Source organism: Paroedura picta, chromosome 7 (genome assembly GCF_049243985.1).
Source record: "Paroedura picta isolate Pp20150507F chromosome 7, Ppicta_v3.0, whole genome shotgun sequence".
NCBI classification, from domain to species: Eukaryota; Metazoa; Chordata; class Lepidosauria; order Squamata; family Gekkonidae; genus Paroedura; species Paroedura picta.
In genome coordinates, this window is record NC_135375.1 from 44,660,153 (window position 1) to 44,804,331 (window position 144,179).

The window sequence follows — 144,179 nt, forward strand, 5'->3', positions numbered from 1 at the left end:
AGCTGCCCCTTGAAAAGGGTGATGACCTACCCACATGCCTTGGTAAATCCTCATTTGCAAAGCACTCTGCATGAGCCAGGGGTGGTCTTTGAAAACCTTGTACAGATTCCAGCTGTTTCAAAAGGCAGCAGCGTCTTCATTAAATGGGGGTTGGCTGTAAGGAGCTTAGTGAAATAACTGGGCAATGAGGCATCTAAAGCTCAGGCTGGTTGAAGAAGGCTGGCCACAGCAGGAAGGGTTCCCCCGCCTTAGATGCCTGCAGGGTAATGGCCAGGAAGCCCACTTTATAGCACACCCTGTTCAGCTCAGCCAGACATCTAACATCCCTTCCAAGAGCTTTGTCTGCCGGACTGTGGCACACCACATCCTTGACAGCTCCTTCGGATCACTTCCGATCAGGTCTGAGGCATGCTGGAGCTGGACAGAACTGGCGTTTTGTTCACCAGCATGCCTTAGGAAGCCCACAGGCCTCTTGCTCAGACAGAGCAGAGGATCGGATGCGGATGGAACCGGGTTCACTGTGTTGGATTTCAAGGCTCCCAGGCAGCAGGGGTTGCCACAAAGCCTGGTGAAAAGCAGCCAGGATGCATAGATCCCACTGGCTGCACCCCAGTTCCCATCCAGGTGTCCTGCCTTAAGTATAGACTCTGCTGGTCTCAGAAGGGACACTGGGTGGGTTGGCATGAATTCACGTGACTGCAAATGTAAAAATCAACGAAGAGAAAGTGTGTGTGTGGGGGGGGAGTCCGTTGTTGACTCTTCCACGGGGACAAGAAGCAGGTGAGAATAAGCACCTGGCTCTCTTTAGAGTGACCTTTGATTTGAAAAGCCACGACGGGCAAAGCCATCTCTTGACAGCTTCGCCTGCTTGCTTCCCATGAAAGAGAAAGACGCTGCCATGGGGGATTTTCTGGAAGGAAAAGGAACCTCGCAGAAGGAGACGCTTTGACTGCGAACAAAGGGGCGGGGGCGGGGGGGCGATACACGCTCGTCTTCTAATCCAGTGCAAAGAAAGTAGCCAACTGGTCGGTGGCCGGAGATGGTATGCTGGCAATAAAAGCAAACGGTTTTTTTTTTTGGGGGGGGGGGGAGTGTTTCCAGAGGCAGAGAGGTTCGGTTGCGCTGTGCGCTCAGAAAAGAGAGCGGGGGGGGGGGGAGTAATTCTAGGAGGCAGGCGGAGAAAGCCTCCTTTGTCCGACGGCTGAGGACGCGACCAGGCGGACTCGCCAGCTGATCGTCCAGATGTGCAGGTACATTCCAGCGGTTTTTCTCCCGGGACGGGGAGGCGGGCGTCGGGGCCTCCGCCCGCCTCGTTTGTTTGCCGAGAGCCCTGTCCGCTGCCCTGCTGGACGGCGCCTCGGCCTCTCCCTGCGTCTCTCTGGCGACCCGAGGAAGGCTCGGCCCGCCGGCCGCTCAGACGCGGCTGCGGGAGACCCCCTCTGCCCGGCGGGCGTTCCAGCGATGAAAGTGACGAGGCGGCGGCGGCGGCGGCGGCCTCCCTTTGCAGCGCTCCCAGGCCGGCGCAAGCGGGCCCGCCGCCCCCCTCCCCTCCCCTCCCCTCGAACTAGCGGCAGGAAGGCCTTCGCCTGGGGCGCCCCCCCCCCCCGAGCTCTGTCTAGGCGCACCTGGCGGCGAGAACAGCCCCGACCCCAGGTGCCGGGCAGCAGCCCCCAAGGAACCGCCTTCCGCCGACGGAGCCCCACGGCCTCGCCGCCCGGGAGGCTGGTGCCCTGAGCGCGGGGAGAGCGAGCGGGGCTTGCTAGGCGCAAGGGACCGAGGCGAGGGCCCTCTCGCCGCCACCGGCCCTCTTGGCGGGGGCGCTGTCCACGCACTTGAGACGTCGGCTGGCCTGCCTGGCGCAGAGGCAGGCGGGAAGGGCATTCGCCAACGTGTGCGGGACGCGAGTTGGGGGCAGCCGGGTCTTGTGGAGGAGCGGGAGGGCAAAGGGCCCGGGGGCTCCCTGGAAGTCAGCCGCGGGACTCCTACAGGGCAAAAGTAGCGACCCCCTTCCTGGGAATAAACGCCCCTAAGAATCACACGGACTTGCTTCTCATTGCCGCCTTCACTCTAACTCCTCCTTGGAAGGCAGCCTCGTGGCTGTGCAGCGAACTGTGGAGGAAGGAGCCCGGGGCGGTTGCTGGTCTGAATCGCAGCCTTAGGATCGGGGCAGTCAGTAGGATTGCGATTATTCCTCGGAGGTCTGGCTCTCCGGGGGACGCCTGGGAGTCGAGCTCCCAAACCTCCGTGCCCTGAAAGCGAGAAGAGAATTCAGACGGGGCTCCCCAAAGCCAGGGACATCAAGAGATGCCCCGGGGCTGCCCGACACCCGTTGCCGGCTGCCCGTCAGAATCACCCCGACATTTGCCGGCGTGTTCAGAAGCGGGTGGAGTGCTTCCAGCGGGCCGGCTAACAAGAGGTTAACTTTCCTCCGCGCTGGTTTCCTGAGATAAATGGGCAGGAAGCGAATCGCTTCCCCTGCTTTGGCCAGCGGCTCTCAAATGCTTTTTGCACCTGCTACGCTGCATTTTTTCAGTTCATCGCTCCAGTCCCCAAGATCGCATCACTTCCTTCCCGGCAGGCGGGAGAGAAGCCCTTTCCCTTGGCCTCTGCAGAAGAGACAGCTCCAGGGGGTTTGGGGGTTTTTTCTTTGGGGGGGGGGAGAGACACACCCCATTCTTCTTGTAATTGCTGAGCGGGTCCTGAATCTCCCAGTTTCTCATCCTCCTCTGCCATGCAGGACTGACGAGCCTCGGGATCCGACCGGCGCCGGAAGGGTTAAAGATGATGTAAGTACCGAAGTATTTCCAGGCCGATTTATAAAGCGCTGGTCGTGCCGAGGAAGGGGCCACAATGGCGGGAGCGAGCAAGGGCGGCGCGCCTCATGGCAGTCCCGGGACAGAGGCTCAGAGCCCTTCTGTGCTGGCACAGATCCGGTGAAGAGCCTTCTGGGAGGCTTTCTGCAACCCATAACCACCCTGGAAGGGGGGTTGGGAGTTGGCATACTTTGTAGCTCGAAGACACCCGGCAGCTTGTTCCTTTGAAATGTTCTGTTTCAACCCCCCCCCCCCCCCCGCTACTTTTGCATGTCCCATTTCGAGCTGCAAGCCAGCAAGGACTTTCCATTTTAAGACCAGCTGGCATTTCTGAACACACCTCCTTCTGCTTGAATGCTCTCACCTCTTACAAAGGAACCTGTTTTTAGCTCAAGTGGGCTAAAGGCTTCTGAGCCCTTTACCCAGAAGTAATTACCGAAACCAACCGGGAGAATCCTCCAAATGTGTGATCATTATGCTTTTCCATCCGCCATCCATCAAGCCAAAGAGACAGAGATTTGTCCCTTCTGAAGAACAAGATTTAACTCATGGGCTCCTTCTGATTGTTTTTTGCTCATTCAAATGACCATTGAAGTCTTTCCTGTGCCTATAAGTCAAGGTTGGACTTCAGCTGAAACTTTGCTTAAATCTCTCTTCTCTTGGCTTCTCAGCTTTAAAGATATACATAGTTAAAGTCTAAAGATGGTTACACTGGCAATAGGACAGTGATTTCTATGGGAAATCCCTGGGTTATTTTTTGTATACTGTTGCAGGTGACTGTTAAGTAGTGTTGTTGGCTGAACTCAAAACAGAGGATCCTACTTCAGAGCAGGAACTAGATCCTTGGCCTGCTTTAGCTGTCTGGTTTTGCTGACCCTTTACAAGCTCATTCATCCATGGTGATATGTCAGCATTTCAGAAACAAGATCCCACAACAGTTGATTGGAGGCAGTAATAGATTGCGAGGACATGATCTACAGCTGCACACAAAAGCTTATTATACCTTAAATAAATACCTTGTTGGTCTTCAAGGTGCCACTGGACTCACTTTTTTACCTTAAAGCAAATGTCTTTAAAAGCAAATTTAGCATTCTTGATATTGTAAAAGGAAAGATGTGAAGGCAAATACTCAGAAAACTCCCCCCCCCTTACAACCAAACAATAAAACATCTTGTATGGAATGTAGCTTCTTTTCAGGAGAGCTGTAACGTTTCAGGGCTTGAATGTTTACAGTAACTCAAGAATGCCCTCTGCAGTGGGAGGGCTGTCATGGAACAGCAGTAAGAACTCCAGGCTTGCCTGCTGTGGGTGCATGTTGACCTCACTAGTGGCTTTCGACTTTTCATAGGATTATTTGGGAACAGGCTAGCTATTGGAAAAGGGCATTTGTCAAGAGCAAAGCCAAGTTCTTTCAGGCTTTTGTTTTCTGCTGCAGAATTCCCCTTCTGTAACATGGATGTCCAAGACTCAGCTTGGGTGCTAGATCTGAAGGGGTAGGGGAGTTGTACAGCAAATTCTGATGCATTTTAATTCTGATACATTTCTTACGCTATTCTGAACTCTTCATTTTAATTCAGTGAGGGGGGGAAGGTTAACTGCTGGGGGAAAGAAACATCCTGCTGACAAAGGATACAGTACAACTAAGTGGTTCAAGGCAGGTGAATCTCTACTAGAACAAGGTGTGAACTCTTTACTTTTGTAAAACCAGTTATAGTACATGGATGGAGACTTGACTGGTCTATAGGTCTGAGCCCAAAGTTGGAGTACTAATTTACAGTGCAGAATCACACCTTCCTATAGCCTTTGACTTTGATGATCTTTAGTTTTTAGGACTGCATTCTGTGGAAATTGGTAGAATTTCTAATTAAGCCTGTCTGGAAATAGGCTGTAACCTAGTTGAAATTGGGCAATTGGGTCGAGTTTGTAAATACTATGATTACCTTGTTTAAATATAAAAAGTCTACAACTGATTCATATGTGCATGTTTAAAAGCTTGACCCCTGGCTAAAGGTAATATTACTTCACAGGCAAGCTTCTGCACATGCCAGTCCCATGATTCTTAGCATAGCCTTCTCCCTTTCCCTTTCTTTAAAACAAATATAATAAACTCTTACTTCACTAGCAAAAAAGTAGGTTAGCTCCAACTCACTGAGTTTAAGCTGGTGTTGAGAACTGGAATGGCTTCATTCACACATCTGCTCATGTTGCTGCCATCAAAGTGATGAATGGGTATATGTGAGTCAACCAATCTAATAGGAAATGAGCCAAACCAGTAGTTATTACTGAAACCATCTTGGATATCATTGAGGTACACTTCAAGAAGAGTACCTGAATTATATCAAAGACAAGAACTGCTCTTGGTGGACTGCTGCTCAATTAATCCTGAGATTATCCACATCAGTGTGTCCCCAGGAACATTCACACATAAAAGGAGGCCTGTTCTACCCCCATTTTTGCCTGAAACAGGTGAAGCTTTTCCTGGTGTGAATTTGTATGGGACAGGCTGCAGACCAGCAAAACAAGTCTCCCTGGTGAACCATCTTTACAAATAGTGTCATTAGGATCAGGATAGCAGGTAGGGCTGTTTTGTGTTCTTACATTCTGTAGGACTTGCTTGGTTCTTGAAGCTGATTTATGGAGACTGTACTGTATAGTTTTAGCATATGGCTGTGATTTAATTTTTGTTAAAGTCCAGCATATCAATTGCCTGGACAACTTAAGGGGCACTTTGAAATACCTGTTTGGACAACATTTCCTTTGAGGAACACAGGTTCCAGGTGACTGTTATTCTCAAGCCCTGGGTACCAACAGTCGCTGGTCTGTTTCGCATAACATTTTCCAAGAGCGTTTGGGAAGCAGGGGGTTAATAAAAGCCACTCGCCCGACCGCCCCAAGGAGAGCGCGGCTTGCCAGAGTCCACAAACAGGAAAGTGTATTGAAGTGTCAAAGCAATTCACGAAGATTAGATTCCACTTTACACTCTCAGATAAGGAAATTGGACGTCGTTCGCCTTCCCTCCTGAAGGCTGCGTGCCTTGCCCGTTCTGCGGGCTGCTCCTTCGTCCGCCTGGGAGCCATTTCACGAAGTGTGAGTCCATCCGCAACCAAGTTGAATGCTGGCCATAAACCGTCGTTTGCACGCACACTTCAGGAGTTACTATTTAGCTACCAACGTGCCGCCCTGGTAGCCGAGTTTACCACAGCTCGTCTAATCCTTGAGTAATCTTAACGGGCTTTACACGGCAATCCTACAAACGTTTTCCTGACGGGAAGTCCGACGGGGGGGGGGGGGAACCTGTTTAGGATTGCACCGCCCGGGGGGAGTCTTGGCGCTCCCACTTCTAAAAGCGGCTAACTTCCGAGGAAACCTAGTCGGGAGAAGACTGGCGTCTAACTTCGCGGTTATAGCGCAGGCCCGCTTGTAGCTCAGGGAGCCAATACGAATTAGCGACTTGTTTTTAAGAAGGCGCGCTTTCCCCGCTACCAAGAAGCGCTCGACTAATCGTTTAACTTCCTTCCTCTAAGCCCTTTGCGACACGATCCTATCCATGTCGACTCATGAGCTTAGGGCAGTCGAATCCGAAACCCGCCCTGAAAGGAGTGCAATAAACTGAGGCCCGTAATGGAGGGGGAGGGAATCGGCTCGGAAGCAGAGAGCGCGCCCCGGCCACACTCCTCCGTCGGCCCCGCGGCCTTGGCGCAGCCGGTCGCTCCGCCTGCAACCCCGGAGCCGCATTCCGAGTGGGAACGTGAGCCTCGGCCTCCCTCCTCCCTCGGCGGAATTCTCGGCTGGCCTCTGGCGGGGCTGGGATTGGCTGCTCTGCCCAAGAAGGGCACGGAGCCGAATCACATGACTCCACCAGACCCTCCGCTTCGGTTCCGCCGAGCGAGCGCAGCGCTCCTTCGCCAGTGTCTTGTACGGACTTGGTTAGAGTTCGTGGGCTGGAAGAGGCGCGCCAGGGGGGTGTTCGGAGGGAGGGGGGACTCTTGGCGGCGTCCGAGTGGCCAGACCGTTTCCTCTTAGCCCGGTAGAAAGCGAGAAGAGGGAATTTGGGCCGTCCTTTTTTAGAATTTTGCGTGCACGCCCACACCCCCCAATCTGAAAACAATCGGCCCTTGCAAGCTGTAAACACCTCCGCGGCAGGCTCCTTGTAAATCTACTCCAGAAATTGGTTGAGGTGGAGGGAGGAGGTAAGTTCCGGCCTCCTATGAGGGTTGCCTTTGTCTTGCTAGACGGGCGGGCTGAGCCAATGAGAGCGCGCCGGGAGGAGTGTCGGGCTGGGGGGGGGGGGGGCGAGGCAAGAGTCGGGCAGGCTGCGCGAGCTCGCCGTGTGTGCGGAGCTGAGATTGCTTCGAGTCCGGGGGGGTGGCGGGCCGCTCCGCTCCGCTGCAAAGGCTCGCTCGCTCGCTGCGCGCGGCCGACGGGGGAGGAGAAGCGGCGGCGGCGTTACCAGCGATCTCTGCCGGGCTCGTCCCGCCGCTCACTCGCTTTTGTGTCTCTTTCTTTTTCTCCTTCCCTCCATCGCGATGCTGCCTTCGCGGGCTCCGGCGGCCCTCCCCGTGTGGCCCGGCGGCCTCCTCCCACCGTGGCGCTGACCGAAGGAGGAAGAAGAGGAAGCGTGGAAGCCCGACCGCCTGCTCATGCAGCAGCCCTGCCGCCGCCGACCCAGCGCTGGAGTCCCGACGAGCTGCATGGACGGGCATGGGGAGAGCGGCCCCTTTCTGCGCCAGCGCCGCCAGGGCTGAGCAAGAGCGGCGCCGCCACCGCCGCCGTAGCCCCCCGCCCCTGCCTGCCCTTGCCGTCCTCTTCAGCCTCGGGGTGCTGCTCCACGCAGGTACTGCCGCCGCTGCCCTCCCCTCGCGGGGGGTGGCCGCTTCCCGGGAGGGTGAAAGTGGGCCGGGGAGTGGTGCGCAACTGACGGCCTCCGGGCTGCCTTAGCAGGGCGCGGGGCGACAGGGCTTCAGGCCATGTGTTCATCCGCGGCGTCGGGGAGAAGACGCGTTGCAAAGCGGCCGCGGGCAGGTGGGCTTGCTTGGCTCGTGGCCCCAGACCCCATCCCCCCCCCCCCGGAGCCCGGTCTTGGGAAGGGGCGGGAGGTTGACGGCCGCGCGGGCACCGCGTGCCTCCCGCCCACCCCGCCGGCCCTCCATGAAGCCGAGCACTGTTCTCCCGTTTAGCAGGGCGGCGTGAAAGGGCGCGGAGTTGAGCCGCTGGCGGGAGGGGGCTGCGGTGTCTGGGCGAGTTTGATTGGCACCCCTCCCCGCCCGCCTCCTGTTTACCAAGTCAGCGCCGGGATCTGGTTTCTCCTCTCGCCGCCGCCGCCTCCTCCTTCGCAGGCCTCTTGCAATCTGCAGCTGGCGGTTGGAGGCTCTTGGGAGGGGAAGGCAAGGCCAGGCTAGCTCAACTCCACTCCGGGGAAAGAAAGTCGCTGGCTCTCGTTTGCAGAGGGCTTTTTTGCTGGTTTACGGAGTTGGCATTAGTATATTTCCTCTCCTTCACCCGCCGCTCTTTGGTAGGGCTTGATTCGGCTTGTCTCCCTTGTTTGTTTCTGCACGATTCCGCCGTCTGTCGGCTGCCAGCAATTGGCTAGGGCGATGTGAGGAGGTTTCTTTTGGCTTTTAAGGGAGGCTACGGCCTCTTTACTTTCCCGAGGAAAGTTTGGCACAGAAGTCTAATCCTGGCAAACTGTTGAATAAAAAGCGACTTTCTAAGACGGGGGCTAGAGCTTCATAGAGGCTAAAAATATGAAATGTTGATAAGAGGCAAGAGAGCTGGAATTCTGCCATCTTTGCTGATCTTTCAAGGATTGGAGCAGATTTGATTATGAAGCAATGATTCCTGAATATAAAATAGTCTGATACTAAATACCTTGTGTGGAAATGCTAGAGTTGCCCCCACTCCCAACATAACATACCAGCTTTAAAGATTTCTTCATAGTGTAAGCAGAACTAATGTAGAGAATATCATATCCTACATCTCCATGTTATAGAAAGTTTTATTGTATTGGCGGTGGGGTGGACGTTTAAAAGCCCTATGAAAATCAGAACAAATTTAGAGTCCAGTGACACCTTTTTGTTTTGTTCAAGGTATGAGCTTTTCTGTGCATGCACACTTATTCACATACAATCAATATCTGAGGAACTGTGCTTGCATGCAAAAGCTCATACCTTGAATAAAACTCTGTTGGTCTTAAAGGTGCCCTTGGACTCTAAATTGTTAAATTTGTTTTGTTTCAGACCAACATGGCTACCCACTTGAACCTGTGGAATTCAGTAGGCTTTATAGATGTGTTAGGCTGCTTGAGAGATAGACTCCAATGCATCTGATGAAGTGAGTGCCAATTCTGTATTCTAGAGCGATTTGGTTGCTCTTTAAGTTGCTGCTGTGCTGGTCATTTGAATTTGCCACAGCAGATGAGCAGGGCTGCCCTTCAGAGTTACATATAGTGTTTGTTTAGCTTCTTCCTCGCCCATATTCCTTGCACAGGCATAGAGATCGGGGCCAGATACAAGTTGTGTTTGGTGAAACTTTAGATTCCACTAATTCTATCTCAGTCTTAAAATGTTCCAAAAATTAGTTGGGTGTAAGGCTGCCCAAGAAATCCACAAGGTTACTTGCAGTTTGCAAACAGGCCAAGGTGATTCTAGCTTGGATCAGTATCTAGAGCAGAGGAAGTAAAACTGCAGACCTCCAGCAGCGGCATCTGCTGGCAGGGGCTCATTGGAATTGAAGTTCATGGACATCTGGAGGGCCGCAGTTTGACTACTCTTGCTTTAGAGCAATGATATGGTCAGTTTTCAGGGAATTTTTATTATATTTCAGGAAAAACCCAAGAGATTTCTTGTGATAGTTTCAAATACTAATGCCCATGTCATCATTTTACATGTATACACAAGGGCATAAAGGGGTGTTGGGGGCATATAGGCAATTGAATTGAAAGGCAGTGAAACGTGAAATAGTATAGACTGCAGCATCTGTAGGCACTTCTGGCCAAGGCTCCCCTTTGTTAACTTTGAGCAGCTTAACAATTTGAAATTCGAATTCAACCTTTTATTGAGTACATTTACTTTTTTATCCCCCCCCCCCCAATTTGGAGTATCTGAGATGCAAAAGGGACCATATCACCTTCCAGTTTAAGATAGGGATAAAGGCTAGTTGGCTTCCATTATGTGGTCTCCCCCCCCCTTGTGATCCTTAAAAGAATTAAGCCCCTTCATTGGATCCACTCTATCAACTTGTGATTGTTTGTGTATGCAAGTCACCAGCCCAGGAGTATTAAAATGTGCAAAGTTTGCTTTATTTACAAAAGAGGATGGGTAGTATTAACAATTTGGTTGTGAACAAACAGCAGAGGAATTTAGTAGCTTTCTTTAAACATTCAGGGCCATTGGTAATATTTGGAACTTCTGGTATTGCCCTCCAGATTAGTCCTAAATACTGGTAAATCTTTGTTATAGATGATAATCACAAAGAAACTGAAATTTAGGTAGAAGGGCAGGATTTCAGAGCAGAAGGGCTTGTACAGAAGGCGTTATGTGGATTTAAAGATTTCTGCAAGGATGCAGATGTGGAAGGGTTTTGATTTTGCCTGTGGTATAAAAAATGGTGTTTTGTTCCATCTATGTAATGGTGAAAAGGCAATTAACAAATACTCCATGTGTAAATCCAGTGATTTCAGTAGTGTTTAGAACTGGGAGAGACTGTAATCTGATAAAAGATAAGGCACTCTTACTGGCTAGACTGGTTATTTGCAACAACTTGGCCTAGTTTTCTTTGTCAATCAGAAGTAAATATTGCTTGAGTTCTCTTAATGTGTGTTTTAATTGTGGAGCCAGACCATTGTGGTGATGGTTGTGTTCAGTTCTGGATAGAATTCAGGCGTAACAGACTTTGTTCTGGTTCTACCTCTGAACAAACTGATTTCAGTTCTGGTTCATGTGGAAGCATTAAATGTTATGATGCTAATTTAATTCTATGGGAAAGTATTTGTGACATTTCATCCTAATCTCCATGTCATAAATGTGCTCTGTGCTCAGAGGAGTCACTCTGCTTGCCATTGGATGGCCTCATTTGTACCTGCCTCTGTACTGTGGATGTTTGTATGTTGTCATGTTTTGCATTTCCTGAGGTCTTGCAGGTTGTAAGGCTGCAAATGCAGCCTGTCTTTGACACAAATGCTTACCTTGTAATTGAAGCACTTAGCATGCTGAACTGCAGACTGCTTCCCAGAAATATGTGTAAGAGAATATATCAAGGCCTTGAATGTTTGTTTATTCCTACTAATGTATTTGTACATTCATTTACTTCATCTCTTCTCCACCTTTCTCCCCAGTGAGGACCCAAAGCAGCTTATCTCATTCTCTTTCCCTCTGTATTATCCTTACAACAACCCTGTCAGGTAGGCTAGGCTGAATGTGTGTGATTGGCCCAAGGTCCCCCAGCAAGTTTCCATGGCAGAGAGGGGAATCCAACCTTGAGCTCCCCAATTTAGCTTGACACTTCTACCAAATAGGTGGAAGGTGGTACATCAGAGCTTGTGAACTTTGAAAAGACATTTAAAAAGTGGCTGTTGGTTCTCCCACCACCCATTTTTGGTACTAGGCAGACAATAAGAATTGCTAAAGCAACTTTTTCTGATATGATCATCACAATGACTCTCTGAAATGGAGTGATTTGTCATAGCATATTGCAGGGATTCAGTGGAGTGTTTCCCCCCCTCCCATGCAGATGGCTAGCCATATGTTTTATTACAGCTATATGCTTCTTGCTTTTGCACTTGTGCAGTCTCTTGTCTCTCAGCACCAGGTAAAAATTGAATACTAATTTGAGTCTTTGGAAAACTAGCCAAGTTGAAATAGATTGCGCTGTTTCTGCTTCTATTTCTAGTTGTGCTAACGGCAAAGTATGAGAAGCATGTCTAAATGCTTCACATTTCAGTTGCACTTGATGTAGTTTTAATCTTAGGCTGTGGAAAGCCAAACCAAGGTTGAATGTTTTTGCTATCAGTCACTGAAGGGTTGCTATTGAGTATGCATTTCTGAAATGAGAACCAATGCTGTGCCTTCCCTTGGCTTTCTTGATTATGTTGCAAGTTTGCGATCCTGGATCCAATTCTTTCAAAGTAAGTTTCACTGGGTTCAGCAGCTCATAGGTCCAAGGAAACATACATAGGATGGCCTGTTAATATATTCCTCCTTATTTTTGTTTTTTTTTAAGCCAGAAACTGAGAAATGCCTTGGATGATGATGATGATGAAATGTACTTGATTTTGAGGGGCAAGAGGCAACATGTTCTATCAAAGGACCAGGCTAGATTATTTTATCAGACCCTTTCCCCTCCTAAAATAATTCCCTAAAAGTTCTCTGAGACCAGTGTCTTGATGGTCTCTGCAACAAGAAGCTGCTGCGTCTTTCTTGACTCAAATGCTTACCGTGTAACTGTACATCTTAGTATAAGTAATTCTAATCATTTGTCTGATAATTCTGATCGTCTTTTCAATCACACTGACAGTGCCATTATCCAGGTGCCCTGATTACCATAGTTTTTATTCCCTTGAGCATTCTTGTGCTTAATCTGAGTTTGAAAGCTGCCATTGCTTTCTGGTGTCCATGGAAACAAGTTAATTACAAGGGGGAAATGATTGTAGGAGGGAAGGAGGATTGGAGAAAAGGCTGCATTTGAAAAGGCACGGGGTGTGTGCTTGTGCTCAGTTTACTTCAAACAGATGCCTACTCTTCTAGTTGGTTACAGTTTAAAAGCTATTAACAGAAATGACCAAAGCTGATCTTTACACCTGTAAAAGAGACAGTACACTCTCCTAATGAAAAGCATGGATCCCGCATTACAATGCTACTTGGATAGTCCTTCTATGGCATGAGAAAATGTGCCGTGTAGTTTAAAATTCATATTTTTAGGAAAGCAATGTAAGAGAAGTGCAGTATCTTTGTAGTGTTGAGTGGCTCTGGCTAGATGACGCATCAGTCCTTAAATCTGAGAAGTTTGGAATTCTGTTTCAGGAGCTCCAGGAGCATCTTCTGGCTGGAATGCAAGAAGGGATGGGAAGAAGTAGGTTGACTTTGTTCTGGCATAGTTTTTCTTTAAACTGTAGTTTTTGTATCAACTGCTTGAATCACTGTGTTCAGTTCTTATTAAAATACTAGCAGAAAAGCTTGTTGTATCTCTGAATACAATGGGCACTAGGCCACCGCCCCCTGCCTGCCCCGGGCAAGCCAGCCAGGGTCTGGAGAGGCTTCAATGGGCCTTTTTGGGATGGGGGGAGTGCTGGGGGGGCAGTCCTCTGCTCCTCCTGCCAACCCAAGGCCTGGCAAGGCCGTGGCTGGAGCTGCTTGGGGCAGTGGTAGCACTGGCAGGGGCTCTCTCCCCCCTTCCCCCACTGGCCCACAGACTGGAACTTCTTCCAAATGGAAGATGAAACCAGGGGCGGGTCATCCTTTCTGATTGGCTGCTCATTGGACCAACAGCCAATCAGGAATGGGGCAGCTTGGACAGGCTACCTGATTGGTGGTTAGGCGGTGAGTCCCAGCTCCTCCCAGCACACCTTACCAGCTTTATTAATGGTTACAGATTACAGAAGATAGTGATTACAGAATATAGTGACAAACATTTTTGAGACTCTCAGTTTGTGCCATGAAAACTTCATTTTGTAAATTGCAGGGCACAGCATTGTTGGCAGGATGTGAAATTCATTTTGAAAGAGCAGCAGAACCTTCCAACATGGTACTGTGCTATGCCCTCTCTTTGTCTTACTTTATTGGCTATTGTCCCTTTGCTTGCTTTCTGAAGAGGTAGGAGGGAAGACTGTTAAATACAGAGAGTGCCCTCACCCAGATTTCTTGACGTTAATGGGCTTTGTGTAAAATAGAGACTTGGTTGGGCTCTGTATGTTTAGGAGAAAGTGTTCTGTTCCTTCATTTCTAGTTTTATCTGCATCAGTCTGTGGAAAAAATGAGGTATTTTACAGCCACTGATTAAGCCAGCCAATCATGATGTTGTATGACTTTAGCAAAGGCTATGGTTTTATGTGAACGGATTTGTAAATCTACCACCTGTGTTTCATAGGTCTATTTCCACCTCAGGCTACAGCATAGTTTCAATATATGATATCTATATTTAACAAATATTAAGCGTTTCTTTAAGTAATTATGGCAGTTGGGTGGGGTGAAATCTCCTCTTTCATAAAGAAAGCATTTGGGCTTCAACCAAGAAGGAAAGCCAGCTGCATATCCAATCCTCTAGCTTCCAGTACTAAAAGCATGTACAACTTTTGCTTTGTTTTGCTCCTTGTCCTTTGTTTGAGATTTGCAGAATGTTTTTTTCTGTGGCTGGAGGATCGCTGTAAGTTTATTTTAACTAGACTTAAAGGGTCACACTGACTAACAACTTAAACAATACCAGTAAGGTAATGGTAAAGGTATCCCCTGTGCAAGCACTGGGTCATGTCTGACCTTTGGGATGATGCCCTCTAGCGTTTTCATGGCAAACTCAATACGGGGTGGTTTGCCAGTGCATTCCCCAGTTATTACCGTTTACCCCCTAGCAAGCTGGGTACTCATTTTACCGACCTCGGAAGGATGGAAGGCTGAGTCAACCTTGAGCCGGCTGCTGGGATTGAACTCCCAGCCTCATGGGCAGAGCTTTTGGACTGCATGTCTGCTGCCTTACCACTCTGCACCACAAGAGGCTCTTTTTCAAAACTCTGCTCAATATCCAGTGGTATGCCACAATATTTTAAAAAAGGTTTTTAGCATGTAGTCTCCTGAAGGCCATTCCATAAGACAACAAGAGCCCCAAGCCCAGTTTATTCCATCCCATTCCACCCCATCGTGCTCTACTATACAGTGTGAGGAGTGCTGGGTGACTGAAGTTGGCTCATAGTAGGAAAGTGTATGATCACAGAATCCTTCAAATCCCCATTTTCTTTTTTTAGAGTAATTGATTTGCAGTAAAGCTTAGAAGAATGGGGTTTAGATATGGAGGCCCTAACAAAAGGAGATGTGGTTTAAGACTCTTTGTTTCTCATATCGTTGCTGTTCTTCCACTCCCCTGTTACCCCTGTTAATGGGTTTTTTAATCTGTGATGGGGGGGGGTTGTACAAACTACCCATAAATGTGTTCTTAAGTGGAGAGATAATTCTGAACCATATACCTAATATTCTAATTTTTTAAAAAATGAGATTAGCAGATGTGTATTAGATGCATTGAAAATATTTACTACAAACCATTTTGGGTTGAAGTGCTAGGAAGGCTGATGGGAAAATGTTATGGTACTCAGCAGGGCCTGAGTTATGAGCAAATGGGTCCAAGATTGGGAATTAGTTACCTTATATGTAGTAGCCATCAGTTTGTTGGTCATAAACATCATCTGCAGTGTGTGTTTGTTGGAAGGAAATTGGCTCCAGTCAGTGTGTGTTTTGCCATTTGAGGCCACCTTTGGTTAATTTCAAAATGGTAGGCTCTTTTGGGCCGTACAGAAGTTTGTTCTGCCGACTGACATTTCTTCCTTTTTCTTGTGTTTAGGAGATTGCCAACCGCAAACACCATGTCGAATCCAGAAGTGCACCACGGACTTTGTATCACTAACTGCTCACCTAAACTCTGCCATTGATGGCTTTGATTTGGAATTCTGCAAAGCACTGCGTGCATATTCTGCTTGCACCTACCGCAATTCCAAAGTCTGCCGTGGAAACCTGGTCTACCATTCTGCTGTGCTGGGAATCAGCGATCTCATGAGTCAGAGAAACTGCTCCAAGGACGGCCCAACATCCTCTACAAATCCTGAGGTTACCCATGACCCTTGTAATTACAATGGCCGCCAGGGAGCCAGAGACCATCGGGGAGGAGAGCAAACGCCTCCAACTTACCTTTTCTGTGGCTTGTTTGGAGATCCACATCTGCGGACTTTTAGGGATCACTTTCAGACATGTAAAGTGGAAGGGGCCTGGCCTCTCATAGACAACAACTACTTGTCCGTGCAAGTGACAAATGTGCCAGTAGTACCAGGATCCAGTGCTACGGCAACCAACAAGGTACTCACATCACACACATCCCTTTAAAAAATGTGTACATAGTTTCAAAGTTCAGAAATGCTGTTTATAGGAAAGCCTCAGGTAGCCTCTTGTTGCTTTCAAATATCTATTCAACAAAGTTATGTTCCCTCAACAAAGTTGTTCGGTTACTATGCCAAACACTGGCACTCGACTGTTTCTGAACTAGGGTCAGGACACCCTCTAGCCACTGGTGGAGGTAAGGTCGCCAGGCTGGAAAACTCTTGGCGATTTAGGGATGGAGCCTGGGGAGGACCAGGATTTCAATGGGCTATAATACCATTGAGTCTCCACTTCAAAGCAGCAACTTTCTCTAGGCTAACTGATCTCTGTAGTCTGTAGATGAACTGTAATTCCAGGGGATCCCGGATCCCACCTGGAGGCTAGTATCCCTATTTTAATTCTATTTATTTATTTAGTATTTAATTTGTATCCCGCCCCTCATAAAAGTCTCAGGGCAGCTAACAAAGTAGGGGGTTACAATAAAACCTGTACGTAGGAATAAAAAAGAAAATCAACAGTTGTACTCCCACCTAACTGATTCAAGCATAGGTATAATTGGGTGACCAGGGTGAAAGATGGTAAATTCCTATCCTGGAAATCGAGGGGCAATACATATACATCAATACACATTGGCATATGTAGAAGTATATATGTAAGGTAAGGCCCAATAATAACTGCCTGATAACTGTGGACTCCATTGTTGATACGATGGATAGGTGGTGTACCCCGGACAGCCACCCTACCCCTAGTGGTTATGGCTTACCAGTTTGACTGGTGGTATGACACTTTGGGGTGGGGAACATACTTGGGGGATAGAGGGGTAATAGCAAGCACATGTTGGCTATTGTGTAGCAACTCTCTAGATTTGATGTCTACAAGACCACTGAAGGGTATTCATTCTTTTGCTTGGTTTCATGAAGCTTCGATAGGTATAGAACTTTGGGTGGATAGTTTGAGGGCTGGAGGTTTGTTGAGTAATGGTTAGTATATATTTATTTTTATTTATTTATATTAGTTTTTATTAACTGCCATTCCTGGACCCTGCTGGCTTGTGGCAGTTTACAATAAATCCTTAAGTAAAACTGCAACAAACCAATTCTGTAACCTCCCCCCACCCTCTCCATGCCCCGTAACAGCAACACAACACTCCCCGCAAGATAGTCCTTGCCTAAATGTCTGGCATGTGGGCTTCTGCAGGGAGGGACCTGATCTTTCGTAGCCTTAGTATATATGAACCTTAATGAAATCTTTTGTTTGGGGGGGGGGAGTGTAGAATGCAAGCACTCTTTCCTGTTACTCTGGAAGGCATTGTATCATAGGGAAAACTATTTCATTGTGCATGGTCTAAATCAAGAGTGAACTGAAGGTAGATAATAGTATTCTGGTGTACTATCTGCTCTTTACTGGGATTCTGAAAAGAGATGGACCTTGATGTTCCTGCATAGGGTTTTTTCTATACAAATTTGAGATAACCATAACACGGATTAGTTATGATCTAACTATTAAGAAATCCAGCAGTACTCTGTAAATTGAAAATCTATTGCTGGACCATGGAGATTCTGATAGAATCATAGAATCATAGATTCTAAAGATTTTTAAAACAACAACACTTAATCATTTGGTTCAAAAGTTTGAAAGCACTACCCTATTTGTATGAGAATATTCTTGTCTAAAAGAGAACAGCTATATTGGAGGCTTGGTTGCAGTTAGTGGAAATTTTGGGGAAAATGGATGGTTTGTGTGACTGTATTTGAAAGTGATTTTAGTTAAATCTGTTAGTTAGCGGGATGACATCTTAATTCAAATATGACTGTGACCCAGATTTTATATAACAACGAGAGACCGTATTGTATTCTGTTAGCAGCAGCTGGCCTTGAAGGTCTGTGTTTAGATGATTTAGAGGTTTTCCAGATGTCTTTCATTTTTAAAAGCTGTTAACTTCCCTAATGCTTTGAGTGAAGGAGAAACAAAAGACAAAAATCGGGGAGAGGTGATCAGGACAAAAAGGGAGGCTTACCTTTAAAAGGGGGAAGTTAAGCATTTTGAAGAAACGAATAATATTATATAACTACCAGATAACTTATCTCTGGATAAAATGGGCGCTAGGCCCACCTCCACACATACACCGCCTGACCTGGGCAGGCCAGCTAAGGCATGGAGAGGCCTTAGCAGACCTTATCAGGAGGCAAACGCTTTGGGGTAGTCCTTTCCCCCCAACACCCCCAAAGGCCCAATGAGGTCTCTGCAGGCCTTGGTGGAGCTTTTTAAGGTGGGGGGGGGAACACTGGGGCTCCCCCATCCCCCCCACTGGCCCACAATCCCAGGCCCTCCATCTTCCCTCCCAGCTCCTGCTTACTGGGCTGGAACTTCTTCCAGATAGAAGAAATTGGAAGGGGATGCGACCAGAGGTGGGACATCCTTCCTGATTGGCTGCTTATTGGATAGATGGCAAATCAGGAATGGGGCAGCCAAGGCAGCCAACCTGATAGGTGGATAGGCAGTGAGTCCCAGCTCCTCCCAGCACCTCTTACCAGCTTTATTAATGGTTAGACATTACAGATTTGGCTCTAGATATCTCCTTGCAGGCAACTGTCTAAGAATCAATATTCTACTTAATTGTTGAGTCTAGGTTTTTTTTTTTTAATGTTATCACTTTCCCCAGCATTGTGAGTGTCTGGAATCTGGGCTTTAGTTTTCTGTTCAAAAATAAACCCCAGTACATCTTGATGTCTATAAGTTTAATTGTTGTGCAAAAGCAAGTAGAGAGCAAGAAAAGTTCTAAGCTGAGTAATTGCAGAATTAAGTTTTCTAAACTGAATGGCTCACTAGAACTCAAACTGTGGGACATCTTTGCACTGTAGTCCATGTCTAAAATTGTAGCCTGCAAAGCGTTCTCTCTGCATTCCCATTTTAGTGCTCATGCCTTGTGTAGAGCTTTCTAAGACTTCTGTTTTTCTAAATAGCTTGCCGCATAGTTAAAATGAGCAATCTAGTTTATGAAGTTTTGCTAGGTAGGTGAAGGTGTTTGGGTGCAGCTGCTGCATGATGTTTGGAAGAGGCCCTTAGCCCATATGAATCCGGCCATCTCACTTTCTCAAATTCATGCAGCTGTTTTACTAGGATATGGTGTGTGTGTGTGCAGCTGACACAATTTGAGTAGTGAATTTGTAGGGTGTGTGAAACATTTTAAAAGTGCTGTTTGTAATCATAACGTTAACTTTTATGGATGACATCTTGACATTTTAAGTCGGTTACCAAACAGTGGCACGTAATGTTTATTGTGTCAGTTTTTTCAAAGATTGAAGTGATTGGCTTGCCTGGGAATAAATTGAATACCTAATGAGTAATTTTGGCTATGTGGAGTAGCATTTCATCCTCACCAGAGCCACAAACCTGTGGGGGAAGTGCTGTGTTTGACACCCTTCCACCTAACGACAGCGAAAGAGAAAAAGAATACTGTCATCTCCCTTACGATCTGATTGATCGGATTGTTTGTATCCAGGGGGATGTTAAAATGAGCAGAAGCAACTAATGGTATGTGCGTAAAGAGGCTTTCACCGGAGGAGGTCTGAAAAGAGGCTTCTTGGCCCTGGCAATCCTCCTGGAAGCTTCACCAGCCCTGAGGTTTTACTTCCATTACCAGGCAATAAAGCTTTTTGTCATAGCACCTTTGTGGGAATTCAAACAACAATGCTGCTGCTGCTGCTGGGGTGGCGGCTGGACGGGATGTACCCTTGAAGGCTTTAATGTGTTACATGAAGCCTTTGACTTTGGTGTTAAACTTACTTTGCAAGGCTAGATGGAAAGGGCTATACATGATTGCTCATGTTTACCTCTGGGTTATTTTTCTATTTTATTCATGCAGCTTGTTGATAAAACTTCTTTTGCAAAAGCCTTGAAAATCTGCTCTGTGATGGCAAGTTCCAGGTGCCTTAGTTCCTGTAGCTGTGTTGGTCTTTCTAACAAGATCCAAGAGCAACTACTCTTGTCCTTGACCCAGTGAGATTTCAGTATGGTATACAGAACCTTCCAACCTTCTTAATGTGACAAACTTTGATAAAAGGGAGCCCTGAGTGAGCTGCTTATTTTGATTCGAGTGATCTTGCTGGCGAACCAGTCTTGTATAGCAGTCAGTGTTAGACCAGCATTTGAGGATCTGTGTTCAAATCTCTTTCGCTGCCATGAAACTTTCTGAGTGACCTTGAGCCAGTTGTTGTGAGGACAAGATTAGAAAGGGGAAACATGGATGCCATTTGAGACCCTTGGAGGCAAGGTGAGATAAAAACGTACAAGGCATTCATTCAGACGGCAAGTGCTGAGTTAAAAATAGATGGTAACAGGTAGAATGCCTTAAATGTTGTGGATCTCTAGTGATTTTTTTAAAATCTAACCCTGTATGTATTCCTAAGGAAGAGATGCCACAATTGTTGGATGAGACATCTACAGTATTGTCTACTAAGTGAATTATTCCCTCTGTATTTGCATCTTTTGTGACATCTGACTTTGTGGAAGCAGGATGTAGAGAGAGGAGGGGTGGCAGAACCCAATGAAATGGCCATGCATGACTAAAGAAACAAGGTTTTGAAAATTAACTGTAAGGTGATGGGGACAATCAAGTTCATATTCTAGAATTTGTCACTTTTCTCGGAATTGTTGTACTGTCCTTTTTAAAAATCTTTGCTTCTGATACGTTGCATTACCTCTTTTGAGTAATCAATCCAGCTAACATTCTAAGCAGGGTCATAAACTAGTTCTGGACCTGTAAACCCATGTTAAACTTCTTAGGTGTGCAGCATTGATTTTAGTATTCCTGTTTACAAAGGCCCAGAATTCAACATCTTTTGTTGAGTGAAACATGATTGAAATGACTTAGATTCTCCCACCCCATTGAACTGAAAACTAGCACATGAATGCCACAGAGCTTTGATGAAATATGCACAAAGTCAGGTTTGTGCTTCAAGGTGGAAGCACAAGAGGGGAAAGAGCCCATCCATGAGAATGCCTTGTGTATAAGTACAGTGCCATCAGACTGGCTTTGCAGCCCCTTAATCCAATCCAGTCCCTTGACGAGAGCAAGCATTGACTTGCACTCCTGTAACAAAAGCCTTACCTTGTTCTTGCCAAACACCAAGTCATTCTTGCTGACTAGCTCTGCCCTGCATGCCAGGAACCGCCTACTCACTAAGTGATCGCTTTGGCAGGTTTGAATCTGGCAGCTTCTTGGAAGCATGAGAACCTGTAGGATACAACAGAAGGGGCCCTGAGTCTCTTGGTTACCAACACTGTGATGCTAACAACAGGTGCAGAGGTAAATCCAGGCAAATAGTCAAGTGAGGTCCAGAGGCAGAGATGTAGCCAAAGGCCCAATTCTGCTTAATATGTAAGGTATAGAAAACAAGGAGGGGCTGAGTTTAGGGGGTCTTCATCCCAGAGATTAATTCCATCAACTGAGAAGTGAGCTCTGAGCCTAGAGAATTAAGGGGTTGGCCCCTTGGCTGTTTGGACCTTCCCTTGGTAGAGACCCTCTTGAAGGGGTTGTGTCCTAGTGGTAGAATGCGAAGGGCCCAGGTTCAGGTCTGGCATATCCAGTTTTAAAAGGATTCAGTAGTAGGTGATATGAAAGACCTCAACCTGAAACCCTGCCTAGTCCCTGCCCGTTTGAGTAGGACGTACTGCTTTTGATGGACCAGCAGAGTCTGCTTTACTGTATGGCAGCTTCATGTGTTCCTTGGTGCCTCACGGTCCGCAGAGAACACCGATCAGCATGGCTTTGGCAGTGTTATTTGACATTGGCTGGATCCTTTTGAAATATCCTAAACAGCTAATGTTATATTTGCATCCTTGGCCAGGTGTTTGCACATTAAGGGACTTTCCTCAGTGACAGGCTAATGAAATAATATTAACCTTTAGGCTGGTAGTGATGTCTTTGTCTGTATTATGAGGTTTCAGTTCCTCTAAGTGGAAACTGGGAGCAAAGGAAAGGGTTGTCTAGTTTCACAGTGTCCCTTGAATTGCTGGCTGCTATTTTTTAACTGCTTGCACCTGTGTACAATAAATCACTGCATTTTGTTTGTGGGATCTTGTTTCTCTTCTCACTTGCCCACTTCTTCTCAAAAACTTGAATAATCTATCTTGGGTGCTATTAAATACTGATCACACTCATTCTGTTTGGTATATTGATAGATCCTGACCCCCTCCCCCCACACACACACGGTGCCATTAAACACAGTTGCACTTCTGTATCAGAAAATGCAAGAAGCAGAAATACTGACTAGTGTCCTGTCCTTTGATTCAAACTGCTAATTCAGCAGTCTGTGCAACCACTGTGTTTTGAAAAGATCTATAGATATGCCAGGTGAACAGACCTGTTCTTAGATTGCATTTTGCTTGTATGTCAGTTAGATTTGCACAGAGAACTTGCATTGGCAAAAGTCTGAGGACACAATGCGGGAAATACCACTAAAAGGAATTTGCATCGCTCTTTGTGCAATTATTCCTCTTTTGTATTGCCTCCTTTATTTTATACAATAACTATTTGGGAAAGAATGTTAAAGATGTGGTGGCCAGCAAGGCAGTGATGTTAGCAAAAAGGAATTGTTCTAGAGAGACCTACCCTTTTTAACTTTTTGACTGTGGTAGAGCTCTTTAAATAAAAGTTCAGGCTTCAAGGACCCCCAGAGTTGATGTCAGCTGGCTATGCATCCATGTTACAGTGCCAGAAGTTACATCACCAGAAGTTACATCACCACCCGCCCCTTCACCCTCCTTTTGCTCCCTCCCCCCACCCGTACTACTACTACAGTGGCTCTTCCTCATGTAGGCCAGGAAAAGGAAGAAGAGGTCTCAAAGGAGTCTCAAAGTGGCTTACAGTCACCTTCCCTTTCCTCTCCCCACAACAGACACCCTGTGAGGTAGGTGGGGCTGAGAGAGCCCTGATATTACTGCCTGGTCAGAACAGCTTTATTGGTGCTGTAGTGACCCCAAGGTCACCCAGCTGGTTGTTTGTGGGGGAGCGGGGAATCAAACCCAGCTCACCAGATTAGAAGTCTGCACTCCTAACCACTACACCAAGCTGGCAAGAGCTTAGCCTGGACCCCCATACCATGCCACAACCGACTACCTCCTCCCTTGATTTTTACACCCATGGCTTACCCACTAAACCTTCCAGGCAGTGGTGGTCAGTTTCCTAGCTTGTGGCCAAGTCCATTAAGGCATGAAGGGGAAGGCTGCAGACCCCTAGGGATCTGTGAACCCCTGATTGGGAATCTCTGGTCCAGACAATGACTTCTTAGCCATGATTTTCTTATAAGGAAATAGCTAAGCATTTAAGAGCCCAGTTAGTTGCCCTTGGCTTAGCTGCTGTAATTGTGGTAGAGAATTTGGGAAAGATGAAACGGCAACTTTGCTGTCAGGTCACAGCTGACTTGGCAATCCTGTAGGGCAGGGATTCTCAGCCAGGTTTCTGGGGAACCTTGGGTTATACGAGAGCTCTCCAGGTATTATGCAGCCTTTCCCAGAAATTCAGATGATCACTAGACATCACTGGAGTCCACTTCCCCTGTTGCTCTATAGCAGTGGTCCCCAACCTGCGGGCCACGGCCCGGCGCCGGGCCGCAGCTCCCTCTCCCCGCCCCCCCCCCGCAGTAAAAAACTTCCCAGGCCGCAAGCTTGCGGCCCGGGAAGCTACTTACTGCGGGAGGGCGGGAAGAGGGAATCAGGGCCGGGCTGCGCCCGTCCAGGCCGCGCCCGCGCGGCCCGATGCGCGGGCGCGGCCCGAAGCGTGGGTGTGGCCCGCGCGGGCGCGGCCCGATGCCCTGCCGGTCCCCAGCCTAATAAAGGTTGGGGACCGCTGCTCTATAGGCCTTCTCTTTACCTACATTGGAAATGGTGATTGATTGATAGGCTGATCATCATCATACTTCTGTGCCGATTTCGCCATATTTGGGGTTTTCAAAGCTTGAAAAATATTTCAGGGGTTCCTCTATAGTCAAACAGTTGGAAAAGGCTGCCACAGGTTTTCAAGGTAAGTGATGTTCAGATGTGGTTTGCCATTGCTGGTCTCTGAATCATAACCCAGGTATTCCTTGGAGAGGTCCCGCATCCAAATACTATTCAGGGCAGACCAGGAAATGGAATTCAGAGTCCGTGTGAGAACTTGATCCAGCTGGACTACAGTGGAATGTGCCTGCAAATATGTTTTAGAACTGCTTAATGGCAGTGGTAGACAGACAGTGGATTAGGTTGTCCAGAGCATATAAAACATAGATTTGTATGTTACCTTGCAACATGGACACCTGTGTTCTACCCCTGCCCCTGGAGATAAGGATTTATATCTGGTGTACTTTACTGGTGAGCATGGAGAATCAAGTGGAATGGAAGTATTAAAAATAAATGAGCAGAGACAAAGTAGTTTGGAAGGAAGAGTTGGTAGAAGTGGAGTGAGGGAAAGCTAAGATGTTTAACAAAGGCATTGATGTTTTAAATGCATAGCAATACTATCTATTAATAATAAATGGTGTGGTACAGAGCAGATGTGCCAGAATAAGTTATTGCAGTTTATGGATTAGGTCAGAGAAACAAGTAAGCAATGCAGATGATGTTTGGAGGTACAGAGACACATGCCTGTGAACATACTGAAGGGTAGAAGGTGGTGTGTGGGAACCTTGTAAAGGGTAGTAATCAACACATTAGCCCAGCATGGAGTTTGCAGAAGGTTTTCCTGAGGGAATACCTAAGAACCAACATCATGCTTCCTTTTATCTGTAATTGTAATTGCAAGATACATACATAATAGCTCCATCCATAGCAGGAGTCCCCAGTGTGGTGCCTGTGAGCACCATGGGCTCCATAAAAGTTGGTGAGGCAGACTTGCTAGTGGCTACCCTCATTTTTAGCCGGGATGGTCAAACTCTAGTTCTCCAGATGTCCATGGACTACAATTCCCATGAGCCCCTGCCAGAGCATGCTGGTAGTGGCTCATAGGGATTGTAGTCTTTGGGCACCTAGAGAGGTACAGTTTGGCCACCCCTGCACTGGAGAATCAGGAAGACTGGTAAGCATTCCTTAGATATGTGCTTCCTTTCCTCCTTCAGGCATGAACAACTTGCTGTGAGCTTTTTCTGAATAGCAGGGAGGGAGCAGTGTGCAAGTCTCAGAGTCCAGGGTGTTACATGAGGGGAGATGGGTGTTCAGGAGCCTACCCTCTGCTTCTCCAGATTTGCATCTTTCCAGTGGTTGAACCAAACCAAAGACAGTGTCAACCTTGACAGAACTATGGCTGGACTCTAAATAAGGCAGTTGTCTGTGTTCAGTGTAGTTGCCATGCTGCTATTTGGCAGTAAGGGGGGGGGGGGTATAGCATTGGGCTCCACCTCCTGAGGTAGCCATTTTGGATTGGTCTCACCACCCACACTCAAAGTTCTGAAGGTCTAGAGTTAGTAATTGTCGTCCATGGACCTCTGGACAGCCACAGTTTGGTCACCCCTGTCCTAATGGATACATTATGTGGCTAAACGTGGGCCTTGGGAAAAAGGGGTATCTTACAAAATCTGTGGCATTGCTAGGATAGGTAGCAAAACAACAAACTTAAGTAAGATTCCTGTAAGGGGATATGTTTTTCTCATGGTCATGATATCACTGAGGACAAGGGACCAGCACTAGTGATCAACATTCACACTACTACTCTTGATTATTCACTACCACTGTTATTAGTGTCTGATGATGGTTGGTTTAACCATTTTAGTTGTTAAGGTTTTAAGAAACACACATACAGATATTATCCCTGTATCCCCATGATTTGGTTGAACATGCAGCTATGGCCCCTGTTGAGTGCAGGTGTAGCAGTTTGACTGACAGGGAGGTTAAAAGCTTTTGCTTTCTGACGATCACAATTTCATGTCATGGGTATAAAGCCACAGAAGTTCTGTGATGAACTGCTAAGAAGCTACATGTTAGAAAAACAGCATTTGTTCTTTGGCATGCTGAAAAGTGACAAGCTTTGAAAAACTCCTCTCTGCCACCAGGCCAAGCAAACAGTTCTTCCTCCTTGCAGCTCACTGAAAACAATTAGGGCTGTGCTAAAGGCCGAACGCTCCCTTAACTGGCAGTGCTGGCACGCTTGACATAGTACTGCATTATTGTTGGCAAAGGAAGTTGAGTGGTGGCTTTTAAAATTTGTCTTGCATAATGCATCCAGGGTTTTTTTTTTCTACTTCACTTAATACTAGTCTTGGGAAGTTCATTGCATTTTAATAGCATATTTGTAGTCTGTATAGAAGAGCAGCGCTTCGAGCAACAAGAAGGCAAACACGTTAGTGTTAGATGGCCTTTTGTGGGCTTGATCCTTTGCTGATCCTTGGTGTCGTCTTTCCCATTGGCAGCTCACTTTGATAATCAAATTCTCACCTAGCTCGGGAGAACTGTAGTGTTGTCTTTATTGAGCAATCTGGCACAAGATTAGGATTTGGGGGCCTTAAAAGGAGTGCTTTATTGCATCATCCATCACCCAGGGCCTTATTCAGGTTTGTGCTTGCTTTGCATTTAACTTGTGCATTATGAGCAAGCAGAATCCCAACAGAAGACACGGTCCTCTTCTTCCCTTTCTGACTTAAAAAAAAAAAACCTATCATTGGGGGTAACGAAGCATATAGCTTTTGGTTTTGCTTAAAAAAAAAGTCCTGGCTCTGAAGCCTCTAACCACAGATCCTTCCGGTGATGGAGCTAGCTGGCTAATTGACAGAACTGGAGAAACCACTCAGGGGAAGCTGAAGAGAATGTTTCTTGCAGAAATGTTCCTCTTCATCATGGACAGTGTCAGGTTTATTGCACTTGCAAAGTAAAGACAGCCCAGCTGCGGGGAAGAGAAGGGGAGGGGGAGAGTTCTGTGTCTCATTAGGAGTCATTTGTACAGTTAATCTCTTGCTTAGATGTGACCCGACTTTCACAGAACTGCTATTTCAGCTGGGCTATCAAATAATTTTTCCATGGCTGAGTGGCACTTGTGTGCCTTCAGAGTGGTTCCAGCATCACACAGTTTTGTTGTTTAGTACTACTAGATCTATCCGTTGACCACATGTCAAGCCTTTCTCTCTTTAAGTGTGTGTGTGTGTGGGGGGCTATCTTCACAACAAATTGCTTGTGAGGCAACTTCCAGAATATCTTCCCTCAGGCTCAGTTTAGTCTTGTAACCCTCACATGATTGATTCTAAAGAGGCATTGCAGTTTTATCCTGTAGAATAAAGGGGTCGAGCTCTGCTGAAAGCTAAAGGACATATAAGTAAATTTTCCCCCCTCAAAGTCCGGCAGTCCCAGCTGTGGCCCATGGCGATGCTTTTAACAGATTGCTTAACTGCAGCTGGTCCTGAGTTAGCTGTCTGAGTGATTAAACTAAGGAAACTGTTGGAAAATTCCAGTCAGACTGCACCACTGGGAGCCTGTGGAGCTGAAATAATGAGGCTTATTTGGGTGGGTGGGTGGGTTGGGAGGAGGGCTGGTGCTAGAGAAAGCAGCACGTGGGTGGGGGAGGGCCAGGCAGTGCCAGGTGTTATGGGCCAAGGGTTGGCAAGACTGCTTAGCATTGCCATGTGCCTAGGGTGACAGCGGCAATTAAAGAATTATTCAGCCTTGTTAACATACAAGTTAGAGGGTCTGTTCTTTTTCATCATGTCTCCTGTACAGGTTTGTAGGAGGTAACTTAAATGAGGTTTCTGCTATGCCACTGCACAATAATTTAAAAATAAGGTTTCCTATGAAGCAACGTAATGTTTTAAATAAAAGGTCTTAAATGATAGAGGTGCTCCTGTAATGTATGAGTTCCTCATTCATTTCCAATCAGCATAGTTTTTGGACTGGAACACTAGTGGGGCTGATAATGACCATGGTTGCAAAAAGCTGACTCTTTAGGAAAGGATGACATTACAGAAAGTTGGGGGGGGGGTTCACAGGGCCAACTCCTCTAGCATGCAAAGTCTGATACGCCAGTTGAAGCTTTGGGCCTTCTATCTGTAAAACTGTTGTATTTTGTTGTAAAACTGTCACCATTTTGAAAGCGCCCATGCTGTGGTACCATATGCAACCATAGCTGGGAAACCCAGAGTTAAGGCTTGAATATACAGGGATAAAAATACTATGCCGTTTATTATGTATTTATTTTCCCATTTACGCCACACCCCTCCCATCATACTGAGTCAGGGCAGCTTCCAACATTAATTTACAACACATGCATAATAAATATTAAATATAATATTAAAACTTAAACTGTACACTAAAAACAATTGTGTCAATCATGCCCACTGCAAGAAGGTCAGAACAAGAGTAACTTCTTGAGAACAAGCTGGTATCTTCTTTTTGGCTAAAGATCAGTTAGTACTAGGGATGATGTCCTGCCACTCTGTATGTGGACACCTGAGCAGTGTTGCAATGTATTAAGAATATGCAAGGCAGTAACACCTACATGATTTGCATTTTTATGGGAATGCATTTAACGGGCCTCCTCTGTTTGGAGACCATTAGTTTTGAAAGTTTCTGTGGCCTGATGGCTGTCGTAAGGTTGGCTTCATGGCATTAAAAACAGTGCCTGCTTGGCTGAAAAGTGGCTTGGATTGAGGTACAGTGTTGCTTCAGTACTACTCTTGCCAATCCTCCCTGCCCCCCCCCCATGAATGGTAAGGAGCCTCCTACCTACTACTGTGTATAGCTCGTGAAGAGGGGAGAGATGTTGAAACTGCGCATATGAATTTGTGAATAAATTTATTTTATCCCATTACTGTCTAAGCCAAAATGCTAGTTTAAACCTACTTTTCCAAGGTAAGTGCTTTTACAGTAAAATGGGGGATTTGTATTATTCAGGAATACTTCCATGCAATAGCTGCAATTGCTCAGCACATGAGCAGCTGGTATCCTCAGAATGTGACGTCATTTCATCTCAACAGGCTTAGAACCAAGCCTGAACATGTTGGGTATACTTTCCTGTGGCCATATTGGTGTGATGTTCTCTTGTAATACAGGGTCGCTTTCATGCTGTTTGAAAATAATGTTACTCTGTATGGTAAAATAATTTTTGAACGTGAATGTGCTTCTATCTTTGCATAGTTGGTTAAGTGGCAACTAAACTGAAAATAGTCAACCTGGAAAGTCTCCTATATCGACTTTTCAAATCTTGGAGGTATATGTTGCAGAGTACTAGATAATCTTGTGAACATGCAATGTATACGTTTTGTTTTTTTTAATTTCTAGACATTGGTCTGAGTGCATTATTTTTGCTGCTTTGTTTTACTAGTTACACCTTAGCAGATATTGAATTTAAGAATGTAAGAGCCCTGCTGGATCCAGCCATGATCCATCTAGTCCAGTTACCTTGGAGGGCCAAATAGGCCATAAAATGCAAGGCCTTTCTCTGCTGTTGCCTCCTGACACAGGTATTCAGTGGTTTATTGCTCCTGAATGCAGAAGGGTTTAATTCTAGCATTGGACAATAAGTTAGGTATCAGGAGAATTCTCTAATGTAAGAGCTGTGATCCATACTGTTGTTCTAACTCCATTCTCTGCCCTTTTCTGCCCTACAGATAACCATTATCTTTAAATCTTACCAAGACTGTACTGATCAGAAGGTATATCAGGCAGTGACTGATGACTTGCCAGCAGCTTTTGTAGATGGCACAACGAATGGTGGCGATGGTGACACCAAGAGCTTGCGCATTGTGGAGAGAGTGAGTGGCAGATATGTGGAAATGCATGCCAAATACATTGGGACCACAGTATTTGTGCGCCAGCTAGGGCGTTACTTAACACTAGCCATACGCATGCCGGAAGAGCTAGTCATGGCTTATGAAGAGAGCCAGGACCTACAGCTTTGTGTGAATGGCTGCCCATCAAGTGAACGCATTGATAACAGTGGACATCTGCCTTTGCCAGTGATGGCGCAGGCCCTCACACATGGGGCATTGAGTCAGACCCGGAATATGTACACACTGGAGAATGCTTCCACCAAATGCCATGAGAAGATGCTGGTGAAGGACATCTATTTTCACTCTTGTGTGTTTGATTTGCTCACCACAGGGGATGCCAATTTCACAGCAGCTGCTCATAGTGCCTTGCAGGATGTTGAGGCACTGCACCCCAGGAAAGAGCGGTGGCATATCTTCCCCAGCAATGGGTGCGTCAGCCAAGGGAATGAGTGGTCTCGTAGTCTTGGACTTGTGTGTTTGATGCTTGTTGTGTTTTTGTAGGGGTTTTTTTGTCAAGAACAAAGGTTTTAAAATATATATTGTCATAATATATTGAGTAAAGAGTATATAATGTATATACCATGTATATGAAGGGATGCTTTTTGTCTTGGGACACCCAGCAGAATGTAAATATTGTTACCTTTTTCATGTATGTTGGATGTAATATTCTTTTGATTGTAATAATTTTTTTTGCTTTGCAGTTGGTGAAATATTTTATATTGTCCTTTCATCAGGACCCAATAGAAAGCACTTTATTTTTTATATATTAAATATTTATGTGTATCTAGGTAACATGTAAAGCATATATTCACATGTACATATATCATACCCAGTGCTCCCTCTAAGTATTACTTAGCTTAACTAACATGTTTAGGATCTCTTCTGAGAGCTTTTCCTACTATCTTGACCTTTTCCTGGATCAGTTAAGGTAATGCAAGAAACTGAATGGGAATAGGTCCAAGAAGAATTGGTTCTTCCTTTGGGCCCTAGGCATGTAGCCTTTTTTTCTTCATAGGAACAAAAATAATTTGCATTGTTCCTCCTAATTTGATCATTCATAGCTGCATCTTGTTTGTTCCTGATGCAGATGGTCTTTGCTTTCTTTAAAAAAAAACCCTCTAAGGACCACTTCTGTGTGACAATTTGTATTTTGGTTATAATACACAAGTACAAAAGGCATAAGTCTTATATTTGATAATGAAGGGCACATGTATGTAAAAAAATCATCTAGTGTACATGAGTGTGAGCCAAGTTTAATATGGTTTTGGATTCCATCTCTGATAGAATTATATATAAACATGATTGTCTTCAAGTGGTTTGTATTAAATGTGTACCGTTGCAATAGTGGTAGACCCTGTCAGGCTGATACAGGTTGGTTTCTCCCCCATCCCCTTCCAAAATGTGGAAACTTTCAATCTATCTAAAAGGGAAAAAAAGCAAAAAAAAAAAAAGCCCTCTAAATTCTATTCTCAAGCTTTAATCTTTCTTGTCTAAAGAGACGGGCAAAGAAATTAGAAAGCCAGCAGTCTGTTCAGCACATGTTAGTAGCTGGAACAGGGACAGTGGCTTTCATCTGGAAGCAGTTACTAAGACAGGATTTAGGTTGCTCTCATTGGTTTCACTCCAATCTTCTGCAGGTTTCAGGAGTGCAGTGTAAGGAGACCATATTCTTGCAGTGGTTTTGTTTTTTTGACAAATCTCTACCCTGCCCCCCAATGTATTACAGGAGTTGCAGTGTTCTCCTTTTGGTTTGTTTACTCCACACCTGGAAGTGTCCCGCCAGCTGAGCCAGGTTTCATTTGATCTTAATTATACCTGGAGGGGAAGGGGAATCTGTGCTTTCCTTTGACATACTGGAGATCCCCTGAGAGGAGGAATGTCAGTGCTATGCTGAATGTTAATTCTGGCTGCAGAATTTGGAGGGTCATGGTGGTGAACTCCACAGATGATGAGAGTAGCTGAGACAACGGCTAAGTGTACTATTTCAACTTCCATTCTTCCTAATGCATCTATATAGAAAGGCACCATTTTATGAATATATATTTGGTCCAGCTTAACCTACTTTGGTTGATTTGATGGAATTTCCCCCCACCTCAAGATCCTTTTAATTGATGCCAGTTACTAAAGCATACGCTTTGGTAGTAACTCTTGTTAAGACCGGGCTAGTAGGACTTGGTATAGCTGTCGGCTGTATTGGTGGTTTGAGGTAAGCCTTTATTTCATAGCACCCATCTGAAATATGGACCTTTCTTGTAGGTCTGAGAGGCCATCAGGAAAAATAGGTAATAGTCTAGCACAGCCATTCTCAACCTTTATTGGCCACTGTTCTTTTAGGAGCTTTTCTCAGGTTCCAGGACCCCTGTCAAACAAGGATATCCTGTGGCACAGATAGAAAACTCTTTGTTTTTGAACACCAAGAAAATTTGAATGTTCCAGTATACTGGAAAAACTTTTTAAAAGATGGTTGGAAATTAAAGTTTAAACATTTATCGGGCCTATCACGATCCTTGAACTTGGTGCCTTTCTACAAATTACTTGATATCAGGTTCCAAATTAGACAATGACAGTCGGAAGTCACCTCTTGTAATGATATCCTGTTCCTGGATTTTTTCACGGAAACTACCTTGCTGAATCAGCAATCAACCAAACATGATTTCTTGGTGTAATGTTTAAGAGCAGTGGCTTCTAACTAGCAGGTTTGATTCCTCACTCCTCCACAGGCAGCCAGCTGGGTGACCTTGGGCTAGTCAGAAGCTGTACTTACAGAGTAACTTTTCTTGGAGCTCTCTCAGCCACACCTGCCTCACAGGGTGCCTTGTGGGGAAAAGAAGGGAGGGTGATTGTAAGCTGCTTTGAGACTCCTTCAGGTAGTGAAAAGCAGGGTATAGAAACCAACTCTTCTTTTTCTTTCCCATGACAAACTTTCTAAAAATGATGTCATATGAGACAATTTAATTGATTCAATTATCAGGATCTCCCTGATAAAGCTGTTCTGACGAGCAGTAATGTCAGGGCTCTCTCTGTCTCACCTACCTCACAGGGTGTCTGTTGTGGGGAGAGGAAAGGGAAGGCGAATGTAAGTCGCTTTGAGACCCCTTCAGGTAGAGAAAGCGGCATGTAAAAACCAACTCTTCTTCATAAACCTTGTGGCCTCCTTCAAATATGCCAGGGTCCCCCAGAGGGCCATATGGCCCTTGAGAATGGCTGATCTAATACATAGAATAAAGTCTGAGTCCAGTGACCCATTTAGGAACAACAAAGTTCAATTCTGGGTATAACCTTTGATGTGCAATAATCTGAAGAAATGTGCTCGCACGCAAAAGCTCATACCTTGAATGAAACTTTGTTTTAAAGGTTCCCTTGGAGTCAGACTTCGTTCTGCTGCTTCAGACCAGCGTGGCAACACACCACAGCCTAACCCAAGTGACACATTTAATGATAATGTGGATCATTTTAACAGTGACCCTCAAGGCAATGCTTGCATGCTCTTTAATGCTTCAGCTGGAAGGTACAGGTGAAATTTCTGGGCAGAATGCAAGATTAGAGTATACTGCATCTCAATACTTGCTGTCTCGGTATCCTTGTTGAATCAATGTATGCAATCTTGAAATAAGTCCTTTGATTTACTGTTAGATAAGGTAGCATAGAATTTGGAGCATGACAAAAAAAAACCTCCCCCGTGCTCCCATCTTGTATGGATAAAAACATGTTAGTTTTAGGGTAGATGAATTTTACCAGTTTGTGTGCCAAGTGGAAAGGTATTTGTGGTCGAAGTCTGTAGACAAGCCTAGAGTTGCAACTGCAACGTGAGCTCCCTGATAACAGCTCTGTGCTAACTAATTTCCTGTGTTCCCAAGCCTTGTGAGTATATATGTACTCCAATATCTAAATCATGAAGCCCAGAGATAAGTAATATTTCAGAAATGTCAGCATGCCTAGAGTGTGGGTCTCTCTCTCAAATTCTGTTGTTCCTGCTGTGGGATTTTAAGAGAAAATGTTATTTGCACATGTTGGCGTTTAAGTCTACCACAGCCAAGAGAGCTTTAGTTAATGCCAAACATATGGATATTTTGAAGCTAGTGAAAGGTCTCTGGGGGAAGCTTACACTTAGAGGGAACACTGGTTTTCACAGACACTCCAAATGGCTGTCTCTTAGAAGGCTTCGAACTTATTTTTATGCTTGAAAATCCCCACAGTGTGCCCAGTCTTTTGCAAAGCCCTTTTAGATGTGGTTCATGGATAAACTTTTAAGTATGTGTTTTTTAAAAAGTGACTGTGCGGTGTATAAATACTTTAAATTATTATGATAGAAGAATAAAGTTACATACCATGCTGTGGAATGTTTGATGTGCTATTACTGACCCCTGGTGGATGCTTGTGTACAACAGCAGGAAGGCCGGTGGGAATGCACTTTACACAAGCTGAATTGCTTGCTGGACCTCAATATAAATATATATATTTATGCTAGAAACCTTTTGGTTCTTGCAAGTTGTCAAAAGCTACAATGTGGAATCATGCAGGGTAAGTGGCAGCAGGAACCATCGGAGTCCACATTAGTGTGATGGCAATCCTTGGAAGACAGCAGTTTCACTTCTGCATTCACATGATTACTTTATGCTGTTTCACAGGTCCCTAAGCTAAAGGGGCCATGTTGAATTGAACCTCCTGCCTGCAAATGACGGCCTTTTCAAACATGGGCAGGCTTAGTTTGTCTTATTTCTGTTTGCAGAGTTCAAAGGGAAATCTTCCTTACCTGCAGTTGTGCACAGTTTTAGGAGATGAACTTTTTAGCATGTTCCACTGAAAGGTATGGAAGTACCACCATATATCTATGCTATAATGGCATAAAGTGTTACGGAAACAATGTGAATCCGAGTCTTGGGTACAGAATAGCAGAATTCAAGCAGTAATGTTTGCTACTCAGAAGGATGAATAAAAATAAATTTTAAAGTACTTCTGGCTGAAGAATCTAGGGCATTATGGTTAGACAAGGGATGATTGGGGGATAGAAAAGAGGTGACTCAGGGAGGGGCACATGAAAGATGTATAAAATGATGCACAGTATAGAAAGGGAACTGAGACAACTTTCTTCCACTCAAAATACTAGAATCTCAGGACATCCAGTAAAAATGATGGGCAGAAGATTCAGGACAAACAAAAGGAACACCCAGTGAGTGATTAGAATGATCAATAACCACTTGCATGAAGAATGTCCCAGTGTCAATCCTCAGCATCTCCAGTTAAAAGGATCTGATAGTGATGTGAAAGACCTCTATGAAACCCACTGCCACTCAATAGACAACAGTCATTCTGATGGACCAGTAGGTAGCTTTATATGTTAGCAAGGGAAAGGAAATGAAAGTTTCTCTTACCTGTGATTTGCTCATCAATGTCTTGTGTGCAGATGCGCATTGGGACAGCCCTTGTACAAGCCTGCCACAAACATTTTTTTTCAAGCATAAACTCCAGAGAGGGCATGCACAACCTGACATCAAGTGCCCCCTTCCCTCAGTTAGTACGCTGTTGCAAACCCTCTCTAGCACAATAGGTCCTATGGGAGCTTATGGCAGGCCAGGGGGGGAGGTCATTTGTGTCTGCAGAGAAGACACTGATGAACAGAAGTTACAGGTAAATACAACTCTTCATCTTCTGTCTTCTCATGCAGTCCCACATTGGAACCATTAGCAAGCTATCCACCAGAGGGAGGGTGAGTCTTACTGAAACACCTATAGAATAGCCTTGCCCACAATTGCCTCTTTTCTCAACTTAAGATCCAGGGCATAATGCTTCATGAAGGTTTCCTCTATTGACCAGGCTGCTGGCTACAGATGTCCAGAATGGGCACTCAGATGAAATACAGCAGATGATCCCTGCACTTCCACGTCAAGAGGACAGGGCTTCTCGGATGGCTCATAATAGCTATAGATGGCAGCCACTACCCACCTGGATACAGACAGGACTGAAACCGCTTTTCCCTTGCATTCTTCACTCCCCGTGCTCATGAAATGCAACAGTAGCTGCTAAGTGGGTCTTAACTGAAGATACTGCCAAATTCTATGCTAGTGAGTGTAGGTATTCCAAAACAGATGACAACTGGCATGTAAAAGGGCATTGCTCTCTAGAGGATGCCCAGGATTCAAATTGAGTCCACCTATCATAATACCTAGTTGAGGATTTAGTAGCTTGAATCAAAATATACCACTTTACCAGGAGTCTCAAGGTGGCTTACATTCACCTTCCCATTCCTCTCCTCACAACAGACACCCTGTGAGGTAGGCAAGGTTGAGAGAGCCCTGATATTACTGCTCAGTCAGAAAAGCTCTATCAGTGCTATAACAAGCCCAAGGTCACCCAGCTGGCTGCACGTGGAAAAGGAGTGGGGAATCATACCCAACTCACCAGATTAGAAGTTGCCGCTCTTAAGCACTACCCCGAGTTGACCTATGGTCAGATTCTCCATGCTGTTAAATGTAGCCATGCGACATTGTTGTGCAGTAACTCTGTATTTACAGATTGGGGGGGGGGAGGGAGTGGTATATAGGTGCTGACAGTTCACTGACCCTCCTGGCTGAGGTAATAGCACTAAAAAAGTAGGAGGCTATAGGCTCAAATGAAGGTTTCATCAGTTTAGCTAATACAAAGGTTAAAGACCACTATGAGACAATACAGAGTGTAGGTAGAAAGATATTGGGTAGCCCCTTTAAGGAGATTTGTGTGCAAACACAGCAATCTCCTACAAAGAAGAAGCTTCTTACAATGGGCTAAGCTGTTTTCCAGGGCTATATAACATAGGCTGTAAAGATCTAAGAATTTGGTGCAGAAAGTGTAATGCAGAGAAGTTACAAGAAAGTTTTAAAATGGGGAAAAGGACAGTTTTTTTTTTTTTTTACCTTTGATGGAAGTATGGCGAAATAAAGTTGCTGCGTAAAGAGTGTTTATTGTTAAAGAACACACCTAATTGGATGGTTTTCCATAACAAGAGATAAGACTCAGACTATGATACCACATTGTTATGGTGATTTTCTGTGTGGAGTGTAAAAGTTTAAAGCTACAGAAGCTTTCCCCCTGTATGTTAAAGACATCTTTGGATTTAAATAAATTAAATTAAACTAGGGAAATGGGTTCACTAGATCAAATTCCTAAAAAATTGTTACACCTGAACTGCTTCAGAAATTGTTTGAATGGATGGAAGATAGGGTAGAAGCATTTGAGAAATGAATGAATGATTTATTAAAATGGATGAAAAATGTGTAAAAAAAAAGATGACAGGTGTAGTTAAAAAGTTGGAAATTTCTATTATACAGCTATTATTATCAATACTTCTTTTCCACCCTATTTCAGGGCAGATTCATTCACAATAATATATCAATGTAAAATATAGCAGTATAATATAAACTATTGGATTAAATACATTAAAAACTAAACAAATTCACTCATCTATCTGAGAGTTCTTCTCCTGCTAGGAAAGAAGGAGAGAGAAGTTGGAAGGATCTTCCGAGCCCCAGCTGACATATGAATAAGGCCAGCATAAATCAGAAGCCCCTTTGGTGTTATGCAAAAGTCCTATCTGTACACCGCCCGTGGCGCCGCGGGCGCCACGGACTAAATAAAACAGTAAGGGGTTCTGGGGCGGGATGCGTCCGGGATGAGGAAGGGTCCGGATTGGACCCTTCCTCATGACAGACAATCAGAGGGAGCAATCGGCAGGCGCGAAGCGCCTGCCGATTGCTCCCTCTGATTCCCAGCCCCAGCAATTGCGAGCCGCGCTCGCAGTTGCTCCCGGCCTGATGCGGCGAGAGGCGCGAAGCGCCTCTCGCCGCGTCAGGCCGCTTCCTGAGGGAGCCCCCGCAACAACAAGGAGATAGCCGTCAGCCCGTCGCCTCAGGGAGCCCACGGCACCACAAGAAGATGGCCGCCGCTCAGAAGACGTCGCTCTGGAGCTGCCTGCCTCCGCTCTAAGGAGCCCTTGGCAGTCGCGCGGAGCGCGGCTGCCGGGGACTCCCTGCCCGGCACAACAAGAGAAGATGCCGCCCTGGAGCCGCCTGCCTCCCCTCAAGGGAGCCCCCGCCAGCAGCGCGGAGCGCCGCTGCCGGAGACTCCCTGCCCCGCACAACAAAGAAAATGGCCGCCGCTGCCCCGCCCAACAAGAAGATGGCCGCCGCCGATGCTGCCCGAGAGGGAATCAGGGCCGGGCCGCGCCCGTGCAGGCCGCGCCCGCTCGGCTCGGTCCGCGGGCGCGGCTCGCGGGTGCAGCCGGGCGCGGCTCGCGGGCGCGGCCCGATCCGCGGGTGCGGCCCGCGGGCGCGGCCGGGCGCGGCTCGCGGGCGCGGCCCGATCCGTGGGTGCGGCTCGCGGGCGCGGCCCGATCCGCGGGTGCGGCCCGTGGGCGCGGCCCGAAGCCCTGCCGGTCCCCAGCCTAATAAAGGTTGGGGACCACTGCCCTACAGAGCCGCAGCCCAACATGCCATTAGGAACATTCGAGCCGCCGCTGCACACGCCGCCAGACCGCCTGGGGGCCGCCGCCCGAAGCAACGGCCTCCCTCCTCCACTACTTACTGACCCGCCGCCGAAAAAAGAACGTCCCGCCGCTGCTGCTGCCGACCGCCCTCGACAATGCCTCCGCTTTCAGGTACCTCTTCTTTCACAACGCTGCCCTCGCCTTTCCCCCCTCCCTCTACCCCCGCTTTCTAGAGCCCATTGTATTTTGGGTACAATGGGCTTAATTACTAGTCTGTTATATTACATCAGTGATCAGTGGTGGTTCATTCATACTTCTATGTCATCAAGGGATGGACATTTAAATAAGATAGGAATCTACCTTGGTAAGTGATGCAGTTACAATACAGAGCACATGTCCTTCTGGACTGCTCTTTGTATGCTCAAGGAGGAATTATATTTTACCATGTCTGCAAGTTCTTTCAGACATATATTCCTGTGATTTGGTTACCATTTTGCTTTCTGACAAGGACCCAAAAAAGAATTCTAGCAGTTGCTCCTTTTGTCTATTGGGTGATAAGAGGTTTAACAGTTATTCAAGATTGATGTATCGTAACCATTTTATTAGGAAACGGGAAAGATACGATTTTACCTAAGGCACAGGGGCAGATTTATGCTGAATAACATAAACACATGAACTTATAACTGCTGAGAAGTGAGCTTTAAGTCTGGTCAAAATGAACGTCCTTAACAAGCTTTGGGACATCAACAGATAGGTGTAGGAGGGAAGAGAATTTGGAGGTAGAATACCAAAACATTGGGCTGAACAGGTGAAGCGTGCTCTAAAGGCAGAGCTTTGGTGATCAAATGATTTTACATGATTTCTCACCAAAGCTAAAGCTGCATTTGAAAACCCAGGGCCTGGATAGTGTCTAAGTTAACATCAAGAGTCAGCACTTACTCATACTGTATACACTCATACATATTGACCTATAAGAGTCTTCCTTCAAGAGTGCCAGGTAGCCCTTGCTGCTCAAGTATGACTTCATGAATAGTCTAAACCAGGGATTCCCAACCAGGTGTCTGTGGACCCCTGGGGAACTCTGAACTGTGGAATGGGGGATTTGGGCTGTCTTTTCGGCTCCTACTCTGAGTTGTCATCGTAGTAAAGGCAGGGGGAGGGAGCAAAAGGAGGGCTAAGGTGTGGGTAGTGATATCACTTCTGGGGGTGTGGCATGGGGTGGCTAGCTGACATCACTTCCAGGGCCCCTTGAAGTCTGAAAAATTATTTCAGGGGCTCCTCCATGGTCAAAAGGTGGGAAAATGCTAGTCCCTTGGCCTCAAGGGATATTAAACACCCCTTGCTGTGTGGGCAGTGGAGCTCTGAGCAAAGAGCTCCACTGCCCACACAGCAAGGGATGATTAATAATTTTCTCAGCACATAGAAAAGATGGTCAATATTTTCATTTACTGAGATAATCCTTAAGACTACTCCATAGAGGATACGAGGAATGACTTTTAGGTTAAAGACTTGAACAGCACCTGGAACATAGTTCCCACTGCCATTTTGAAAAAAGGTTTTTCTTTTCTCCTTATCAATGATTGACAAGGCCCCCATTTTAGATTAGATGTGAAAATAATACCCAAATATGAACATGCCTACACTTACTGAATTTCTTCCCCATTCAGACTCCATTTGAACACTGAAGGATTCCTTCCTTTGGAATAGTAAAAAGCTTCCTTTTTACTATTCCCCTTGTTTTTATAAAATTCCCTCTTTTGAAATCAAATGTTACCATTTTGGACTTTAGGGGTAACTTTCCATTGACCTGAATTTTGAACTGGATAGCATTGTGGTCACTATTCCCAATTGCTATAACAACCTCTGCATCTCTCACCAGGTCCTGAGACCTATTCAGAACCATGCTCCCTGCCCCTATGGTTGGCTCTGTGACCGTTCCAGGCCAGCGTAGCTTATGAGGCCTAGGAAACTCATTTCTACATCATGACGACCACATGCTTAACCAGACAATACGAGAGTGGTTGAGTCTCCCAATAATAGCAACATTATCTTCTTACATTCCACCCATTGTAACCATCTGCCAGTAAGTGGCCCTTGTTTACACCCACACTCTGAAACTCATTTTCTTTGGCAGATGTACATACAAAACAGATACTTCTACAGGTAAACATCATAAAAGCATCTCCCAGAGATAGATTTCTCTTGCACACCTCTTCCCAACCGGAATTCATTGATGGTGCTAGAAGATTCTGCAAAGTGACCACAATACTGTAAAATTTCCATCACTTCCCATCTGTTCTGTTGGACAGCAGGACAGATCTTAGAAAATTTCTGCTTATGCAGAGTTATCTTCTTCCATCTTCCATGAGTCTCAGCAGCCCTCCCTGTCTTTTGGAAAATTTTTACTGGTAGGAGGCAACAACATCATCATCGTTGTCGTCGTCATCATCATTATCGTTAGATTTATTGCCCACCATTCCCAGTGGCTCATGGCAGGTTACATCATCAGTCTGGATAAAACCCCATTAAAAACCCCATTAAAACTCCAGACATAAAATCATCACAATCCAAATGAACATAATATAAAAGATAAGAATGGCAGAAAGAATATAAAAAACCTATCCCTTCTCCTAGTAACTCATATGGGAGGTGGGAAGAGGGGCAGATGAAACCAAAGCCGCCATACACACACTAACCTGGAGGGGGACCAACAGATCTTTCTTGTCATGCCCGCCTCAACCATAGACCTGATGGAAGACCTCTGTTTTGCAGGCACTGCAGAATGCCAAAAACTCCTGCAGGGCCTGCAGCTCCTCCAGGAGCTCATTCCACCAGTTAGGAGCCAGTACCAAAAAGGGCCTGGCTCTAGTTGAGGCCGGGCACACTTCCCTGGGGCTGAGGATGACCAGTAAATTAGAACCCACAGAGCATAAGGTCCTGTGGGGGGCATAGGGTGAAAGGCGGTCCCTCAGATATGTGGGTCCCAGACCACGTAGGGCCTTGAAGGTTATTACCAAAACCTTGAACCAAATCCAGGCAACAACTGGCAAACCAATGCAGCTGCCTCAGCACTGGCTGGATATGGGCCATCCAGGGTGTTCCTGTGAGGACCCTAGCAGCTGCATTTTGGACCAGCTGTAATTTCTGGATCAAGCCCAAGGGCAGGCCCACATAGAGCGAGTTATAGAAATCTATTCTTGAGGTGACCGTCGCATGGGTCACTGTGGCCAGATGTTTCAGAGACAGGTAGGGCGCTAGTAGCTGGGCCTGGCAAAGATGGAAGAATGCTTGGCCAGCTACTCTCCTGACCTGTGCCTCTAAGGTTAATGAGGGATCAGTGGTCACACCCAAATTCCTGGCCTGGGATGTGGTCATAAGTTGTGTCCCTGCCAGGGTAGGTAAGCATGCTTCCTGACACATCCCCCTTCCCCCCAGCCACAGGACCCCCATCTTGGAGAGGTTGAGCCGACTCTGCTCAAGCCATTCAGCTACAGCTTCCAAACATCTGGTGAATGGATCTGTGGGGGAGTCCAGGCAGCTGTCCATGAGGAAATAGAGCCAGGTGTCATCTGCATACTGATGACATCCCAGCCCAAAACTCCGTACCAGTTGGACGAAAGGGTGCATAAGGATGGGAGAGAGAACTGAGCAGTTGTATGAGGTGGGGGTGTCCACTAGAGACAGGCAGTTGAGATAAATCATCCATATCTTTTTATGACTCGTAATATACAATCCAGATACTCCAAGCCACAATGACTGCCTCCTTGCAAGGCTTACAGTGGGCCTATCCCTGCTTTCTTAAGAAATAACAACACTTCCATCCTCTGCAGAGTTACTCTTGGCTGAGCCTATTGCTTTCAATGGGCATAGACTGAAGTGGCTGCTCACAGGGTTGTAGTGTTAGTAATAGTCCTGCAATCTGAACTGTTTCCGAGCAGAATAAGTGGACTCAAACTTTGTTCTGCTGCTTCAGACCCACACAGCTACCTACTTGAATCTAGTCATTAGAGCTGATTTTTACACCCAGTTCCTAAAACATGAGTAGTAGCCTTCGGCTTTTTATTAATAGCCCTGTGCAATGTAGACCTTACTCCTGCTTTGGCATGCAGACATTACTCTGATGTTTATATTGTGTTCTGCATAGTTGTAGCAAACACATGCACATGCTTACTCTTCAAATTACTGCAGCAATCAAAGGAATCAGCCATAATGGGTTATTTTTAAACCATTACCCTGGATGTTTTGTGAAATTAATCAATCAATATTCAAAACTTTCTCTTGGCATATGTTAGCTTTAGTTAGGGTTGCTTTCCTCCAGGTAGCAGCTGAAGATCTCCCACTATTACAACTCATCTCTGGGCAACACAGACCAGTTCACCTGAAGAAAATGGTTTGGTTATGTTTTTCTATGCCATGTGAGAGTATTCTCATGTTGTTAAACCAAGATATTTTGCAGCATGCAGAATGACAAAGCATTGCCTGTAAAGTATCATGGCAATAGCCAGCTGTTAAAACAGGTGTAAAAACTAAGGCGTCCCTTCTTAGACATTCCTTAGACATGCTATCCCCAATGATGAATCCTCAGGAATAATCAAGTATGACTGAGAAAGCTGAAAGTGCCCCCTGCAGCACTGAATATTTGTAAGCTTTATTTCTTTTGGAATCTGAGGTGGTTTGAGCAAACGTAAATGTAATTTATTAAACTCCAAGACAAGATGTAAACCACGCACTTTTAACAGAGGCACAAATCTCCTGTGCTGGGAACACATGGTTCTCCACATAAATCTTCCATAAGTCTTTCTGAAGCCTTCAGTACCTGGGAAATTAAGTATAATGTGATAGCATGGAATATATAGTGTAAGAAATGATTGCTTCATTGTCCTTTCCCATGTTTTCTGCACAGACACATAAATTATCTGAAAACTCTTGTCTACATGCCTAGTTATTGCTCATTAATAGGGGATCATGCACTTGCAGCCGCCTATGCCCTTAGGACTGGAATGTAGCTATCCCACTGGCAAGCTGCTGCCCATGGATACAGGGTGTAATGTTATATCTAGACAGCACACGCTGGCCCAATCTTATGAGATCTCAGAAACTAAGCACTAGCAAAGTCCAGGGCCGCTATGTAGAGACAGGCAATAGCTAACCACCTCCATTCCTCTCTTGCCTTGACAGCCCTATGAGTTTGCCATAGCTGTGACTTGATGGTACTTTGCAACACCAATGTTACAACAGTCAGAAAATGACAGTTTCTGGATCATAATGGTAATAATACTAAGCCAGTGGTTCTCAACCTTCCTAATTCCATGATCCTTTAATACAGTTCCTCATGTTGTGGGGACCCCCAACCATAAAATTATGCCAGGGTTCTGAATTAAACTGAAACTGACCAATGACTTGAAGATCCACTGTTCATAATTGTATATACATTTTTTCTGGGGTTTCTCAGTTCAGTTCTGCCTCTTGTCCAGCCAAGCTGCGCCTCCACCTGGAGCACCTGACGGGAGACTGTGCTGGAGGAGCTGCTGGTGGCCGAGCGTGGGCGCCTGCAGGAGCGCCAATAGTGGCAGCGACCCCGCCGCCAAGTTGCTCGCCCTGTGAAAGGGTTGTTTGACCTGACCTCCAAAGGGGTTCCAACCCCCAGGTTGAGAACCACTGTACTAGGCAAACAACGGTAGATGCCATGCAATCAACTTGATGCAGCTATCTGTAACCATTCACCATAGCACATCAGAGCCAAGTAAAACAAGTCATGATTTTGTGCATTAAGAAATGTTATGATACTTCCAGGAATTCACTCACTGGTGTAATCAGACTAGGTAAGTCCAGTCTTCGGTCTGGGTTGACTTTTGAACTTGTAATAAGGAAATCCAAGAAAACCAGAAGCATGAGAAAACAGAAAAAATAACACAAGATTCCCAACAAGCTTTTATTCCAGCAAAGCTTTTGACTGCAACCCACTTACCCAGCTGTTATTAGTGGAGCCTCTGCAGACATTTATGTAAAAGGTATTAAAAACAGTAGGGTCAATGAGCCATGAAATGCAGGGAGGCACAGGTTGAAATACTTTTTAAAAAGTGACACCCAGGCTCTCACAGGTATGTGGAACACATACCCAATCTGGAGGTCTTTGATCCATCCCCCCTCCCCTCACACGCATCCATGCAGACTCCTTCCCTTGTCACTTCTCTGACCTACTGCCCAGTCCCTCCTCCCTGACACACACACAGAGTCCTCCCCCTTCCTCCTTACCTGTTCTCCCAAGATTGCCCTAGCCTCTTCTGGCTTGGAGCGCAGTACCTGCGCCTATGTTGTGGCCCCCGAAGGCTTGCAGGGCCCTATGGCCTCCACCCCCGCCCAGAGGCCCGTGGGACAATGCCACAGCTCTGGCCATGCACGTGGCCTCCACCACAGCCTGCAGGGTGGCGCCAAGGCTCTGGCCAGGCACGCAGCCTCTGCCCCAGAGACCTTCGCTTCTACCAGCCACTCCCCTCCCTCCTTTGCAACTGGTTCCTTGGCCTCTACCAGCCGCCTCCCTTCCTACCTCTTCTGGTGCACTCCCTGGAGCGGGACGTGATGTCCTTACCCATTTCTGTTCCAGGAGGTGCACCAGAGGGTGTGTTCCACATCAAAAACTGATGACAACAAATTACAAAATCTGTTCATAGATTATGCTAAGCCAATTTTCAATATATTTGAATTTTACACAGAAACATCTTGCACTCCATGGCCACTTGACATTGCCCTTCCGATACCATCTAAATGCCTACAGCATGAGGATCCACTCACTGCATGCACAAAACTGGCTCTAGTTCACAAATGCTGGAACAGGGTTTCTTGTTTACTTTTGCTGCAATAGCTACACCTCTGAGAGATTAATAAAGAGAGTTTTTAAAGCTGAAAATTAAGTAACTTCCTAGGACAGAGGTTAATAGATGTCTGTCTAAGATTTAGATATCAATATACTTAACATGTAAACATAATCTGTGCATATACAGAATCTTGTTTTGTATTCCAAAGTAGAAAATTTGTATACACTGGAACATTATAACTATACAAATTAATATTCTACACAAGATTTTGAATTTCAGCATCACTAGGAAACAGCTGATCTCATCAGGTAATATACTTCAATGAAATACTGTTTTACAAGCTCATTATTACAATAACCACACACTGTTTTTATATTCAATTTCTCTTGTCATATGAGCATAGAAATAAAAGTTTCCAGAAATTTAAAAATCATGTCATTCTTTCCTGGAAAAACAATGACATTTTGAGAAAAATTGAAATAAATGAAATAGTCACTTTCCTAATCTATTTCTGATTGAAGAACATGTTTCATCTATAACTTAGCATATAAAAACATACTATTTGGCATATGTACAGAATTAAAAAGTATAAATATCTTCATTTTCTCAGAAAATTTTAAAGTATATCCAATATTTGAGAATCCAATATTGCACGCCAGACTATTCTTAGCGCACATCTTCAATTTTTGCCATTTGAGAGGAAGGGAAAATGTTGAAGGCAGAAAACAACTTCTGTAGTAAAGATTAATTGGACAACTCACTCAGAGTTACAATTGACAGGATTGCTGGCATGTTTGGATATTAAGCTAAACTTCGTAACACTGAAAACACGAAATTCTTTAATAATTATCATTAAATACATAGCATAGATTCAGGTGGGTCTTGGTCTGAAGCAGAACAAAGTTTTGAGTCCAGTGGCACTACAACCATGCATCTTGACCCTAATGAGCCCTTCCCCTCTCCACCCTTTATCTATGTCTACCCATGTGTTTCCTATATGTTACCTATATGTTTCAGTGTATCCGAGGAAGTGTGCATGCACACAAAAACTTATAAATCCCACCCAAAACTTTGTAAATTCTAAAGGTGTCACTGGACTCAAACGTTGTTCTACATTATAGCATATTAATAATTACTGTCAAATTATAGACAAAAAAAAAATCTTGAATGGTTGTATATGTCTGTCTTTTAAGAAATTGGCTTAGTGTACCCTTCCCAAATTTCCAAAGAGAAAATTTGACAAACTTCTCAGACTTCTTCATCCTGTATCTTTGGAATAAGTGTATGATTAATGTATTTCCTTGTTAAAAAAGAGAAATTGTTTCACAGGAGTTTTCCATTTTCCATTTGATTTTTTTTTTAAAGCCTTGGAAGAGGGATTAGAAAAGGGTTTTTTCTCCCCTGTTTTTTCCCATTTTTCTTCCAGGGCCTCACATCTCTCAACAACCTCTACTGTACCCGTAAATTATTTTAGACATTCAGAGAAGATTTCAAACTGTGACTCAGGATTAACAGGAGTATATAGGATTCATTGTGGCCTTCCATTTATGGAGCATTTTTCATTAACATTCAGTACTGAGAAATTTGTCCTTTTTTAGTGATCTTGGGAACTAGCAGAAGAAAGCCTATAATAGTTCTATCTTTAAAGTACACTTAATATACTTCTAATTTGTAGAAGTGTGGCTTTGTAAAGCGATATCACTATGCATGCTGAATTCTTTAAATTCACGCTGAATTTGCAATATTCGTTTGTTACTAAACTCCAGTAGGACCAAAACAATGTAATTTTTATATAATACCATAATATATAGTATAGTACTTCACAGGTGCATACTTTCAGTTTATTACTAATTCAGTTTAAAATAAATAAAAATTGCTAATAGAAAGGGCTAAGAAGTTCCTTTTTATGACCCAAGCACCACATCCATCAGTTATTTTATTTTAAAAAATAGTACTTTTAGATTTGATCAAGGCAGTCAAGTTAGAAAAGTCTGAGGGGGAAAACTCATTTAATTAATTTACAATAATTTACAGCCATTTTGTAAAAAGGCATTATAGCTGATCAAACTGGAGAACGCCTGGCTACTTTACAATAATCTAGGAACAGAATTTAAATATTCAAGCTTGTGGTGAAAAGCGGCAAGGTGGTTGCAGTGTACAATGTAAACAAGTAGCTTTGGAAAGTTAACAAAGTCCTTGAGTCTTTTTTTTTTAATCCTCTTGATTCCTTCCTGAAATATGATCACAGGTTAATATGTAAATGCTCATCTACAAACATAATTTAACTTGCATTCAAGATAAAACCACTTTGACAAAAGTTCAGATTAAGATCCAGTCTGAGTGGGGCAGTGTTGAGGTCCCTGTAAAAAGTAAACATCTTCAAATTCTTTTTTAAAAAATGTGCTGCAACATTTGCAGCACAGTGCAGCATTAAAACTTTAAATACAAAAATATTTCTTCTTCTGTTGGGATAGTAGAACTAGCATACTGGAAAGTAGTAACAATACTGCTACTGATAGCACATCCGGTCCATGTCTTTCAAGTCATGTAAGGCAATTGTGTTAGTTTATTGTGTATGGCTAAAAAAAGAAAAGAAAAAAAAATAGACAAAGTCCAGAAATAGTTAGTTTTTGCTATGTTTTCCGGCTATTCCACATATGCTCAGGTGTACTTTTATGATCTGTTGAATGTTCAAAAGGAGATCGATGTCCTAAGGGAGATCTTGAATCATAAGGTGATCTTTGATCTAGTGGTGATCTAGGGCCACTACTAGAAGCTCTGTGGTCCATTTGCCAGTCTGAATGGTATCTATAGTCTCTTGAAGTTTTATGATGACTGTAGTCTGAACTGGACCGATGATCTAAGTGTATCCGATGATCTGAATGTGATCGACTGTCTTTTAAACTCCCCTCCAGATTAGATCTGTGATCTCTGTTCCTGTGGTCATCTAGCTTTCTGTGTTTACCATCACTGTAGTATCTGAAAAATAAGAAAATAAAATAAAACTAGAGAAAGAAAGCTTAAACAGTATTTTTTAAGAACTACATCCATAATCAAATTTGATTTGATTTGCAGGGCTTGACCTGGGCTGTGTGTCCAGCACAATACTATTATTCCATCAATTACAATGTATTCTAAAGCACAGCTACCCCTTCTACAAGCATGGATTCCTGTGACTTAAAAGGGAGCGACATTGCTTAGGGTTAGGTTAACGATCTAACATTAGAGACCGGATCTAAATTGAAAACCTAACAAAGCTTCAGAATACCAATAAAATCCTTCTCTAGTCATAACGCTCCAAAATCAATATCATCTTTGGGCGTGAGACAAGAAGCAACAATACAATAAACTCCTCTTATGGCCAATGTTTTGTTAACTTAAAATTAATTACATCCTATTAATGAGAAATGTTCGACTGGGATTGCACAGAGCAGGGTACACAGGCAAATTGCAGTGAACTCACCGGCTGTCTTGTTTGTAGTGATTCCAGTCCCTATGATCTTTTCCATTACTGAAAGAAGAATATGGCCTTTTCCGAGAGTCACTTTTTTTGTAGGCATCTCCATGAAGTCTGTCTTTATGATGATCATGATACTGTGATAAGTGTCTGTCAGAGGAATAACTGTCCCTGCTACTTTCATCATGATTTGTGTTTTCTTTTAGCCGTTCCACATCTGTGTACATAGAAATGCAGAGGTTTCTTCACTGCAGACATTTAGACAGCATAAACGACTAGACTTTTTAAAAACAAATAAAAATGATATTTCTGTAAACTAAATAAGTCTAATTTGCAACACTGACATATATGCAAAGGAAGGTCAGGCCTATCCACTGGCGTTTCCGTGTGGGACAGGGCATGGCTGCATATTCCCTATGCCCGCCAAAGCCACAGTGAGGGAGAGAGGAGCAGCAGCTAAGAAGGTTTGCAAGGGTTTCTTACCAGGATTTATCATATGAGTATTCACATTGCTGCTGATGTTTTGGTCATTGTGCTGCTGAAAGAAGCACAAGATAGCTGCTAAGAAGATAGCTGCTCCTGCTACACAGAGAAGACTGCTCCAAAATGGCTGGGCATGCATGCTGAGAGCAAGACGATTTTTCTCTTCTTCCCCACTGCTGTTTAAAATTAGGTTGTAGGTGGAAGAAAGTGGCCTGTTTCAGCAATTTTGTTTTCTTGCTCTCTTATTCCTTATGTTAAGTGGGTGAGCTGAGGAAGCTTGTCCAGCCACAGAGTGGCCAGTGCATGGACAGGATTCCCCTTCAACTGAAAGATAAAACCTTGCAAAATACATTTGCACAAGCCTTGCCTGAGAAGCAAAGAGGAGGAAACTACTCCTGCTAGAAGATCCTTATGGAAGCTGAACCTCTCAACCATTCCCCTTCCTTCTTAGAAGCCATGATATCTGAGCCTGAACGTGACAAATTTGTTTAACCTGGGGAGGCAGTATGGTGTTGAACTTATGCTGGAGGGAGATTTGGGCACTGTGCTGATCAAGCATATGTTGGACTTAGAAGCTCCTAGCCCAGGAGGAGGCTCTGGGATCTGGGAAGTAGGATCCAAGCTCTCCTGAAGAGTGGCACCAATGGCATGTGAATGTCTTTTTGTGTGAGGAGATTTCAGGAAGAAGAGGAAGAAATTTCTTCCCTCTATCTGAGATACCTCTCCCAACTCTCTTGATGCACTTCCTTTACCACTCTGGAGGTAATCCAAGGGCATATATCCAAGTGAAGAGAAGCCTATTGAGCATCACTGGTGCAGAAGCACAGGAGGAGTCCTTCCCAAAAGAATGCCTGGAAAGTTGCCTCCCCAATTGTTCTTGTGAGTGCTACCCATGGTCACGGGAATTAACAGAGCCTTTTAGGGCTGCTAGGAGAGTGGTTGCCAGATTGCCAGTGGGGTCTCCCTTGATTGGTCCAATCACTATGGAAGCTGTCCTTCATTACTGCTTTTGTATACATTCTTCATTTTTGAAAAAAACTAAAAGATACTTGTAAAACTTATTGCTTCCAAAAATAATTGTTTCTTTGAACTAAGGCACCAGAAAACCATTATGCCTTGACAGTATATACACTATGCAGGTTTTTAGAAATAGAAAACTACATATAACCTCTACAAGGAACACACATTCTGCTTTATTTATTAAGGCATTTATACCCGCTTTTCCTTTTGGCTCAAGGTGGCTTATTTCACTATTTATTTCTCTTTATGTTGTTAGTTCTTATTTAAAAGATCATTTCTCCAAACATCTGAAAACACTTTGCAAGGGTTTCTTACCAGGATTTCTTATCATATGAGTATTCACATTGCTGCTGATGTTTTGGTCATTGTGCTGCTGAAAGAAAAAAAATCAGTTTTAATTTTACAACAATACAACTTCAAATGAACCCCAGTTAACAACCCCTCAAATATTTATTAAAAATATTTTCTGGTTCTAATGGCTTATTTGCTGCAATCCACTAATTCAGATTAAAAACATGTAACACATTATCCATTACCTGAGTTTCCTGACGTTTTTTAATTGCATGCTTATACAATTTGTGTAGTTTTCTGGCATCAAATTCAGTAAATTTAGAAACAAAAATCCACAAGTTTCTAGAATTGGATAAAGAAAAGAAATGATTTAGTTTCTCAGTTTAAAAAATGTCATCAACATGTACTCTTGTTTCTCTGCTGTGCTGATGTAATGGCACACCATCCCCACCATTTGAATGAGTTATTTTGGGGTACACTAAGAGACACTTAAAACAAAACAAAAAAATCTCTATACCTAGCTTTGCAATATTTACATTAAACATGCACACAAATGAAATTATACCTCCAGCAGTTCTCTATGAGCCTTTATGACTGATACATTTCAGAGAATTTGTGACTAATTAGAATAGAGAAAGGAGTGCACCAAGGTTGTATTCTTTCCCCCTTCCTGTTTAACTTGTATGCTGAGATCATTATGAGGGGGACTGAACTCAAGAATCAAACTCTGGAATTAAAATTGAAGGAATATAAATAAGCCTTCGGTATGCTGATGACATTACCCTCCTGTCAGAAAGTAAGAAAAGCTTAGAATAGTTGATTATAAAGGTCAATGAAGAAAGAAAGAAATTTGGCCTTTTCTTAAACATGAAAAAGACAAAAATAATGACCGCTGCAACAAAACAGACATGTCACAATTGGTGGTGAAGAGATCAAATATGTTCACAAATTCATTTTTCTTAGATCACAAATTGATGGGAGTGGCAAGTGTAGTATATGGAAATAAAATATTGAATTGCTCTGAGTTGCTCAGCAATGATGAGCTTGAACCTAACAAAGAAAAGCAAAGAAAAGCACTTGACTACCAAATGTGGATTAGTTAGCTCTATCATATTTCCAATACCCACTTATGGCTGTGAAAGTTGGATGATGAATAACAATAATATAATCGATTCCTTTGAACTCTGGTGTTGGAGAAGGCTTCTGTGAATTCCACGTACAGCAAAAATCACAAACAAGGAAATACTACAGTGTATAAAGCCTGGTCTATCACTGGTAGGCAAAATCATGAAACTCAGGCTCACTTACTTTGGCCATATCAAGCGAGTCAACTCAATGGAGAAAGAAATTATGCAAGGATTGGTCAGTGTACAAAAGAAAATGGGCCGACAAATAACACGGTGATTAAATATGATCAATATGGACACCGGTCAGAATATTACTAATGAAGTGGTGCAAGATTGGAAATCATGGCAGCAGTTAGGCCAAAGGAGTGCCAAGAGTCGGACTTGGCTGAATGGCTAACATCATCATCAATTAGAATGTAGACCTTCACCTTGGAGCGAAATTTTCCAGAATTTATGAAACATGTGAGCTACCTAAAAAACACATGCGCTAAAATACAAGACAGCTTTTACAGTTGCACATCCCTTTAGAAGAGCTAGACACCCTTATTTTGGAAGAATATACACATGCAGCTGGAAAAGTGGCTGTCTTTTCAAATGTAGTCATTGTGGCTAGATGCTGAAAGAATTCTTGTCAGTCCAACGTATGTGATTTCTGCATTTTGTTTAAATTATTATAGCACTGCTGGCCAAATGATAAAGCTGTCTCACACTACATTTCAGGCAATATTTTCACCAGTTTTGGAAAGGAATGAAAACAGTGATTTAACAGAGTGCAGCTTCCATCTGGTGGTGAGCATACAGATTGCACTGTATTTTTTTATTATTTGTCTCTTGAGAAACTTATATGCAGGTCAAGAAGCAACTGTGAGAACTGAACATGGAATCACTGATTGGTTCAAAATTGAGAAAGGAGTTTGGCAAGGCTGTATACTGTCGCCTTGCCTATTTAACTTGTATGCGGAGCACATCATGAGAAAGGCGGGATTAGAGGAGTCACAAATTGGGATCAAGACTGTAGGGAGAAATATCAACAACCTCAGATATGCAGATGATACCACCCTAATGGCAGAAAGTGAAGAGGAACTAAAGAGCCTGTTGATGCAGGTGAAGGAGGAGAGTGCAAAAGTTGGCTTGAAACTCAACATCAAGAAAACGAAGATCATGGCATCCGGCCCTTTCAATTCCTGGCAAATAGATGATGAAGAAATGGAGATAGTGACAGATTTTATTTTCCTGAGCTCCAAGATCACTACAGATGGGGACTGCAGCAAAGAAATTAAAAGATGCTTGCTCCTGGAGAGGAAAGCTATGGCAAATCTAGACAGCATCCTAAAAAGCAGAAACATCACCCTGCCAACAAAAGCGCGTTTAGTATTCCCAGTGCTATGGTATTCCCAGTTGCAATGTATGGCTGTGAAAGTTGGACCATAAGGAAGCGTCAAAGAATTGAGGCTTTTGAACTCTGGTGCTGGAGAAGACTCTTGCGAGTCCCTTGGACTGCAAGGCGAACAAACTGGTCAGTCCTAGAGGAGATCAGCCCTGACTGCTCCTTAGAAGGCCAGATCCTGAAGATGAAACTCAAATTCTTTGGCCACCTCATGAGAAGGAAGGACTCCCTGGAGAAGTGCCTAACGCTGAGAGCGATTGAGGACAAAAGAAGGGACGACAGAGAATGAGGTGAATGGAGTCACTGAAGCAGTAGGTAAAAACTTAAATGGACTCCGGAGAATGGTAGAGGACAGGAAGGCCTGGAGGATCATTGTCCATGGGGTCGCGATGGGTGGACACGACTTCGCACCTAACAACATAATAGCCCAACTTAATGTTCCTTCTCAAAAACATCATTCTTCTTTCCTTTGAGACAGATCACATTAATATTGTGAACAGGCACAATGTATGTATGATTTGTCTTCGGCACTGTGCCTGCCTTCAAGGCACACTGCACCCACTCCCCTTTTTTTAAGAAAGGCCCTAACAAGGAGACTATTAAAGGCAGAACTTGGGCATCCACAAGAGCTTGCCGAGTTGCACTTTAACTACAAGACTGGATCATACATGAGCAGGCAGTGTGATGCAGCGGTGAAAAAGGCAAATGCCATTTTGGGCTGTATCAACAGGGACATCATATCAAAATCAGAAGATGTCATAGTCCCATTGTATGCGGTACTGGTCAGATCACACCTGGAGTACTGTGTGCAGTTCTGGAGGCCTCACTTCAAGAAGGACGTAGATAAAATTGAAAGGGTACAGAGGAGAGCGATGAAGATGATCTGGGGCCAAGGGACCAAGCCCTATGAAGATAGGTTGAGGGACTTGGTAATGTTCAGCCTGGAGAAAAGGAGATTGAGAGGGGACATGATAGCCCCCTTTAAGTATTTGAAAGGTTGTCACTTGGAGGAGGGCAGGATGCTATTTCCATTGGTTGCAGAGGAAAGGACACGCAGTAATGGGTTTAAACTACAAGTACAACGATACAGGCTAGATATCAGGAAAAATTTTTTTCACAGTCAGAGTAGTTCCGCAGTGGAATAGGCTGCCTAAGGAGGTGGTGAGCTCCCCCTCACTGGCAGTCTTCAAGCAAAGGTTGGATACACACTTTTCTTGGATGCTTCAGGATGCTTTGGGCAGATCCTGCGTTGAGCAGGGGGTTGGACTAGATGGCCTGTATGGCCCCTTCCAACTCTATGATTCTATGATTCAAATAAGATTGGAACTATTCAATGCTCATGGTAGTTGCTAAATTCCTAAGTGCAGCATGCTGTGGGGAAAAATGCCTTTGTTTAAAAATATCTTAAAATCTGGGACCTCTTGACCTTGGACAAAATCTCCTCCCATTCAAAAGTGTAGATACTCCATTTTCACAGATTTGAATTCACTGAAAAATGTAAGCAACCAAATCCACAAAAGGCTTTTGAATACAACTCCTTCCTGGTTCATTAAGTAGGAAAATACAGAGCATTTTAAATATTTTTGCTGATCATCTAACTGCTATATGATATATGATATTATAAAGCGTTCTGATTCAAGTATGCCTATTTTGTAACACCACTGATAACTCTTGTTAATATTACTTCTTCCTTAATAACTGTTTTGTTCATATTCTTTATAATGTGCCATTACTGATAGTCATGATTATTATCTATGAATCTTGTTAATAAATAGAGTTGAAAAATAAGAAATTCATAATATTTCCTCTCTTGCTTCTTTAAAGGCTACTTACTTTCTCCACTGTTTGATTTGCTCAGGATTTGTGTATTCTTTTAAACACTCAGTTATATGATCCCCAATTTTGATAAGACACTGTCGAGTATGCTCCAATTGTTCTCTTTCTGAAAGACCTTTCTCAGGTCTATCCAGCTGTTTCAGTGCTGCTTTGACAGGCCTCATTCTTTCTTTGCACTGTAAAAATAATGAAACAGTAGCACACAATTCAGAGAATATATTCAGATACTATATAATCTATCAATTAATTTTATAAAGTTCATTCCTCTATAAAGGATTCCTCTATAAAGACCCTGTTAAAACTTTAAGATTCCTTTTATAGAATATCTGCCTTAAAATATAATTAAATTTCATTTTGGAAATATATAGGATATCAGGCTTAATTTCTCACATTCTCTGTCTTCTAGTCAGTACTATATTGTTTGTCTGAGAATATACCTAAGATTTGTGCAGCAATAATGAAATAAGCTAAAATTTGCTCAATAAACAACCTTGCCATGTGTTGTACAACATTATTCAGCAACTGCCCAAAGGCTGGTCTTAAAAGGAATGACAAAGCCTCAAATAAAGTGCCTTGCTGCAACCATTATTTCATGAGTCAGGCAGTTCTCTTCCAGGGGTCAGATTTTGGCTAGGAGTCGCAAGTTCTTGATCCCTTTCCTGATGAAACAATAAGTCACATTTTTTGCAATATCTTTAGTTTGTTGCTACAAGCACAAAGCATTTGTACATCTTCATTACCAACAAAGAACAAGTCTTACTATACTGAATGTCTTCTGATCCAGCTCTTCAGATTCTTCAGATATAGGAACTGGCTCGCCACTTGCTGTTATATGAACAGGAGTGTCAGGAGACGGGGTTTTCTTGGGTTTATCTTTGCTATCAGATTTGGATTCATTTGTCTATAAATTAAAAATAAAATAAATTCCTAAAAAGACTGCACCATAAACAAGGAAATATGTTAAGCCATTTGACATTTCATAAGCTGATAGAGTAATTTTAATGAGAAAATAGAAACAGTCATTTGTTCAGAGACTTTCTCCCCTTTATGGAAACTGAAGTATACAAAAGATATATTAAAAAACACAATGTGCTCACTGGTGGGTAGGAGAACTCAATTACCTTTTCTTCCTTTACTTCTTTTTCTCTCTGAGCATAATCTTTTCCTTTGCTTTCCCTCTTTTCTTTCATGTCTTTTTCTCTTAACTCTTTCTTGTCCTCTTTTTTCTCCCTTTTAACATCCCTCTTGTTTTCCTTTGTGTCTCTTTTTTCCTCAGTCTCCCTTTTCATGCCAAGATCTGTATCAGGATTTTCATCATTTTCTTTTTCTGTTTTAGTTTGTTTATTAGGATGTTTTACTGAAGCCACTTCATCCTGAAATATACAAGCACAATTTAAGGTTCAGAAGGAAACAAATCATATTGCAAGTCAAAAACTATGGACTCATTACTTTGTCCCATATAACTACCTTTCCATCCATCTACAGACTTGACACTAGTATCTATTTATTCTTCCCCCATGCATCACTGTTGTATATGGAGGGAAAGGTGAGAATGAAGTCCTGGACTTACCATAAAGGTTTCATCTCATCAGTGGATGGGAACATATCCTTGTATGAATTTTGCCTCATCCTTGTTCTGTGGACAGGCCATACGTAATTATTTTTACAAAGGCTTCCACTTAACTCAAAGAGATGTGGGCAGAAAGAGGGAAGAGGGATCACTTGATCCCTGTAAAAGCTAGAATTTACTTTTGAATGAATGAGGAAGTGGTGTACAGGGTCACCAAATCCTCTAGAAAGGAACAGAACACTTCTCTAGAAGATAGAAAGGACAGCAAGTCCTCCTGGCTGAGGTGATTGCTACAAGAAAAGCTACTCTGAAGAACACGATTCTTAGAAGAACCAACCTCATATGTTCAAAAATGGAGGTTTATACATTATACTTTGTGTAGATCCCAGTAGAAAAACAATGTTAGATGGGAGGACTTTATATTGCTGCTCCTCTTAGGAAACATTTTATGTGGCTGTTTCTAGACAGAGGCTGTCCAGCAATCTGGCAAAGAACCATGAGAGGGCCACCACTTGCCTGCCCCATTCCCTCATTGGCAATTGTTGTTCCATGTGCCCACTCTCACCAATCCCCCTCACAGTCACAGTGTGATGAAAGCACTGTATATGGGGATGCAGCAGGGGGCATGGTGAGCTGCAAATATCAGACTAGAAGCAACCTTCCTTAAAAGGCGTGGGAAGTCCTTGTGCTGAAGAAGTTTTGTGGAGGCTGGGACCAATAGTATTATTCCTTGATCACTCTCCTTCTTCCTTGTCTAAAGCCACAGAGTTAGAGGGCAATGACTCTGTGACCAGAGAAAGCAGAGGGAACTGGCCTGGGAAGTGATGGCAGTGCACTGCCCTCGTGGCCTGTAGGTCTTAGAAGATGAGCGTGGAATGGCAGGTTCTATCACAGGTTCTGGGATTTGGAGACTAAGAAGAGTAGGTGGAGAACAGGAGACATGTTCCCTTCTTCTATGGCATTACATTTTTGCTTTCAGGTCATGCCTTAACACCTTTGAACACTTTTAGTAATGTAGGAAGAGAGATCTGAGTGGAAGAAAGTCCGTCAATTGAGGCCAGAGTTGTGTATGGTGGGAGGGGAAATGCAATCTTAGAAATGATACTTCATGGAACCTCCTAGTCTTGTGATACAAAGTGACAAAGCATCAGTGGCAATGATGAACTTAGAGAGCTTCTGCCAGTGGGTCTGTCTATCTGTGAAGCCTTGGAGCTGGAAAGGGCCTGCTGGTCAATACTTTGTTCCCTGCTAGGACCTTGAGGGCTGAAGACAGCATCAGCTAAAGGAGATATGAGGCTGCTTTGCTATCCTGTAGGCTCTATCAGACTAATCTCTTAACGAGGTAAGGGAGCTGAAAGAGCTGGAAGCTTGATCACTCATGAAGAAGGTAGGGCATGAACCAAGGAGGTGGAAGGTCTTGGATTAAATGGAAGCCTTTGCAAATCAATTGCATATCTTCCCACAGAGCAATAAGGAAGCACAACAGAGATTAGTATATTTTTCTTCATTGACTAGAGACAAGACATTCCAATTCAATATCCCTGTGGCATTTCCAATTCCAGGCAAGATACTGACACAGCATTTAAGATGTTAAATTTGCCAAATGCTATCACATGTACTAATTTGGTAATTTACAGAGAAAAGCTCTACAGAAACACAGATTAGTACTATTTCCTACATGAATAACTCTAAAGCCACTACTGCCTAAAAATATTTCTAATAGGAAGCAATATAATGCAATAAAATGGATGAGTGAAAATGTAAATTTGCCAAAACAGTGGTATTTTGGCTTCTTTGTATACATGGCAAGCTGAGCATCTGGGCTATAAATCAGGGAATTGATAATTGAAGTCACCCCAGCTAAGCGCCTTTTTGTAAACCACTATTTTCTTAACTGTAGATTGAGTTTTCCATATAGATATGGAAAACAAAGTTTCAAAATGTTTCCTAGACAACAATACCATCACTATAATTCTGATATTTACAAATACAACTATGAGGTACTTACCTTGCTGTCCTCATCCTCTTCTTCAGATTTATCTGAAGGAGGAGGGGAAGAATCACTTTTCATTTCCTCTTTAAGTTTTGCTTTTGCTGTTTTGTTCTTCTTGATCCTCATTTTTCGCCTCTTTGAACCTCCCTGATTACCAAAAAAAATTCAACATGCCAAATTATTTTAAACTTATTACTAATGCTTTTTTCTCACATTATTCTTCCAGCTAAATTACACACACAAGCAGAAAGAATTTAAAAATGTGCTTATACAAATTATAACAATATATTTATCAGTGTACAACCTTGCATTTAATTGCAACATTAAGTAAACACTGTACAGATATACTAGATCGAGGTAAGATTAAGCCTCAAGGAATACAGCAATTTATTTCTGCTGACGACACAATTACTTACTGTTCCAGAAAGTCTTTGTGCTTCCTTCCTTGCAAGATCCTTATTGAGTAATTTTATGAGGTAGTCTGCACGAGTCTGCAACTGCTTGGCCTGAGGCTTTTTATCTGGATCATCTGGTAGAATCTGAAAAAGCAATATCAAATACTTTCTTTAAAGTATATGCAGAGTTTCAGAACCTTTATAAATAGGAACAGACTGGGAAAGTTGCTAAATTTCAGTCCATGGTGTTGCTGTGAGGACCCTGGCCGCCGCATTCTGGACCAGCTGTAGTTAAGAGTTAAGGGAAGGCCTGCATAGAGCAAGTTGCAGAAGTCTAGCCTAGAGGTGATAGTTGCACACCATCCAGGTTGGGCAAATACACTTCCTCACTTGGGCCCTTCCTTCCCAGCCATAGAACCTCTGTCTTTAAAGGATTGAGCTTCAGATAACTCTGCTTGAGCCACCTCGTCACTGCTTCCAGGCAGCGGGCTAATGCTTCTGAGGGAGAATCAGGGCAGTCATCCATCTGGAGGAAGAGCTGGATGTCACCTGCATATTGGTGACATCCCAGCCTGAGCTTTCATACCAGTTTGGCAAGAGCGCGCATGAAGATATTAAATAGGACTGGAGAGAGGGCCGCTTCTTGAGGGACTCCGCATATAAGTTGGGGGCAGCTTGAGGATCTCTCTCCTATTGCTATCCTCTGTTCATGGCCCGGAGAAAGGAGATCAGAGTAACAATATGTTGGAGAGATGAAAAATAGAGTTTACCTTGTGTGTTAAATTGAGATCTGGATCCATTTTTATCATTTCCCAGCTACCATATCCATATTCATAGATGCCTATTAGAAGATTGGAGTCATCCTCTTTACCCCAGTCTATATCAAAATGAGCTGCCTTAGTATGACAAGGTATGGTATATCTAGAAAAGTAGAGTGGAAGCTTATTAGCTTTTATATATTACCATTATTTATAAAGATGTTACATAATAGTATTTATGGAATTACAAAATATTGAATGAACTCTCTACAATTCTGGGTAGCAGTGGCAAGAACCAGGAATTTGCTGCAGCACAACTGAAGGGTGGTGGAGGTTTTAGTTCATTGTTATCCCATCTTTCCACCAACGAGCTCAAGGTAGCACACATAGTCTTCTATCCTCCATTTCATGCTAACAAACCTGCAAAGTTAGGTTCAACTGAGAAAGGCTGACAGACCCAAAACCACCCAAATGGTTTCACGACAAACGAAGATTTGAAACTGGCTTCCCTCAAGCCTAGACCAACACTCCTGATTTCTACTTCACTCTGGCTGTATTTGGGTGAAACATTTTCACTTATTTATTATATACTATGTTATTAGAGCCTCTTGTGGCGCAGGGTGGTAAGGCAGCCAACATGCTGTCTGAAGCTCTGACCATGAGGCTGGGGGTTTGATCCCAGCAGCCGGCTCAAGGTCGACTCAGCCTTCCATCCTTCTGAGGTTAGTGAAATGAGTACCCAGCTTACTGGGGGATAAAACAGTAATGACTGGGGAAGGGAATGGCAAACCAACCTGTATTGAGAGTCTGCCAAGAAAACACTGGAGGGCGTCACCCCAAGGGTCAGACATGACTCGGTCCTTGCACAGGGGATACCTTTACCTTTTTACCTATGTTATTAGTGCTCTATCATCACATATCATAAACAACATTTCATCAACTAACCTCTTTCTTTCCTCTGGGTCTGAAGGAATCGATTTATGCAATGGTGCTAGTTCTTCTTCATGTGAGATTACTAGTTTTGCATTTACCTGCACCCCTGATATTCGGAAAGTCGGGCCTTTAACTTTGCCAAGTCTGCCCCCTTAAAACAGGAATACAGGGCACATAAATATTACATTAGTTTTATTATATGCAGTTGCTCCAAAACAACCAAAAATATCAAGGTACAGGATATGTCATCACAATAAGGTGCACTGTAAGAATATGTACCAATTTTCTACCAGACACTAACAAAGTAACAAGCACTGCCAACATGATCTAATTGATCTTAACAATTTGATAAAATGAAATTTGTACTCTGATATATTGTAATCAATATTACTACAAAACATAACCCAATAAAAGTTACCACCAAACTAAGAAAATGTACTTTGATATCAGAGACTTGAAAGTGTTTGGATATTTTAAAGTGTTCCACAGGGCTTGCAAGACAGAGCTATTCTGCCAGACCTATGCTTGAGGACTGCAATTAATGCTAATATCAGCTGGTCTCCCCGCCCATTTACTCCTACATTGCCATCTCTCATCCCCTGAAATAGGAGCTGTTTGGATGTAGCGGGTACCCATTATTTTTAATTATTTTAATTGTAATTTAATTGAAAATGTATATTTTATATCATCTGTATATATGTATTTTAAACTCTGTAAGCCACCCTGAGCCATAATAAAGAATGGTATATAAATGAAATAAATAAAATAAATCTGTGACACAAAATGTATGTTGCTCCATCTCCTTTTTGATCTATGTTTGCCTCTACCGACATCCTAGAGAATTCCAGGAAACTAAGCAAGTAATTCTTTCAGACCTTTAGGGCTAATTCACAAAACATTTTTATCTGCATGAGTAATTTGAACAGTCCCTAATTAAACACTGGAATGGACAACCATTATGGCTCACAGAAACGGCTGGCAAAAATGCAATTTGTACCAGCTATATCTAAGATGCTATGTTTGACTACTCAGAGGCATGCCTAAGGTAGCAACCACATGTTTGGATAGAAAAAAACAAGCTCTTGTAACATTCAATATCTACTGTAGTTCTCTTAATGTTTTAGTGCAAACTATACCTGCTCTTTCTTGTCCAGATGAGCTATCCTTTAAAGCCTTGATGCATCCATTATGTACTAGCTCTCCAAGCCGTCTAAGATCTGTCTCAGATTTATCCACTAGTTCAGCATCTCTAGCTATTGCATCCAACCTTTAACAAAACACACGTATTACAGCTCTAGTCTCCATACATGACAGATGCTTTCAAAATCAAAAACAGAAGACATCAATGCTAGATACCTTTGTAATAACTCTCTTAATGAGAAAATGTGCAGTCAGTGAACATCTATGTTAGGTTCTAGTAGAACTGAACAGCAGCCAACACAGAAGTCAGTGAATGCAGACGGTTTCCAAGAGTCTTTGCTGCCATTTGCCTCTCTTAGTGTTCTGGCCAGGAGCACTTCTTGGCCACTGGTTTTGTTTCCTGATTATTTTTTCTGGCAGAAGTTTCTGTTCCCAACCTCCCTCAAGAAAACAAGTATTACCTTTTGTGCCTGAGCTAATACATAGTCCTTTGCTAGGCTCAGACCATAGATTTGTTTACTGACTTCAACAGATCAGTAAAACCAAACCAAGGGACTACGTAATAATCTCTATTAGGTTCTAGGTAGATATAGGAAATGGAATCGATATAAAAAGAGAAGCATTACAAAAAATTATAAAAATATAATTATACATTGTGGTGACCTGTGAGAAACCAGAAATTTCCCTCACTGGTCCCCTGCTTTCTCTTCTGGCTCTGACACTGCCCTGTAACTTTCCTGCATCCTTTCCCTCCTACTGCTCCCTCCTCCTCCTCCCCTCCTCTTTTTCGTCCCACAGTATACTGCTCCAGCCTTACCTAATACTTGTCCCCTTGTCCTCTTACACTCTTTCCTGCTCAACCTTTTCTCTCAGGCTGCCCTCCTCGCCGCCTACTCCTCCCTCACTGCTCTGCTTATCTACAAGTCCTATACCGACAGACAGCCATCCTCACCACTCCATGTGACCCCCTTCTTTTCCCCATGGTCATCTTGACAGCACAGTCGCCTCAGATTCTGCAGAGGTGCTCAATATTTCTGCTTGTCCCTTACTAGCTATACTGATAAACCAGCATTACTTTTGTTTTAATTACATTATTTCAGTTTAGTGCTTCAATACAGTGAAAAAGTAAAAGTCCTGGCTATCTGGTAGACTTACCTTTCAAGGGGGCCCCCAAATTTCTTGTAACTCTTGATAAACCTAAGGAAAGACAATTGGAGAGGTTAACTGCAAGGTTTTTAAAATAATCAAATCCCATTTAAGACATATCTATAAAATATAAATAGTGCACACATAAAATAAACAGCATACTGTTAAAATTAAAATTACTGCAGGCTTTTCTTTGGACAAAATATCAGAAGTTAACAAACCACATACACTTGGTCATATGAGCTGTCACAGGTTTAGACAGACTTAAGAGTTGTTTTTTATACCACACTTTTCACTACCTGAAGGAGTCTCAAAGCAGCTAACAATTGCCTACCCTTTCTTTTCCCACAACAAGACACCCTGTGAGGTGGGTGAGACTGAGAGAGCTCTAACAGAACTGTTGTGTGAATATAACTCTAATAGGATTGTGCCCAGGGTCACCCAGCTGGCTGCACGTAGATGAGTGAGGAATCTAATCCGGCTCTCCAGATCAGAAGCTCCTGTTCTTAACCACTAAATCTTACTGTCTATGAAATCACATAGTCATTTCAGTAACTGATATTACATGTTGTGAAAATGAGGTTAGAAGAACAGTATATAAATCCCAGAATAATAATGAAAAATCAAGATAAATTCATTTGAATTAGAAGGACAATGAACCAGGATCTATGTTTAACAACATTTATACAACATCATTCTGGCAATTCCCAAACCCGCTCCAAAAATTACTGCCCATCCCCCAAAAAGTTATAGGGACTGCAGAAAACAAACACATACACAAATCAGTTTTCAGAATTGTACTTACATTTAAACAAGCCTGGAAACAACTTATTTCAGCAGCTCTCTTCAGTGTAACATAAACCTATACAAACTAATGTTCAATACACTAAGTTTATCATGAGATCTTCTATTACATGAAAGGAAAATATAATTTAAAGACTTATCTAAAACAAACATCAAATAGACTAAAATATATATTGATAAGAAATAATTCTGAAATGATGTTTGGATAATTATTAAAGGAACAGTCCAATGAAACGTCCTTGACTACTTTCAACATGTAGATCTTTTCCTTTGCTTCTTACCTCCTAATCTCAGCATCACTAAATCCTTTGATATTTTCCCGTGGAATAGTGCGAGGTCTTCCACGTTTTTTAGGACGTTTTCTTTCTGAGATAGAATCACTATCTGATCCAGAATATCTTCTGCTCCTACGCCTCCCTTCACTTCCATTAAAGCTGATCTATATAAATATATATAATTAAAAAAAAGAACACAAAAATTAAATGCCCCAATTTGACATTAAACATTTTTTAGTTTTTTAAAATGCGATTTGACTCAGCTCTAATAGGATACGGACAAAGACCTCGTAAAGTCTTTCTCCTTCAGGGCTCTCCCTGTACCATCGATACCAGGGGTTGAGTGTGTCAGTCTAGGGTGGGAGTCAGTCGAGGATGTGGCCATCTAGTTGATATACCGTTCACCCACTGCACCCCCGGATTCCCTGCTAGGCCTGCTGGAGGCGGCAGCTGCTTAGATGTTGCAGTACCCCAAACTTTAAATTTTGGGGGACTTCAATGACCATGCAGACGTGCTGTCTCCAGGACTTGGCCTGGACCTAGTATCAGCCATAGAGATACTAGGGTTCTTGAAATTTGTTGCTGGTCCCACCCATGAGGCTGGTCACACCCTCGATTTAATCTTTGACCCAGGTAGCTCTGGTGGTGAATAACATCACATCGTTCCTGTCATGACCCCCCTGGTTCATGCCATCCTGTTCCCGACTGCTCTTGCATATTCCCACTTTCTCAGGCTTCCTCCGGCCGAGGCAGCCCAAGGCCATAAAGCAATAAACCTGTCCTCTGAGATGTTTCCTCCCTTCCTTTTCCCAGCGGGCGAGGAGCCCCAACAACGGTATCAATCTCACTGTAAGTGTCCTTGCGGAGACAGCCAAATCTCAACAATGTGCCATCTCCCCGATAAGGCACCTGGCCATCTGGTAGCCTGAGAACAGGACCCCTTTTGTCATTTCTACCCACTCTCCCGCCAAATCCCCTGAGCACCCCTCCTCTATTTGGTGCACCCTATATCTACCCCACCCGTTTCACTTGTACTTTGTTATTATCAAGATCTTTGCTTAGGAAGATCTTGGCATGCTTAGCTAACTGTGGACTTTGCCTAATAAAGCTCTACTTGGGAATTTGCAACCGACTGTTGGATTCTTGATGCGCTTTCACTTGGGACTCCACCGGCTGGGCTCAGCCTGATTCCTGACAGTTCCATGGTCAGAGCACCATGCTCTGAAGGCCTGACTGAGGTCTCCATCGCCTCCCCGTTTGGTTGATGGACCTATTTTAGTCCACCCACAAAAACTCCTGGAATCTGAGAGATTCCAGAATGCTCTGCAGGACCCGATGCCCTCCAGTGTCTCATTGGCAGCCTTGGTGGAGGACTGGCACTCTTGCCTGTCAGCTGCAATTGACAATATTGCTCCTCGGAGCCCTCTTCGTCCTCGCCTCAAACAAGCTTCATAGTACTCTCAGGCGCTTTGGAAGGGGGAAATGAGACAGAGTGTGGAGGAAGACTCGAGATGAGGCAGCAAGGACATCTTATCGCATGCTTATGAAGGCATATGAGATGACTGTAAAAGTGGTGAAGTGTGCTGCAGAAATTGTGTCCACAAGCTCTCACCCAGCACAATCATTTAGGGTAGTTAGATCTCCTACCATCCTTGAAGGACACCAAAATTTTAGAAAATTGGATTAATGCTGTGAGGCATTAGCAAGCTATTTCACGGATACAGTCTTGTTGCTCCACTGTGACCTACATGCCACAATTGATACAGAATGTGAACTGGAAGCTCCATGGCTGTTGCAGACTATCGTGTTTGATGGCTTCAGATGGCTCTCATTAACCGAACTGGACAAATTTCTGGGTTCGCTGAGGGCAACCGCTTGCCCCCTAGTTCCCTGTCCATCTTGGCTGCTCACACTGGGCCACCAACAGATAATTAATCTCTCCCCGACATCAAGTGAATTCCCTGAGGGGCTTAAGGAGGCAGTGGTATGCCCCCTTCTGAAAAAACAAAACAAAACATCGCTGGACCTGTGGGACTCCGCCAACTATCACCTGGTTTCACATCTTGCCTTCCAGGGAAAGGTGGTTGAGCAGGCCGTGGCGAATCAGCTCCTAGCATTTTTGGAGGAAACTTCAGCCCTAGATCCATGCCAGTCTGGATCCATCCTGGCCATGGGGTGGAGACTGCGCTGGTTGCTCTGATGGATGATATCCAGTGCCTGCTGGATTGGAGCAGTTCAGCCATCCTCGTATTTTTAAATCTGTCGGGCTGTTTTTTATGTGGTTGACCACGAGCTGTTGGGGGCCACCACCTCACTGGCTCCGAAATTAGGGAGACTGCACTGAATGGCTCGTCTCCTTTTTCTGGAACTGGACCCAGAGGGTGGCAGTGAGGGAGGAACTATACGACCCCTTTGTGCTCCCTTGTGGAGTACCTCAGGGGGCGATACTCTCCCCTACACTTTTTAACATCTATATGCGCCCTCTGGCCCAGGGTTTTGGGCCGGGTTGTCACCAATATGCAGCTTGATCTCCTGATGGACAGACGGCTGGACTACCCTGCCCCCCAATACATTTGCCAGCTGTTTGGAAGCAGTGCCTGGATTGTTCAGGCAGAGTCATCTAAAACTCAACCCCTCCAAGACAGAGGTCCTGTGGCTGGGTAGAAAGGAGCAGAACCAGGAAGCGTGTCTCCCAAGCCTGGATGGGATGCAATTGACAGCTGCACCTGTCGCCAGGGATTTGGGAGTGATCTTTGATGCCTCCCTGTCAATGGAGGCTCAGATCACGAAAGTAGCCCAAACAGCGTTTTTCCATCTTTGCCAAGCATGGCTACTAGCGCCCTACCTGCCTCAGAACACCTGGCCACTGTGATCCATGCAACGGTCACTTCCAGATTAGACTTCTGTAACTTGCTCTACGCGAGCCTACCCTTGTCTTTGATCTGGATGGACAGGGTTAGGGAACATCTACAGATCTGGCTGGAGCAGTCTCTGGGGTGATGATCGCCATCATCATCTTCTTCTTATGATTATTTTTTTGGATAATTGGAGCTTTATGGGGCTTTAATGCTGTATTTTACTGGTTTTATGTGTGAATCGCCATGAGACGATGTGTCACGTGGGGCAGTATAGAAAGCTGAAAATAAATGTAAAGAATAAAAAAGGTAAAGCTCACCTGTTTTGCACAGTTTCTCATTCTTGGAAGCATATAAATTTCTTCCAGTTCCTTTTGTCTTTCTTCTTCTTCTAATCTTCGTCGGTGGACCTCTGGAATGATTTCTTCCCAGTTCCTTGAATTTTGTTCAGGGTCCAGTTCAATGTCATCTTCATCCATATTGGAGAAATTCGCCACCTTTCAAAACATTTCGTTTTGCCAGAAACAGTTACAAATGCAACAATGTTCATGACAGAGTGATGTGTAATCAAAATCAATTTTTTTCCATTTAATATATATGATGCGCATCTGTGGAAAGAGTCAGCCTATACATAACCAAAAAGAGAGTAGTTTCAACCCGATAGATAGAACAACCACAGTTGATTTTTTTTTTCAAATAAAATACCTTGCGGCTGATCACTGGGCCAAATGAACAGTAATAGAAAAAATAAAATATCTTTCTGAACAGTTTTTACTAAACTTTTTTTTAAGGAGAAAATAGTATTTCCTGTTCTCTAATTGTTCTTAACAAACATTTAAGATGTACTTAAAGGGCTTTGAACATGGTATGCTCCATTTAAATCTGGAACTTATCCCATTCTCAGTATTATTCTATATCCTTTGACCAAATAAGAATGTCAGCAGTATTCCTCTGTAAAACAGCACTTGTAGATGTGACAATGAAAGAGAAAACAAAATCTTGATAAATGTACCTTAGATATTTTGATGCTTTCAATCAGAAAAGGTACAACTGGCATTACACCATCATTATTTTCACATATTTTTTGGGGGGGTTTTATTCTCTTTGTTTCATTCTGCTATCTTTTATGAATGAAAATCTTTAATAAAACTATACTTGAGGAAACAAGAAAGGCAACAGGATGGCATAATATGGGGGGGGAACAGCACCTCTCCCATGAAACTGTCACAATGAATAACTGGTAAAGGCTCAGAATATTCTGCAAATGTAACAAAAACAATCCCTTTTCACTCTACACTGAACTTACAGTGATGTGATTGAAGTATATAGTTGTGAAAATAAACAAAATGCTTCCTTCTGGACAGGACACAGCAGCTAACATACTGATGCCATCAAGAAATCTGATAATCCATTATATAACCTATATAATTGTGCACTTCTAACAAAACACACTACATTCTTCTTGTCTGTGTTAAGAAGCCCTGGCCTAAAGCTTCATAGATAAAGGTTTTCTTACAGGCATATGAGTTCCTGGAGTACTTGCTTTCTGAAGAAGCAAACAACCTCATATTTCTAATGCTGAAACAGGATGGAAGGTATTACATTAGAAATAGTCTTTCTAAAATAAGTCTGACATCTCTTTGCACCTTTAAAACATAGTAAGGAAAAATACAAGTATGAGCTATGAGAAGCTTACACCAACAAATAGGCAGAAGAATAGTTGGGTAGGCAAAGAAAGCAATTTATAAAACTGAAGTGTGTTTATCCATATGCTTTGCAAATTTGTTTTAAGTAGTACCTTAAACTGAGAAAGCAACTCATCTCCCACACTTAATGGGCCACATTCATTTTCCCGGGTTTCCGCCCTCTTCAAAATTTCATCTATGTCCATTTCCTGTAATGAAATAAAAAGAAACAAACATTGTTACAACTGATATGCTATTATGAAAAGACAAGTAAAGCAAATGTACAGATGATAAACTCCGTACCTGTGGCTCCTGTTCTTCACCTTCAGGTTCCTTAAAAAGTTCCTCAGCACCAAACTTTAAAATAGCTGACAATTCTTCTTTGTTAAAAGGAGCAGAACTGAAACGAAGAGGAAAAGTTTTTATGTTCATGCTTAACAGGATTCTGTTAATTCGATAATAATCAACCTAAAGGACTTTGTAGTGCATGTCCAATTCACTGTAACCAGTACTTCCTCTTATACAATATTTAAAAGTTACAGAAGCCTTTGCTAATATTGAATCAAGCAACACAATTTTGTTCTTTAGTCTACCTCTCCTGAGTCTTAAAAATACTCTTGTTTGTCCACTCTTTTTCTATCAACAATACACAGCATCTCTGCATGTTTTTTTTATTTGGTTCTTTTATTTAATTACATACTTCTCTCACTCACATCTCTTGTCAACCCAGTACCTCTTTATCACAAACACTGACTCTTGCTGCCTGATACTTTCATCTGTCTCATGCCAGAGCAGTTTCTCTGATATCAAACAGCTGGTCGGGTGAGTAGATTCACAGACAGCAAGTAATTTTAGCATACATGTGGCAAGCAAAGACGCATTACTCCAGCAAAAGGGGAAGCATGTGTTGCAGAATGTGGGTAGAATCTGCAACCAGGCAGTGAATAGCCTAGGAAAGCTGCTGGTAAGCCAACCCCAACCATCAGAACCCTCCAGAAATATATGCGGAAGGTCCAAGCAACCTGAAGCAACTTCTATCCCGGCAACAATTTCACATATGATGTATGTGGTTACTTAGTTTGCCTATTCTTCTCAAACTTTGGAAAACACTACCTAATAAAAGACTGTGGCTTGCCTATTAAACCCATCCGAAGTGCTGATAATTAGAATGTACAAAAAAAAAAACATTAAAAGAGCCCTGCTGGATCAGACCAACAGTCCATCTAGTTCAGCATCCTGTCTCACATAGCGGCCACCCTGTTACTCTGGAGGGTTAACAATAACATGGAGGCTAAAAGCTTCATCTTCTGTTGCCTCCTGGCTCTGGGATTCAGAAGTTTAGTGCCTCTGAATTTGGAGGTTCCCTTCAGTAATCATAGCTAATAGATTCTTGGAGGATAAGTCTATCAATTACTATTTAATCACCTTTTAAAGCTGTTTATTCCTGTGGCCATCATTGCATCCTCTGGCAGTGAATTCCACATTTTAATCTCTCTGTGTAAAGTCATATTTTCTTTTATCTGTCCTGAAACTATTGCCCATCAACTTCATGAGAATTTCTTTAAGTTCTAGTATTTTGGAAGAGGGAGGAAAATTTCTTTTTGTCAACTGTCTCCACTTCATATAAATAATTTTCTAAACCTCTATCATGTTCCCCCTTAGTCTCCTCTTTTCTAAACTGAAAAGTCCTAGACTCTTCAGTCTTTCCTCATAAGGAAGGTGCTCCAATCCTGTCATCTTGGTTTCCCCGCTGTACTTTTCCCAACTCTATGATGTCTTTTTTGAGATATGGAGACCAGCCTAAATGAGGCTGCGCCACAGACGTATACAGGGGCATTACAATATCAGCAATTTTATTTTCAGTTCCTTTCCAAATAATATAATCCCTAATATAAAGTTTGCCTCTTTTACTGATTCAGGACAGTGGACTGAAACTTTCACAAATGAATAGACAGATAATCTCAAATACTGTACCTAGAAGGAGCAGAACCTGTGTGAAGCACAGTCTTTCCTGTAGTGTCCATTCTCTGTATCACTAGATGATCCAAAACCATTTTCTTCTTGGCTCTTTCCAGGATGTCTTCCTCAACTGATCCCTTAGTGACTAGCCGATAAATGTTAACCTATAATCAAAGAAATAAACAAAAACACATTAGGTAAGATAAATATGTAGTTTTATTAATACTGGGGATGGGGATGAGTTTGTCCATCCATAACTGAATCAAATATGTAACAATCCTCAGCAGCTTTTGAATATTCAAATGAGCATTTTGATCCAACAACAGAAAGATCTTTGCTTTCCGTGCTGGCATAGTGTCAGGAACTACAACCTCCAAGAAAGGGCCACAGGTACATCCAGTTTCACAGAATCATAGTAGCTGTGGCAGCCAGGTTAAACCCAGAGCAAAGAATTCAAGCAAAGCACAAGGCAATGCTTATCTAATGACCCCTTGAGAACTTACTCCACTAAGTGCATTTTGCACCCTAGAACAGGTGCATATATGTGAGAATATCATACAAGAGTATAAGAAGGACAGTCTAATAATTAAACCAAAGAGAAACAGACCTATCCAATGGCAATACAATAAATATATTCATAAAAGAAAGAAAAGCTTCCATTTTTGTAGGTTTCCTTATTTCTTTATTCTGTAGGACTTGTCAAAACTAAATCCAGGTAATATCCGTTTTCAGTGAGATTCTTTCATCAGTGACAAGTCCTTACATATAATAATAATATAATACTGGCCACAGGCTCACATAGGTAAGGAGATACCAGTCTGTATTGACACGGATATTACCTGGATTCCATTTTGACAGAAGTCCTACAGAATAAAGAAATAAGGAAAACTACAAAAAAAGGACACTTTTCTTTCTTTTATGAATATATTTATTGTATTGCCATTGGATAGGTCTGTTTCTCTCTGTTTGGCATATATGTGAGAAGACATATCTGCCTGTGGAGCATGACTTTTCCACTTCTCCATTCAGCTACTCAAAATGCTCCTCAGGAGCAGCATTTCAGGTAAGAAGGTCATGCTCTATAGATGGAAATCCTTCTGGCTACAGAAATGCTGCACTGGTTTCAAGCTCCTGCCTATGAAATTACTAGGACAAGGGAGACAGAATACACTGAAGGGGACATTCTAGAATTCAATGGCTTGGTAAGTACCTGCCATTCTTCTCAGGATTGCTGTTTTGTGTTTTATCTACAGCTGCTCTCTGTCTGCAGAAGCAAGGATATGTTGAAAGTGGAAATGACCAAATCACAAGCCCTGCCAGGCAAGTGAAATATGGTTCAGATACCACATTGGGGAACAATGCTCAGAAGAGTCAAATGCTGCTTTACCAAAGAGTCATATGTGGCTCCAAAGCCACTATCACTGATGTAGAGAAGCTTCCAATTCCTCGTACTGGAAAGCTGAATCTTTCAATTAAACATAACAAGTGAACAAAGAAAATCTTGGATATAAAGTAAGTTAATACAGCTATAAAACTCTAACCAATTGTTTCAATTATATCAATGCGACAGGAAAAGCACTGATTTAATTTTTTTTACAGAAATGAAATATAAAATGGACAATGCTCCTACTATCAATTTGAGAATTTAGCATTTAAAACATCTTTTTATTTCAGAATTTCATTTATACATTTTCTTGCTTTAAATGAACAAAATGAACAAAAATAGTTATTATTAAGAGTTAAATAAACAAGTCTAAAGAGAGAAAGAATCTTGTTCCAATCAGACCTGGACCACACAGGCAAGAAATTACTCCTGCTGTGAAACATCAAACTACTAGTTTAGAAGGCAAAATTAAATCATATATACCTGTTTCTTTTGTCCAATCCTATGAGCTCTAGCCTGTGCTTGCAGATCATTCTGAGGGTTCCAGTCAGAATCAAATATAACTACAGTATCAGCAGATGCCAAATTTATACCTAACCCTCCAGCTCTAGTAGAAAGTAAAAAGCAGAAATCCTGAAATAAAGACAAATGAAAGGATTTAAAATAAATACAGCAGGAGGCAATACAGGTGTTCAATACTAGTATCAATTGCTTAAAGCTGAAGTGCTAGTGCTCTCTTGCAATCTGAAGTTATAGGGTTTTTCTACATGCACAGCTTACTCCCAATTTGCCTTTGAGTCAACATAGCTTTCATTCAAACGCTGTGCATGCACTTCTTCACGTTCCCCCCCCCCCCCCCATTTTTCTTCTAGCAATCACGGAGTATATACTCTGCATACCAATGAGAAAAATCAGATTGTGTTGCGGCACATCAAGTTTAGTATTAATCTCCTGACTGGTCTGTTTCATAATGGGGATGTTTTTTAAAAGACAAAGGAGGCTCTTCAATCTATGCCTACTCTCAGGTAGCCATCTTAGCAGGATATACACAAGATTTAATACAACATTTGACCAGCAATCAAAATATATGCAATTAGAATAGAAATTTAAAAAATAATAATTCTAAAAACATGGTTACAATATTTAAAATAAGACTGGATAATTCAGAATCACAGAATCATAGAGTTGGAAGGGGCCAAAGAGGCCATCTAGTCCAACCCCCTGCTCAATGCAGGATCAGCCCTAAGCATCCAAGAAAAGTGTGTATCCAACCTTTGCTTGAAGACTGCCAGTGAGGGGGAGCTCACCACCTCCTTAGGCAGCCTATTCCACTGCTGAACTACTCTGACTGTGAAAATTTTTTCCCTGATATCTAGCCTATATCGTTGTACTTGAAGTTTAAACCCATTACTGCGTGTCCTCTCATCTGCAGCCAACAGAAACAGCATCCTGCCCTCCTCCAAGTGACAACCTTTCAAATACTTAAAGAGGGCTATCATATCCCCTCTCAACCTCCTTTTCTCCAGGCTGAACATTCCCAAGTCCCTCAACCTATCTTCATAGGGCTTGGTCCCTTGGCCCCAGATCATCTTCGTCGCTCTCCTCTGTACCCTTTCAATTTTATCTACGTCATTCTTGAAGTGAGGCCTCCAGAACTGCACACAGTACTCCAGGTGTGGTCTGACCAGTGCCGTATACAATGGGACTATGACATCTTGTGATTTTGATGTGATGCCCCTGTTGATACAGCCCAAAATGGCATTTGCCTTTTTTACCGCTGCATCACACTGCCTGCTCATGTTTAGTTTACAATCCACAAGTACCCCAAGGTCTCGTTCACACACAGTGTTACCTAGAAGCGTATCCCCCATCCAGTAGGCATTCTGGATAATTAAGATACAAATAATACATGCTCTGATGTTTCTATACTTCCATCCTGACAAATAAATAAATAATAATAAATAAACTGTATGGGAAGTTTTCTATTTACCTTCACAAAGTACAGACAGAAGCATATTGTAATGAAGTAAATACTCTCCTGTGCTCTGAATTAGATAGATTAAATATATAAGGCATTGGGCTCAAATTATTAAGTAGGGGCAATTCAAAGAGAGGAGTTTTAATTAGGGATGTGTGCTTCAGAGTGGTGCAACTGCCTTGGCGATCACCGAAGCTTGAGACAGCGCGTATGTGCCTTTTCCCTAGACAAGCCCGATGTGAAACTCCCACCCAAACATTAACAGATAGATAATTGGAATGATAATGGAGCTTGTACACCAAGAGTGAAAGAGGGCAGGAGGTACAGACTAGGAGGGATGGTCTTAATGTGAGCGGTAGAAGAATGGAGGAGTGTCTTCCCAGGGGAGAAATAAGGTGGGAAGAAAAACTCAGATGAAACCTTTTGCTTTTGAATTACTTTGGCTTGGGAGCAAAGAGAGGGGAAAAACCACAGCAAAAACACTCTCAAAACCCGCAGAGAAACAGTGAACAAACCTCTCCCTCCCACAGAAAAATTTCCCTGATGCACTTACAGGTGAAAAGCAAAACAAAACCCCCCAATGGCAGGAATGCATGATGAAACTGAAGAAAAATACCAGTGCATAAAAGTCCACAGATATAACCATGAAGGCTTATGTTATAGTTACAGGTAATTACAGATAATTATAGGCAAGAAGATAATAGATTTAATTCCCTGAATAGAAAAAATAATACATTCCTTAAAAACAAACAAACATAATACCTCAGAACCTTCTGCATTAAAATGATCCAGTGCTTGCTTCCTCAGTTCTCCTTTTATTGACCCATCTAGTCTCTGTGTAAAGAAAAAGTGTTAGACTCAGACTCTTCAAATACTGACACAACATTTGCCTTTAGCAGAAATAAATGTATGAGCAGTCCCACAAAAATAAAGCTCTTACTTGAAAAGGAAACTGACGGTATTTCAAATATTCAGCTAGGATGTCCAGCATCCGCACCATCTGAGAGAATATAAGCACTCTGTTGCCACGCTCCCTTAAGCGAACCAGTAGTTTGTCCAGAAGAATTAGCTTCCCACTACTACGGATTAAATTCTTCAAAAAAGAAAGACAGACTTCAGAAAAATAATAACGGTATGCCACAACAGTAAGGCATATTGTTAATGAGTATTAAAGGAATTAGCAGCAGTTAATGGTCTGAAACCATAAATCAAGCATTTGTTTACTGTATTTAACTAACAACAACGCATTCCTTGACGTGGTGAAGGGGTGGACAGGCCTATTGCAGAGGCACGACGATGGGTCTGTATTTACTTCAATACACAATTAAAGATCACATGCCTAAGGCTAACTTATTTTTTTATGGAAAATAGTGACTTCTGTATGTTACAGTTTTGCAATTCAAATAATTAACTTAACAGGAACTGTGCAGGCAAGCAGACAACAGGATACAGTACAGAACAACACTTTGAAGAAGTTGTTCATTTTCTATATACTTTTCCACTGCTTTCAGCACTGGTATTCTCTGATATCATGACTGGAGTCAAGGCTGCACTTACCTGTACTAGTTGTTCATAATTGTCTTGTGTGCAGCCACACACTGGGCCTGCTTGTGCAGACCAGATGCAGCGAACAATACCTAGTGTTAAAGCTCCAAAACGGGGTATCTTGCCCTGATCAGAGCACATGTGTGGGTTTTCCTCCCATATGCATTATGTGCTTCAAGGTGGGAACCTAGGGTAGGATGCCTCTTTCGCTCAGCTCCCACTAGGCCTCTGCAAACTCTCACTTGTAGAACTGACACGTTCAACCACAAACCAATGAACCTGTACATCAGCCAATCAAAATTTCTATTATTATTTGGCTTATAAGTGAGATCACAGCAGGGTAGGAGGAAGGGAATGTATGTCTGCACAAAAGACATCAATGAACAAGTTACAGATAAGCACAACCCTGTTTTCATCTTCCATCTTGCTATATAGCTCCATACTGCTACACTAATAAGCTGCTCATCTGAGCAGGTGAGTTGAGACTCTCACCCAAACAAAGCCTGCAGCACCATTTGCACCACTATGTGTACTGTTCTACTGTTTTAAGGGGGTTTTATGGGATATTGTTTATGGTATTAATTGTTAGCTGCCTCAAGGCAATAAAAGTCATGAGAGGTGGGATATAAATCCAAACACAAATAATAAATAAATAAATGGGAGCATGAGATTCCAATACCTCCTCATTTCACCCTTTACAATCAAAACAAAATACCTGGATATCATGCCAATACCAGCTGCACTGTCAGCTCTGACACTAGACAGTGCCAGACCGGGACATTGCCCAGTACATGCCTGGAGACCTGGCTCTAGATCTCCCAGATGATGAACAGCCTGGGCCCAGCCAGGCTGAAACCCAGCCCAATGTGCTGGCTTATGTCAAGTCCAAGGACAAGATCCCATCTGGCCTTTAGGACTCATTTGAGGCACCAACACCATCCAGCCAAGACTCTCCTCACCTGAATGGAAATGATGGTGGCGACAATCTACCTCGACAGCTGTGAGAAGATTAGCACACTTGGCAGCTTGCTGTCAAGGTAGATGGGCCCCAGCTGCAACTCCTTTATCCGGAGGATTAGGTCCAGCTGTAGGTCCTCTGGCTGAGGGCTGCTCCACCCTGCTTGCTGTATTTCAGGAGGACCTTGAGGCAAGATCATTTGTGGGGGCAATGTGTGTGTTTTACTGCTTGGCTTCCCAGATGATTCCTGTTTCAGTTCGCTACAGTGAAGCTCTTTTCTTCAGACTCCTGGTTTGGCTTTTGACTATGCTCCTGGTTCTAGACCCTTGACTCAGCTTCTGACTACACTCCTGGCAGATCCTTGGATTCGTGTTCAACTGTACTCAGGCTTCTGACTCTCAGCTCAACTCCTGACTCTAGTTCCTGTTCTCTGACTCTGGTTTGGCTTTTGACTCTGTCCTTGGCTTTTGATCTTGGCTTGGCTTGACTCTGCTCCCCACCCTGCCTGCTGTGTATTCTGTCTCCCTTGGCTCCAACCTCCTGGGGTCTGGACTTTTGGTCTCTAGGAAGCCCTCTGCTATGGCATAACCATCTGGCCGAGTATGTGCAGCCTGGCAGGGCAGCATACTGGGACAGGTTTAGCATTGTCTGGGAAAGGCATGCAAAGGTAAGAAGAGTTGGTTCTTATATGCTGCTTTTCTCTACCCAGAGGAGGCTCAAAGCAGCTTGCAGTTGCCTTCCCTTTCCTCTCCCCACAACAGACACCCTGTGAAGGAGGTGAGGCTGAGAGAGCCTTGATATCACTCGGTCAGGACAGTAAGATGGAGAAACCAATCTGAACTCTGTTCTATAACCTAACAGCTATAGATATGGCCCATTTGTCAGAGGAAATAGCTTCCCAAGCAGCATAAAACTAAGCCAACCTGTCACCAAACCAACAGGGGCTAGAGATATTTCTTGTCAGAAGGTAGATACTTGGAATGGGACTGCCTTTCTAGGGAGGGGCTGCTGATATGTGGACCTAATGGGTTATCACGTTTGTGTTCCTGATATCCCTAAGAGATTTAGAAAAAGTATACTGGATGCCCGTAAAGTTAGCATAGTGGTAATCAGATAAGAGTGTCTGATTTGCTATCCAAATGGCCTCTGCTTGAACAGGCCCAGCTTTGGGACCCCTAACAATTTAACTGTCCGCTTATTCTTTATTAAGGATTGCATCTCATCTGTTTACTGGGGAAAAATGTGGATTCCTTGAAAGGTAAGTCCTTAGTTTTCTGCTTGGTCTTTGCAGCTGATTTCAACCAGGCATGATACAATAAAGGTGGCCATGCCATGTGCTGCAGAATGTGCAGAATGTTTGTTATGTGGGCTGTCACCCCTCCATCAAAGGCTGGCACACCCGTGTCAACCCTTCCTGACACTCCTGAGCAGAACCTGGCACCAGAGAGAGAAAAGCCACGTCAAGCCTTGCAAAGCATAATGGGAGAGCAACTAAAACCCACTTCTGGCTCTGCAGCAGGACTTGGAGTTAGGCTTCCCCCAACCTACTTACTTGCAAACAAAAGAGGAGTTTGTCAGCACACCTGGCAAGTACAGAGAGACAAAGGCACCCCACCCAAGAATCTCCGCCAGCCAAGCACGTTGCCTTGTAAGGGGAACTGGCCACTCTTATTCAACACCAAATCTAATCCAAGGTTGGTCTTTGTCTTTTCCCTTAGCACTATCCCCAGGCACAAGCAATCATCCAGGATTTGCCAGAAATGGGCCATCAGCCCTTCTAGATAGGAAATATTTCCCCATATTCCCAGCAGCTAGTTTCTTTGTCTGAACAACCCATTTCTTTGTTGGGACCCGGCTACAATCGTTATTGGCCATCAAACTCTTTATCCAAGCCCTGGACAAGGTAGGATCAGCCCCCTGTAACCTCAGGCCACAAATTTTCTTTAAATATTGGGCTCCCACAGCCACAAAAGCGCAGTCAGTTTCCAGGCTACAGAAACTCTGTCCGACGTTCGTCTTGGTCCCTTGTCCGTCGCCCCAAATTGCTTCCCTGGACCTCCGGAACTCCGCTCCACCCAGAAGACAGGTAGATATCACTTCCAATCAACCCTTAGTATAGGTTCTTCCCCTATAAGCCTTTTCCTTGTGTGCTAGTGGCTAGGAATGTACATTTCTTTGCTAGAGTATACATGTGTTGTCTTTTGTCTAATTAGTGTTTGTTAATAAAGTCCTTTCTTGTTTAGATCATTGTCTGCCTTGGTTCTATCTCAGTGACATAATTACCCAGTAAACTGTGCAATACAAGGTCCCACGTTACGCCACGCTGCCTCTACTAGCTGATTCCCCACAACTAAATTTAGACACGTGTCCTTATAGACACGCATTTGGCATAACAGATCGACCTGTGTTGATTTGTTGCTTCAAGAGTTTGATTGCCTTTGTATGTTGTATTGCCTTTAGCCAATGGTCACTTGTCCTCAGGCAGAAGCTCCATAAAAAGTAGAATTCTCTTCCACATGATCCTTTCACAATTAGAGATCTTTCTTCCTAACACAATGGAAGAATATAATTTCCACCCCAAAACATCTAGCTTTCATCCCTCTCTATCAATAGGATTGGTAAATGCACCCTCTGTCACCAATGAAGACGGTGGTGGTGCAGGGGAGTTGTTAAGATAATTAAAAGGCCTTCTGGATGTGCAATGAATGGATGCAGGCTTTTACCATAGGTCTTGTGTAAGGTCCTCCAGACCTTTCAGTACTGGATACATAATAATATCAAGGAAATCCAACTATAAGCACTCAATTTTATCTCTCAGTTCGTATTCAGTAGTGATTACTTCTACTTCAAGAGACTATCCCCATACATACAGAGCTCCTCTGTAGGAAAAGCTGTAGAGAGGGCTCACCCACAATCTTATCCAGATCCAATGTTGTGTCAGATCCATCAGAGTCAATGGCAACACTGGGAAAGGCCTCACTGAACTGCCTCCCCTGTTCTTGCTGAAGGTCCTTATCCCAGTGGGAGGCCAGCTGTGCAACAGACCTGAACCTTTGGGTCTGCCAGCACTGACAGCAGCTTGTGCCACTACAGAGGTATCTGGCTTTGGGGAAGAGCATTCCATAAGCAAGGTGTCACAACTGAAAAAGTCCCTTCTCTGGTAATTACACACCTCACATTAGAAGGTGAGGACAAAGACTTCAGGGTTTGTGAGACAGATCTTAACTGGAAGGCCAGAAATATGTGAGGAGGGGGTTCTTCAACCATTCAGCTCTTTAAAGCTAAGAACCAGCACTCTGAACTGGGCCGGAAAATGGGACGGACTATCGCCTTCCTTTTCCTCTCCCCACAACAGACACCCTGTGAGGTAGGTGAGGCTGAGAGAGCCCTGATATTACTGCTCGGTCAGAACAGCTTTATCAGTGCTGTGGCAACCCCAAAGTCACCCAGCTGGTTGCATGTAGGAGAGCATGGAATCAAACCCGGCTTGCCAGATTAGAAGTCCTCACTCCTAACCACTGCACCAAGCTGGTGTACACTGCATTTATGGAGATCAGTATCTCAAACTAGCAAAAGAAACTGTGATACATTTATGTATATGCTGGCCGTGTACAAACCAGTTTAATAATAAATGAACAGCTACCTGTAAGGCCTCCTGTTTGTTATAGAATTCATTATCATCTGGTGGTTTAATGAGGTAGCAGTGATTACAACACTTTTTCAGTTCCATCATGATATTCAGAAAGCCTGAGGTGCTGCCCTTTGATCCTTTACTTAGGGCTTTGTAATTCCTTGTTAAAATCCACCTATAATACAAAAATGTATAGTCAACAAACTGCTGAAAACATGAAACAAAAACAAGCAGCAGATAGGAAAGGAATACTTTATTGAAGATAGCACTGCATATATTAATCAATGCATTCTGTAGTGGCTTCCCAATAAATTACTTACTTGTAATATTGCTTTTGCAATGCACTCATCTCCATTCTTAAAATCTGTTCAACTTTGGCAGGCAGAGATTTTTCTACATCTTTCTTAACTCTCCTCAACAGAAAAGGTTCAAGTTCTTTGTGAAGACTTGCATAGCCAAATTCCCTCCCTTTGCCATGTTCTTCTTCAAAATCTTCCCAAGAAGAAAACCTTCAATATAAAACATAAAACTCTAAACTTAAGTTATTTATTTATTGTATTTATTTATATACTGCCCTCCCCTGCAGCTCAGGGCAGTTTACATGGAACATAGGAAAACATAAGGATAAGTACAGTGTAATTCGGTAGTCATCAAATAAACAACAGTGATAACATGTGATAATGGTTTCCTAACATTCCGTAACCAGTGGTAATAACATAGCATATATCTGTGACCCCAAAGGTTGGTTGCGGAGGAGTTTGAGGGGCCAAGTAGATTGTGTTGGGTCAGTTGACCTCAACCAAATGCCTGGCAGAAGACCTCCCTTTTGCAGGCCCTGCGGAATTGTGCTAACTCCGGTAGGGCCCTGATCTTTTCTGGGAGCTCATTCAACCAGGTGGCGGCCAGGACAGAGAAGGATCTGGCCCTGGCTGAGATCAGGTGTGCTTTTTGGGGGCCAGGGATGACTAGCCAGTTGGAGGTGACAGAGGATAGAGCTCATTGGGGGGTACAGACAGCAAGGTGGTCCATCAGGTATGGACTTAAAGGTGATTATCGGAACTTTAAGTCTGATTTTATTTAATTTTAATAAAAATACAAATCACCAGCTACCAAATGCAAAGAACAAAAAGGAGGTAGCTATCACCATATGGTTGCCAGAGACAGATGCCATGATCCCCATGGAATGAAAAATTGGCAAATCCAGAGACAATTCAGGTTTGTAACAGTTTACTTGCAAGCATAAACTTTTATTTTAATCTATCCTGAGTATCACAAGATAATAAATATAGCCATGAAATAATAATACAACTGGTTGAATAAGATACTTTTAGCAATGCATTATCTAACAGTAATGTTCTACAAGAGCAGTTTGCTTAGCCCTATGAATTTATTTCAAAGTCTTAGTGGTGGGTTGGGCTTGCAAAATTGGTGTATTTCTTTTGCTACTCTTACCTTAATGCTATTGTGGCTCTTTAAAGACAAACACATTTCAGGAGCTTTTGATGAGCTGCAGCATGAAGTGCTGAATTCCACTGCCATAGGTGTGGCAGCCAAAGGGCACCAAGCAGAGAAACCCAACAAGTCCTGCCTTAAAGGAGCAGCTACTGTCAACAGGCTTTGGGGCGGGGAAGGGAGGGAGGCGAGGTACAATCCCTGTCAAAATCCTAAATACAGCAACATGCTTGAACCACAATGCTCCCCAGTCCTACGAGCAATCTTCAAGTGCTGCCATTCTCCAAAGATGCCAGCTCCACTTTAATTGCCTTTTGCAGACTTTTATTACCTGCCAGTTCCATGGCATCGTCCAACCACCCAAAATATTACTCCCCATGTGCAAGAACATAGCACACCAAACACCTGGCCCTGCCATGTGCAAACCCAGAATGTTTTTCTGAATACTTTATCCCATCCCTGACCTTCGCCCAACCCTCTACTTTCATTCATTTTTCATATGCAACGCTTGCATGCTGGGAACATGCATACATTTCAGCTTCACTTTATATTTAAGCCTCCTTGCACTGCTGAAAGAAGGAAGCAGGAGAGGATCCATGCACATTTTGGTCAGCAGGCTCCAGCTTACTCCACTTAGTGGGCCTCCTCTGCTCGTGAACCTTGGTGTTCTTCACATATTGTGCTCCTTAAATAAGTGCTGGGATTTTCTCTTGCTTGGCCTGTGCAGCAGCTGAGGCAAATTTACTCTTTTTAGGCTGGAGAAGGCATGAATGAGGAGGGCGGAAGGAGCTTCTTCTAGGGTTTTTAAGCTTCAAGATTGTTCTGTGGCAAGCCTGCATTATGTACAGTAATGCATGTGGAACTGTGCAAGCACACAATGATGAACCTAAGCTTATTTCTAGTAAGTGGAAATTGTTTTCCTCCAGAACAAGACTCTTCACTTAGCACAATGGAATTCTAGGATGTGATCAAGAAAATATGGCCATGTGTTTAGTCAAGTCATATTAGGTTTACTTACTTTTCTGGCATGATGAAGTGCAATAATGACCAAAGCTCTTTCAGGGAGTTCTGCAGAGGTGTACCAGTAATAAGGAGACGATGATTGGATTTAAAGTCAATCAATGTCTTGTATAGGAGGGAATCATCATTTTTTAATCGATGGGCTTCATCCACGCCTATAAATGCCCAATTCAGACCACCCAGGAATGACTTTTGAAAACAAACGGATATATTAATGATACTCTGCTTTAAAGGAACAACATGTAACATGACAATTTAAAACAAGTTACTTTGCAGTAGCGTTTACATTTAGAATCAAAACACTGGGAGATTAACCCAAGCATTTAAAAAGAATAATAGTGACATGGTACCCACCAATTTGGATCAGGGTTAAACTGACACCTGCTCATATACCCAGCAAGCCATAGAAAAGGGATGGAGGCATCTTTGAACTATTCATAAGGGTAAGATAATTTTCTAGAGAGAATGGGATTTTTGGACTATGCTTGTCTCCCTCCCTTAAGGGGGGAAGAGGATTTTTCCTTGGAACTGTCATACTGCTTTGGCCTGACTTGCTACCTTGTATTGCTGCAGCCTTAGCGTATATATATATATATTTAATATACTCTCTTAACAAACACTTGGCTCCAGTGTGATTCTTTTGGCTCTTGGCATCCTGTGGGACTCGTGGAAGGGGCTATTTGAGCCTGGGGTAAGAGAAGTGACCCAAAGACCCTCACATGAATATTAATCTTGTTCCCTGCCCTTTTCCATGTCTAATGGTATAGAATAGGGGGAGCATGGAAGAGTGTTTCCAGCAGCAGAGCCATGCATCCTTACATCTCTCCCCACCATGGCCTCAATTTAAACTGGGTCCAACTATTAGCAGCAGCTATTAACCTTCCAGCACACTGAGAAGATCCATGTATGGGTCTCTTTTGCTTGGTCCTTAAATTAAACACTTTCTATCCCCTTTCATTGTCACTGAAACAACAACTGTCCTCTAACCTTTGGAAGTGACTGGCAGTCAGCTTACTTACTTTATCCTTCAGTAATATTTCATAGGTTGTCAGAAGGATATTAAATTTTAATCGTTTTGTCTGTGGATGCATCCATTCATGTGTTCTTATCTACAAATAAAGTTCACAAGACATAAGGTTATGAAGTTTACAACTATTTCTATACAGTGCCTAATATTTTTATTTGATTTTTAGTTTGCCACTCCCTCATATCCCATATCTGGTGTCTTCAGCTTCTGAAATTAGCATAAGTATACGGTTAAGCATTAAGTGCTCCGCAATGTGACAGTGATGCATTTGTGTAAGAGGTGCAACTGCCCATAGTGCTATACTGCATTTTTATTGTGCGCTCAGTTCCTCCCTCTTTTCCCTTCCCTTTTTGTAAGACTCCGATAAAGGGGTTTCTTCCTCCTGTTTTATCTGAAGAAGTGAGCTTTATATAATGAAAGCTCATACTGGAATAAATGTTGTTAGTCTTTCAAGGTGCGACTGGAGTTCAGATTTCTCTGGTAACAACAGATAATCTTGGCTACTCCAATTAAATTATCCTCCTTTTACCCAGCACAGGTTTGCTTGTTCCTTGCAGAGTCTGTGAGTGAAAAAGGACTAGACTGACTTTGGGTAAAGACAATATACACCATACAACCATAACTGACTTAATTGAAACAACAACAACAACTTCTTTCATTCCTTCAGTCATGCTTGTCTTCTTATATACAGTCCTTAGCATTTCAGATGCACATTTCAATTTTTTTCTTAGTTAACCAAATATGGAAATACTAGGAAATGCTAACTGTATTTTGTCAACATCCATAACTGGACCCACAGGGTAACCATGGGAGATGAGTTATCGCGCTCTTACTGACTCCCATGTGGAGTCCCACAGGGCTCAGTTCTCCCATGCTTTTTAACATCTTTATGCATCCTGTGGCCCAACTGGTACAGTTTTGGGCTGGGATGACACCCAGTTCTATCTCCTCATGGACAGCTGCCCAGACTCCCCCCCCCTGGATCCATTTGCCAGATGTTTGGAAGCAGTGATTGAATGGCTTGAGCAGAGTTGCCTGAAACTCAATCTCTCCAAGACAGAGGTCCTGTGGGGGTAGTCAGGAAGCGTGTTTACCCACCCTAGCAGGGACGCAACTTACAACTGTGTCCCAGGCCAGGAATTTGGTTGTGACCATTGATGTCTCATTAACTTTAGAGGCACAGGTCAAAAGGGTAGGTGGCCAGGCATTCTTCCATCTTCACCAGGCCTGGCTACTAGCACCCTATCTGTCCCCCAAACATCTGGCCACAGTGATACATGAGATGGTCACCTCCAGAACAGATTTTTGTAACTCGCTCTACGCGGGCCTGCCCTTGGGCTTGATCCGGAAATTACAGCTGATCCAAAATGCAGCTGCTAGGGTCCTCACAGGAACACCTTGAAGGGCCCATTTACAGCCAGTGCTGCGGTAGCTGCATTGGTTGCTAGTTGTTGCCTGGATTCAGTTCAAGGTTTTGGTATTAACCTTTAAAGCCTTACGCCTTAAATTAAAGCCAATCTAAAATGTGCATAAATCTCAGTTCTTCTAGCACTTTAAACTACTACTCCAGGGTACCTATCAAGAACATAACAGTATACACACATTATTTTTAGCCTTAGTGTTTCATATAACATACAGATGTACTTACCACATTTCTGCTAGTAATATCTCCTAAATAAACTACTGCATTCATTTGAGGAGCCCATGTCTGAATTTCTCTTTGCCAAGATGTCAAAGTGGAAAGTGGTACTACCAGCAAGAAAGGGCCATATAACTGATGCTCATGAAACAAGTAATTCAGAAAAGAGATAGTTTGTATTGTCTTGCCCAGGCCCATTTCATCTGCAAGAATACAACTGTTCCCTCTGCAAAGTGGATGAATAAAACATATGAACACCATAAACATATGAACATCACAAACATAAATACAGTTGATATAAATACGTTCACATGTACACTCAAATTTGGGCTCATATATCAACTGTGGTCCATCTACAGAAGTCTGACCTAGCCACAGCTATTTTATTTATTTAATTTCTTAAATTTGTATTCTACCGTGTCTCAAGTGACACAGGCCGGATCACATAGTCTTTAAATTCATGAAATATAAAATACCATATCTACATTTAAATTCCAGTACAATCTATACTAATTTTACCCATAAAATCCTGCCCCAGTGACTTACAAAGGGGTCTGTTGAAACGTGCTGTGTGCTGCCTATCTCTGAGAAGGGCTAGCTGTTTTAAATATATCCTAGCTTTAATTCAATGTCTTACAATTCATTTTTACACGTACTTCAAAGCACTGGTGTTGATTTTTAAAGTTGTATAGAGACTGCAGTGAATATACATAAAGAACTGTATCTTACTATTTATAATCATGTATTTTTCATAATATAATTCAAATGTTTCTTTCACAGGAACAAAGAGTTCATTGGTATATCTAATTTTAACACTGCAATTTGTATGGTCTTCTGTACATACTTGCACCAGGAGTGAGCCAACCAGTTCAGCCCATTTAGCTGATAATCTCTTAGTTCTAAACCCTCATTTCCTCCAATATAAGAAGGTTGCTTCTTTAGAGCAACAAATCTTGGCCTCTGCTTTAAAACCTGGTAAAAGAGGAAAGCAATGTTAGTTCAACTGCCATCTATAATTTCAATTACAGAGAAAAACAATTAAATGACTATTATTGAAAACAAAAATGAATCTACAATAATAAGTGATCAAACTCTGTAGACTTTGAAGCTTTCAAAGTCCTTTTTAAATTACTGTAACTCTTAAATTTTATATTTTATCACCTCTGACTTAGTTCTCACAGATGAAGCAATAAACCAGAGTCTCAGCTGCATAATTTGAAGGTACATATAAGGAAATGTGACTGAATGCTTCTTATTTATTTCTTATATTTATATACTGCCCTCCCCAAGGGCCCAGGGCGGATTACAGGAAACAGGAAAAGATACAGATAACATACAAAACTAAATCCCTACACACAAAAAAGCATCAGGAAAATCAGAAGACCCATCACAAGACAGATTGAATCTATGAAGGAAGCCATGGTCCGCAGTTTGCAACATCTGAACAAGGCTGTTAACAATGGGACACTTTGGAGGACACTCATTCATATGGTTGCTATGAGTTGGAAGCGACATGACAGTACTTAACACATATACACATGTATAAAAAAGTAACACCAGGGAGAGATTAGCCTAGCTAGGCTATGTACAGTAGTATAGGGGGGTGGGGGTGGGATTGACGAACATCATCATCCAAGGCTGAAGTATGTGTAGTCTGTCTAGATACAAATGCACTTTGTCACCTGTTGTCTGAAAAGAGTCTCAATGCTCACAAAGCTAAAAAAAATGAAACCGCACTTACCTTACAATCTTTAAAAGGTGTAGTCTTAGACTGATTTCTGCTAAAATACTCATCAATGCATGATTGGAATTTTTTTGCAATAAGAGCACCATCTTCCCAACTGCACTCAGAGTAAGGAAGACCCTGCCACTTGCAATAATAATCTGGATAGCCTGCTGCTGACTTCTGATTAGAATGGGCTGTGGAATAAATTTGAAAAATACAATAATCAAATTATTCCCTAATCCAAACAATTAATTTCTATAGTATCTGTTAAAAACTATGAGTGTATATTAAAGAACTGAATACATCCTGGTCATCCACATATATTTAGAGCTCTGTTTCATAAAAGCCAATGCCAGAATAGGGATTTTTTTCCCTTCATTTTTAAGGCGACAATGGAATTCTGCTGAACTTTATCACAACAGGCTAGCATGACTACTTCTCTGGAAATAACTTAAGGATTTTTAAATTATTTATAAGTAATGAAGAAAACTATAAACAGACCATGCTGGTATGCTGTCTAATTATTATGCATTCCAAAATCTGTCACCTACCGATTATTCTCTCTACTATTTGATACTGTTTGTGTAAATCATCCGTGAGTTCTTGCTGACAGTTGTAATATTCCACATCTTCTGGAGAAGCATTTTTTAACCTGTGAAGTAATTACAAACACAAGAACTGAATAATTTGTAGAAGAAAATTGTTTACCAACATTGTTCATTAAAAATGAATACACACAAGGGGTAGCTTCAAGTGCCTGGTAGACAACAGGTCATACATAAACTGTTTTCCCTGTCCATCCTTTTGTGCAGGCTGAAATGTTACTCCTGAAGGCCTCCTTGCAGGAAAATTCAAAATCATATGACAGAATACAGTTCTAAGCAGAAAAAGCATTCCTACTCCCATAAAAACAAATATTTTCTTGTTGCACATGGTTTGTGTGAATTCTATCCAGTAATTTCCAAAGGGATAATATCTGTGTTCATGTGATGATTACTATAAACAAGAAGAGCTGAGCTACATTAAATTCTTTCCAAAATCTCTTGCTAAGAAAACAAAAACACAAGTATTTATTGGTATAGCAGATTCCTCTCTCTAGGCTATGAATTTAAATATCACATCATCATTCATAATTCTCTGCAGTAGCTTTCACATTATAGAACACACTGCCTGAGACATTGAAGAGACCTCCAACCCCCCACCTCTACCCCCAATGTCTATCATTTCACAAAAGGTGCATGGAATTGTTCAGGAGGGTATGCTTGCAGAGGGGGTAGAGCTGTGATATAATGGATCAGCCCAGATTACTTTTATTATTAGGGTCAATGTGCTTTTTTCTTTATTTCTTCAACCTCAGCTCCACTCCATTATGCTGTTTTAGTCAGAAGTTCTTCTGTTAGACTCAAATGTCACTGTATTTTGCAATCAAATTGTTGTATTTGCAATCAAATTGTTATTATTGTTAGGTGCGAAGTCATGTCCGACCCATCGTGACCCCATGGACAATGATCCTCCAGGCCTTCCTGTCCTCTACCATTCCCCAGAGTCCATTTAAGTTTGCACTGACTGCTTCAGTAATTAGCATACTGATCAACAGATTTAGTTTTACTGTATTGTAATCTGCTGAGACCCAGTAAGAAAACCAGACTGAAAATGAAAGTAGATAAAACAGACTACCTGTAGTTAATCATGGGTAGAAATCACAGAAACAACAGAAATTCAAAGTGAAAGAGACCCCAAGGGTCATCCAGTCCAGTCCCCAACACAATGCAGGAAATGCACAGCTCTGTTTCCCTCAATCCCCAGTGATCTCTGTTCTGTATCCTTAAAGTTTCTCAATGCACTGGTATTTCTATGTTATTGTACAATTAGCACTGTATTTGAATTATTTTTGGCTCAACACACATATACATCAGTGTCAGGGAACATGTTGACTCCCAATTTCCTAGGCCATTTGGCTTTCAGAAGCAGAATGAGACAGGAGATTAAACTGCTTATAAATTAATCATTTCCCTCTGAATCACTGAGTGCTTATGGTTAACAAGGTAGCGTGATGGGTTATATTGACTAGTGAGTCACAATCTGTGGTGGCAGTTACATTTTATTACTCTAAAACTGGAGTGGTTATTGCATGTTGATCATATCAATTAATCCCAAATTGCGACCCAATTTTTTGTGTAGAAGACCTGACGTAGAATCCTAGTTATTTTCATTTTATTTGTTCTACAACGTAGCCATCTTGCCTATTAGCTCTATGAAAACAACCAACATACGTATGGATTAATTTAAGTGTCTGAATGTTCTAGATTATTCAAGAACATAATTTTAAAAAGTATTAGACACCAACTAAATTATTTTCTATAATATATATTTAGAAAATATTTACAAATTATATTGGATATATACATTTGTGCAAAGAATAAAAATAATCTTAAACCATTATAATCCCCACCATTTATATTATGCATACAAACTCTAATATTGAAAAGTAAACTAAGCTAATAAACTTCCTGCAGAGCTGAATATTCAATGAGAACAGTCAAGAGATGCTCTGAAATGGAAAATCAACTGCACTGAAGTACTTTTTCTATTTTTAAAAAGACAGCATTAATCACACTGCATTTTGCTGTTATTTTCTTGCACAGATAGAGATCATGTCATTAGCATACTACTACATTATATATATTCAGAAGAGAATTGAACTATAGACAATATTCACCATCGTTTTGTTTCCTGGTCCTTTTTCTTATAATTGTCCAGCTTTTTCATTCCTCTAACATTCTGTTGCTTCAGGGTTTCTTCAGTTTCCCAAGTGTTATGGATGTGAGACCAACCTTTCCATTTTATCAAGTACTGCATCTCACCAGGTTCTTTTGATTTATCAAACCCTCCATTTGGATCTCCATCAGCTTCGACTGCATAGATGGTGGTTGTAGCACCTGTAGCTGAAGAGGACAGCCCAGCAAAATCATTGGCCACAATACTATACACTGATAACTCTAGAAATCACAGACCTGTGAGGGCTCAACAGTTCCTCAAATCTAGGCAACATGCATTTCCTTCTTGCTCAAACAAACATCACACAGACATTTATTTACATGGTTTCTATCCTATATTTCCAGCCTACAGGTTCTTAAGGGGACAATCTGAATTGTTTCAGAAGATGCAAACATATAAAATGAAGCACAGCTATAATTCTCTATTGCTGTGTCATTTAAAAGTTTAGTGTAACCCAAATTCTGTATTGTTTCATTAAATATTCATGATAGCTACATCAATGAAGAGGACAGAACAAAGAAATGAATCCTACTTTTAAAGCATTAATCTACTTGTATCCTATTTAATAGTTTGAGCATTAAAACCTAGAAATATGGACAGGATACATTCAGAAGCTACAATAATCTGACATTAAGTTTATGGCTAAGCTGGGTGTTTCTTGTTTCTCACATAGGAAAATTCAGTTAGAAACTATCTCTGCTTACCCATATTGTACGAATGGATATATGCCTCCCCTCTAAAGCCAGAATTTTAAACAAAGTAATTCAGGTTTAGAATCCTAGTTGGCATGGAAAAAGCCTATTTCACTTCAATTGTACATGGATGAGAGAATCTAATCAGGATTCTTTATATAAAAAGGGAAGGTACCCCAGACAATGAGCCCAACAACAAGCCAATTCTGTTCTGGGATCAATTTGTAATATCTGAATGCAGATGTAGTCCATTAATGTGGATGACTTCAGTCTAAGAATGCAAGTTTTGCAAACTCTCAAGATCCTAATCAAAACATTGATGGTCTTCCTTCTTCCATTCATTTCCTACTAGTATTTCTAATCACATCTTTAAAAAAAATTCCTGTATCCTGATGATACAGGAATACAATAAAACATACCTCCTTTTCGTCCAATACGGCTATCCATAAATTTTTCTATTGTTTCAAACTCATCTTCTTCAGGTTGGGGGACATCCTCTCCACAGACTTCCAGCAAATCATCTGAATCTGTCTTTGCTTCTTCAGCTTCCTTGTAACTAATATTTACTGTTGCCTGGCGGCGCGATCCTCTTTTATCATAATCGTCATCATCTGATGATGATGATTCAAGCTGCCTTTTTTTCTGCCCAGTGCTTTTTTTCCCACTTTTTTGTTTTATTCTTAAGCATTAAGGATACAAAAATAAAAATAATATTAATTACTGAATTTCTATACCACCCGTTCCACTCTTCCAAAATAATGAAGTTGTTAAGCCATTAACTGCTAAGTGTCTTGGAATAAGCAACCAATAGTGCTTAGAGCTGTAGTACAGGTAAGATTTCTACTCCCTGAAAATAGACCCTGTGCCTACAGAGCCCTGTCACTACACACCAGCCAATTCACTGCCTCTAACTCCATATTTTCTACACATTGGTCATCATTATTTCAGTATGTCAAAAGGAATTAAACAAACTGCTGACAAACTAGTATTGCATTATGTATACTATAAAACAGAATTAGTTTATTCATGAAATCTCTGTTTCTTCTCCAGATAATAATTCTTTTATATTCATTACAAGCAGTTTCCTTAGGAGACTTGCCTTGGGACTGGCCTAAAAGCTACCTCCTTGCCAAAGAACTATCCTCAACTAGTTTTCTCAATAGAACATACCCTTCCTACGCACAGCCTAGGTAGTACACACCTTTTCCTGCAATTTTCTGCCTCTCTTCAATCTTCAATATCAGTGAAAGGGCAAGAGAGATAGCACATAGCTGAGAAGCTGTCTCTTGGCAAACAAGAATTGTGTACAAGAAAGAAATATGGCCAACAAGGTTTTACAGGTATTGAAATCATCTTTCTTCAGTGCATTCTGCAAACAGACCTGAACTGTTGACAATAGTAGCCAGAGAAATACTGAATCTATAGAAAAAACAGGATCCCTTTCCTTTCCGTTTCCCTGGCTGAGCCTATATTCTAAAGAGCTCACTGCCTTCTAGAATACGCAAAAGGTCATGACTATGTGATGGCAAAAAGTAGAGAGAACATAGTTATATCCTAAAATATTTTTGCGTTATAAAATAGTTGTGCCATACCTGCTTGGAGGCTTCCTACTCTTTACTTTGTTTTTTGGCTCATAGTCAGATTCGCTCTCGTCGCACGTACTTTTATTTCGGTTTTCCTCCAAATCGGAATCTGAAGCAGTTCCAGAGATAGATCCTGACCCAGACCCAGACATTTGCCAGTCTTCACTACATAAATTTGAAGTATGAAGAGATATATTTATATAATTAAAGTTACAGAGGTGAGAACATTATTGTTTCAGCATCATATTTTTAAAAGGTATCACTATTATAAAATATATGAAAGTAAAATTTAGAAGCAATAAAAGGAAAAGGAAAGAAAATATTTTTCGTATCCAATATATACAAAAAGTTATCTTAACTGAAATGAGTACTTAAAATTCTAACAAGTATTCATAAAGTATTTGGCTAACATTCATATACCACCGTGTTTAAGATGCTTCATACACTGGAGCATTACCAGGATTAAATCCAGAATCATTAAACTGGAATACTAACAATATCACTGACATTATTTTTCTCTACATTGACTACTTACTTCCAAATCCAGTAGGATTACTGGTAATTAAGATACCAAAAAAACCTCTCCAGTTTTTGTGCAAAAAGGAACAATTGGCACTTGCCATGAAGATTCCTTCCATAAGAAAGAGAGGGCATCTTGTCATGGTTTACTATCATCTATCAATCAATAAGGCAGGATCTTATTCTCAAGCTTCCTGTCTCCTCACTAGGACTCAACTGCAAACCTCAAGAACTCAGAGATAACTCCCAAAGCAGTACCTGCATTTGTATTCTTAAACAGCTAGGAAAGTATTAACATAATAAACAAAAAACTGGAAATGTTAAGAGGAAGTATGACGGGGGGGGGGGGGGGGGATGAGAGACAAAGCCTGAACTATTCTCTCCTCACACCCATGACAACATGGGAAAAGAGCAGAAGAAACTGTCATGGTAAGTGCCAATGTTACTCCATTTCTCTAAGAGGAAGGACAACTCGTCACATAACTTCCAAAAGCGGTTGGATCCCAGTCATGAGAGTATATTCCACCTAGACCCATTTTTGAAAAACAGTCCTGCTGAAGGCTGTGTCCTCTAAGATAAGGATATTCATCATGTACTGCCTAAAAATGTTGAAAATGATGACCACATAGCTGCCCTGCAAATTTCTTCAACAGATGCATTCATATAGTAGCATCTAATCACTAGATGCTGCACTAGAGATGGAATAAGCTGTAATACCTGTAAGCACCTTAAATTTCTGTGCTTGATATGAATGAATGATATTCTGCCTTATAGCCTGACTTTGTGACTTCTGAAATTCTCTGCTCTTTATTTGGTGGACTAACTGAAATGAAAAGGAAATCCATTTTCAAGAAGACACTGTGGATGCAACATAGATAAGGCTCTGCATAAGTCTAACAAGGGCAATTCTTGTTCTTACAGATGAATCAGGTACGGGGGGAAGCATGACAATGAATTTTTTTGTGAACTGTGAAAATGTGTATTTATTTTCAGCTGAACATTGGGTTCATATATAGAACCACCTTGTCCTTGTGGAACACACAAAATTCCTTTCTAATGTACAGAGCACCCAACTCCAACATCCTTCTGCCTGAAATAACTGCTGTCAAGAAAAGAACCATAATCTTTAACCACCTAAGTAAATCTTCAATGGTTCAAATGGGACTTAAGTGATTACTGTAAACACAACATGCAACAACCAGGATGCCATTTTATAAACCAGTAGTCCTCAACCTTTTTATCACTGGGGACCAGTCAACGCTTGACAATTTTGCTTGAGCCATCTTATTTTTTTCCTTTTTTATCTGAATGTCTAAGAAAGGTAGACATAGCCATGTTGGGTCCAGATGCCGGAGAAAACCCAGCTGGACCAGCACTGGGTGTATTGGAATCTATCTGCCAGGGTTCTGCTACAGAGAGTTTCAGTAAAGCTGAGAAACATGTTGGGCATGCCCAATTGGGAATTGGCAGATGACCATAGTTGCCCCCCTCCACTTACCTCACAGCAATACATAAGAGAACACACCATTGAAATTTTTGGAAGCCTCTGGAAGAGAGCTAATGACTGATAAATAGACATCTTCATTCATTAAGTAAATGAAACTTTTCAGCTCTTTGGAGCTTTTATTGGCTGCTAAACATATATGTAATGAACTGGTGTGTGTTAAAATCAGACCTTTGAAGATGGCCCTATAAGGGCTGAATCATGTCTGACTATTGGTTTATATAGTTCATAGCACATTGTTTTGCAATAGCCTATGGGCTGTATATATGTTTTTAATTCCTAAAGGTTTTTAAATTGTGCACAATAAAGGTTATATAATTAACATTAATACAGACATTCAACCTTTGAAGGTCCTAACTATCATCAGTTGTGTTTTTATGGTTCCAGTTCCAGTTTTTCTCTCCCCCCCCTTTAATTTTTCCAATTGGGAATTGACACAGATGACCATAGTTGTCTCCACCTCTGATTTTTCTCAGTAGCTTGGAAATTATAGGCAAAGGAAAGCAAAGAAGAAGACCTGGAAGCCAAGAGCAAAGTGCCCTTCTTCTCCACTACTGGCATATGAAACATGGAGAAGAATCTTGGAAGATAAGAGTTAAATGTCCAAAGTGAAGAGATCCACCACTGACTGACCAAAACAAGCTACAATCTGAAGAAATATTTCCCTCTTGATCAACTATTCATTGTTATCCACCTGCTGATGACTCAACCAGTCTGCTTAAATGTTCAGTTGTTCTTTCATATAGTCTTACGGATATGGATTTGGTGTTTCTCTCCACCCAGTACGTTAACCAGGCTGTTTCCCTGTGTAGACTAGATAATTTGAACCTGATCTGCTCATTCATGCCTGCTTTTATCAATGTTTATATTATTAACATGTTTTTCTTTTGAACTTGTTGTTGAAGGAAAATATTGCTCAGAGTTCCAGAAAACTGATATATACCATTTCTTCTCTGGAGTTCCACTTCCCTTGAGTGTGAAGCCTTCCCCAATGTGTCAAATTCATGTCCATGAAAACCTGCATTTTTCTTCTTTTGTGTATTCCTTGCCTTTTATTAGGTTTGATAACTTGGACCATCAAAAGATTCCTTGATGAACAAAAAGGAGGAGGGTTCAAAGGGAGAGCTATCTTCTATAGTATTTGCCTTTGGTAGTCTCTGTAACCACTGAAGCAAGCAAAAGCAGGATCATGGAACATAACTGACACAAGTGATCATCAGACATGTGACCTTGGATCTATTAATTGCTCTGTTATTTGAGACATCTTCAAGGCTTTGTGGCTGTGGTAGACAGAACCTGTTCCTGAAAGATTATATTATGACTTCCAAGTGCTTCATGTGCTGAGAGGGAGTCAGATTATTCTTGGCCAATTTTGAAAGAAAACTTCCTCAGAATACCCATGTTCCCCAGGTTGCTCCTCTGGTTCCCATCCATCTTGGTCGATGCCAAGAGCTTTCCCACTGGATACCGCTGTTTCTTCTTGGTCACAGTGGCACCATGTAGCAGCTTGCTTCCCTTGGCACTTCTGGTCCTTCTCAGCCATTTGTGTCTCTGCAGAGCTAAGGCAGCTCTTCCACATGGAGGATTGCTCCCCAATCTGAGGAGGAATACAAGATCCCCATCCTCCTTACAAAGAAAACCACCTGAGCTTTCTTTGAAATCCTTCTGCCTCTTCATTCTTCAGTTTCAGCCAAGCCACTCCACAGAAGGGGAGGCAAAAAACAGAAAAAGAAAGAAACAGAAAAGGCAGTAGGAAGAGGAAAAAATGAGAGAAAACAGAATAGATTTGTAGGTAAGGAAAGGTAGGAGTCACCCTCCCCCAACACTCAGCTCATATGAAAGCCTTCCCTGTATGATAAGGAAGGAAATGAACTCTTGAGTGACTGCTACTGAAGAGACAAGAAGTTTGAGAATTAGATCTTGCCTCCTTGATGGACAGTTGGAAAACACCCATGACAAGGCAGTCTCTTTATATTTATAAGTATAATCTGTAAGATCCGCTAGTAATTTGTAAACAGAACAGATTTGTGCACACAGAGCATGAGTTCCTTGACACCCTCCAGCAACAGCCCTAAACGCCTGCCAAAATGCTACTCCAAGCAAAGAGGGAATCCCAGTGATTGCATGAAGGGGGCCTTAGAGATCTTCAATAGGCAAGAAGAATTAGCAAAGATCACACCCACCCTTCCATCCAAAGAAATTATTCTAAAGATCCAAGCAAATAAATATTTTTCTTTGTTATAAATTTTTCGAACTAAATTTGATTTACAAGTCAGAAGACAAAATCTACTGGGAAACACTCCTGTGTAAATCTGTTTAGTAAGGAAAGGAGCGACACTCTGATTTCCCTCAATTTTCAATAAATTCAGTAAGAGTAACAAGGATGCACATACATGCTCACTACACTTGCCAAAGTAAATCTTCTTCCCATCTTCAATGAGGGTTACGATTTTCATCTCCTTCCAAACCTGGGAACAGGGAGTCAATCTGCTACTTCTAAATAATTTCTACACTTAAGAGGAGAATCAGGGCTCATCTCTGCTGTGCTGCCCTTTAATAGCCACTTGGGACACTGTGGAAGCATAATGTGACTTCAGGAATGTCCCCAAGCTTCGAGCTCAAGTGACCATCTGGGGCTTATCCATGTTAACTTGTACTTTCAAAGAGCATGGAAAACTATCAAAACACAGTCAAAGAGTTGCCCCCCCCCCCTTTCTTACTTCTCAAGGCTGGTGCAGGAGGAAGCAGGAGCCTCATCCTATGCTTCATAGGCACCTGGAACACCTCCCTAACTCAAAGTGACATTATACAAGAGCCGCCTCCCTTGTTGCAGATGGGACAGGGTACATGTAACTACAAATTTTAACTGACTACAAAGTCCACTCAAAATTCCTGACATGTACAGGAAATGATCTGGACGTCACTTAATGATTCTTAAGTTGCTGGAAAGGGATATTTTCAAGCTATTTATATTCCTAAATTTGTTTTGTCTGCAAAGCTCTTGTAGAAACTCTAACAAACCATGAAGTAATGCAGATATTTAACTAACAATAAAATACCACTCCAGAAACAAACACAAAGTATTTTACAAAAAACAAAACAAACAAAAAATTCCCAAGAAAAACAGATCTGAACTAGAAAACTAATTGTGGTTTTATATTTTTAATTTAATTTCTTACTCTTTATGTTTCTTCCTCTTGACATCACTTGATGAGTCATCTACAGAATCTTCACTACTTGACGAATCCTGTATTGAAAATCAATATATATAGGATCCATTAAAGAAACTTTCTGATTTCCAACATGTGGTCCCAATGCATATGTACTATAGAATACTCTTGTTTACTTAAAGATTTTTAAATACAACAGTAGCAAGCACTCAAAATACATCTGATAAAATCCTGACTATACCTATTATATATGTAGGGGAAAAAGGTGATGATGCATATACAAAAGGTAACTTTCTTCGCTTGAAAAGACAAAGCTTGGGAAAAATATGTGAAATAATAAACACCCAATATAAAACCCACTGTATTACACATGGAACAACGAGAAAATGACTACACTTCCCATGCTTCTTAAAAGCTAATATTTATTAATTTTTATCTATATTCTATTAATGATGATGATAATCAAAGCAGATTACAGGATATAAACAGAGACAGTATACGACAACCCATGAACAATGCAACAGGGCTAGGATTCCAAAATGAGGGAACAATAACAATAAACTATCAATTAATATAGAATGTATATACCTGAGGGACTGCCTCTCCACCTACACTCCTCATAGAGCCTTGTGCTCTACTACATCAAACCTCCTGGTGGTCCCTGGCCCCAAGGAAGCCCGCTTGACCTCAACCAGGGCCAGAGCTTTCTCCATTCTGTCCCCCACCTGGTGGAACGAGCTCCCAGAGATCAGGGCCCTGACAGAACCTAAACAGTTCCACAGGGCCTGCAAAAGGGATCTCCTCTGTCAGGCATTTGGCCCCCAAACTCCCCCCCCCTATGACCAACACTAATCGGTTTAACCCACTGGGTCCCAGTAAGAGTTAAGCTGAGGCTCTTGCAATTTCTATTTTATAATGTTATTGTTTATGATCTTGTTAAGTTACTATTGTTATTACCATTACTTGTTACCATATGTTAATTGTATCTCCTCCTGTTTTCTGTAAACCGCCCTGAGCCCTCGGGGAGGGCGGTATATAAATATAATAATAAATAAATAAAGTATATAGATTATAAGATAAAGACAATCCAGGAAAAGATGATATAACAATAATTGTAGTGAACTATTCCATTATAAATGGTTTTTCATTCTAATACAGTTCTAATATGTCTTGAATTGATTTTAATTAATTGGAAGGTCTACTGAATAGTCTGAGATTGGTATTCCACTTGGTGCCCAACAATAACTGGTCTGGGGCCAAAGAATAAGTGGACTGAGGAATTTGGAACTAAATGGGTTTCCAGTTTGTCTTTAAGGCCAGACCCATGTGGAGTGCATTATTGTAGACCAGCCTTGAGGTGGGCAAACACATGGATCCACAAAGCCAGATCCATTAAGTCATGGTAGGAGGCCATCTTATCATGCACTTTGGCTCACTGCATCCAATATTACTCTTTCCTCTTCAGAGCTAGGAAGCAATTATACCAGTATGGTACAGGGACCAGTCTAGCTTAGGCTGCTACTGCACACTAGTTACAGACTTTCTTCCGCTCCATTTAAATTAGTACCACAGGTTTTAAGGAATATAGGAAGTATATAAACTGGAAACAGCCACCCTTTGCAGCTAAGGTGAGACAGTGTAGCAGCTTTTGTCACTAGCAATGACAATAATGTTAAGTCAGACAGGAAGTGAAGGTGGCAACTGTTTAGGCACATCAGATGATTCAAAGAGATAGCTTGGTGGGCAAGGAGAGGCTACTCAGGGACTGTGGACCTGAGGCTGTGCTGGTGCAGCTGAACAGACTGAACTTTAACCATCAAAACTTTTTTCAACATTAAGAACAAATATGGTCAGAGGGGAAGGTAGCATGGTACAGCCTGATATCATGTTGTAAACCGCCCTGAGACCTATTTGGAGAAGGGCAGTCTAAAAATTAAATAATAGTAAATTAAAAAAAAAATCAGATCTTGGAAGCTAAGCAGCAAGTCACTTTCTAGAGTCACTTGTCAGTCAGCTGCAACATGACGGCACTTTACACACACAGAGATATGAAAGTCTAATCTCTCATTTGAATCACCAATAAAAGAATCTTGAGAATACCTGCATAGTGTCCTAGTTCCATGACCCAAAATGTATTTAAGTACATGGATCACTGGTCTTTAGTATAATTTCAAGAGAACTTTTAAAATTCATGTTATGTTCTTAAGAGTAATCTACTAGGCAGTAAAATGATTGAATTCATGATGAATTACCTCTTCAGAGCCACTGTTTGAGGATGCTGCTTTTGACTGCTGCTGTTGTTTCCTGAGCATTGCAGATCTTTGAACAGCCAGAATACTTGGGTTTGATTTCCAGAACTGAAGAGCAATTTAAACAAAAATTATTTAGACACACAAAACACAAGTAGTTTTAATACACATATAAATTAACAAGCCATCTGTTAGCCCAAATTATAAGAAGTTTTAGGAGTGTAATTCATCCAGGAGTGTAATTCATCCAGTATCTTTCAAGGGCCCACTTAACCATGTTGTGATATCACTAGTAGTGAGTGCTAAATTTCAGCATGACTATTCCAGATACCAGAGCCTTACTTTTTGTTACAGGAAAATGTAATGTTTGGACAAGACCTTGAATGCTGATACACCTTGAATGCTGATACACAGAGATGTAAAATCTTCAAAAAGTCTATTGTACACAGAGGGATTATCATTATCCAGTGCCATATAACTTTATATGACATACACTATGCATTAATAATTGGGGAGAGACGAGTCAGACCTGCTACTCCCACAATAGGCAGGAAGGCGATTGGAGCAGGGTACCTCCCACCATGCAAGACAGAGAGTTGAAATTAGTCCTGCCTCCCAGTTAAAGAGGGAGGGGAATGAAATAAATGTTTTTAGCACTCAAGTCCTCAAGACTTCTGCATACTATACCTTTTGAGCGAGAAAAATATTGCCTTACTAATTCACAGGAGGCTTTTTGTCAGGACCCCCCAAATTTCCCAATTTTTGTATCTGAATTTTTTTTTAAGTTCTCCAAACAAGAAGGGGGAAATTGTTTTTCTAGGATTCCCCCCCCCAGGCCTTCACATCTACCGATACAAAATATTCAAACCACCCCAATTCACAGAAATCTGTGTATTATTTTAAAATAAACTTGATTCCATAGCTAAAACAAAACTATGCCATATATTTCTTATCTTAACATTAATATACCAAGGATATACCCTTACTATTAAAAAGGCTTTCCACTACATCAAAAAGGCACTCCAGTTTTTGATGAGGATCTGGACACAACTGTTTAATTTTGAAAGCTTCTTCCACAAGTTAAAAGGTACATGTGAATTGCTAAATACAAAGAAACTAAAATTTTGTTTCTTCAAAAATTTTACTTTTTTAATGTTAAAAAGAAACACAGGCAATTTGTTTATCATGAGTAATTTATGCAGGTGTATTTATCCTGCTATAAAGAAATTCTGTACATCCAAGGAACCTTCCCAATTTCAATCTGCTGTCTTCAAGGCATTCCCCCTTCAACCCCCCCCCAATGACACACTAAATTTAACATGGTGCCTTGCTTAATAACAATAAGTATCAAATACATGCATTAAATCAAATTAGTTTAAACTGCATAAGCTTCATTTAAGAATGTTTTTCTTTGCAGAGTATTATTTTGCATGATGAAACAGACATGACATCTCAAGCGGGGGCCAGTATTAACTAGTTAGGTACTTGAGACATACTCAGACTCTTCATTATCACATACTAGACAACTGTGCTAGAATTTACTTTACTTGAGCAGATACCCACTTAAAAATATCAAAGTTAAAAGTTGTCAATAATATATAAAAGTTTTACCTCAGCCCCGTCAACCTTCGGTGGTTTAGCTTGGACCTTCTTTTCCTTAGAGGTATCAGACTCAGATTCTGACTGACTGCCGGATTCTGAACCAGAGTCTGAATCACTGCTTCCTGACTGGCTACTGCTTCCATCGCTGCTGCTTCCAGAGCTGGAACCAGATGCAGAACCTGATGCTGAACCAGAATCGTCATCTGACTGGCTGCAGTAACAAGGTAAGTGCAAATGTTACTAAACAGACTGAGAAAAGCTTAATCATTTAGAAGTCACTTAATGTTAGTTTTTAGGAAACAGAATTTGCCTGCTCACTAATATGTCTAATTAATCATCTATTTTTGCAATAATGCTTACAACTAAGCTGGGGATTTTCCCTATAAATCACTCAAAATGCAAGTCACTGAGTTATGAACAAGTTTTTGGACATCAGCAAAAATTATAAAATTAGAAGAAAGTGGAAACCAATGCCTAGTAATTGAAAACCTTAGCAATTTTTGCAGGTTCAAAGAATATGGTATATACCAACTGCTGATGACAATTATAAGGGGACTGCACCTTTGATTCCAAATTATGGTTGACACACTTTTTTTAAAAAATGGACAATAGACCAGCTAATTTTAAGCTCTGTTCCAAAGTACGGACTCAGTCATTCTTCCAAAAGAGGCAAAACTGTGGTCTGACTCAGTTGGAACGTTCACTGTGGTTTCAATCAAGAGAAAGGCTATAGAACAATAAAAGTGGAAGAGTGAGTTCTTTCCATCCCCTATAATTTGCCCACTGTAAGTAGTTGCATATTTTCACGTTATAGAGAAATGCATACCCTTCTACATAAGATGTTTAGCAACCTGCTCTTTATATACAGAGGGATAAAGCAGAAGCAGAAAGAGATGAGCTGTTTTTGCTTCAGACAAAGCTAGAGTCTAAAAGGAGTATATTTAAAACAGTTCCTGATCTTCGAGCACATACTGAAGATATGGGTAAAGAAAGAAACAGCATGGCTCCTTCTTGTAGAAGATTACAAATTCACAAAGTTAAGAGATAATCTAAGTATTGGTGATATAAAAATGTAATTCCCTTAACTAACCAAACTGATTACAAACCAGCCAGTTGAAACATTAGCTAAGGAACTTTAACTTTTTAAAATTAAAACTACTGAGATTGCTGAATCACTAAGTTTTCTTCATGGCAGGTATCTAATAGAAGACAAAATTCTCATGTGCAATGTTATCAGTAGGTGGGAAAAATACAGATTGCTTGCCACCTTAAAGTATGTTTACAAAAATCACTTTGCTAGAAGAGAAACAGACTTAATTAATGGAGTGAAGAAAAGCAGAGTATTGATAAAGTAAATTAATTAATTATTTTTAACCTTGGAGGACTTCACATATTTGGACACTACCATTTACTGAGTCACTGCCAGTTTAAATCTTAATACTTTTAAAGTGATATATACCTCAATCTCAACTTGAAGCTGGAGTGCAGAACAACAATAGCAAAAACACAGTGGAGTCAGGTAGAAAAAATGAAGATGCTTCATATGCAAGAAGCTGCAGTGAATGTCATCAGGCAAGGTAGAGTGAAGGTGGAGAAGGAGAAAAGATGAGAGGATGCAAGTTTTCCTTCCCCTAACAGAATGAATTCCTGCAGGTCAGAATTCCATGTTACTGTCCTAATTGTATTTGTACAAAAGTCTCTAAAGCCTCAACCAAAAGCCTTTACTTCCAAGTAATTTGATGTAACAGAACTAACTAGCTTTACACTCTGTGGGTGCTAATGTACCTGGCCCTAGGGAGGCACGCTTGGTCTTGGCCAGGGCCTTTTTGGTCCTGGCCACTATCTGGTGGAATGAGCTCCCAGAGGAACTGCAGGCCCTGCGGGAGCTTCCAGCTTTCCGCAAGGCCTGCAAAACGGAGCTCTTCCGCCAGGGCTATGGTTGAGGCCAGTGTGCTAAGGAAGATCTGACGGGCTCCCTCCCTAGTGTTAAGAGCATATACTCATTGAGATCTGTGTCCCTCCTCACGCTCCTATATTTGTTCCGGCGGGGTTAGAGGGGTTCCTCCATTATGGTTTTTATTGTTGGAGTCCGACAAGTATTGTATATTGTATGTCCGGTATGGTTTTTAATGGGGTTTAACAGGGCTTATATTGAGGACAAATCTGTAACCCGCCACGAGCCAGAAATGAGAGTGGCAGGTAACAAATTTAATGATGATGATAATGATAATGATAATGATGATGATGATGATAATAATAATAATAATAAAAACAAATATATTTTCATTTCTTTCAAGAAGTACGAAAAAAATGTCTTAAAAGCATACTGCTCCTTTAGAAAACCCCTTCCAGTTTCTTATTTATGTTGAATAAAGCTTGTGACTTTGAAAATTATACATCTTTCCTCTTGATCAGACATTATTCAAGTATTTACACATCTCTTTTACTAATGCTCACGTGGCCTGCAGTACCCACAGCCAAGCATCCAGTAATCACATACCCATGATGGTTGTTGTTGTTAGGTGCGAAGTCGTGTCCAACCCATCGCAACCCCATGGACAATGATCCTCCAGGCCTTCCCGTCCTCTACTATTACCCGGAGTCCATTTAAGTCTGCACCTACTGCTTCAGTGATTCTGTCCAGCCACCTCATTCTCTGTCGTTCCCTTCTTTTGCCCTCGATCGCTCCCAGCATTAGGCTCTTCTCTAGGGAGTCCTTTCTTCTCACGAAGTAGCCAAAGTATTTGGGTTTCATCTTCAGGATCTGGCCTTTTAAAGAACAGTCAGGGCTGATCTCCTCTAGGACTGACCGGTTTGTTCACCTTGCAGTCCAAGGGACTCGCTTCTCCAGCACCGGAGTTCAAAAGCCTCAATTCTTTGACGCTCGGCCTTCCTTATGGTCCAACTTTCACAGCCATGCATTGCAACTGGGAATACCATAGCCTTGACTAAACACACTTTTGTTGGCAGGGTGATGTCTCTACTTTTTAGGATGCTGTCTAGATTTGCCATAGCTTTCCTCCCCAGGAGCAAGCGTCTTTTAATTTCTTTGCTGCAGTCCCCCATCTGCAGTGATCTTGGACCCCAGGAAAATAAAATCTGTCACTATCTCCATTTCTTCCCCATCTATTTGCCAGGAATTGAGGGGGCTGGATGCCATGATCTTTGTTTTCTTGATGTTGAGTTTCAAGCCAACTTTTTGCACTCTCCTCCTTCACCCGCATTAACAGGCTCTTTAATTCCTCTTCACTTTCTGCCATTAGAGTGGTATCATCTGCATATCTGAGGTTGTTGATATTTCTCCCTGCAATCTTGATCCCAATTTGTGACTCCTCTAATCCCGCTTTTCTCATGATGTGCTCCGCATACAAGTTAAATAGGCAAGGTGACAGTATACAGCCTTGCCAAACTCCTTTCTCAATTTTGAACCAATCAGTGATTCCATGTTCGGTTCTCACTGTTGCTTCTTGACCTGTATATAGGTTTCTCAAGAGACAAATAAGATGCTCTGATATTCCCATCTCTTTAAGAACTTGCCACAATTTGTTGTGCTCCACACAATCAAAGGCTTTAGCATAGTCAATGAAGCAGAAGTAGATGTTCTTCTGGAACTCCCTAGCTTTCTTCATGATCCAGCATATGTTGGCAATTTGATCTCTAGTTCCTCTGCCTCTTCAAAATCCTGCCTGTACTTCTGGAAGTTCTCGGTCCACATATTGCTGGAGCCTAGCTTGTAGGATTTTGAGCATAACTTTGCTAGCATGAGAAATGAGAGCAATAGTGCGGTAGTTTGAACATTCTTTGGCATTGCCCTTCTTTGGGATTGGAATGTAAACTGACCTTTTCCAATCCTGTGGCCATTGTTGAGTTTTCCAAATGATGGTAGAATTGTAATAATATCAAATATACTATATCAAATATACTATATTGGGCATTGGAAAGCAGATGTGGAAACTGAATAAACTGGTATTCTCCTCTATAAATTCATGATACAAAGACTGCAATGAAGCCTTTCAGTAAAATGAATTTTATAATTCCGGTACAATAATTTGATTTCTGTTGATAATGGATAGCTGAACTAACAAACAACACAAAAAAGAACTCAGCTAGAAGAAAAGAGAACTTGGGAGGAGACCAATGCAAGTTTGAAGCATCTAATGCAACATTACAAAAATGAAATATTGCTAATAATGTCTTGGCTACCATCAAGTAAGGAAGAAAGGGACTATTCTATCGGTGGCTATTCAAAATCTACTGATACAGTATTTATCTATTATTGTATAAGCCAGGAAGACAATCTATCTGAAACTCGCTGCTATCTGCTAATTCTATAATTTTTTCTCCATTGCATTTCATTATGAGCTTCCAGTTCCTTGTTTAACCAAAGATAATTTGATATGATACTATGACATATATTCTGATAACTTTTAAAAATATTGTAGACAAAATAATAAAGTATAATTTTTCACAGCTGAGTCATTGTGCTACAGAGTTTCAGAATTAAGCCAGGACTATCATAAGGATTGTAAAAGTTAAGCTATGGTTCTAGAATGAGTCACACTTATAACCAGATATTTTGAATGCTATGCTAAGCAGATTTATACTCTTTTACACCCACTGCTGTAGATGGACTTAGTTCACTATGTATAAACTGACCTGCATTAATAAGCAAATCCCAGAGTCCACTGCTTGCCTGCTTTCTCATCTCCTAGCAGAATTCTACCTTGCAGTCCTTTGCATTTCCAGACTGTTGACAAAACAAAGCCTCCCTATTCATACAGCCCCTTTACTATTGGTTAGCTACAATCAACAAAAGGGGACACTCTGAGAAGCTTAGGGCAGCCAAGCATCTTCCTCCTTACTCTTAACAAAAGATCATCAGTCTTCTCTCTTCTCTTCCTGTCCATTTGCTTCAATAAATTACTGGATTTTATAACTTAAAAAAAAAACATTTTATAATCTCCACCCCCATGAGAGGTTAAAACCTCTGAAACACATTCCTGCCAGGTGACTCATCATTGGGATTGTGGGAGCAGAAAGCTTAGAGGGGGGAATGTCTTTAGAAAACATCAACTAGAGTAGTAAACTGCAGTTGCTTAGTATGTGGCAATATTCACCAACAAGTTTCCAAATTGATGTCATGATATCACCATGCCATGGAGCCAGGTGACCAGGTCAGCTGTAACAAGTAAGAGGCCATTGTTCAAGCTAGGCTGAGTTGGAAGAAAGCCCTTTTTTGCAACCCCATTAACTTGCTTCTCTAGCAATAATGCTGGGTCAAGTATACCCTAAGGCTCTTAACTGAATTGGCAAGGATCAGAGGAACTCCATGAGAGTCTATTAAACCTGTTACTTTTGGTTAACAGAATAATGAAAGGATGAGTATTGATAAGAATAGAGCCAACCTAGAAGTAACCAGTGAATCCACATGTTTTTATTCATGTATCCTCCTGTTTATACATAAAGCAAAAGAGGTTTATAGATAACACGGGTGAGGAAAGCTAAAACCTTTGTTGAGTTTCACTTTCAAAATATTTTTCTCCCAACCTAGCTATGATTTTATAACTAAACAAGACTGGTAGCAGTAGCCAATGAAGGCCAACCTACAGGACTTATATTGATTTCCCAAAATCTGAAGAACACCACAGGATATTAATAATTAATAAAGATTATTAAATTCCCCAAAAAGATGCATTCTATGATTTTGCTAGGCCCAAAGCTTGAGCTAATATTTCTGAAAAGCCAAGAAACTGCTAGGCAAAGCTTGACAGAGGTGAAAGCCAAGAAATTACTTCTGGCTAGACATTACACCATATCCACCCAAAGCCTTGGATGTGACGTAGGTGCGTTGGTGATGCCCTAGCCATCTCTGAAAAATTCATGGCACTTATCTGCATAAATATAGGTATGTGGCTCATTTAGTCCATAGTGAACTCAAGAATTTAAATATGCTGCCTAAATAAAATGAGGAGAAAATCATGAATTAAAACATCAGAACCTACTGAAGTCTGCATTAATAATTAGATTTATCAATGGCTGCACACCAGTTCCAAGGGTATACCATATTAAGCCACTAAGATCAATAAAGAACTGTTCTAAGATTTAAATCCATTCCTTATGGGTGTTCTTGCCATAATCTTTATTACACAATTTATTTATTTATTGTATTTATATACCGCCCTCCTCAGAGGCTCAGGGCCATTTACAAAGAATCATAGAATAGAGTTGGAAGGGACCTCAAGGGTCATCTAGTCCAACCCCCTGTACTATGCAGGACACTCACATCCCAATCGCTTATCTACTGTAACCTGCCACCCCTTTGCCTTCATAGAATCAGCCTCTCCGTCAGAGGGCTATCTAGCCTCTGTTTAAAAATTTCCAAAGGTAGAGAACCCACCACCTCCAAAGAAAGCCTGTTCCACTGAGAAATCGCTCTAATTGTCAGGAACTTCTTCCGGATGTTTAGAAGGAATTTCTTTTGAATTAATTTCATCCCATTTGTTCTGGTCTGTCCCTCTGGGGCAAGAGAGAACAATTCTGCTCCATCCTCCTTATGGCATCCTTTTAAATACTTGAAGATGGTTATCAGATCCCCTCTCAGTTCTCTCTATGCTAAACAGACCAAGCTCCCCCAACTTTTCTTCATATATCTTGGTCTCCAAATCCCTCACCATCTTTGTTGCCCTCCTCTGGACATGTTGCAGTTTGTCAACATCCCTCTTCAACTGGGGTGCCCAAAACTGAACACCATACTCCAAGTGAAGCCGAACCAAAGCAGAGTAAAGCGGTACCATCACCTCCCATGATCTGGACACGATACTCTGTTTGATACAGCCCAAAATCCCATTCGCCTTTTTAGCCACTGAGTCACACTGCTGACTCATGTTCCCCATGAATCCTAAGACTCCTAGATCCTTCTCGCACATGCTACTGCCAAGACAAGTCTCCCCCATCTTATATTGGTGTATTTGATGTTTCCTACCTAAATGCAGAACTTTACATTTGTCCCTATTGAACTTCATTTTATTCAGTTTAACCCACTTTTCAAGCCTATCAAGATCATCCTGTATTCCGTTGCTGTCTTCAGTTGTGTTTGCTGCCCCTATATAAACTATATAAAACAATACAAAATAATTCTAAATTACTCCTGCACTGTGTCACCTGAACACTCTTGAGATTAACCTCTGAAACCTGGCTTTATAATTTCACTTTATAAATAATTAAAGTACTGCCATAATACCAATGACCTCCCATTCACTCTGGACATCACTGGAGGCCCTGCTTCAGGTGCCTCCACCATCTGACGCTAAAAGGGTGGCAACAAAAAGGACCTTCTCAGCTGTTGCTCTCTTCCCAGAGAGATTCATCTTCCTCTATTGTAATCTTATACCAGAAGAAGATGAAGACTTTTTCTGGTTTTGTTTAGCATATCTGCAATAACTGTTATTAGTTTTCTTCCCTGATTGTGTTGCTATCTTTAACCATTAGTGGCTCTAATATTTCAGCAGAGCCACTATGGGAGGAGCAGTGTCCAAGACACGTCCGGGTATCCAGACACCGCTTCTGGCTGCATCCAGATTGGGCTGATCCCTAGAGCGCCCACCCCCAGAAGCCGGCAGTGAGGCACACTCGCAGCTTTGAGGCCAGATGCTCCCTGGCTGCGGAGGAGAGCAGTCCTGTGGCACCCTGCCCAGCCCTCCGCTCCTGCTGCTTGCCAATTGCCAACCATTGCCAACGCCGCAGCCAGATAGGGAGATGGCACAGCCATCGTGGGCTCCCACCACAAGCACCCATTGCATCCCTGGGTCCAACAGGCTTTCGGCCTAGTGTTTTTATAAAACTGTTTATTTTATACAGACATTACTTTAAGTATAGCTTTAATGTTGAAATATTTTAATGTTTTCTGCCTTGGGGACCTAATTTGGGTGAAAAAGTGGCATAGAAATGTTTTTTTTAAATTAATAAAAACTGCTTATTGCAAACATAGTTGAGTCTTTTATCTCAACTCTCTCTGGATACACGTGAATAACTTATTTGTAAATCAACCTGAATGAGATCACAATAATGGAAAACAGAGAAGTCGCTATTACTCATTTGGACTCATGTGGATATATTTGTATACCTTCACAATCAAATCAAACACAATTATTGGAGAATGAGTGAACAACAAACTTGGATTCCTTCATCCTATTTCCTACTAATCTACCAATACCCATGGCATCTGAGCACTAATTTTTGTGTTTTGAGTAACTGTAACTCTGTTCTGAATTATATTACTACTAGCTTCAAAGCCCATTCCTAAGAACGGGCCTTGAAAGGGTCCCCTCCCCCGGCCCTCAACCAGGCAGCACAAGGCGGTTTTGGGCTGCAGCTCACACCCGGATCAAGGGGGCGGGCGGGGGATGGCCAGCTCCTTAGCAGGCCAGGGACAGAGCTCCTTAGTAGGCAGTCAGCAGGCCAGGAGGCCCTGCTTAGCAAGCCAAGAGGCCCTTCGTTAGCAGGCCCTCCACCATGACCCTTTGCCCAGGGCCCTCTCCCCTTAACTGCCGCTGGCTCCAGGCACTGAGTTGCATCTGAGAGCAAAGAGGCTAGAGTCCAGGGACAGAGGGCGGGAGCTGCAGGGGCAGGGCTAATCAGGGTGCAGCCAGCTGACCCTGATTGGCCCTATTCCAACTTGGACAGCCGGACACGTTCCACCCCCCCCCCCCCAGGCTGTTACACAAATATATAGAGGAACCATGGATAAGGTTGGCAAATTCATTAATGTTTAGGAATTCTTCTTACACAGCACACAAAAGACTCTCAAATTGGGACTTTCACAATTCTAAAACATAAACTAACAACTAGTCCTTCCTATGTGTCCTGTGTTTGATTCAAATAACCAAACTTTCTGCCAAAGGATAAATGGATACAAATTTGACATCAGGACTGAGAAACCTGTAGGAGAACACTTCAACCTTCCAGGAAATTTAACAGGTGACCTCAAGGTAGCTGTTTTATTACAAAATAATTTCAAGAACAAACTGGAAAGGGAAACTGATGAATTGCAAGCTGGTACAGGGATATTGGTTTGTTATCTCACTACATATGCTAACCTCATTCAGCCCTTATATCTGCATTCCTAACAATCCCACAGAAGGGCCATACATTTTCTTCATTTTATTTTATTTCTTAGTTGGAATGGAATAATAGAACTGAATAGTAGATTGGAATGTAACATACTGAATAGCAGAATGTAATATAAATTGGAATGGTAGATTAATATGTTTTTCTCTGGACTGCACAGCCAATCATCCCCTTCAGAGAAGATGCTATAAAAATGCCTCCATGCTTGAGATGCATGGAGCATGGTGGCAGGGTCTCAGTTATTATTCTCAGCATTCCATGATTAAGAACACATCTGTCCATTAATCTCAAATTCTGACATATTTATTTACTTCACTATTTCCCCCCCAGAATTAAACCCAATGATAACTTCATGGACTTAGTTTGTTATTCCTATATGGTCCTTTAATCTGTTAAACCTTCATCATAATGTTGTATAATTTACTGCTCACCCTCTACCTATACGTATGGACTGGTAATTCCCATTTCATTGTATCTGAGGAAGTATGAGTGCACATGAAAGCTTAGACCTCGAATATAACTTTGTAAGTCTTAAATGTGCCACTGGACTCAAATTTTGTTCTGCTGTTTCAGACCAACACAGTTAGCCACCTGCATCTCTCAGATAGCAATAACAGGAGCTCATTTTAGCACTAGATCCATGATCTGAGCCACTTGCAGCCAGTAGAAAAGCAAGATTTCAAGGAGCCACTATTCCAAACTCCACTAGGTGACAGAAGTAATCAATTCTATAGCATGTATCAGCAGTGGGAAGACAATTCAAACTGCCCAAACAATGCAATGAGAATCCAAACTGTCATAGCTATTCCAGGGCTGGCAATTCTCAAATAGGTGAGTATTAAGAATCTACTGTTGTTGTGTTTGCACACTACAGCCAAAACCTACGGCCACAAACATTTTTGTTCCTCAAAAACTGCATCTGCAGTCATAATATTACACATGGAAGCATAACTTGCTATATTTTTTCTGGAACATGCATTGAAACAGCAAAGAGAAAAGGATCAGGTTACCCTTACTGGAGTAAAGAATAATTGCAACTAGAGTGTTTTGAATGTACATACATGATAGTTACTTGAAAATCATTTAGATTACAGGAAGGTACAGTGTAAGTGGCTTTGAAAGTTCAGCTTTTCTGATTAGGGAGAAGAATGTATTCATTTATTTAATGCTATTCATAGTCTACCTTTCTCACAGGGGCTCAAGACAGATTACACATCATGAGTCAGTACAATCAGCAAATAACAAATACATTAAGATTTTAAATATGGGAAACCACCAGAAAGAACTCAAGCACAGCATAATTACACATTAAGCTGAACAAAAAATACACTATAGTTTATGAAGTCAGGAGTATGAGTTTTCCTGTCATACTCAGGGAGGTCATTCCATAAAATGGGAGCCACAACAGAGAAATCACATGTATAATGTGATTTTGTATAGCTGTTGATTTTGACCATTTGCAGGGTGATTCCTGTAGAAGCCTGCTAACATAAACAAAATTGGTATGGCAGACCACAGGGGGACAGGTGGTTTTGTAAATAAGACAGCTCAAGGCCATGAAGGGCTTTGTATGTGACAGTCAAGCCCACTTACACATAATAATTAAAAACCGACCTCAACATCAAGCTCCAAATAAAACAACAATCATAGCCATATTATTAGAAACAAACCAACAGACTTAAGAAGTTTCTTGATAACACGGCTTAATCAGAAATAATCCACTGGAACATGCCATCAAAGAAAGGGCCAAAGATCTTAAAGAAACCAGGAGTACCTCTTAACAGAAGGAAATTTCACAAAAAGAAGTTGGGCTGCCCTAAAGTGGTAGATGGGCTTATATATATAATGATGAGGTAGTCCTTCATATATGTAGGTCATGAAGCATCTTCTTGATCCATACCCAAAATCAGATAGGCACTAGGGTATGTACAAAACCCTATTTCTCAGGTTCAGGTATATTAAAAAATACCGGTATTTCCCAAATCACAATAACAGTAAGGTATTTGGGTTTGGTAAATATTTTGACTCCATTATACCCTAGGTATAATGACTATAATGGTCCCCATAGGATTTAATGAATTGATCTGGGGGTATCTGGGGTTCTAGGAAGGGGTCTGGTTTTCGATGTAAAGGTAAAGGTATCCCCTGTGCAAGCACCGAGTCATGTCTGACCCTTGGGGTGACGCCCTCTAGCGTTTTCATGGCAGACTCAATACGGGGTGGTTTGCCAGTGCCTTCCCCAGTCATTACCGTTTACCCCCCAGCAAGCAAGCTAGGTACTCATTTTACCGACCTCGGAAGGATGGAAGGCTGAGTCAACCTTGAGCCGGCTGCTGGGATTGAACTCTCAGCCTCATGGGCAAAGCTTTCAGACGGCTGCCTTACCACTTTGCGCCACAAGAGGCTCTGGTTTTCGATGTAGAGGCAGCAAATTTCCAGCATAGCTGCAGGTACTTCTGAAAAAATCCCTTATGTTTCAAAAAGATTTTATCAGCGGGGTCCAAATCTATGAGCCCTCAAAAAGGTGCCCCCGTTCTCCACTCTTTGAACAGAAGGGAGGAAAACCACTTAAAGGGAATGCAGGCCCTTTAACTGCCTTTTGCAAGCTACATGTGAACTCTGAAGGAGTTTTAAAGGATTTGCTATTCCTTTAAACATCTTCTGCAAGCATTGAGGTCACCTGAAAAGCATTTAAATGGATTTTTTTTTTGGGGGGGGGTCTTTGCTCAAATATACTGAATGTACTCCCCTAATAGGCACCAACTACAATGCTTGCAAAATTGGTATTACATGCAAACATTGCCCAGTGCCAGTTAAACTGCATTCTGCATATGTTGAAGTTTATTAAGTACTTTCAAGGACAGCCCCATGTACAGTATAAGGCAATAGCCAAACACTGAAGTTATATAAACATATATCAGCATGGCAAAATCAACTGACTCAAATTCAAGGATTTAGAATAACCTTAAATGCTTTAATTGAGATAGTCTGACGTCACCTAGAAGAAAGTATACATAATCCCTCAAAATATTTTTTCTTCTTAGACAACCTTATACAAATCTTTTCTGGGTCCAATTTCAGCTAGAATAGCCCCAGTCTTTCACAACCAATATTATCCCAATTTTTTCTTGATACAATTTCAACTAGGATAATCCCAATCTTCTAATTAGCCAATTGGCTAGTGAGAGTACCAACACATAGCTAGTCCAAGCCAAAGCTCAAGTCTCTAAATATGAGGGAGCTACCCTTCTCTTATCACTAACTATAAGCAAACTACAAAGCAAGAAAGGAAACATCACTGCACCAGAAAATAAGTCAGATGAAGTGAGATGACAACAGTGAAACAGGATTTTGCCTGGGGTAAAACCAAAAGATGTCACCTGTACAAATTACTTAACACTGAACCAACAGAAATGCACAGCAGGCCATAGCAAATTCCCTACCTAGACTACAACTTCTGAAAAGATGTGTATATTTGAGGTGAGGTTTTAAGAACTATATTCATTACCATCAAGTCACCTGAAGCAAGTTTTCTATAGACACACCAATTTCTCAATAAATAAAAAATATTTGAAGCAATGAAATAAAAAGGATATACTACAACAAGGACCAAGATCTTCATCCTCATTGTAAATAATGTAGTAGATTTTATTCTGTAAGTACAGTAGTTTTGATGTGAAATTTCAAAACAGATAATCTAATTTGGCCTGTTGTTTTACTTTTGACTTTCATAGAAATTGAGAAATTGCAAAATCCCACAGATTGTCTTTAGATACAAGTTCTTACCTTGATTCTCCACTACTGTTCCGTGCACTTTCTTCATCACTGTGTCCATTCATCGTAAAAGTTCACCAAGATAAAAATATAAACGAAGGGCTTCCCCCCACAGTTTTCAAGCTGCACATAAAATGTCCACTTAATAGAGTCCTTTCCACCTGGATACTTCAGATATTTCACATGTAACCTGTTCCACTGAGTTCAGCAGTTTATTGTCCAAGTTATCTTTTGTAAAAAGGAAAAAGAAAGAAATAAGATGTACTTATAGTGCTTAAGTCTTTTATAAACTTTGCAGAAAATCAAACTATATATATAGTTTATCTTTGTATTTGTGTGTTGTGTGTGTGTCTGTATACACACACAAAGATAAACCTTTATGGTAACGTAAGGCAAGTAATATAACTGTCCCATTAAGATTACAATCCTGTAATTTATTTACACTGAAGAACACAGTGGGGCCTACCACCTTAATATAAACACTGGTATGATTGAGTTGCACCAAAAGGAAGCTTGACTTTTCTTTTGAACCAGATCAGAGACTGTCCTCACGATTTCTAGTGTCCCTTTAAAAATGTGATAGGAGGGCCAGCTCAGTACTTCATCTTTACAAAATTTAGGATCAATTCCTGCTGCTTATCAAGATACCAAACTCTTTCCCGTCAACCTTGGGTATTACACACGCGAAATGTTAAAGCGCATTCCCACATGTCCCAGTCAGCTGAGTTACGAGCGGTTCTTTTTTAAGTGAATCCAAGCAAAAGGCGGGGCCACAGTTAAGAGCAGCAGGAAGGCACCGCACATAGTCCCTGATAGCCAGCCTGTCAGCCAATGAGGAACGGGCCTCGTGGATTTAGTGGGTGCCAAAACAAATGGGCTTTCTCCCCACCCCCTGGCTCCCCCTCAGTGTGGCGGGCGTCTCGCGAAGCTCCTTGCAGGGCGCCTTTCCCTCCCTCCCTCCCTGCCAATGAGTCCCACCGTCCTCCCACGGCGGGCAGGATGGCCGCGCTCCCGTCCTTCCCTCCCTCGCCCGCTTGCGAAAGCCCGTTGCGCTTCCTCACTGCCTCTCCGCTGCCGCCGCCGCCTGGTAAACAAAGGGAGATGGCGGGGGAAGCGGAAAAAGAGGAGCCCGGCGCAAGGAGCAGCGTGGCCTGCTTCGCCCTGACCGCGGCGATTGTCTGCGCGGCGGAGCCGGCTCGCCCGGAGACTGGAGGCCCGGCGGGGGCCGAACAAAAGCGGCGCCTCTCCGCCCCGCTCGGCTCTTCTCGCCCTCACCCTTCCCCAACCGGCGGCGAAAATTCAGCCGGAGCCGGGCTCTCCCCACCCTCCCTTCACAGGCCGGAGCCTGCGACTCGGCTTCCTGCTCGCTCGGGCCGGGACTCCATTCACTCGCCCGCTGCCTCCTTTCCGGCCCGGCCCTTCGTTTCCCCTGCACGGCCCCGGCCCCGAGCCCCGCAGCCCGCCGGTCAGCACCGCCTGGCCCCCGCGTCGCCTGCCCTGCCTCCGCCGCTCCCCTCCCTCCCTCCGCCAGGCCTCTCCTACCTGAGCGCGGCCAGGCCTGCCCGGCAGCCTGGGCCTTCCCGAGGGAAAGAACACGGCGAGCGCTGCAGCCGGCCTTGAGGGTCTGAGGAGGCAGCCGAGAAGCTGCTCCGGGGCCTGCCTGGAGGGGGCCCCCACCCCGCTCGGCCGACCCCCCCTCCCAGTTAAAAAATGAAACGGCGGCCCCCGGGGAGAAAGGGGCGAGGGGGAACGGGTTAAAAAAGAGCCCACCCCGAGGGAAGCGGGCGTGCGTCGCCGTTGCTTTAAGTCCTCCCGGCCGCCGCCATCATCACGCAGCCGCCGCCGCCGCCGAGTCCAACCTCCTCCCCCTCCCTCGTCCGATGGAAACCCCGGGCGTGATGTCAGCCCTGGGACAGAGCGGGAAGGGGAGGGAGGGAGGAGCGAGCGAGCGAGGCTGGGACGCGCGCAGCCGCCTGGCTGAGGGCGAGGACAAGGGCCGAGGCGGGGTTACCAAGGAGGCGGCCGGGGGGGGGGGGGCGGGGGAGAGACGGGCCCGGAGGGAACTATCCATGGTCGCAGCCCCTGGCCGGCCAGGCCGACTTCGGGTGAGGGGGTGTTAACGAAGTTCTCCCGAATTTTGCTTGAAGTCTGCTCACAAGCCTATGGTTCTGTATGCTTTACACACTATATGCCCCCCTATTTTCTTCCTTCGGGACTGAAACTGCCCCCCCCCCCATCTGGTCTCTTGCCTGTGTGATGGGTCTGGAGGGCTTGCCCTGTTTTCTGCAGTTGCAGTCACAGTTGTTCCAGGTTGCAGTCCCCTGCACATTCCCATGAGGGCCGCCCCTTCAAACCCTGCTCCCCTTTTCTCCCAGGACGCCTGGAGCCCGTTTCGGGCCCTTCGGGTTCCCCAACTCTATCTTTGCCACTAGGCTTCGAATTTCCGTGTCCGCTTTGTCAGCGTTAGTTTAATTTGTGTCGATTTCAGGAATGTGATTGAAAGACACAATGCTCATATTCCAACCAGAAAACCATCTTGGCTAGTGTTTGCTGGTGAAATGGGAAAAAAAGAACAAAACAAAACCCTCTTCCAATCAAGCTACTTATCTATGGAGGAACTGAGTAATAATGTTGTATAGAGTGATGCGATGAGGTTAAATTCAGGGCAGTTATGATTAATGTTGGGGAAACCTAATTCGGGTTGAGAAGTGTAACCTGCGTGCTGTCAGCACTGTCCAATTCACACTGTCAAGTGTTTGATTGGTTGGTTGGTTGGTCTTTTACCTTGGTCTTCAGCTTGTGGATCATGACCTCAGGTGGGTATGGCTGCCTTCTTTGTAACTGCTGCTGATTTTGGAAGGGATCAGCTACTCACGTGAATGTGTAAAGAACAAGGACACCATGCATCCTGCATATCTTGTGATGTGAGAGACAGCCAGGTACAGCCACATGGTGGACAACTCTAGATCCTTCTCTCCTCTTCCAGTCAAGTGATACCACATAACTTTCTTCCATGTGCATGCTTATCAGTAGGTTCCATTAGGGTTAAAAGTGAGTCCCAGATCTACAAATATTGTTAGGTGCGAAGTCATGTCCGGCCCATCGCGACCCCAAGGACAATGATCCTCCAGGCCTTCCTGTCCTCGACCATTACTCAAAGTCCATTTAAGCTCGCACTGGCAGCTTCAGTGACTCCATCCAGCCACCTCATTCTCTGTCGTCCCCTTCTTTTGCCCTCAATCGCTCCCAGCATTAGGCTGTTCTCCAGGGAGTCCTTCCTTCTCATGAGGTGTTAAACACCTCTATTCTAGCAAATGCTTGAGGCACAGAAATTAGAGTGTTAATGCTTTTCAGGATCAGAACTCAAACGGATGCCCTCATTAGTATCAAGGGCCAGCGGGCAGGACAGCTTCTGCAGAGTGGGGCCAGCCTCCCTGGTGGCCAGGAGGCAAGTTTGACTGCCCAGCCAGGTGACCTGGGCTGATGCTATGCCCATGGAGCTGTGGAGTACAGTCTGGAGAATGGTAATCCAGCCAGGTGAGCTTGGCCACCAAGGCTGATGCTGTGCTTGTAGTGGGATGCAGCCAACCAGCCGCCCCCACCCTGCTTACCTTTCTGCTGGCTCTTCCTCCTCCCTACCAAGTGCCCAGAAGTGGCACTAAGGAGGAGGATGTGGGCAGGGAAGACCGACAATTGGCCCTTAGTGACAGAGTGCCCTTTCCCTATTGGGTGCATGTCCCCCACTGAGGGCCAATTGGGGCAGGTTTTACCAAGTGCATTGTCTGCAAACAAACCAGGTGGCATTAGAGCTACAGATTTATATTTGCTTCCCAGATTAAACATTTTCTTGAATCAAGAAAGGTTTTTTCCCCTCATGTAATCACCATGGTGACAAAAGACAATAATTTGATAATGGTAAATATTTTATTTAGTCTAGCTCCTTTCCTGTTAGGACAGGAAGGCCTGGAGGATCATTGTCCATGGGGTCGCGATGGGTCGGACACGACTTCGCACATAACAACAACAACAACAACCTTTCCTGTTTATCTCTGGTTAACTCTGGTTATCGGCCAGATATCTGCTTCTTAGCAGGTCTTCAGTAAATGCCTCCATTTTCTAACAAACACAATACGTAGTACAATCATAAAATTGGATGCTAAATTATACTTTGTAACAACTAAACACTGGAATTCTTTAATAATGTGATTATTATTGAACATGTAGTAGACTAATTGTTACCAAAGCATTTATATTTAAACAAAAAAGTGTATGGGTTGGATCCAAGTTAATAACCCAATAGCAAAATGGAACTGTCTTGCTTCCCCCCCCCCCCCCATTCTTATTGCAGCCTACTGATTACCATTAAACGCTGTTCCTGAAGGACTGTTGGCCTGTGGAATGTCTTAAGGAAGACTGCAGCAGAAGTAGAGAATCAGTGGAAATTGCCACTTCAGTCTGGATGGAGCTAACCATATGTCTTATTTTGTACTATAGAGTCTAGACTATGCTGGCAGAGTCTTATGGTCATTGTAGACTGTGGACATCTGGAGAGCTACAGTAGCCACTCCTGCTATAGACTGTCTTACATAAAAAGAAAAATGTATATGCTATGCATTTTGAAGAAAAGATTCTCTTTCTCCCATTCCAAAAGCATATAAATAGAAGTATGAGAGAGTAGGAAAGAGTTTGTTGGTGTTCCTCAAAATTCACCAGTATTAGTTGATATGGTTGATTACTTGTTGAAAGGCTTTGATTAAGGATCTGATGACCAAATCCTGAGAAAGGTAAGACTTGTCTGTTTTATTTCAGTTCTTAATCATTTTGAAGCCGTAACACTATTACCTTCTTCCCCATGTAATCAGCAAAAATAAAAAAAGAATAACAGCTGTATTTCCCTTCATTTGTTTAATTTAGTTGTTAATTAAAAAGTAGTGTTCACTTTGCTAAGCCAGTTTAATTAATTATGATCAGACACATGAACAGATAAGTGAAATTGTTGGTGTGTTTGAAATTGGTTTTTGATTAGTAGTGACGTGGCTCACAGCTTAGAGTACATTGGCAGCCATGAGTAACAGCCCAACTATCCTGTGCCTTGGTTTTAATGGCTATAACTGTAGAAAAACCAGTCTCACAGTTATGTGTTGTGGCAAACAGAATAAAAAGCTTTAAGAACTCTGCCTGAAAGAAGTAGATATTCACCAGTAGGGTTTTTTTTTTATCAAAAGATTACCAGTTCAAAATTATGACAGTGATAAGGACAAAATCTGTTTAACAACTGGGTTTGATTCCCCACTTCTCCACATGCAGCCCTCTGGGTGATCTTGGATTAATCACAGTTCTCAGAGTTCTCTCAACCTCACCTACCTGTCTGCTGTGGGGAGAGAAAGGGTAGGCAATTTTAAGCCAACTTGAGACTCCTTCAGGTGGTACCAGGGTACCAAAAAACAGCTCTTGTATTAGGACAAAACACATTGCAAAGTTTTGTGCTCACCAGAACTCTTCATTGGGTTCAAAAAGGGTTGCCAACCACCAGGGAGTGACTGGAGATCTGCTTTTACAGTTAATCTGGGTTACAGAGGCCAGTTCACCTGGAGAAAATTGCTATTTGAAAGGTCAACTCTATGGAATACCCATTGAAATCCCTCCCCAACCCTATACTCCTCAGGCTCCACCCCCAAAATTTCCAGGTATTTCCTAAGCAGGAACTGGCAGCCCTAAGCTCTGTGTGACAAATTTTTTATTTATTGTTTGATTTCTAGCCCGCCAGTCCCGCAAGTGGCTCATGGTGAATAACAGCACTGACCCCCAATAAAACTCCATTAAAAGCCTCCACTACAATTAATTCAAAGTACCCAGATGGCCCCCTTCAAGGATCGCTGCCTTGCCGTGGCAAGGGGGCTTGCGTAGTTCAGTGAAGCTATGAGCTACGCCATGCAGGGCCACCCAAGACGGACAGGTCATAGCTGAGAGCTCAGACAAAAGGTAATCCACTGGAGAAGGAAATGGCAAACCACTCCAGTATCTTTGCCATGAAAACCCAATGGACAAGTTCAAAAGGCAAAACGATATGCCGCTGGAAGATGAGCCCCTCAGGTCGGAAGGTGTCCAATATGCTACTGGGGATGAGCAAACGGCTAGTACGAATAGCACCAGAATGAATGAAGCAACTGGGCCAAAGCCGAAAGGACGCTCAGTTGTGGAAGTAACTGGTGGCGAAATGACAGTCCAATGCTGTAAACATTTTTATTCCATAGGAACCTGGAACGTCAGATCCATGAATCAAGGCAAGCTGGACGTGGTCAAACAAGAGATGACAAGACTGAACATCGACATTTTAGGAATCAGTGAACTAAAATGGACAGGAATGGGTGAATATAATTCAGATGACCATCAAGTATACTACTGTGGACAAGAATCTCGCAGAAGAAATGGAGTAGCCTTCATAATCAATAAGAGAGTAGGAAAAGCAGTCTTGGGATACAATCCCCAAAATGACAGAATGATCTCAGTTTGAATCCAAGGCAAACCATTCAACATCACAGTAATCCAGGTCTATGCCCCAACCACTGCTGCTGAAGAGGATGAAGTTGACCAGTTCTATGAAGCCCTATAACACCTTCTAGAAGCAACGCCAAGAAATGATGTACTTATCATCATGGGGGATTGGAATGCTAAAGTAGGAAGCCAAAACATAACCGGGATAACAGGCAAGGTAGGCCTTGGAGTACAAAATGAAGCAGGGCACAGGCTGGTATAATTTTGTCAAGAGAATACAATGGTCATAGCAAACATTCTTTTCCAACAACCCAAGAGACGACTCTACACATGGACATCACCAGATGGTCAACACAGAAATCAGATTGACTATGTGCTCTGCAGCCAAAGATGGAGAAGTTCTATACAGTCAGTAAAAACAAGAGCAGGAGCTGATTGTGGTTCAGATCATCAGCTTCTTGTTGTAAAATTTAGGCTTAAATTGAAGAAAGAAAAAGCACTAGGCCACTCAGGTATGAACTAAATCATATCCCCGACGAATATACAGTAGAGGTGACAAATAGATTTAAGGAATTAGATCTGATAGACAGAGTGCCTGAAGAACTATGGACGGAGGTTCGCAAAATTGTACAAGAGGTAGCAACTAAAACGATCTCAAAGAAAAAGAAATGCAAGAAATCAAAATGGCTGTCTGAGGAAGCTTTACAAATAGGTAAGAAGAGAAGGGAAGTGAAAGGCAAGGGAGAAAGAGAAAGATACACCCAATTGAATGCAGAATTCCAGAGAAAAGCTAGAAGAGAGAAGAATGCCTTCTTAAATGAACAGTGCAAACAAATAGAAGAAAACAATAGAATGGGGAGGACCAGAGATCTTTTCAAGAAAATTGGAGATATGAAGAGAATGTTTAATGCAAAGATGGATATGATAAGGGACCAAAATGGTAGGGACCTCACAGAAGCAGAAGAGATTTTAAAAAGGTGGCAAAATTATACAGAAGAACTATACAAGAGCAAGCTTAACATCCCTGATAACCACACAAGGGTAGTTACGGACCTGGACATCTTGGAATGTGAAGTCAAATGGGCCTTAGGAAGTCTGAGCAACAATAAAGCTAGTGTTGGTGACAGCATTCCAGTTGAACTATTCAAAATCTTAAAAGATGATGCAGTAAAAGTGCTACACTCAATATGCCAGCAAATTTGGAAAACTCAACAATGGCCACAGGATTGGAAAAGGTCAGTTTACATTCCAATACCAAAGAAGGGCATTGCCAAAGAATGTTCAAACTACCGCACCATTGCACTCATTTCTCATGCTAGCAAAGTTATGCTCAAAATCCTACAAGCTAGGCTCCAGCAATATGTGGACCGAGAACTTCCAGGATTTCGAAGAGGCAGAGGAACTAGAGATCAAATTGCCAACATACGCTGGATCATGGAGAAAGCTAGGGAGTTCCAGAAGAACATCTACTTCTGCTTCATTGACAATGCTAAAGTCTTTGATTGTGTGGAGCACAACAAATTGTGGCAAGTTCTTAAAGAGATGGGAATACCAGAGCATCTTATTTGTCTCTTGAGAAACTTATATGCAGGTCAAGAAGCAACAGTGAGAACTGAACATGGAATCACTGATTGGTTCAAAATTGAGAAAGGAGTTCGGCAAGGCTGTATACTGTCGCCTTGCCTATTTAACTTGTATGGAGAGCACATCATGAGAAAAGCGGGATTAGAGGAGTCACAGATTGGGATCAAGATTGCAGGGAGAAATATCAACGACCTCAGATATGCAGATGATACCACTCTAATGGAAGAAAGTGAAGAGGAATTAAAGAGCCTGTTGATGCGGGTGAAGGAGGAGAGTGCAAAAGTTGGCTTGAAACTCAACATCAAGAAAACGAAGATCATGGCATCCGGCCCTCTCAATTCCTGGCAAATAGATGGGGAAGAAATGGAGATAGTGACAGATTTTATTTTCCTGGGGTCCAAGATCACTGCAGATGGGGATTGCAGCAAAGAAATTAAAAGATGCTTGCTCCTGGGGAGGAAAGCTATGGCAAATCTAGACAGCATCCTAAAAAGCAGAGACATCACCTTGCCAACTAAAGTGCGTTTAGTCAAGGCTATGGTATTCCCAGTTGCAATGTATGGCTGCGAAAGTTGGACCATAAGGAAGGCTGAGCGTCAAAGAATTGAGGCTTTTGAACTCTGGTGCTGGAGAAGACTTGCGAGTTCCTTGGACTGCAAGGCGAACAAGCCGGTCAGTCCTAGAGGAGATCAGCCCTGACTGCTCCTTAGAAGGCCAGATCCTGAAGATGAAATTCAAATACTTTGGCCACCTCATGAGAAGGAAGGACTCCCTGGAGAAGAGCCTAATGCTGGGGGCGATCGAGGGCAAAAGAAGAAGGGGATGACAGAGAATGAGGTGGCTGGATGGAGTCACTGAAGCAGGAGGTGCAAAGTTAAATGGACTCCAGGGAATGGTAGAGGACAGGAAGGCCTGGAGGATCATTGTCCATGGGGTCGCGATGGGTCGGACATGACTTCGTACCTAACAACAACAACCCAGGTGGGGATAAAAAAACCTCCCCCAACCAAGACAGTACATGCCTCAGGGGTAAGCAGCATAGACCAATGGCCCAGCTAATGGGAGGGGGCCCATTATCTTCCTTATCCTGGCCTCAACCTGGCGGAAGAGCTCCATTGTACAGGCCTTTAAAGGAAGGCAGAATTCTTCTTATTTCTTATTATTTAGATTTATTACTCGCCTCCCAGGTTTGATTTTATAAACATCCTTCATGAGATACCTGCTGACAAGTTCTTTATTTTGTTGCAGAGGAGCAAACAGCATGGTCTGCTTTCAGTGAGTTTCAATAGGAACTCAACTTTTGCCTTTATGTCCTTGTTGTTGAATTCTTCTCTACGGAAAAAGATTTCTGAATGTATACGTTCAGGCCATGGTGTTTAAGGGAACTGAAGTAACTCCTGACAGACAGCACAATGAAAAGTAAGATCTGAACTATATAAGTAAATGAATGCATCTCTTGTAATCTCAAATATCACTATTAATTTTGAAAACAGTGAGACATCGGCCTGAGACATCATCAGCCCAACCTCTACCTTGGTGATGCTGGAATTTGCAAAAGAAGCACGCAACTTTATCTTAAAGTATGAGAATATTCTCTACATTCCCGAAGGTTCAGATGATTGATTGCTATGGGGGGAAATCTGCAAAATAGACCAGTTTTAATCTGTCATTGTCACATTAAATTATTCCTCCATTTCTTCTCAGATTTGACACAGCTTCAGGATTTCTCCTTGTACCATTCAATAGTCACTACTGCTTTGAGTTTGGTTCTGCCCTTTCCACACAGGACTTTGAAAATTCCAGAGTTTCTATGTGGGCACATGTCCAATTAACTACTTTAATGACCTTGAAATATTGATGAGCAGAGGGACGTGAATTTTCATAACCAAAACATACATGAGAAATATGAAGTGGGTGTGGTATCTTGCACAAGGCAACCTGCATTCTGAAACTTAGAACTCAGAAGGAATTCCAATTGCTGATGGTACCTTATGAGTGCATATGATACCTTTTTGTGGGCAATCAATTTACCCATCTTCTGGGTAATCAAAAGAGGATTTCTAGAACTATATACCCCAAGAGATTACTAAAAAGTTAGATCAGGTCCATATCTGTCTTTTGTTACTTCCCAAGGATGAGCCTCACTGGTTTTCTATCAGACATGGCTTGACAACATACACTCCAAATACAGTATTTGCTGGCATATAAGACTACTTTCCCCCCCTGAAAAACATGCCTCCAAGTGGGGGGGGGGGTCGTCCTATACGCCAGGTGCACTTCAGTTGGGATAGACATAGCTGCCCATAGTGGCCCATAGTACTGTAATGTAATGTAACAAACTCTATATTTTGAGTGGAAATGTTGGGGGGTCGTCTTATACGCCCAGTCTTATACTCCAGCAAATACGGTACATGGAATTCTTACATTCAGCAGTGCAGGACATGGTTTCAAGGACAACTTTATTTAAGCAAATGACCTGTTTGTGTGAAGATTTCAGAAAGTTCTTTTCAAAGAATTCCACATCTTCCTCTTATCTCTGTGAGACTTTGTTCAAAGTGATCCTTTAATATTCAGAGTTTCTTGCTCTACTGTTTTGTTGCAAAGAAAACATTAAGATATTTTTAGTGGACTTATCAACACTGTGAAGCCTCAATATGGAAATTTATTCCCTGACTTTGAACTCTTGCTATAGCTTAGCTTTCTGGGCTGGGTCATTTGGACACCAGGGACCACTCAGGCGCTTTGTCCTGTTGACTATTGGTTCTGCCTCCCCCCTCCCCCCTTTTAGACATGAACCCAGTTTTTCAGTTCTGGCTGTGGTGAAAGTGTGGTTTCTGTTTTGTCACCAGTGATACTGCATAGTAAAGTGCCCCCCCTGCAACTGGGCAAGAACCAGTGCAATACATTTAATCTATGAATTTCTCTCCTGTATAATCTAACAGATTGGTCTGGGAATATAAGGGATATTTTGAGTCCATTGGCAACTTTAAGACCAACAAATTTTTATTCAAGGTACTAGGGGCAAAGACAGTTGCACCCAGGAATGCGACATAGAAGCTAAGCAGGCAACTATCTTGTCCTGGGACCAGGAAGTAGAATTCAAAATTACATTATATATTACTAACAGTCACATAATCCCAATTAAAATAAATTCTGAGGAATGTGGATACACAAGTTAGCATGCATAGTAAGATAAAAAAACCTTTGTCCTTGTTGAGTCCAGGGTATGTCAAAGTATTGAGTGTTGTAATAACTTGCATTTCTGCAATCTCCCTTTCTAGCCTATTCTTAAAGTTTCTTTGTAAGACAACAGCTACTTTTAGCAGCTGGCAGAGTACGTGTGGTGTGAAAACAACAAACAAATAAACACACGTTCACAAATGTGGTACTTAACTAATATAACTACTGTTTAATAAAGAACTTAATACTACATACTTAGAGGTAAAGATAAGGTTCCTATTCTATTCTAAATAGCTGGATGTAGAGAGATGCTTGAGGCATCTCACTGCCATCATGTTGCTTCATGGAGAGAGGAAGGAGAAAGAGAATGGGGACTGTGGAAACAGGAAATTACCCTCTAGGGATAGGTCACTGAGATCAAAGGTGACAGTGGACAGTGTTTTATCTATCTCACTAACTCTATGGCAAGAGAGTCCTGTTAACACCCCACAAGTCAGGAGACATCGTACAGAGAAGTTCTATATGATAATACAGTACTAAAATACAGTTTAAAAACTCATTCCCCCTTTTAACTCCTTCTACTGACTATCCAAGACTGGATATGGCATAATGAATAGATGGGGGGAGGGAGCCAAGGAAGAGGAGATGAAGGAAAGGGTGTAAAGCTTTGAACAGCCCTGCCATTTCCTCACTGGAGGTTTTGTGTTGGGATGCAGGCTGGAGCTTGAGTCGGGGCAGATTGCCCTGCCTCTTCCTATTCCCACATGGAGGAGCATTTCAGCTGGTGCACCTCATCCGCCTTGGATTTGTGTTCCCACATGGGAGCTGGGGCAGAGAAGCTTCCAGTGCAGAAATGGTGGTCTCAGTCACAAGCCTGGTGGAAGAGTGGCATTTTACAGGCCCTGTGGAACATTGACAGCTCTGTCAGGGCCTGGATCTCAGCTGGCAACTTGTTTCCTTAGGTTGGTTGAGACCAGGTAAACATCTTTGGGGCCAGGGATAACCAAAAAGGTGGTGTTTGCAGAGCATCTTGCCCTTTGGGGAACATATTGGGAGAGGCAGTCCTTCAGTTACACAGATCTCTGAAAGCATAGGGCCTTAATGGTCAGTTTCAAAGTTTTGAACCTGACCTAGAACTCTACCAGTAACCAATGTAGCTGTTGGAGGGCAGGTCAAACATTAGCCCTCCACGGGCCTGGATCAGGCCAAGGGTAGCTGTGCATAGAGCAAGTTACAGTCATCCAATCTGGAGGTGATTGTTGCATGGATCACTGTGGCTAGGTTTTTCAGGGAAGACTAGTAGCTTCACCTGATGCAGATAGTAAAATATCTATTGAGATACATTTGTGAAGAATCTTAAAAGGTCAAAATAAGGGAAATGAATTTAAGCCTCTGTAGGGTAGAACAGTGCCTTCTGGGGAAGGCACTGGCAAACCACCCCGTATTGAGTCTGCCATGAAAACACTAGAGGGCGTCACCCCAAGGGTCAGACATGACCCAGTGCTTGCACAGGGGATACCTTTACCTTTTAGGGTCGAACAATTTTAAAATTTAGTACTAATACTTATTGAATTAAAAAACCCAAGGCTTACAGCAGGGGTAGTCAACCTGTGGTCCTTCAGATGTTCATAGACCACATTTCCCATGAGCCCCTGCCAGCAAATGCTGGCAGAGGCTCATGGGAATTGTAGTCCATGAACATCTGGAGGACCACAGGTTGACTACCCCTGGCTTATAGCATTGCCTCAATAAAATTAATGAATATGTATGTTATATACAGTTATCTCCTATACATAACATGGTATAATATGCTCAGGATATTTTGGACCTTATTCATTTCTGTGAACCAGACGGCCAGATAAAAACTAATTGAGGCTTCTAATGTTTAAAAAGCAGCCCCTGGTCAAGTCAAGCACTTTCAGTGTCCAGTAAGTGTCATGTAGGAACCAATCTTCATCCAAAGTATATGAGTTATGAAATCAGGGTGTAAACTGCACGGAGGTTTTATTCCAACCCCAGATCAATTCAGTCCCTGCCCTCTACACAGAATGCAATTTCCGTTTGGATTTTGGGCGATTTTAATTTTCCTTCTGCAGCAAGAAGGATTGATCCGGAGTGACCCTACCTTTATTATGTGATATCTCAGACTGCTTTTAAGCCTGAATATCCAGCTTGGGAAAGAAAGCTCCATGGTAGAGAACCTCTAATAGGCTACACCTGGTCATGTGACACTCTTGCCTTAAAGGAGAAGACCCTAATTTCTCTCAACTTCTGTCGGTCCTGGCTTTTTCCTCCCTCCTCCCCTGTTCTGAATATCCAGCTTGGGAAAGAAAGCTCCATGGTAGAGAACCTCTAATAGGCTACACCTGGTCATGTGACACGCTTGCCTTAAAGGAGAAGACCCTAATTTCTCTCAACTTCTGTCGGTCCTGGCTTTTTCCTCCCTCCTCTGCCTTTTTCGATCCTCTGCCCCTCTCCTCCAAGAAAAGAAAGAGGTTCCCTGCCGGGCTCCTCTCCCCCCCCCCTCTTCAAGAAAAGAAAGAAAGAGGCTTGGCTCCCCCCCCCCCCCTTCTGAGCCTCCCTAACCACGTGCAGAAGACTTTCCTGTTTCAATGGGGGGGGGGGAGAATAGAGTTCAAAGCGATCTGAATTCAACAGGATTGACAATGGAATAAAGAAAGTAAGTGCAGACTCTGCCCAGGGCAGGAAGCTAATTCTTCTCCTTGATTTACAGTTTGAGTTGTAGTAGATTCTAGCTCCCTCTAATGGAGAAATGTAAAGGGATTTCCTCCGATGAGTAGCTGAGATCAGCCTGAGCTGTGAGAAGGAAGCCTTGCCATGTGCTCCAGAACGGCTGAATATAAGAATTTTAGAAGCACAGAATATCACAGCTGCAGGTGCGAACCATATATGTTGTAAGATTTCATTGACAGTTATCTTATGTTTTTATTTCTACTAATGTATTGAGAACCCAAGCCTCTGTACACACCCCAGCTATATAGAAAATACTCTAAGAGTGCAATCCCTACATATCTTCTGTCCTTGGTGAATTGCTGCACAATTCCAAGCATAGCTACACCCTTCTAAGGCTTTTGAAGTCAATGAGCCTAGAAGGTTGCACTTGCAGCTGTGTGGAGGGGCAGTATAAAAATCAAATAAATAAATATAGATAAAATGCCAAGGACTGCACAGTTAGTTTCCAGATCTCTACATAAATATTTGTGTTCTCTCTCTCTCTCTCTGTGTGTGTGTGTGTGTGTGTATATGTGTGGGGTGTGTAAGGGGGGAAGAGAGCTTTCATGGAGTGGCTGTGGTTTGCCACAAAAGTTTATGTCAATCTTTAGGATGTCAGTGTATTTTGATTACGTAGTAGGAATAATATTGCACTAAGGCAGCCTTTTTCAACTTTTTGCGGAGGAGCCTCTGAAATTTTTTTCCAGACTTCGAGGACTCCTAGAAGTGATGTCAGCTGGTCACCACAGCCGCACCGCCAGATGTGACATCACTATCCACACCTTTAGCCCTCCTTTTGTTCCCTCCCCCCTACCTTTACTACTACCTGCTTGGTATAGTGATTAGGAGCATCCCTTTCCTCTCCCCACAACAGACACCCTGGGAGGTGAGGCCGAGAGAGCCCTAATATTACTGCTCAGTCAGAACAGCTTTATCAGTGCTGTGGTGACCCCAAGGTCAGCCAGCTGGTGGCATGTGGGGGAGCACAGAATCAAACCTGGTTCGCCAGATTTTAGGCTGGGTTGCCATCAGTACGCTGACGACACCCAGCTCTTTCTCCTTATGGATGCCCGCCCGGACTCCCCCCCCCCCAGAACCATTCGCCAGATGTTTGGAAGCGGTGACTGAATGGTTCGAGCAGAGTCGTCTGAAACTCAACCCCTCCAAGATGGAGGTCCTGTGGCTGGGAGGCAGGGGGTGGGATCAGGCAGCACGTTTACCCACCTTGGCAAGGGCGCAACTTACCATTGCGTCCTAGGCCAGGAATTTGGGTGTGACCATTGATGCCCCCCAGACTATGGAGGCACAGGTCAAGAGAGTAGCGAGCCAGCCGTTTTTCCACTTTCGCCAGGCTCTGCTTCTAGCGCCCTACCTGTCTCCTGATCACTTGGCCACAGTGATCTATGCGGCAGTCACTTCCAGAATAGATTTCTGTAACTCACTCTACGTAGGCCCTTGTCCCTGATCCGGAAACCTCAGCTAGTACAAAATGCAGCTGCTAGGGGCCTCACCGGCATACCATGGAGGGCCCACATCCAGCCTGTGCTGAGGCAGCTACATTGGCTACCAATCGCTGCCCGGATCAGGTTCAAGAGTTTGGTTCTAACCTTTAAGACCTTATGCGGGTTGGGATGCACATATCTGAGGGACCGCCTGTTGCCCTATGCCCCCCACAGGGTCCTCATCCCTACCTGGTGGAATGAGCTCCTGGGTGAGCTGTAGGCCCTGCAGGATTTGCCAGCTTTCCGCAGGGCCTGTAAAATGGAGCTCTTCCACCAGGTCTATGGTTGAGGCTGGGCTCAGCAAATCAGAACCACCACCCCTCCCCTGGGATTGGAAGTTACATCATTCCTCTCCATCTCCCTGTTGCTCTAGTAGTGGGGGGTGGAATGTAATTTTTTTCCATCATGTTGGGATTTTTTAAAGTCTTTTAATGGGTATTTTAATGAGATTAACACTACTGTTACCTGCCATGAGCCTTTTAGGGAATGGTGGGAAATTAATCCAATAATTATAATAATAATAAAAAATAAGCAACTCTTCTTGTTCTTTTTATTCTACTATGGGGGCTCTGCCTGATGTAGACTGGAAAGAAGAGTAGGAGCTGTGAAGACAGCCTGGACCCCCCCCTATCTTCAGAACCCCTGGAGACCCCCAGGGATCCATGGACCCCCGGTTGGGAATCCCTGCATTAAGGAAATATGCAGCTTGGGTTCAAAGAAAAGGTACAAGATAATTCAACTAGATACTGTGTAGAAGCATGTTACTATAGGCTGTTATTGATCTGCAGCCTGTTTATCATAATAGCTACCCCAGTTTTCTAAGTATGAGTAGAAGGGATTTGCAACAAATGGTAATGAATATTTTCTCCCATTTCGTTTCCTTCTCAGGAATTCAGCAGCTAATGTCTCCTGAAGTTTGTGAAATATACATATTTAAGAGAAAATATTTTATGCTTTTAAACCAATAACTGATCATCCTCACAAAGCACTAATGATAATTTCCTTTCAAAGAATATAGCAAGTTCTCATAAAATGATGGAAATTCATACTCTCATAAACACAGTTGTAATTCTTTCCTGACCATTGTTCTTTTGTTCATTAAAAGGAAACCTTAATGTGAATTGGTTCTGAGAATCTTGTAAACACAGCAGTAAAGCTGGAAAAGAAAGCAGGAGAAACGGGTCTCTCAAATTTATCTACTTGGACGTCAGACATTGCTCCAGCAAAGGTCATTTCAGTATTTTGTCCTTTCATGCACAACATAAAGAAAGGTTTGTTCTGGCTGCACCTCCTGCTGCTGATTTATAAAGAGTAATGGAGTACAGATTTTATTTATTTTGGTTTTTATATTCCAACCTGTCTTCAAAAACTCAGGGCAGACTGAACAATACATAGAATCCCTGTATAAAAACTTAAAATTGATAACAAAGCCAATTTTATTACATTAAAATCTCAAAATTATATTATTAATAATAATTAAAATATATTAGTATTGGCTATGGTGCTTTTTCTTATGGACATTGTGGGGGGGGGGGAGATCATTCAGAAGCTGCGGTGCAGGTTTTCAGCCTAGTGGGGTTGGACACAGAGGTCAATGGTATTGGATGTTACTTCTGGCCTCAACCATAGGCCTGTCTTATAAGCCCTGTGGAACTGCCAAAGGTCCCACAGGGCTCTGATCTCATTTGGCAGAGCATTCCACATTTTGCTTGGAGCCTATTTCTTATTCTATGTTTGTGTACGTTGTTTGGCATCAGCAGCGGGTAATTAATAGAAGATGGTATAAACCATGAAATCTTAAAAGAGACACTTGTGCTTCCTCAACTGGGTTTGTCGTTTCTGTAGAATAGTCATCTGAGTTCTCTACTGAGGGGTTTCATGAAGGCTGTTAACTGATCTTCTTCTGATCTTGAGGTACTCTGAGGGAGCTTCCCATTTCAAAGGGGTTTGTCCTCAGTGCATGAGTTCTCAGCAATTGTATCAGATGGACCATACTAATAAGCACTTTTTTCTATTTGTATTTGTGGCATTGATCTAGTGATTTTGCATACAATGAGAAACAAAACCTTCAATACCAAGGGTGTAACATGGTTTTCAATTGGGAAGAGCCAGCATTGTCAAACAATTTCACCCCCTCAGCCCTTCAGACTTCTTTCCCATGCCTACCGCATTCATGCTTTGAATTTAGCATTGGAATCCCCATGGAGCAACTAATAAAAGGTCCCAGGTGTTTTTCACTTGATATAATAATATAATGATATAATGAGAAGGTTCTAATGGCTGTTCCGATTAGGGTTGTTAGGTCATCAACTGGCACTGCTGTTATGTTATTTTTAAAGTGACAAGGAAGAAAAAGATGATGTCACTGTGATGTATCCTGTCCTGTTCATCTTCAAATGACATTACCCACCCTATTCCTCTACTAGCCATTGCAAAGAGGTCTCAAGTTTTGCTCCATGGCTAGCAGATACGATCATAGAGTTGGGAGAGGCCATGCAGGTTATCTAATCCAATCCCTTGCTCAATGCAGGATCATCCTGAAGCATCCCTGATAAGTATCTGTCCAGTTGCTATTTAAGACTGCCAGTGAGGGGGAGCAGTCAATTTCACTGTTGAACTACTCTGGCTGTGAATTCGTATCATTCTGCATGTAGTAGAAAGCCATTAGTGCAGGTCCTATCTTTTGCTGCCTTTTCCTGCCTTCCTGTAAGTGATACTTAAAGAGAGCAATCATGTCCCCTCTCAGTCTCCTCTTCTCCATGCTGAACAATCCCAGGTCCCTCAACCTTTCTTCATAGAGCTTGGTCCCCAGGCCCCAAATCAGCTTCATTGCTCTCCTCTCACCTCTCATTTTTGTCCACATTCTTTTTGAAGTGAGGCCTTCAGAACTCTACACAGTACTCCAAGTGTGGTCTGACCAATGCAGCATAAAGCCAGTGAAGACATCAAGGAATAATCAGGTTGGGAACTAACATGGCTGGCTACATCATTTCTTGCTTCGTTGGTATTTTTTTTAATGCATACATACCTTAGAGTTAGTGGTAACATAGCATTTCTGATTCAAAATAAGCATTAAATAATTACTAGAATAAATATGGATTTCCCTCCTTGTACATAAAATCGCATACACTCCCATAGAAAAAAAGACCAAGTTGTGATCCTCTTAAAAGGCGAACAACTTCCTCAAAGAGGGGTCTATTCTGAAGAGAATTGCTGACCTGAGGTGAATTCCACTCATTTACCATTAATCCCCGGGAAGTTCCCCTGTGTCTTGGTCATTAAGGTTTAATTGCTAGGTTAAGCTTAACTATATCAGTATAATTGTGTGTCACTTGTGCTTTTAAGTGAGAGGTTAATGGTCTTGCTCCACTAATTTAAAGCACATGGGATTTTTTGTTTTGCACATAAGATGTAGATTAGCTGGCTAAAGCTCTGTACTAGTCAGAATATTATACTAATGAGTCTACACATGGCTCCACGCTGACATTACAACTCTCTTTGGTGTCGCCATAGGCAAAACACTCAAACTAGCGGTCATCTCAGAAGAGGGGCAAATGGAGTTGAGTATATCACATTTTCTCTTACCAGTATGCTCCTCCACTTCCCGCCCCGGCAGTGGAATTATATTATTTGTGTCCTTTCTCCAACCCCAGCATTTTATTTTTTAATTTACAATAACCTATGATTGATGTTAATGGCAAACATCTCCTGCAGCAGATGCCATTAGGCATCCAGTTCAGATTTCTCTGCAAGCAGCTGCTGCAGAAAACCACACCTTCAACTCCTGCCACGCAGAATACCAACACAGCTTTGAACCTGAGATTCTCAGCTGAACTCTGCTCCTCGTACCACTCTCTGTGCTTTCTGTCTGCCCTTGCAACATAGGCTATTAAGGATTTCAAGGAGCTCCTTCTATCCTATGTAGGTTAGGGGAAAGAGACTAAATTGGAGCTTGTCTATTGTTAATCATGATGTCACTGCATAGGAACAGATACACATGATTGAACTTCTCTTCACAGCTATATAGAAAAATGAGCAGATGAATGATTTTAAAATTGTATGAGGAAAAAAAATCATTTTTATAATTACCATATTTGCCGGCATATAAGACGACTGGGCGTATAAGACGACCCCCCAACATTTCTACTCAAAATATAGAGTTTGTTACAATACATTACAGTACTATGGGCCACTATGGGCAGCTATGTCTATCCCAACTGAAGTGCACCTGGCGTATAGGATGACCCCCCCACTTGGAGGCATGTTTTTCAGGGGGGGAAAGTAGTCTTATACGCCAGCAAATACTGTACATTTCTCAAAAATTAAAATTTTCTCTGAAAACAAGCATGCATATCTCAATTTGCAACCTTGTTTTTTGGTTGCCATCTCTCCTGATCCAGATTTGCCTGAAGCTTTTAAACAGCAACTAACACTATTATTAATGATTTACTCAGTAAAAGTCTCCATTCATCTAGAAAATGAACCCCTACATACAGCAAATAACTGGTGCAGGTGTGAGATTTTAGGATCAAAATACAAGAGTTATTGATTTTATAATAGCTACAATTAAGCAGTAATTGGGCAAATCTCTAAGTTGCTATCGACTCAATTTCACCAGGGTAGCTTCACATGAACAGTCGATGCAAATAAAAGTAAATATAAATATTCCAACTGTGGCTCTTCCAACAGGTGCGTGGACATGAATGTTTCTGGTTCTGGTAACTCTGATAGTATGGTTGCCAGTTGTTAGCCTGGGATTTTTAAAGAGCTCAAAGACACAAAGGTATAGGCAGAGATCAAAGCATCTAAATCACAATCGACAGCCTGTTGGGAACATAATGACTTCTATAATGATCTTTCTGAGAACTGGTTAGGAGGCAAATGGGGTGAGAAAAATTATATATATATTTAAAGAATGCTTAACTATTTTTTTTACAGTTTTAACGTTCTCTTTCAACAAAGATTCCAAGGCACTATATGATATGAATAATACAGTTACAAAAATAACATAATAAAATTAAACAAGATCAAAAAAACCCTCAGTTGGCTGCAATATAAATCAATGGAGTGATAAGTCTTAGACCTACTGGCAATTCAACCTACTGGCAAACCTACTGGCAATTCAACAGTGCAACAATGAAATTGCTGCCTTACCAAAGCACAATTGTTTTAATGTATCTAAAAACCAATGAAGATGGAAGGAACAAAAGGTTATTTGGTCATACTTGGGGGGGGGGTAGTATTATAAATAAATGTTAAATGTAAATAAATATGTTTTAGAAGGCTTGCAGTGAACATCATAAGATGCAAAGGGCAGGTGGGTTGTATCTTTATAGGTTCAGTGGACTTGTTTGTTCAAGCGTGTTCACAGCTAAGGCTATGAACTATACATTTCCAAATGAAAAACTGTGGCTGTGAAGCATGCATAGAGCTCTTCCTGTTGAAACATTACTTAGTTCTGCTCTGTAGGATAATACTCTGCGCATGCTGTGTGGAATCCTTCATAGAAAAAAACAGGAAGCACCTGCACTCACAGGGCTATGAACTTTGCTCATGTCCCCCTCCCAATCCATAATGTTCAATCATGACACAATGTCTCAATTTGTTTTTATTTTTTTAATGAATTCTTGCAATCCACAGCAGCTGGGCATAAAGGACAATGCTTCAGTGGAGGAGATAACACTCAAGGCAGAGTGGGGGAATCTGACAACCATAGCTAGTTGAAGAATAATCTTCTGGTTGTTAACAATTGTCTGGAAAAATGATTATTGGATGATAACTATACTGAGCAATATCTGTTAGTGAAATAATAGGCAAAGATCTGTTTTTGTTTATTTATTTTAGTGTGTTGAGTAGAAAAAAAACACATGCACAGGTTAAGAGATGGAGGATGCAAGCGGTGGTACGGGCTAAAGAGAAAGGTAATTCCTGTAGACTTTTGCGGTCCATATCACGATAATTCTGAAGCTAATCTAGATAACAATGATCCCTGTAAAAGATCATATGTGACAATAACACAGAGGAGAAAGAACTGTAGATGAAAGCAAGGCAAAAGAGGCCCTCTGAACTCTACATCTGAGAAGCATCAGATGTCTTATTTTTACTCACATTATAGGAAAATTAGTAATCAAGCCCGCTGTATCTAAATACAGCGGGCGCTAGACCAGGGAGCCCCCGGCAGTCGCGCAGAGCGCGGCTGCCGGGGGTCCCTTTGTCAGGGGCCTGACGTGGTGAGAGGCGCTTTGCGCTTCTCGGTGCGTCAGGCTGTCGGGCAGGGAGCCCCCGGCAGCCGCGCAGAGCGCGGCTGCCGGGGGTTCCCTTTGTGGGCGGCCTGAAGCGGCGAGAGGCGCTTCGCACCTCTCGCAGCATCAGGCCAGGCAGGGAGCCCCCGGCAGCCGCGCTCTGCGCGGCTGCCGGGGGCTCCCTTGATGGCAGCCTGATGCGTCGGAGGTGCTTTGCGCCTCCCGACGCATCAGGCCGCCCTCAAGGAAGCAACTGCGAGCCGCGCTCTGCGCGGCTCACAATTGCTTCCTTGTCAGCAGGCTGGGAATCGGCCGGGCCAATCGGCAGGCGCTTTGTGCCTGCCAATTGGCCTGGCCGATGGTCTGTCCGGAGGAAGGGGCCAATCAGGCCCCTTCCTCATCACGGACACAGCCCTCCCCCCAAGGGCTTAACGGATTATTTAGTTCGCGGCGCCGCGGGCGTGTTAAGGATAATTGGCTATTCAGATTTAGTGCCTTTATCTGGATAGCCCAGGCTCAGACAGCAATAGAGTTAGATGAATAATGCTCAGACAGAACTTATTTTCTGCTGGTACATTCTGAAACAATGTATTAGCACTTCATCTGGCTGGTGGAAATTGGGGCTGCACTGCAGAAGCCAGCAGACAAGGCAGCATGTGGGCCAGCAAAGAAGGTGGCTAGGCAGCTGATATACTCTGTTGAAGCAGAAAGGCTTAGTGCCTATTTTACATCTGTTTTTTCCCACAGGTCAAAGGGTTTAGGCACATCAAGAGATGGCCGTAGCCAAAGGACAGTGTCTGGGTGGCAGGTTAACATGGATAGAGAGGTTGTCGAGAGGCATTTAGCTGCACTGGATGAGTTCAAATCCCCTGGGCAGGATGAAATGCACCCGAGAGTGCACAAAGAACTTTCCAGAGAACTTGCACAGCCCTTGTCCATCATCTTCGGGACCTCTTTAAGGGCTGGAGATGTCCCGGAGGACTGGAAGAGAGCAAACGTTATTCCGATCTTCAAAAAAAAAAGGAAGGATGACCTGGGAAACTACAAACCAGTGAGTCTGACCTCTGTTGTGGGGAAGATAATGGAGTAGATATTAAAGTGAGCGATCTGCAAACATCTTGAAGACAATTTGGTGATCCAAAGAAGTCAGCATGGATTTGTCTCCAACAGGTCCTGTCAGACCAACCTGGTTTCCTTTTTTGACCAAGTAACAGGTTTGCTGGATCGGGGAAATTCGGTTGATGTCATTTATTTGGATTTTAGTAAAGCTTTTGATAAGGTTCCCCATGATGTTCTGATGGATAAGTTGAAGGACTGCAATCTGGATTTTCAGATAGTTAGGTGGATAGGAAAATGGTTAGAGAACCGCACTCAAAGAGTTGTCAATGGTGTTTCATCAGACTGGAGAGAGGTGAATAGCGGGGTACCTCAGGGCTCGGTGCTTGGCCTGGTACTTTTTAACATATTTATTAATGATCTAGATGAGGGGGTGGAGGGACTACTCATCAAGTTTGCAGATGACACCAAATTGGGAGGACTGGCAAATACTCCGGAAGATAGAGAAAGAGTTCAACGAGATCTGAACACAATGGAAAAATGGGCAAATGAGAACAAGATGCAATTTAATAAAGATAAGTGTAAAGTTCTGCATCTGGGTCAGAAAAATGAAAAGCATGCATACTGGATGGGGGATACGCTTCTAGGTAACACTGTGTGTGAACGAGAACTTGGGGTACTTGTGAATTGTAAACTAAACATGAGCAGGCAGTGTGATGCAGCGGTAAAAAAGGCAAATGCCATTTTGGGCTGTATCAACAGAGGCATCACATCAAAATCACAAGATGTCATAGTCCCATTGTATACGGCACTGGTCAGACCACACCTGGTGTACTGTGTGCAGTTCTGGAGGCCTCACTTCAAGAAGGATGTAGATAAAATTGAAAGGGTACAGAGGAAAGTGACGAAGATGATCTGGGGCCAAGGGATCAAGCCCTATGAAGATAGGTTGAGGGACTTGGGAATGTTCAGCCTGGAGAAAAGGAGGTTGAAAGGGGACATGATAGCCCTGATTTGACATGATTTGAAAGGTTGTCACTTGAAGGAGGGCAGGATGCTGTTTCCGTTGGCTGCAGAGGAGAGGACATGCAATAATGGGTTTAAACTACAAGTACAACGATATAGGCTAGATATCAGGAAAAAATTTTCACAGTCAGAGTAGTTCAGCAGTGGAATAGGCTGCCTAAGGAGGTGATGAACTCCCCCTCACTGGTAGTCTTCAAGCAAAGGTTGAATACACACTTTTCTTGGATGCTTTAGGATGCTTAGGGCTGATCTTGCGTTGAGCAGGGGGTTGGACTAGATGGCCTGTATGGCCCCTTCCAACTCTATAATTCTATGATTCTGTGATTCTATGATGTCATCAGTGAGTGTCATGTGGCGATGGAAGTACTCAGGAAAGACTTGGGGAAAACCAAGCTGAAGTTATCAATCCACCTAGGCCCTAGTAGACAAGGAAGGCCAAGTTGTAATTCCTGAGCAATTGTGTCTGGCCCCAGCAGAACATACAGGCTAAGCCATGCCTGATCAATTCACCCAGCCCAGCCATAGGCAGACCCAATCCCTGGGTGAAAAACTGGAATGGGGAAGCATCCACACACTCATACTCATATAGGCCTATTATTCACGGCCGCTGAAACGGTGGCATGGAGAATGTGGAGGAAGAAGAAACGAAGCAAAACGCTTACGCACGGGATGGAACGCAATGGCAGCAAAACCCAGAGTATCCGATTATGCATGCGGCTACTCCTGAGCTGCTTCTGGTTGCGCCCTGGTCCCGGGAAGCTCCACTTTCTTCCACATCTCGCTAACACAGCTTTTTCAGCGGCATACGTTGACTCTGCGCCTGGTTGCCGCCTGCAGCGTGCATAATTGGTGATTTTAGCCACTGCCATTCCACCCCGAATGCTGACCTTCTACTCCGTGCATAATGGGCCATAGACAGGTACACACACTCTCCCAGTGATTTCTCATGCCATTGTCACCTCATACACTAATACACACTCCTTTCCTCAATCCCTGGGCATGGATTATTTCATGGTGCCTACATAGAAAATGCCATCACTGCAGCACTTTATGAATATTGATACAGGAGTGGGCATTAAATTGACTGAAGATATGGAGGAGCCTATTGACAGGAGCATAGCCAGATGCACCACTCATCTGGCTCATAAATACTGGCACCTTTTGCTGACAAAAAAAATGGACTTTGACTTTGACAGAGCTAGAGCATTAGGCTCAAACACCTATAGAAAGGAAAGTTTGGGTTAAGTGTCCTGTGATAGACAGGTAAGGTTCTATCTGAGAACTATTGTATGTTAGTGACTTATGAGGGAACTGAGGAAAAACCCTAAGACAAACTAATATCCTTCAAGAGCCATTCCACCCACTGCTGTCGCCCACAGAAACAGCTGTCATTTCTGTAACCTTGTGTGTGTGCTACTGTAATGTAAACTCTTCTAAAGCAGAGCTTTGGATCCGCTTAGCTGTAAGGAGTAGGGATGGGCATGAAGCAGGAAAATGCGGTTCATTTTGGTTTGCAGTTTGTGGCATGCCCAGTTCATGAGGTTGCTCTGTGGGTGAAGATAGGCCAGTGTCATAATAACAGAGCACTGCTTGGCTGGTAGCACAAAAGGGTTGCCCTTGCTGTATCTTGAGGAGAAATAAATTTGCATTTCTTCATAACCCACTTCAGATAGGCCGGGTAGACATACAAAGAGGCAGGGATGTAATGTGTGTGATCAAGCTTAGGTCACAAGGAAGATAAATATTCCTGAAATAAATTTTTATCAGAACAGGCCAACTGTAATTCTAAAAATGGTATCTACATTCTAAAAGGCATATGTGGTAAATATTACATTGGGAAAAAAAACTAGACCCATAAAATTGCGTATTGTGTAATATAAATCTAGGATTTGGAATAAAGTTATTGATGTTTCTTTAGTGACTCACTTTCTATCAGAAAATCACAGCTCAGAAGACTTTTAATTTGCTGTTCTGTTTGCTGCAAAACAGACAAGATGTAAAAGGACAGACATCAAGAGATTACTTCTAAGAAAAGAAGCTGAAATAATTTTCAAATTAGGATTTCATTCCAATGTGAGTCTTAAGAATGAGTTGAACTGGTCATGCAATCTCTAATTGTTTAATGCCTTTCTGAATGATTTAAATCAACTTGTTTATGACAGCTAGTTCTATGCAGTTTTACCTCTTTGCAATGCTGGAAGTTTAATAAAAACAAGGTAATTACTGGAAATTGTTTGGGAACTAAAAGGACTCAAACTTGAGGATTCATTCCCTAAACAATAATATATTTTATTTGATTATTTGATTATACTAGTACAATCTCTCATTTACATTTTTTGCCTCACCTAGAGACTGGCCCACCACATCTGCTTCCTTTTTAGGGCTTTGACCCACCACCTGTTTCCTTGTTAGGGCTCTGACCCACCACATCTATGTCCTTGTTAGACCTTTGAGCCACCATGTCTATTCCCTTCTCAGGGCTTCAAGTTACCATTTCTACTTTCTTCTCAAGATTTGAAGCCACAACATCTATATATGTCTGGGGCTTGGAGTTACCATGTCTACACATGTCGTTGCACACTTGTTTGGGCTTGGGTCTCAAGTAGTCTAAGGGTACCTTTCACTGGTTCTGCTGGGTTGGCAAATGCGTCTCATCCTTCAGTTTCTGCTGAAGAGATTATAGTCATTTTTTAAAATAATTTTATTATTTATTATATGAAGCATTTACAGAAAAGTAAAGAGAAAAAAGCGACCAGCTGATATGGTTTGCCATCCTCTTTTAACATACATATTCAGTTCCCATCACCTATTAATCCTAATCTAGAAGTTTTTACCATTTTTCTTAGCAAAATGATTGTTAATACATATGAGAATATGATCTATTATAAGAATATATTCTATTATTATCTTAAGTGATATACGGTCAGTCCCTTCATAAATTGGCCCTGACCTAAGAGTTACTGCTGCTGTCTTGTTAATACATATGAAGTATAGTTTGTCATCTTCTTTTAGCATACATATTGGCATACATATTCAGTTCCCATCACATATTGATCCTGATCTAGAAGTTATTACCATCTTTCTTAGCAGAGTAATTGTTGATACATATAAGAGTATAATCTATTATAAGAATATATTCTATTATTGTCTTAGATGATATAAAGTCAGTTCCCTTCATATATTGGTCCTGTCCTAAGAGTTACTGCCGCTGTCTTCCCCACAGGAAACCAGGAGAATGCTCCACTGTTCAACACATCCTTCAGGTGGTCGCATAAAATGAAATTGTGTTTTTTTCCATAGTAGAGTATTTCTGATTGTCCTTCTGTCAGGGCCAAAGAAGTCTCTTGCTTGATTCTTGCTTGCAGTCGCCTTTAAGTAGGCTCTGTATACTTTATCAATCTGGATCTCTTCCTCTGGTCGCACAGAGATATCTCCAGATAGCTTTTTGCGTGCTGTCGCCTTTGAATAGACTCTATTTATTTTGCTGATCCAAATAACTTCCTGCTCTAAATAGACTTCCAGGTTTTCGGTGCTTTCCTTCCTTAAATCTGTTTTCCCAGGTTCTTCCAAGGTGCTTTGGATTTTTACGTCCCTAGCTCTCTTCCCCTCCTGTTGATTAACTTCCAGACATTGAATTCTCGTTTGTAGTGTTGACTGAGCTGTGTCCTCTTCAACTGCTCTCTCCAGACCGTCGGCTCCGTCCAAAAGCTCCCCCTTAGTCCCTCGGATTTCCTTTTCCACCTTATTGACTGCTTTCAGTATCTTTGAGTTCCCTTCGCATAACAAATGGAAAAGCTGTGCCTTAGTTAATTTTTCCATGGTTCTAGGCAGTCACAAAGTATAAACAGAAAGTCTCGTGAGGTCTTGCGGGAGCACGAGCAATCCCAAATTATCAGTTTGTCGATCTCCGTATCAAGTCAGCTTCCCCCACTGCACTCTCTCCAGCAAAGCTTTAAGGTCTCTTTTTTCTTAAGCTCTCTCTTTGTTTGGTTAGTGGGTATAATTAGCTGGGAGCCTCTCACTCGACGAAAGAAGGAATTCATTTGTAAATTGGTTGGGGGGGGGGAAGAGCTTGTGGGGAAAGAAAAGGAAAAACCAGAAAGCTTTCAATCCTTACGGTTGTAGACTTCAGCTCCTGTCAGTCTAGTAAAAGATGATCTGGGAAGAATGTAGGGTCAGCTGGTCGTTTCAGGCTTAGAAAGTTATTTACGACAAGGGCGCCATCATGACCTTAAGGACATGCCGCGGTTGATCCGGAGAGCTTCGTCTCTCTCCCTCTCCACGGATCTGTAGGACCCTCAGGATGCCGTTCCCGGTTCCTGGGGCGACCGGCGAGCAGATTTGCGTATCTGCTCAGGTCCGCCAGGTGCGGTTGCTCCTGACCCTCAGCATGGCTTAAGAGCCGGACAGAAGCCCAGATGCTATAGCGCCATCTTCAGTCGTTCTCCTGTCGAGATTATAGTCATTGATTCTGCTGAGCACCTACCCTTCCTTTTTTTTTTTTTTTTTTTTTGCTGTTTCCCCTCCTTCTCCATTGAAAACAATTGAGTATGGGGGTATCATAACTCAGATCGTGTAAACCCAGGGCCATTCTGCGCAACTTAAATGTAGCAGAAGTCTTATCTTTGTAAATGCTACTAATTCAACGTTCTGCATGACATCACACACAACCTGCAACACTCCCACAAAAATCGTTTCGTTGTAACGCTTTTTGGGAAATCGGGAAAAGTGGATTCCCCCTAAAAAAACCGCTACACTTCTGAGCACAAGCTGCAACACATCAGCAAAAGACATGTGCATTCTCAGTGTAGCAGTAGAAAGAATGTCCCTCCCCCACTCTCGCCCCTGAACTTCCGGAGAAGTGATCGCCATTTTTTTTCTTAGACCAGGGAAAGCAACGAATGAGTGAGGCTTCTCCGGCTAAAGTCCGTCCACAGAAGTGCTTAAGAGTAAAACAAAGCTCCCTACTGCAAGTGTCTTTAAAGTTCCCAAGCACAATACAGCTCCCTGTTTGACACTGCCCATAATTTTGGTCACAAATCACGCCCATGGGGGGGATTTTGTTTTACTTGAAGAGCGTATAAACAATTAAGCGCCAGCATCCTGCAACTCACATTGTTGCTTGGAGAAGCCAATCTACCCCTACATAGTTATGAATTGAAGACAGGAATGATTCACACATGAGTCTGTTTCAATGGTTAAAGTAGACCATGGTATAGAAAGTCTGATTTTCCAGGAATTAGGTATGCCTTCTGAGCTTCAAAGTATCTTCTTTCTTTGCTTTGTGAGTTGCTGAAAATGAGAATCAAACTGGCTCCAGGGGCTTTGTATGCTACCTGGCATTTGTTCCCGTTCGGCTGGCACTTTGCTGGGTTAGCCCAATTTTTCTTCATCCTAAAAACAACAATAACAACATATATTTAAGTCAAAGTCTCTTCACTAATCTTTTCAAAGTCTCTTCACTAATATTCACTAGTAGTCAATTTCATTTTCCCACTATATTTGTTCACTTTATTTTCAGTAATTGCTTAGGTTTATTCTAGTACAACTAACAGAGAATGTGAACCATTAGTTAGGATTTGTTTTGGGGTGTCTGTCAAGTGAAGAATTAACATTTTTTAAAATTACCTGTTAAGCTAGGCAATTTGCTGTTTTCCTTTCCCATCCTCACATTTTGTGAGAATACTTCCAATGACCATTCTTAGCTACAGAAAAAACACATATCAATAGATCTAATTGTCAAAATGATCAAACCTATGTTTACTGGAGCCCAGAGACTGAGCTCATGGACAGCCAGACAGCTCTTTCAATCTACCCAAGGAAAGACTATCCCTACACACATTTTGGTATGGTTAAAACCCTTCAAATGATAAAATGGGCACCTGTAGCTTTAAGAAAAGAATGCCTTCAGTGAGCAACCACCACTATACCACTCTTGAACTCTTACTTTCTGTCAGGAAAGGTAGGGGATAGTACACTGCTTTCACCAGAGCTGTTTTGGCCTTTAAGGGGTATATTCATCAAGTCTAAGGCCAGCAGCAGCAACCATTGGGTAACTTACTAACATGCATTCTGCATAACTCACCCAGGCCTAGTTGCTGAGCACCTATTCATCAGCAGCCACCCCATAGAGGTCAGTGTGGTGTATTAGAGTTTCAGGCTACAATTTGAGAGACACGGATTCGAATATCCAATCTGCTGTGGAAGCTCACTTGCTGACTTTCAGCCAGTCACACACACTCAACCTAATCCATCTCACAGGGTTGCTGTGAGTGTAAAGCGGAGGATAATAGAATGATATGAGCAGCGTTGGGTTCACATTATGAAGGACAGAATATAAATAAATACTAAATATTGATGTAAAATTGGTAAGGAGAGAAGGAAAAAGGGAAACGTAAGGATACGAAATTATCTGGAGAACAGAAAGGAAATAGTGTGAGGAGGGATAATGGTAAAAGTGCACCTTTGCATCCCCCCCGTCCCCGTCCCCACTGTACTACGGGGTTTGACACTAGGAGTGGGTGCAAACCAGGAAAATACGGTTTGGTTCTGTTTGTGAAGAACTCGTGAACAAAAGCAGATTGTAACAAACTTTATGTATACTGAACCTGTTCATGAACTTTGTGACACAATAAAATTCCCCCACCCCTGAGCATGCTAGAGACAGGAGATCTCTAGCTGCTTCTCTTCAACCTGCCCTCCTAAATTTGGTGAGGATTGGATTTACAGGGTCCAGGTTACCGCCCCCCAAAGAAGGTGCTTTCTGGGGTAATGACAAGTGCAGGCTCAGGAATGTATAGAACAGATTTTGTGTAAGATAGAGATACAAAAACCACTATCCTTTATATGACACTCAAGTTATGTGTAGATTGGATTTACGGAGTCTGAGTTACAGCCCTGCAAAGAAGTTGCCCTCATCCTCATTGTTTTCAAAGGAGAGAAAGGAGCAAGGGCAATAGAAACCTTGCAGAACAGAATCAAAGTCTCAGAGAAGCATCCAAGTTTGATAACAA

The 144,179-nt window shown here is 42.6% G+C and overlaps 2 protein-coding genes across 7 annotated transcripts; one reads left to right on the plus strand and one right to left on the minus strand.

Moving 5' to 3' along the window:
• Positions 1-1,124: 1,124 nt before the first annotated feature.
• Positions 1,125-33,944, plus strand: RGMB (repulsive guidance molecule BMP co-receptor b). 3 transcript variants are annotated; one of them, XM_077347687.1, is made up of 5 exons: positions 1,125-1,250; positions 2,738-2,786; positions 7,415-7,647; positions 15,351-15,859; positions 29,443-33,944. In XM_077347687.1, the coding sequence occupies exons 2-5, from the start codon at positions 2,782-2,784 to the stop codon at positions 30,103-30,105; spliced, it is 1,410 nt and encodes a 469-aa protein (XP_077203802.1). In that variant the 5' UTR covers positions 1,125-1,250; positions 2,738-2,781; the 3' UTR covers positions 30,106-33,944. The 3 variants fall into 3 exon arrangements, with proteins under 3 accessions (XP_077203802.1, XP_077203801.1, XP_077203803.1); XM_077347686.1 differs by lacking the exon at positions 1,125-1,250 and having other exon boundaries at positions 1,322-2,786; XM_077347688.1 differs by lacking the exons at positions 1,125-1,250; positions 2,738-2,786 and adding an exon at positions 5,607-7,003.
• An 11,752-nt stretch (positions 33,945-45,696) lies between these two features.
• CHD1 (chromodomain helicase DNA binding protein 1) lies at positions 45,697-116,977 on the minus strand. 4 transcript variants are annotated; one of them, XM_077347691.1, is made up of 37 exons: positions 116,960-116,977; positions 113,361-113,576; positions 100,458-100,659; positions 98,850-98,954; positions 96,607-96,674; positions 91,414-91,569; positions 90,241-90,500; positions 89,071-89,296; positions 86,903-87,003; positions 86,367-86,545; positions 85,470-85,597; positions 84,635-84,851; positions 82,979-83,068; positions 81,958-82,148; positions 79,808-79,996; positions 79,500-79,662; positions 74,294-74,446; positions 74,116-74,187; positions 71,859-72,008; positions 70,007-70,155; positions 68,336-68,432; positions 68,146-68,241; positions 66,668-66,844; positions 63,499-63,656; positions 62,423-62,464; positions 61,264-61,394; positions 60,140-60,278; positions 59,207-59,357; positions 58,458-58,580; positions 58,057-58,188; positions 55,600-55,851; positions 55,239-55,379; positions 54,476-54,654; positions 50,374-50,470; positions 50,153-50,210; positions 48,341-48,551; positions 45,697-47,856 (listed from the first exon to the last, which is right to left on the minus strand). In XM_077347691.1, exons 2-37 carry the CDS (start codon positions 113,411-113,413, stop codon positions 47,511-47,513), a joined length of 5,382 nt encoding a protein of 1,793 aa, XP_077203806.1. In that variant the 5' UTR covers positions 113,414-113,576; positions 116,960-116,977; the 3' UTR covers positions 45,697-47,510. The 4 variants fall into 4 exon arrangements, with proteins under 4 accessions (XP_077203806.1, XP_077203805.1, XP_077203807.1 ...); XM_077347690.1 differs by lacking the exon at positions 116,960-116,977 and adding an exon at positions 115,119-115,280; XM_077347692.1 differs by lacking the exon at positions 116,960-116,977 and adding an exon at positions 114,891-115,224 and having other exon boundaries at positions 50,153-50,207.
• Between the last annotated feature and the right edge of the window lie 27,202 nt (positions 116,978-144,179).

Excerpts from the sequence above, each read along its gene's own strand:
- RGMB (XM_077347687.1), top strand. Across the intron at positions 7,648-15,350 it reads CGGGGTGCTGCTCCACGCAG|GAGATTGCCAACCGCAAACA; the intron begins GTACTGCCGCCG and ends TCTTGTGTTTAG. Across the intron at positions 15,860-29,442 it reads GTGCTACGGCAACCAACAAG|ATAACCATTATCTTTAAATC; the intron begins GTACTCACATCA and ends TCTGCCCTACAG.
- CHD1 (XM_077347691.1), bottom strand. The coding sequence starts at position 113,413 with ATGAATGGACACAGTGATGAAGAAAGTGCACGGAACAGTAGTGGAGAA. Across the intron at positions 87,004-89,070 it reads GACCAGGAAACAAAACGATG|GTTAAAAAATGCTTCTCCAG; the intron begins GTGAATATTGTC and ends ATTACTTCACAG. Across the intron at positions 68,242-68,335 it reads GTGAAGAACAGGAGCCACAG|GAAATGGACATAGATGAAAT; the intron begins GTACGGAGTTTA and ends ATTTCATTACAG.